The following is a 144,179-nucleotide window of genomic DNA, read 5'->3' as shown; positions in this document are numbered from 1 at the left end:
TATTAATTGTGAGTTTTTTTAATGGGAGGTAGGATGTCAATCCGGCTGACTGGAATTACGGCAGGCATCGCAGGACATTTTAATTTTCACTGTCCTGAATACAGGTTCGATGCTTCGATTACAAAATATACGAGTTTGAATTCTACAGAACGAATTACAGTGACGTGCGATAGAAGAATGGTGTGTGAAGAGGGGTGGCGCTGCACTTTGGGACACTTACGATCAATTAACATGTCTTACATTTCCTCCAGTATATATGTTTTGTATATCAAACTCTTCAGGAAGATGTGCCCTACAAAATGAACATATTTTTAAAAAAATCGATTTTTGTTTAAAGTTTTGGTTCTCTATATCAAAGCGTCGAGTGGTAGGGTGGGGGGGGGGGGGGGGGAGAGGGAGGGGGCGCCACTACCAAGCTTTGGCCCGGTTGGGAAATATCGTAGATCTGGAGCTGTTTGGAGGTCTGATATGCAACTGAAGAAACAAAGAATACAGCGTTGCCGACAGAGCTGCTCTCTGCGTGTGTTCACTGTTGCTTGTGAGAACTGGAAGAGGCCGTTTGTTGTAGAGTAGTTCCGATAATTTATCCAATATTAACAATACAGTATGTACCACATAGTTATGACTCCAGATGTGCTAGAAGTGCCAAAGTTGAATAAAATATTTTGAAAGGCCACACAGCATGTAGCAGGCGGCCGCTCTCTATAGGTTTGGAAAAGTACAGTAAATATAATAAATTAATCCTAATTTTACCAGGAAGAAGTATTATTATGGTATTAATAAAGCAGGTCAGATAGTACGGGGGCCGGATAGTAACGAACTGTATAGCCAGGAGTGTACTATAAATACAGATACTCTAACAACTCAAGTTTTTGACTTTAAAACTCTTCTGTAAATGAATCGCTGCATAGGCAAACACGCAGGTATGACAATATTGTTTCATGCCTAAGGACTACATCTTTCTTGGAGCTTTTAGTAGGATGTTAGAAGCCTATGACGAAAGCTATGTGTCGGTTTCGATTCATTTCGCTAACCTAGTGTTCTTTCATTGCTACGCTTCCATACATTTTCTAGCCTACAAATATTCATAACTGTAATAAGGAAAGGAAAAATACATCAGTGATATCGCTCTAGTACATTGGAAGTCTTTGGGAGTCATAGTAATAACTTTTTTACTCCACGTTTTTTCGTGCCGTTCACGAATTGTCAGAGACGCGGTTGAGCGGAGATGAGGGCCGCTAATGAAATATTTATCATCCGATTTTAAGAAAACTTCACTTGATAAAGAACTGAGTTACTTTTCGTTATTCGTCTTAGTTCTCATGCTGCATCCAATGAGATAGAGCACTGCACGATACTTTAAGATTTTTGTAGAGGTAAAAATACAGTGCTTAAACTTCGCCTATGGTTCGTTTTACGTAACTGATTGCAGTGAATGAAATGTAGTTAAGATATCGAAATTGTATCGAAAGCTGAGAGCAGGGTTATGTGTATCATCGTTCTCAATGTTGTGGATTGGCAAGACAGCCAACCCACTATGAGAGGAAGCCGAAAGGCACGCGTTTTAGCTCCCGCAGGCTGGCGTGAGGTCTGGAACAGGTCAAGGAAATGAGACTAACAAAAAACGTACGTAGCTGCTGGAATACTTAACTTTAATCCATAATTGGTGAACATCGCTCTTGACGGTACATGTTTTACAGCATCAATAGTAACTGGTAATGGCGCCTTGCTAGGTCGTAGCAAATGACGTAGCTGAAGGCTATGCTAACTATCGTCTCGGCAATTGAGAGCGTAATTTTTCAGTGAACCATCGCTAGCAAAGTCGGCTGTACAACTGGGGCGAGTGCTAAGAAGTCTGTCTAGTCCTGCCGTGTGGCGGCGCTCGGTCTGCAATCACTGATAGTGGCGACACGCGGGTCCGACGTATACTAACGGACCGCGGCCGATTTAAAGGCTACCACTTAGCAAGTGTGGTGTCTGGCGGTGACACCACACTCAACATAATTGGTTTTTAGATCTACGAGAGGGTTGCAGGAATTGTCGAGAATGTGCGTGACTAGACATGTCGAGCGCTACGAAATACACGTCATCCGATTTCAAGGAAACTACTTGGTCAAAAATCTACTCTTTCACATCTTACTGTATCATTTCGTCACTCGACAATCGACTAAATTTCCTTTGATTATTTGAGAAAAAATTTGATTTTTTTCGCATCTTACACTGCTACGTCTTCACTTGATAGAGAACTGAACAATTTTTCGTTATTCGTCTTAGTGACTGTGCTGAATCGAATGAAATAAAGCACTGACCGGTATTTTAAGATTTTTATAGAGATAAAAGCACATTGCGTGGACTGTGCGTATGGTTAGTTTTACTCATTGATTGCAGTGTATGAAATGAGCTAACATGTCGAAATTGAATTAAAAATGAGAGCAGAGCGGTATGTAGCACCGCTCTCAAGATATTGGCTGTTAGATCTGCTGGAGGGTTGCGCCTAGTGTTCTTTCCAAGCGAAGCGTGAATCATATGCTCATAAGACCGGTCGTATTTCATTAAGTAGCACACGAAGAGGTGCATATTTTCCCATATCATTACTACCTGAAACATTTTTATCTCTCGAGGTACAGGCGTAACTATAATTTTTTTCAATGGAAAGATATATTTATTTTAACAGCATTTAACATCTTGTGAAAATAGAATATTGTGGCATTCGACACATCAATATTTAGGATATTCTACGTGAGGCACCCAGCTTTAATCGAAACCTGTTTATTGTTACGTCACAAGATGTAATTGCTAAATAAGTAAATGTTTTAATTATTTCGGTTTCCACTGAAATCTTTCGTTCATTTACATTCCTTAGATCGCGTTATAGCTACGTGTAATGATATCAGCTTGCCAACTAGTCTCTCTGACATCACTACAGCAACGGCTTTTATATGTAGATCTGATTTTCTGCTTCAGTTTCTTTTACCCCGCGATGCGAAGAACCAGGTGTAATTGCCAGTCACCATCTTCATGATTTCTTTCTCTGTAAAACCACAGCGGCTAACATTTTTCTCAGTCGAAAACGAAGATGAAATCAGCAACAAAAATAAGATCAGAGTAGCAAACGCATGCAGGATGAAAGATGGAAAGCTGCTGAGCACTCTGGGTGGAAATGCGGCTATTGAACTGCTATAGCTGGTCGCTAAGAGCCTTGCTCATTAACGCGTTTGGGCCACCAAAAAACCAGAGCGGCTGGTCGTATTGACACTTCGGGATTACAGATACAGCAACAAGGGGGTGCTCGTTCACATGTCCAGAGCACCTGACGGCAGGATAAATGACCGTGGGGACAGTAGCAGCAGCGTGTGTTAACATGTTCAGAGCAGTTATGGTTGATGATATCTACTGCCTTGCTGGCACAGGTATTTTTCAGAAGCGATTTCGGAAAACACAGTTCCTTTTGAATTCAAGAAGTCTGTCGTTCCTTCAATCAACTTCGATGCGGAAAGGAGATGTACTAAACTAATGCAGAATTGTAGAACGTTTTTTATGCACTCTTCCCTTGAAGCTATCTCTCTGTAAATCTCTGACAAGAATTTTTATGGTGTGGGTGTATGCTTGTCTTTAATCTATGAAGGCGCGGTCACAAAGTGTCTAACCAGTCTGCCCTCCCCATGCACGGGAAAATTATAGATTTTAAAAACTTTTCGCAGAGGAATTTTGCCAAGGTTCTGTTTTCATACTGGTCACAACTGCGTTATTTAATTTACGAGTAAAGCTGTTAACTCGTTCTTGAACAATCGAACCATATTTTCCAGATTGTTCTTGCCTACATTAGAAAATGTAAGTGAATATCTTTCCTGAAGCATTATGCTGTGCTGACAGTGAATGACTCATCCTGTTCAAATCGTTTTTCACTCCTCGTTTTGCAAGAGATTTGTTGTACGTCGACTGGTACTAGAAGGCAGTCTTATCCGTATTAATTACATAATAGAGGTCAAAATTAGGTATTTTCGTCTGTATCTGCCATCTTTATGCACCTGCTAATACTTCGTTCATCATTGAGAACTCTTTGAGATGCCCAAATATTTGGAATTTTAACTACTAACCACAAGCAGATATATATTATTAATTAAATTACTACAGGAAAAAATGACTATTTCTGAATAATTTTGCATGACACGTACTAAAAGGGTTCATGTTCAGGGTTTGAACCCACACTGCCAGCATGGTACCACTAAAAATTAGCCGTTGTACTACGCTCACTTGGTCGAAACATTTTTCACGTTACGGCTGTAGGAGATACGCATACGACTTCAACAACGATTTTCTCGGGAGCGACGAGCTGTCACATGAAAAGCTGCTATGGAAGTATTCAGGTCAGGTCCCTTTACAACGTGCTTAAGACTCGTCAGAATCCGTGATTAGCAGGTCTGATGGTCCTCTCGTAAGACAATCTTCCTGTAATCCCCTGTGAATCTAAGTACTATACTAGACAGGATGCAGGAACTGAAACGTCCATTACCTTCAACAAATTCTTTAGTTCATTTCTCGTTCTTCAGCCAGCATTCTGTGATGCCATTCCGTCATTTGGTGTAAATGTTGCATATCCTTTCCTCAGCTCTGCAATTTCCGGACTGTAATAACCAATAATTTGGTTATGCCGACGATACTGAATTCCTTAAAATTAGTGAAGTGAGAATTTCAGTCATTAACTTCCCTCACACCTGATTCATGGAGAAGACCTCCTTCAATAAATGGACGACTCAAAATGGTACATGGTAAATTTTTGACAGTCGATATGGAATTTTTGTAAGCGCAAACTACTTTACCAAATGGTTAATACTTACGACACTTTTTTATCTCATGTTCATTAATGTAACTTAACATCATCATCATCTTCTTCTTCTTCTTCTTCTTCTTCCTCTTCACTCACCAAAATGTCGAATGAGTGCTCACAGAGAATGTTGCTAGTATTTATTGCACTTTGTCTGCTAGCGACCTTAGTATTTGTCAATTGTGAGGAGTTAACACATTTTTCAATTTATTCGTCTTTTTCATCTTCTACTACATATTGTTCTACATAGTGTTTTTTTCTGGTGTTATATTCTACCTCTATATGATGCCCATTACGATTCCTTATAAGTAATCAAATTGTTATTTCTTCACCATCAGAACCCACAAGATTTCTATCTTGATTTCTAATTGACGTAATTCTGAAACGTGTCTTACCACAACTGACATGTCAATGGACAAATTTGGTGATTGCATAATCTTACATCCAGATAGCGGTGCTGACTAGAACTGATGTAACGTATGTGTAGGAACAGCTTTGTGAAATGAACTTCCAGACATGTTACTGTCAATGTATAAGATATTAATATTATAAATATTTGCTGGATGGTCTGCTCTCTTTAAAATTTCTTTCCAGTACACTATTCTCAAAATCTAAACCTTGACCTATTTATTATCAACCAACTGAAATCAACATGCAAATTACTGCTCATCTCAGAGTATTTGAAAGTTTTATTGTAACCGATGTTTAATTCAACATCGATTTTTTTCTTTTCCTCTGCATCATGTTTGCAGTTACTCTGGATGTTGTAGTACTATATCTCCCTCAACAAGGCAGAAATAATAAATACTCTTCAACGTTTCATCAGTCCTGTTACTGATGAAAGTGGATTATAGCCACACAGTCGCAAATATGGCTATCCATTTGCAAACGACAAAAAGAATCTGGTTATTAACCATCTCCTTCATGGAAAGTTAATAATGCATATGTATATTCCAAGCAGCTTCAGGAATATAAGCGTAAATTTTCCGAACAAGTATCTGAAAACTTGAATAACGCTGGATATGTCACTTCAAGTAAGGGTGATGTAATGTTGTCTGATGAAGAACTACCGATTTCGGTTTTTGTTTTTGATGATTTGCTTGCGATAAGTTATATTATATACAGGCATACTTCTCTATGGGTCACATTATGGTGTAGACAGCTTTTATCTATGTCAAACATTCCATGAAATTATGAAACAGTCAATTACAAAAAAACATTAATTTAATCATTCTTTTCAAACAGGACGAGTATAATATGAGGCACATATTCATGGAACATTTTAAGCCCAATGATACTTTTAATACATTCCTCAAAATGTATTAATCAGTATTAAGTGAGAATGCACAGAATCTGTTATAAGTATGAATTTTAAAGCAGTATTTCGATACCAGCATTTGTATTTGACATCATATGCTAGTGTAAGCAGTTGTATTGTGGTTTAAATAGAGACATTTGCTTATAATCAGCTCAGGTTATGATTTTAATATTATGATTGTCACCATGACTCTCAATTCCCTCAGACGAAATATTAGTCTTAAAAGTCAGATGTAGATATCTTAACAAAGTATCTGTAGGAAAATGTCCCTGCCGAAAAACAGGCACAGTGAAACTGAATATGTACTGGAAAGAGCGTTTAGACCCTTTCCTCAGCCCTTACTGAGGTTGATTCAAGAACCACAGATATTTCAAAAGAAGAAAAAGGAAAACCATGGCTAAGGAGATGACGTCAAAGAAAAAAAATATATTCATGAAGGCACAAGATGGAGAATTTGAGGAGAAGGAGTTGAAGAAGGAGAAGATAATGTTGATGACGAAGATGATGACGAAGACAGTAATGGAGATGAAGCACCGTCACAAGAGGAAATTACAGCAGAGACAGGAGGCAGACTGGCAGCGACATATTTTAGTAAACTAGAGGACAAAATATGAGCTGTGTGCAGTATCAGATTTGAACCACTGTCAGGAATGTGGATGACTGATATTTTACAAGTAGCTATTGACTGAGATGATTTAATAATTAACAATGTGAGATACCTGGATACTGAAGAATTCTGTAATCTGTTTTTTAAAATGAAACCACCTAAAACCGGTACACAACATCAGATCTTAAAAATTATGGTAAAGTTCTCAGGTTTACCAGTATGCATAAATATAAATATCACTCCTGCAGACCAGAAGCTAAAAATATACACATATAGTTAGCCCCTCGTTAAATAAAACGGATGCATCATTGTTAAAAGATGGTTATGTACAAAGCAGCATGGGAGAGAACGAAAGTGCACTGATGGTCACAGCTGAAAGACAGTCTCAAAGAAATTGTCAACAACAATGATTTTGGCACTAGAATAGTCCAAATGACTTGCTGAAGTAATTAGTTTTCCTGTTGGATTAGAAAATGATGGGCAATAATTTACATAATAATGAAATACTATCTCTTGAAGAGGACCTTTGCGAATCATCGATTATTAGTTGAAGTTTATGACGACTGGCGAAAATAATGAGGTGAAAGACCCAATAGCAGAATTGGAAGTTGCGTATGAAATTACGCCATCAGTTGAAAGACATCCACAAAAGATGTATCTCACAGGAAATTCGAAAGATTTGTAAACAAATCATATAGTTTGTGCATGGGATTTTGCAGATGTTTTGATGTTTATCTCTATCGTAGTTACGAAGTTCATTGTGTTTTGTACAAAGTCCTTATGCTTTTATCAACTAGTTCTACTAAACTTTATGTTTCGACTCAATTATGGTATGAAATTTGATTTCAGTTCTTATCTATACAACTGTGAACGTCACAGAAGAAAATTTTATTATAGTATTTTCTTGTCAGGAAACTGAAATCATTGCTGTGTAACAGGCGGTGTGGACGTGCGAAATTCTGTGACGTTAGTGATATGAGCTGGTTGTTCAGCCACTGCAGTTGTCAGTGCTGCATGGTCTTACTCTGTTGACAGCAGTATTGCTTGGCTGCCCTCCGAATGACCACTGTTCGGTAATAGTTACACGCGAAAATTTATGACAGTATCAGTTTTCTACAGCATACAATCTATTTTACTCTATATGGAGAAACAATGGTGGTATTATATCAACTCTTCGTCTTACAGAATGTTACAATACTTGTTTTATGTGTCTGCTTTTATTTATTTGGTACATATTTGTTAGTCGGGATTTCAGTTCGTATCATGATATTTAGTATACTTGTTCTTTGATCTTCATTATTATGTCACACAATATCTTATTTATAGTGAGGTACTATGTCTTTTTATAGTAGGTTTTACTAAAAGTTTTCCATTCGTAATTGCACTAGCCATTCAGGTACATTTCGAAAGTGACAATTGACTGCCGCCATGGCGGCATTGTAGTGGCCATCAGTAGCGCAAACAGTCGCCGTGCACTGCCACTCGTGTGCACAGCGTTCACATTCAGTAAGTGCCTTTCGTTGTAATTGTGGAAGTGCAGTACCTTACTTGAAAGGTCCATTCGCTGCAGAATCTGTCATTGGATTTTCTCTACACTACGCAATTCGAGATAGCAAATGGTAAGTGACCCCACTATTCTTTTTCTTCACTGTTCCCCGTGCCACTGCGCATGCGGTAAGTTGTGGTTATCACTCACATGGGCGTCCACAACTGCCCTACATGTCTTAACATGAATACATCACTCGTACTGTAGAGTAAACTTTGACACACTTTTGCTGCCTTCCTACACACCTCGTGTTCTACACGTTTTGGTGTTGTCAGGCTCTCTGATTTGTGTCCTCAAAAGAACAAAATTTTATTTCTATTTACAACAGCTTAAGAGTTTTCATAAATATGTTACAAATAACAGTTTTAACATTAAAATTTGAGTTGATATTTTATCATCTGTGTAGTCATTCCTTTGACTTCCGTATGTTGCCAAGGGCCTGATAAGTACAGACTAATTTTCGTAATTCCTGTTATTTTATTTTTAATCTATCTATGTATGTATGTATATTCACATATTTACACAATAACATTATGACCCTAGCAGGACATCCTTGTGTGTTCCCACCAATAACAAAATCTTTACTTCCATACGATTAATGAAAGTAGATATTTTATGAAATAAACCACACACAAGAAGCTTTCGCGGTAGCACAATTGTGCCTGTTCTACTTGATAAATGTCCTTGAAACCTTAGGATAACTGAAGTCCATCGTAACCCGTCTGGTTGTGTACATGTTAAAGTGCATTTACACCGAAATAAACTTAAAACGCTTACTAGCTAAGAATAAAATTTTATTTCTTATTTATTTATGTGGTTTTATTTACAAATTTCTGTGTTTATTTGTTATTTTATTAGAATTGCATCCTTCATTAATCCAACATTGCCGATTTATACAATGTTAATTATGATAATATTTTGAAATGTTTTGAAATACAGTTCACTGACCATCGTTCTTCACTCACAGAGTGATAAATTTACATCACGTCAATGACAGCCGTGCGCTATTACGCTCGGTAACTTAGAATCCCACTTCATACACGAATATCAGACAAAATTATTGAAGCTAGAATCCTTTTTATATCGAGGTATGGTGTCTTCACAAAGCCTGTGCCAATTACACACACTTAGATATTTACACTAAGTTACACAAGGAAAATAACTAGCATTTGTAGCAGTTTCGACTATTCATCTGTCTTTATACAATATAAATTATTTAATGTGATTCATCTAACCATTATTTTCCCTTAGCAAATGTATTGGTTTTTTAAATTTTCACGTTCAAGGAAACATGCCTCTTGCACATGGTAAAATTTTTGAGTGGATTAAAGCGTCTTTAATATTACTGAATGCTACCTGGTACTCTTCCATCCAATATGTGTGTGCATTCTCACTTAGTAAGTTCAATAAGTACTCATTGTTCAGCTGTCGTTGCGACACACATCTCCTAAAGAATGACGCAAGACCGAGAAAAGTTTGCGGCTGTTTCCATGTTGTTGGTGGCGCAAAAATCTTGATTTTTTTGGATCTGGCACAACTCCTTCTGGTGACTTAATGTGTCCTAGAAAATTGAGTTGGTCCCGTCCACATGTAGATTTCTCTAGCTTAACCATTACTCCGGAGTGCAATAATTTATCCAATACCTTTTCCTTACCTCAGATTGCTCCTACCATGTAGAAGTAGCAATCATCTACGTACAGGGTGTTCGGAAGCGCCAAAGAAACTGGTGTAGGCATATGAATTCAAATACAGGGATACGTAAACAGGCAGAAAACGGCGCTGCGGTAGGAAATGCCTATTTTATGAGACAACAAGTGTCTGGCGCAGTTGTTAGCAGTAACCGACTGTTGCTACAGTGACAGGTTATCAAAATGTAAGTGAATTTGAATGTGGTGGTACAAGTAGGGCAGGGGCTATGGGACACAGCATGTTCCTGTATGACAATTTCACGAGTGTACTGTGAATATCAGGAATTCGGTAAAACATCAAATCTCCGATGTGCAGTCTAACATGGGCTACATTCAGATCGTAGTAGCACATCCACGATGCCTCTGTGCTGCAAAACAAGATGAACTGGCCGATCCATTATTAAAATACTCTGATGTCTGTTCCGACAAACCAATACAGTTTGGAGGTAATTCGCACTGCATCCATTGCTCATCTCCTTACCCCATCCAATGAATTAAATGCAAAGCTCTGGGAAAGGAGATAAGAAAAATGCTGGACTGGAGGGTTACTGAGGCTTCACAATCACTTCACAATACTCCTTTGTTAGCAATTGGCAAATCAAATGGAAAAATGCGTTCAGTTCTAGATGCATGAGAAATAAATAAAATAATTATACCAGTAGTAGCAAGACCGCAACTAGTATTGATCTCAGGGCCTCATACTGGCAAATTCCATCTTCAGGAAATTCCAGCAATTACACGTTGATTCTTTTATGGGGTCTGCAAGGCATCCCAGATATGCTCTGTAATGTTAATGTCTGGGAGGTTTGGCGGCCAGAGGAAGTATTTAAACTCATAAGAATGTTCCTGGAGCCACTCTGTAGCAATTATGTCCTGCTGGAATTGCCCAAGACCGTCGGAATGCACAATGGGCATCAATGAACGCAGGTGATCAGGCAGGATGCTTATGTACGTGCCACCTGTCAGAGTCATATCTAGATGTATCAGGGGTCCCATATCACTCCAACTGCAAACGCCCCACACCGTAGCAGAGCCTCCACTAGCTTGAACAGTCGCCTGCTGATGTGCAGTGTCCATGGATTCATGAGGGTGTCTCCTCACTCATATATGTCCTCCGCTAGATACAATTTGAAACGAGTCACGTCCGACCAGACAGGTCGGACCAGACAGGATCTCTCCAGTCATCAACAGACCAATGTTGGTCTTGACAGCCCAGGCGAGGCATAAAGCTTTCTGTGGTGCAGTCAACAAGGGTACACGAGTGGGCCTTTGACTTTGACACCCATATCGATGATGTTTCGTTGAATTAAAATCTGCAGCAATTTGCGGAAGGGTTGCACTTCTGTCACGCTGAAAGATTCTCTTCAGTCGTGGTTGATCCCTTTCCTGCAGGTTCTTTTTCCGGCCGCAGCGATGTCGGAGATTTGGTGTTTTACCGGATTCCTGATGTTCATAGTAGTACGGGAAAATCCCCACTTCATCGCTACCTCGGAGATGCTGTGCACCATCCCTCGTGCGCCGACGCTAACACCACGTTCAGACACTCTTAAAGAGTGATAACCTGCCATTGTAGCAGAAGTAACCTATCCAACAGCTTCGTCAGACACTTTGTGTCATATATATGCGTTGCCGACCGCAACAGTGTATTCTGTCTGTTTACATATCTCTGTATTTGAATGCGCATGCCTATACCAGTTTCTTTGGCTCTTCAGTGTAGACAATCCTCTCTTCTTCTTCGATGATCGCAGACTGGGCTGCGCGGTCCTATACCAGGCCGTAAGAAGGAGAGTCGCTACGGAGGCGTAGCGAAATGATTCTGGACGTGGCTACGCCGATTTTGCTGATTCGTTTGTAAGGTTTGCAGCGAGTATCTTCTCATGTGGTTACGGTAATAGGTACCAACCTTGCTTTCACACTTCACTCTTCGGACAACAAAACATTTACGGATATATTTATAGCGAAAATCAAATGATGTATAGATCATGCTGTAAGGAATTGCCTAGTTACATGTACTTTTCTGTAGCTCTTGAACGACACATTGTAAGAACATAAATCGAAGTAATTCGTTCGAAAAAACACCAAATCATACGGATTTTATGGAGCAGTTTTGTCTAAACAAAGGACATAGGTAACACAGTGCATAAAATTTCCAGCAGTTAATGAAGTGAACATGTTTCCTCCGGAACTGGCTAGTAGCGCTACTTGGCGACTCCTATCAGATAATTTGGCATAAGTTTCCTTGTGCGTATCCTTCGAATATTGACAATACGTGTACCATATGGCTACTTGTTCTGACACCGGCATGGCGCTGCTAACTGTACGCATCGAAAAGTCACCTATTGTGTGTCGTCACGTATGTTCAGTGTTACGTTTACCAGATACACATGCGAATTGATGTTTGATTGGAATTGGCCCATAAAGATGAGTAAAGTATTTTTTTAAGGAAGTTCCTTGGTTGAAATTTTAGGGACCAAACTGTTCGCTTTGAAGTACCACAGAAGGCGCAGGACTATTACCAAACGATCATGTGACGCTACATCGCAGATGAATATCATAGCATGGAAGTAACGTGTGTATGCCGGTTAGTGGTATGGAATCGAGGAGGGCTGGTCGACGCGGAGACGTGACAAAATTCCAGAAAAGAGGTGTCGGGAATGAAATTGCCCGGTTTATTACAGCTTCAACGTGGACTGTCCAACGGTATGTAAGAAATGGTGTACCGCTCACAGGCATGTAACACAGGGTAAGAAAGGTTGACGTAAAACGATCATTACTGGCAGAGACTGCAGACGAATGTCACTCCTCTTCGATGATAATTATCTTCAAAGCCGAAAGGAGTTATTATTGTCACTGAATACAGGTCCATCTCAAACAATTCCCTAGTAAACACTACGAAGGAAAGTCATGCAGTAGACACAGGATATTATTCAAAAGGCCATTGCTCATAACTGTATATAAAGCTGTCTTCAATGGGTCGAAAATAACGAAAATAGACAATAGGTGCCTGGACGGCCGCTAGAGACATTTAACTCCCAGGTTATGGAGTGTGTCTTCAGGCCAGAGATGATACCATGATGCTGGCCGAAGTGGTCGCGCGGTTCTGGCGCTGCAGTCTAGAACCGCGAGACCGCTACGGTCGCAGGTTCGAATCCTGCCTCGGGCATGGATGTTTGTGATGTCCTTAGGTTAGTTAGGTTTAACTAGTTCTAAGTTCTAGGGGACTAATGACCTCAGCAGTTGAGTCCCATAGTGCTCAGAGCCATTTGAACCATTGATACCATGATGTTTTTGGGGGAGACTTTTCCTACTATGATTTAGGTGCATATGAACCAGGCTGTTCACTTCAACGTTCTCGTTGACCACGTGTTGCCGTTTCTACTGCATCTTCGTTGTGAGTGTGCTGTGGGCACTCTCGTTTCCTAAGATGACCACAAGCGTGTCCACAGATCTACACTTAACACTTTTCTGTGTAGTGAACTCTCATGCCCCTTACCACAACTCGATTTGCCGGCTAAATCAAGTGATACTAACCCTGTAGAAAGGTTTAGGGACTATTTAGAACAGCGGTAGAAACTTAACAATCCACATCCCCATATTTTCATAGCTTTAAGGGATCTAATCAAAACTCAGTGGTTTCAGCTGCATACGCAATACTTGAGGAAACTCCTCTCTTCTTCCTCTTTGAATTGAGGCCGTTATGAAACACATCGATGGGTGTTGGTTGGTTGATTTGGAGTAGGGCACCAAACAGCGAGGTCATCGGTCCCATCTGATTAGGGAAGAATGGGGAAGAAAGTCAGCCGAGCCCTTTTTGGGAAACCATCCCGGCATTTTCCTGAATCGATTAAGGGAAACCATGGATAACCTGAACAAGGACGGCCGGACGCGCGTTTGAACTGTCATTTTTCCGAATGCGAGTCAAGTGTGCTAACCACTGCGCCACCTCGCTCAGTCGGTGGGTGTGCAAAACGTGAGGGCGAAAGTAGCTTTTGGACGATTTGTGACTGCTAAGTAACGTAGAACACTGACACTTGGTCCATAAACAGAAACAACTGCTTCAGTATAGTAAACTCCTATAGTATAATACGGGAGGTAGCTGAAATGAATACGCAATAATACTAACGTAAATGGTACTTTTATTGAAAAATAACAAGGGCGCAATAACATGCTTTGCAACGTACTCTCATGTTGGCCACAGGTTTAGTAAGAAGTTAATGTTGTAGGCCGTTCGATTCCTGCACCGCCGCTGTCGACAACTGTTGCATCGCCGTTGGCGCATGTGGAAGTGCTGGAACACAATTCCCCAATGCATACCACACGCTCTCGATAGGACCTACGGAGGATGGAAGGACAGGACAATCAACACAATCGCTCCAAAAACTACTCCACCTGCGCTGTTCCATGTGGTCGCACATTGTCATTCAGAAAAATTAAGTCAGAACCGAAGGTACCCACCAAAAGCCACTAGTACGGCAGGAGGACAGTGTCACAAGAACGTTGACCGGTGAGTATAACGTATTCTGAGATTCTGCAGTGACTACGTCTATGTAACATTATGCCTTCCCATGGCATAGCACCAACGATCATACTCGACAGTGTCTCTGGGTGAAACTAGCGTTTCCAACTCACACCGTATGAGCGTAGGTCGGGGAATCTCCTTCTTTTCTGTTCTGCTCATTCTTTTCAGTTATCTTTTGTACTATATTCTAGCAGTTCCTTGTGTGAGCGGTCCAGCTTTCATTGAGCTATGTTACCTGGCAGTGACACAACAAGTCCCTCTAAGACCTATAGTGAGTGCTTTATGTTTGCCCGCTTACTCGATTACGAAGTTCTTGCCAACATTATTACAATCGTATGTGGGCCGATCGGATTCGTACACCAAAAGTTCGTCACACTTTATCAGTAAATTATATGGCATAGTGGAACAGCCGGAGGACATATTAGTTACTTTTGATGTAGTATCGCTATTCACTACGGTTCCGCTCAATGAAGTGTTGCAACAGCTAAATTGGATTTTTTCTTCCAATATTTCAGAACTGTTGAACTATTGCCTCACACCTGTGATCAAAAGTATCCGGAAACCCTCCAAAACATGCGTTTTTCATATTAGGTACATTGTGCTGCCACCTACTGCCAGATACTCCATATTAGCGGCCTCTGTAGTCAGACATCCTGAGAGAGCAGAACGGGGCGCTTCGTTGAACTCACAGATTTCGAACGTGGTCAGGTGATTGGGTTTCACTTGCGGCATACGTCTGTACGCGAGATTTCCACACTCCTAAACAACCATAGGTCCACTCTTTCCGATGTGATAGTGAAGTGGAAGCGTGAAAGGACACGTACAGCATAAAGGCGTACAGCCCGACCTCGTCTGTTGACTGACAGAGATCGCCCACGCTTGAAGAAGGTCGTGCTGTGTAACAGGCAGACATCTATCCAGACCATCACACAGGAATTCCAAACTGCATCAGGATCCACTGCAAGTACTATTACAGTGAGGTGGGAGGTGAGAAAATTTGGATTTCATGTTCGAGCGGTTGCTTTTAAGCCACACATCACGCCTGTAAATGCCAAACGACGCTTTGCTTGGTGTAAGGAGCGTAAACATTGGACGATTGAACAGTGGAGAAACATTGTGTGGAGTGACAGACGGATGCTGTCGCCATGACGAGCCCCTTAAGCCCAGTTATAGTTAACTTCTTTGCAAAAATTCGAGGAAGAGGCAGGTGGAAAGCGCAAACAGGAAACGGAATATTTGGTTCTGGTTGGTGGATGATACGTTTGTTTTGTGGCGGCATGGCAGGCTAGGAACTGAGTTGTTTTCACAAACATCTCAATGGCATCAATCCGAAGATTCAGTTTACAATTGAGCAGGAGGCAGGCGGAAGATGGCATTTTCTCGATGTGCCAATTTTCAAGAAAGAAGATGATACCTTGGGCCACACGGTTTACCGAAAACTCACGCACACAGAACATTACTTACACCTGGATTCGAACCACCAGCCACAGCAAAACTAGGGCATCATAAAAACATTGGTGGATAGAGCAAGGAAAATCTGCAGACCAAAGCTGCTTGTCGCAGAATTAAAACATCTCACCAATGTATTGCCCAGGAATGGTTATTCGTTCGCTGAGATGAATAAAGCGTTAAGTCCACTGCGTAGAAGTCATAGCGACGCTCAAACACCGGTTAAATCGAAAGTTTTCCTGCATTTCATCACAGATGTTACTGACCACAAAGGAAAAACCTTGAAAAAGTGGAGCATCGAGGTAGTATACAAACCCGCCTGGAAGATACAAGATCACCTAAAGTCGGCTAAAAATGCTCGCCAAGCGCTGGAAAAAGCAGGAATTTGTTGGATTCCGTGTAGTTGTTGGGAGCTGTAAGTGGGTATTACAAAAAGAACCGTAAAAAAAAAAGAGCAGAATAGCACAAGGGCAACTGCAGAAGCGGGAAGACTGACAGATCTTCTGTTGCGGAACATGCTTTACAGCCAGGAGACCATCACTTTCATGTTGATAGGAGTTAAGCGCTGGCAGCCACAAGCGGATGCCATAAAAGGCTTTTCAGAAAGGACAGAGAAATCGTGAGACACCATCGGAATTCCCATAGGAAGGAGGAGGGCGTAAAATTATATGACATGTGGGTTCCGGTACCGAAGTAGATGTGTACCAGTCTACCACTATGGGGTGACAGCAACATCGGACGATGGCAGTCGACAACGGCCAATTGTCTGTCTTGATGAAATAATTTAGCAACAGCCGTATGTATTGTAGAAATTAATTTTATGAACTTATGTGCTAGCAGTTTCGGCATTACATTGATGCCATCTTCAGGCCCCACACGTCATAGTCGTAAAATCGCTATACACGAAAGGAATCATATAACTGGATCCGTGAATCAAATCTATATATGCAACAGTTCTTGGTAGCCAGGCGACACAGTCTGTATAGCGATTTTACGACTATGACGTGTGGGGCCTGAAGATAGCATCAATGTAATGACGTAACTGGTAGCACATAAGAAGTTCATAAAATAAATTTCTACAATACATACGGCTGTTGGTAAATTATTGCATCAAGAAATACATTCCAGCCGTTGTCTCGCATTCCTTAATGGGTCAACAAAGGCGGCGAACTGCGGTCACGGACGCAAAACTGCGACGTCACGCCACTGCGTGGAAACACACGGAACCGGAATTTTGATGTAGTCAATAGTGGGCCAGGGTGTGAATTGGACATTCAAAGAAGCTACGATGCGCCTTGAAAATATCCTCTGCAAATGGGGACGAAACGTTAGGTTTTAAGGTAAAATCCATTGGACACGGCATAACAGCTAGAAACATTTTATTAGTTGTAAAGTTACTTCCGTCGCTAAGCTTTGCACACCAATGTATACGGACGGTGTTACACGATGTTAGAGTGATGTCTTCTATCAGTGAACAATTTATTACCCATTGCGCTTAACATATAGCGTCAACGGAATCGTAATTTGTCTTCATAGCTGGAAGTGGTTGTTAATATACTTAGCAGAAGACGCATACAGTGGCTACTTCTGCTCGTTGATCTGTAATTTCACTCGTTCCACGTAAGTGAAGACTCCCTTTCATGATGGAATTTATGAAACACGTTGTTATACTGAATGAATGAACTGAAGATAGCAAAACTCTGAGTGCAATAGTATACAATTGGAACTCGCGACTGTAATTTTACGGGTTTAAATGTAGTATGAAACTGTATTGGCACTATCTGAGTTCATTATCACTCTTAATTAACACACCACCACATCTCCCGTTGCAGTCATCTCCGCTAAATGAATATATTTACAAAGCAAAATTAAGGGAAGGTGGCTTTATACGCATAGAAAGAAATTATTTCTAACTAGGCGGATCATATAACATTTACAGTGTCTCTGACAACAAGTCATACAACTAATTCTTTTTTTACTGTAGCTACGAAAGGACTTGATTTTGGTAATTGCCTCGTGTAACTTAGGTGGAATTTGTGGACTTAAGAGCAGAGATAATTATTGTGCCTACAGCAGGCAAGCTGACGTTCTTCACCAAGCTACTACAGCAGCTAACAGCTCAACAAAACAGCGCGCGTGGCAGCTACAAAAACGAGAGAAAGATAGTGCTGGGATGGTTCGAGAGACTTTCTCAGATACGTGCTACGTAGAAAATCCAATTGATAGGTAGAGATTTGATTGCGGGATCTCGTCAAATACATATTTTTCATTTGCCAAGAGGTTTCTTTTCACCATCTACCACACTTCCAAAGTAAGAGACATCCTTCATCTAACAACGTCACCTCATAAAGAATTGAGCATTGTGTAATGACGACGTGTTACTTTAGAAATTTACCCTTTTTCAGTACTGCCCTTTCTTCAGCTGTACTGGCTTGACACACTGTGAATTAGTTTCATTACGGAATTTGGGTTTATACTGATCCCTGAATTATTTCCATGAACATGGCTCTGTGGAATCTAGCCACAGAATTACTTCCTCCCGGAGCAAGAGACAAATAAAAATTTATGTGAAGTGCCAAGTCACACTTTAGGGATTGCAGAAGAGGAACATAGGTTAAGACTTCTTAGGTTATCTGGCTGCGCATTTTAAACTGTCCGTGTTAATGGTTAAGAGTGGTGGCGGGAATGTTCTTTTGGAGGTACTCTTGACTTACGCTGAACTATTTCACTGATGTGTAGTTCACGTGATGACCTTGTAAAATCACAATTGCCAAAATACAAGTATCTTGCTGTGTGGCATTCTGGACCCTGTTATTTGATTGGTAGCATATTGTGTAATTGGCTCAACTATCTCCAGTCTTTCATCGTGATATCCTTATGTGTTATCATGAAATTTAAGATAATTCTCTTTTATTTTTCAGTCTCAGTTACACGTTTATAATTACATGACATGATTCTATCATTCTGTATTATATTCAGATCTAAGTAGTTGCACCAGCAACCCGTCTGGCCTATCGAGAAACTCACGTGAAAGTGTATACACATACTGAATACTGGGCAGGCACCCAAGCAAAGAAGGGAAATCAGAAAGGTGGAAGAAGTATATAGACGGTCTATACAAGGGCGATGTTCTTGAGCACAATGTTATAGAAATGGAAGAGAATGTAGGTGAAGATGAAATAGGAGATATGATACTGCGTGACGAGTTTGACAGAGCACTAAAGACCTAAATCAAAACAAGGCCCCGGGAGTAGACAGCATCCCATTAGAACTAATGATAGCCTTGGGAGAGCCAGGCCTAACAAAACTCTACCATGTAGTGAGCAAGATGTATGAAACCGGCGAAATACCCTCAGACTTCAAGAAGAATATAATAATTCCAATCCCAAAGAAAGCAGGTGTTGACAGATTTGATAATTAGCGAACTATCAGTTTAATAGGCCACGGCTGCAAAATACTAACACGAATTCTTTACAGCCGAATGGAAAAACTGGGAGAAGCCGACCTCGGGGAAGATCAATTAGGATTCCGTAGAAATGTTGGAACACGTGAGGCAATAGTGACTCTACGACTTATCTTACAAAATAGATTAAGGAAAGACAAATCTACGTTTCCAGCAATTGTAGGCTTAGAGAAACCTTTTGACAATGTTGACTGGAATACTCTCTTTCAAATTCTGTGGCTGGCAGGGGTAAAATGCAGGCAGCGAAAGGTTATTTACAATTTGTACAGAAACCAGATGGCAGTTATAAGACTCGAGGGGCATGAAAGGGAAACAGTGGTTGGGAAGGGAGTGAGACAGGGTTGTAGCCTATACCCGATGTTATTCAATTTGTATGTTGAGCAAGCAGTAAACGAACCAAAGAAAAAATCGGAGTAGGAATTAAAATCCATGGAGAAGAAATAAAAACTTTGAGGTTGTCCGATGATATTGTGATTCTGTCAGAGACAGCAAAGGACTTGGAAGAGCAGTTGAACGGAATGGACAGTGTCTTGAAAGGAGGATATAAGATGAACATCAACAAAAGCAACATGAGGATAATGGAATGTAGTCGAATTAAATCGGGTGATGCTGGCAGAATTAGATTAGGAAATGAGACACTTAAAGTAGTAACGGAGTTTTGCTCTTTGGGGAGCAAAGATGATGGTCGAAGTAGAGAGGGTATAAAATGTAGACTGGCAATGGCAAGGAAAGCGTTTCTGAAGAAGAGAAATTTGTTAGCATCGATTATAGATTTATGTGTCAGGAAGTCGTTTTTGAAAGTATTTGTGTGGAGTGTAGCCATGTATGGAAGTGAAATGTGGACGATAAATAGTTTAGACAAGAAGATAATAGAAGCTTTAGAAATGTGGTGCTACAGAAGAATGCTGAAGATTAGACTGGTATATCACATAACTAGTGAGGAGGTATTGAACAGAATTGGAGAGAAGAGAAAGTTGTGGCACAACTTGACTAGAAGAAGGGATCGGCTGGTAGGGCATATTCTGAGGCATCAAGGGATCACCAATTTAGTATTTGAGGGTAACGTGGAGGGTAAAAATCGTAGAGGGAGACCAAGAGATGAATACGCTAAACAGATTCAGAAGGATGTAGGTTGCAGTAGGTATTGGGAGATGAACAAGCTTGCACAGGATAGAGTAGCATGGAGAGCTGCATCAAACCAGTCTCTGGACTGAAGACCACAACAACAAACCCAAGTCCCATCTCAGTTAACCGACTGTCAAATGTTTAAAGCACTTTCACATATTTTCACATGGATCACGCTACAAAAAGTCAGTTGTGGTACAGACCTTTTGTGATATCAGATATTGGTGGTACCTCGCCATGGGCGTCACAGTTGGCAATGGAATGCAAATTTCCATGTGACACCGATAGCAACCATAGCACTTGAGTTGGATCTGGTGGACCCAATGGCATGCGCCCGCTGAGCCTTGTCTGCAGGGGCTCTGGACTACGAGCGCCACCGTGATATAGAACGGGCGGCGGCAGCCACTCATTCCACTGGCACTAGGAGACTCTTCGCTACGGCACCATCGTTCGTGCTTAGTACAGCGATGCGTCTTCCTTGTCTGACCTTGCGATAGTGGGGCTCTATTTCCTGCTGCATTATTTGAGATCAGTTTTCGATAATTTTGAGAAATTCTAGTTAAGTGAACCTTCTATTTGTTGTGTTAACTTATTCGCTAATCTTTTCTACTCCTGTTCAGCTTTCCTATGACGACAGTTGCTGCACTACTCTGCAGCCCGCCTCTCCTTACAACTGTGTATCATGCCGTACACAACACCCTTAAAATAATCATGCTGAAACGGTTAATAGCGATGCTGATCCTGTGTGGACAAGGGATGAAGACAAAAGAAAAAGAAGAAGAATATGACAATTTTCACCATTTCTTATTAACCAATTTCTGTTACTAACCATTTGGGTGCAAGTTTCATGTCAGTGAAAAATCAGTTTCTTCCTGCCGATATTCTTACATCTACCATAATAGCTATCTATTACAATTGGTTAACTTCCCAAGTCTGTTTAATTATAAGACAGTACTTGTAATTTTTCTTCACTCATTGAATTCTGAAGTTATCAACAGGAAAATCAAAGACTATTGTTTCTACAGGAAAAGATCTCAAAAGATAAAAAAAATTGTTGTTGATAAAGAAATGCTGGTAGAAGCAGACCTCTGGGAAGGTCAGTTTGGATTGTGGAAAAATGTAGGAACACGTGAGGCAATAGTCACCCTACGACTTATCTTAAAAGACAGGTTAAGGAAAGGGAAACCTACCTTTATAGCATTTGTAGACTTAAAGAAAGCTTTTGATAATGTCGGCTGGATTACTCTCTTCGTAATTATGAAACTATCAGCGACAAAATACAGGGGCTGTAAGGTTATTTACAGCTTGTACAGAAACTAGACGGCAGTTGTAAGAGTTAAAGGGCATGAAAGGGAATCAGTTGTCGAGAAGTTAGCCAGACAGGGTTGTAGCCTATCGCTGATGTTACTCAATCTGTACGTTGAGAATCATAAAAGTAAACCAAAGAAAAATTTGGAGTAGGAATTAAGTTCAAGAAGAAGAAATAAAATCTTTGAGGTTTACCGATGGCACTGTAATTCAGTCAGACGCAGCAAAGGACTTGAAAGAGATAATGAACTGAATGGAAAGTGTCTTGAAAGAAGAATGTAAGATGAGCAAAAACAAAAGCAATATAAGGATAATGGAACGTAGTCGAATTAAATCAGGTGTTGCTGAGGGAATCAGATTACGAAACGAGACACTTAAAGTAGCAGATGAATGTTTTAGTTTGGGCAGAAAAATAACTGATGGTGGCGGAAGTAGAGAGGACATAAAATGTAGACTACCAATGGCAATGAAAGCATTTTAGAAGAAGAGGAATTTGTTGACATGGATTATACTAATAGGTGTTAGGAAGTCTTTTATGGAAGTATTTGTCTGGATTGTAGCCATGTATGGAAATGTAACATGGACAATAAGTAGTTTAGACAAGATGAGAATAGAAGCTTTTGAAATGTGGTGCTGCAGAAGCCTGTTGAAGATTACATCGATAAATATTGAGGAGGTACTGAGTAGAATTGGGGAGAATAGAAATTTGTGACAGAACCTGGCTAGAAGAAGGGATCGGTTGATAGGACGTATTCTCTTCCGAGACGTCATGGCGTCACCAAATTGGTATTCGAGGGAAGTATGTGTACGGCGGGGGGGAGGGGGCGGGTAAAAATTGTAGAGAGAGACCGAAAGATGAATACAGTAAGCGGGGTCAGAAGGATGTAGATTGCAGCAATTATTCGGATATGAAGAGGCTTGAACTGGATAGAGTAACATGGAGAGCTGCATCAAATCATTTTTCGGACTGAAGAAGACCGCAACAAACAACGAAGATATATTAGGAGAAGGTACATGTTTTAACTACCTAGGATGTGAGTTTGTTAGTGAGTATGATAGCAACCAAAATATTAGATAAAGGAATGAACTGAACGTTTGTAAACTGGGAAATAAAATCCATGAAAATAGAGCAAAGTGGAATGAACACGTTAACTGGGTGAGTAAAAGTTACTTCTCAGTCATAAGATACAATACTAAAGGGAGAAGAAGTGAAGGAAGACCGAGGGAAAGATGGATGTCGCAACAGGCAAATACCTCAGTCTTAAACTGTAGTAGAGAAAGAAATAGAAGTAGGCGCCCTACATTTCAGCAGTCTTCAAGGGACGACGTCGTTTGCGATCTACTTCTGCAGTCGACCCTGACCTCTGGTAGGCAGCAGGGTAAGCGACTTAAGACGGTGGAACTGACAGACGCCGGAAGCTGTGCCCGCTCTAGCGCAGCGCCGGCCGTTCTTGCGCCTTGCGTCTCCTCTCAGACAGCAGCAATTTCGCCGTCAGCTGTCGCACGGCGTCACGTAAAAACCCTCGGTCCGCTCTACAACTCCCGGGAGCGGTCGGCTCTTTCCTGGCGTTTTTCTTCGTAAAAGTCGTGTAGGAGCCAGCCTAGACTGGAGACAGACTGTCGCGAAAGCCATGTTCCTTACCGTACTGGTTCACTGGACTCGGGAAGAGCCAACCGATGTGGTGTGTATGGCGTTTTAGCCGATTCAACAATTTTCATCTATAAGCTAATTACGCTAGCTAATATTTTTAAGGTTGGTAAACAGACAATCTGCGTTACTTTCTACTAATACTGGTAATTGTGTAGGAGGCTTTCGGCTTATTGGACTATGTTCAGGAAAGAGCTGTCTATCATCCTCAGGAGGTATTGGTATGTAGAAAAGCAAACATTAGAAACTAAGATACTATAACCATACAGAATCTTTGGTCGAGCAATCAGGTGGCAATGGTGAAAACGAAAGCTCATCACTCACTCGTTTCGTGCACCAAACATGTTAAATTGACCTAGATTACTAATCTTGCCCTACATTTATGCTCCATTATGCAGTTAACAACTATAAATAAAATCAGCTGTTTTTCTATCCCATGTTTAGGAAACTCACCAGGAAAGTACTTGGGCTCGAACAGACAGATCTGTATGAACGTTTGGTTACAGGACCGTTATTTACCTCTGAATGTGCTGGTGGGTGTCGTTTTTCTGCAAAACTCTGCCGTCATGCTCTAGATATCACTGTAGATGTAATTGTAGACGCCATACGCAATGCAGCAATCTTAACTATAAATGTAAATGCGGAATGTCAATAAAATGCTCCGAGCAATACGAATGACTGCAAAACGCACAGTGAAGAAATTCAAGTTGATCGCATGGCGTATTTGCACATTCTATAATATCAGTGTTGAACGCCACGGCAATGACACTTTTGAAGTTGTTCACTGGTTCACCAATATCGTAGCCAGCGTTCTGCCATGCGTAACGAAGCATTGGTCTGTATACTCCCGCAGATAACTGATTTTAAATGACAGAATGCATATTCATGAAGTCTGTGATTCTCTTGGCGTATATTCTATATTTCCTGAAGAAACACACATCCAGAGGATGTGCATATTTTGTAGTTTTAGGCGGAAAGATTTTTAAATCTACATGTTTTCCACCAGATGCTTCCAGTAGTACTCGTTCATCCTTATGTCCAGACCAGGAGTCGCAAAGTACTAATGACTTTCTCGACAAATGTGGATTCAAAACTGACAGAAAAAACGTCTTCAGATGTAGTTTCGTCATCTTCCCACTCACACTTGCATCGACGACGATATTTGGAGGACACAGCGTTTCTATTTCCCTTGACACGCGGGGTCTAAACTTTCCACTGGATTCTTGGAAGCCAATATAGAGTTTGTCTGCCAATCGTCCATCCATTGATATAGCAACATCGATCGTGTAACTATGTGTTGCACAGTTAACTGATTGCAACATCGCGACTGTGTTTCTTTCCCCTTTCATGAATAGTATTCTGTCACAAGGAAGTTAATAGTTGAACTGACTCTGATCACAGTTCCATACAGAACTAATATCGATGTTTCCTCTCGTGATATGCTCACTGACGTTAGCAACAAACGTTTGAGCTCTTTCAATCAGCTCTTCTTCGTCATCGTTATCTTTTCGTGCTTGGAACATAGTGATACGGCGTGATGGTATCCTAAACTCCTTTTTCAAATTAGTAATAAATTCTAGTGATGCTGTAAAGTTTGTACACCCGAGATTTCTGGCTACGTACAATGCTCAATGTTGTGAATGCCAATAATGAACGGCGGAACCGCATTCTCCCGCTTCATCGAATTTCGCCATTACACGCTCCTTGATGGTCTTGAACAGCAGTGTACGATTTCCTTTGAAAACTGTATTTCCTTCTCTTCTCTTTGCCACGTAATCCAGCATGTTTTTAATATTGCTTTTAGACTTCAGTTTAGGATATCTTTTTGAAGCTTGTCGTATGTGTCGAAACCTCTTACGTAGTAATCATCGTACATGTTCTCCAGTGTGTTCTCATCAAACGCCGTGATGATACTTGCAACTTTAACCTTCTTCTTGGGAGACGTTTGGTATTTGCTGCCACTGCTTCCATCGCCTCTTCCCGCACATGCCGTAGCACTACCGTTTACAATGAGTTGTTGAGTTGTTCGTCATTATCATCCCTATCATCGTCATTATGTGTTAGTGTTACAATAGTATCTGTTTCTAACTTATGCTCGTATTTCTGCACTATGATAGATACCAGAAAATATGCGAATGATTCGTCTTCTACACGAATACCATCTTCACGAAGAAGGATTCTTCGTAACTTCATCTCAACCAATCGCAATACATTAGCAGCATTGATTACCAATCGCCGAGCCATCTGACGCTTCAATGCACAAATAATGTCACAAAACGCAACTTCAGAGGCACACTGCACCGCCCCTACTGGTCCCGACTGGCCTACCGGCAGGTCAGTGTGCAATGCGGCATGGCATACGCAGAGGCCTCTAACGGACGACTGCAGAGTTTTGCAGATGCGGGAGTATCACTACTGCACTAAGAGACCTTTACATTATTTCTCACACGATTTTGGTGTATTTGGGTTTGATCGAGCCCAAGTACTTTCCTGGTCAGCCAAACATTTATTCAAAGCTCTCAACTCTTGCAACTGCAAATCTTCTTTTTATGAGATGTAACGCCGCTTCCTTTGGACGCAAAGATGAACATATAAAAATAGTACCGAAAACCCAAAACAAGCCCCAAACTCAAGATCCAAATTTCACAAAAAAAGAAAACAAAGTCCCACTGCGATAGCATCACTTGAATATTAGCCAGTATACTGAAGAGAAACAATGTAAAAAGAAATAGAAAAGAAATCCAGTATAAAGTAACTTAGTATTTTTGCAAAAGAAAGAAAAATAGAATCCCTTTTGTATCAAATTAAAGTAAAAGTAGATCGCAAAGTTGTGTGCTTATAGTTCACGGAGTAGAATAAGTGACCTCAAAGAATACTCCTTGTGAGTACTCTCTGAGGACACCGCGGAATACAGAAGACAAAGTTATACATTGTCAATGTGCTTCTAGCGTTTGATTGATCGTGTCGTAACTTAACGTGTGCTCTTGTACATAGGCGATACGAGATTATTTTTACATTTTGGAGATTTGTGATCTTTGCAACTTTGAGTAAATCATTACGTAAAGTCAAGATAGGAAAAGAACCGAAATTTGTCTTAAATTGATTATTATCAATGGAAGACTGACCTTTGTCCCAAAGTGATAGACTGTTAGAAATTTAACGAAAAAGGAAGTGAATATTCGTATAGAATAGTGAGAAAATACTTAGATATCGTTAAAGCAACTGGTGAAATCTGGATCTTATTGCAAACTCTTTGACTGAAATTTACGTAACTAATTCCACCCAGTTTAGGGAAAGGTTACTTCTTTAAGACAATGATAGACTATAATAAACCAGCATAACGTGAATTTACCGTGTTTGACATTTATTTCAAACCAAAAAATGGTTCAAATGGATCTGAGCACTATGGACTTAACTTCTGAGGTCATCAGTCTCCTAGAACTTAGAACTACTTAAACGTAACTAACCTAAGGACATCACACACAACCATGCCCGAGGCACGATTCGAACCTGCGACCGTAGCGGTCGCGCGGTTCCAGACTGTAGCGCCAAGAACCGCTCGGCCACCCCGGCCGGCTCCAAACCAAAATAATATTACGTGCTTACGGAACATTTTATTAGTAAACGTAACTAACCTAAGGACATCACACACAACCATGCCCGAGGCACGATTCGAACCTGCGACCGTAGCGGTCGCGCGGTTCCAGACTGTAGCGCAAAGAACCGCTCGGTCACCCCAGCCGGCTCCAAACCAAAATAATATTACGTGCTTACGGAACATTTTATTAGTGCAACGATACATATTAATAACAGAGCGCTGCATATTTTCTTTGTCGCTCTAAAAAGTTATCGTATACATTCAGACTATTTTGCTTAGGTAAACTGAAAACTTTAGTGGAGAAACTATTGCTGTATATAGACTGTAACCATGATTAGTGCAATAATATCAGTTCGTGTGCATCCACGTGTAGCTGTGTCGTACACGTCGGGGGTCATATGATTATATGAGGTGGGCGGTACAGTTAATAGGCACTCGGCGTGAATATAATGTAGCAGGACAGACTTCTCTCGTAACGTTCCTTATCAAACACTATACAGATATTCTACCACTAGCTGGTCGGAGCACGAACTTCATCAACGGACATTTTCAATAGAAGGAGCAGTTACAGAGAGGCGTTCAGTAAGTAAAGCAACATCTTTTTCTCGACCCAGTTTCGATTGAGAAAATGCCGAATATGCTCTGAGACATCGTCGAATATTCCCTCTTCACCTCTTACAGTTTCATTAAGTTTCGATAGGTTGCTGCGCTATACGTAGCGTTCAAAATGTCGTCTGTAACGTAGGGGAGATCCAAGCAGAGAACTGTCATTGAGTTTCTTTTGACGTGAAACTAGAGCATCGCAGGTATTCATACGTGCTTGTAGAACATCTACAAAGGCGTGCCAATGAACAAAAGCACGGTGAGTAGCTGGGCGAGGCGACTGTCATCATCGCAACAAGGTCGCACAGACCTGTTCGATCTCTCGCGTGCCGGCCGGCAGCATACAGCTATAACTCTTGCAACGTTGGAACGTGCAGGCATTCTCATTCGAAACGATCACAGTCAAACACCTCGCTGCACAACTGAACTTTTCTGTTGGTAGTGCTGACACATTCGTCCACCAGTTGGGATGCTCAAAGGTGTGTGTCCGCTCGGTTCCTCGCCGCCAAACTGAAGACCATAAAGAGCAACGAAGGTCCATCTGTACAAAGTTTCTATCGCGTAACGAGCTTGATCGTGACAATTTGTTGTTGAACATCATCACACACGATGAAACAGGGTTTATCACTTCGAATGGGTCACAGAAGGGCAATCCACACCACACCACACAGCATCACAGCACCTCTCCTCCGAAGAAAAGCTTCAAAGCCGCACCATCAGGCAATAAAGTAACGGCGACGGCCTTCTGGGACTCTGAACTGGCTGTTCTGCTTGATGTCCTCCCTTATGGTACAACGATAAACTCTGAATTGTGTTGTGCTACACTCAGAAAATAGCGAAGAAACGACTTCAGCATTTTCGCCGCCTCAAAAATGCAAACAAACTTCTCCTTGTCCATTACAAATCAAGGCCTCACACTAGTTTTCACAACCGACAGAAAGACACAAAACTTCACTGGACAGTTCTTCCTCATCCACTCTACAGCCCGGATCTCTCTCCTTCCGACTTTAATCTGTTTGGCCCAATGATGGATGCACTCCGCAGGAGTCAGTACATGGATGTTGGGGAAGTTATTGATGCAGCGAGACGTTGGCTCTGACATAGACCAGTGGAGTGGTACCATGCGGTTATACAGGCCCTCCCAGTAAGTTGGCGCAAGGCCGTCGCACTGAACGGAGATTCTGTTGAAAACAGGTTTTTGCAACCAAAAGGATGCGGAATAATGTGGTGTACTGGAATCCTGAATGAAACCAACTTGATTTCAGAAAGAAAGTACTGCGTTACTTACTGAACGCCCTTCGTATATACGAGGCACTAGAGCTCATATTCTTTTCAGTATGAAACATGTACCACAAGTTACAGGATATGACAAACATTAAGAAAAATACTCCAACCACGTTGGTACTATAAGCGTTATCATTTCTACTAACAGTTAATGGCATTAGTTATTAATATTCTACGCAAACAAGTATTAATATGGTGTGACCAGTATGTAGCTAATTCGCATGCATCCTTGGTGGCAACAATCACGTTCTGGGGAGAGCATGTAGTTGGGCACAACTAGCAGACAGATTCGTTCACATAATGTAAAGTCACAGGCCATTCCCCATTTCCTCATGATGATCTTCGTTCTGCCAGCTTCAGAGCGCACGCACTCTGTGAGTGTCTTCCATACAGACCAGCTTTCCTGGTAACCTGAAGGGCGGCTTTCAGAAGGCATCATTCATCCTGAAAGGTGGCTGGCCATAAACTTATGATGTGTGAAAATGGTTCAGTGAGGCTTTCCGTCGCATGGAAAAGCCTTTTGGTTGCTGATTGGTGCTCATATATGGATCTACAAATTCAGTCCTTCATTTCTTCAGTCTTGATGCGTATTCACGACGGATAACTAGAGGTGCAATACAGGCTCGACAAAAACTGTTTCAAATGGTGTAGATCTCAAAAAATCTGTAATAAGTCTGCAGATTACATTTAAGGCGACATCTGCTTTATTTGCATGACTAGATTAGCGCCAGCCTGGGCAACATACTCTGCAACTGAATAACAGATACAGCTAAAGTTCTTAAGGTGGAGGGGTCTTTTCCAGTTTGTTACAGATAGTTTCGGGAGCACATAATTCATTGCTCATATCTCCCTTCTAGTGTTTTGGTGCACAAGCAATGTGTTCTGTACATAAGTGCTCGGCCAAGAGTTACTTCGAGGTATCTGGGAGCGAAGCAGTGTTATAGTTGCTTAGCCTCTCAGATCATCTTGTCTTCCGGCATGTTTCTTTTTGAGAAATATAACAGCAGTGGTAAAACAGATTTATTAAGTAATAGTGGTGTTTATATATTATCTAGCATCGACGGGAACAAACTGTACATTGGTCAAAAAAGCAAGGTTTTACACTGACTGATCAAGAATGTAGCTGGAGATTACAAATGTCAGCCCTACACTCTTGACGAACATTAGATGGAGGAAAGGAATAGATACAAAGACAACACATAATTGTTACATGTATCAAACGAAGGGAAAGATTTAGCCTATTAGAAGCATTTGAGCTATTTAATATTGTAGTACTAAACCATCACTTGGGTCTAAATGATCAGTTCCAGCTGAGCACAACCCCATTCCTAAGCTTCACATCATCCAATCGATCAGCATCACACTCCCTGACCTCAATCGCAATGATCAGATTCATCTCCATAAACTTAATGTACTGTAATGTAAATGTTATCACACCTTGCTCTGTGTTTCCCTACGGCTTTCAGCACATTCATACAGCTTGTATATTTTACTACTGTGTGTTTCCGTTTTATATTGTCTTTGATACTGTAAATCCTGTAAACTGTAGTTTAAAACTGTAGTGTAACATGTTTGGTGCATGACACTAGGGATGAGCAATCGATTTTGCTGTTTGTTTGTTTCTGAAACTTAAATGTAAAATAGTTTCACCGAGTGACTGAAGAATACATAAATATACTCATTAAGACTGAGTTTCTAATTTTTTTCAGTGTTTGTGAAATAAATTTCCTATTTGGGGAAACATCGATCACAAAAAAGTGCACGGCGTGGTCGGGCAGACACATTTCCGTACATGCGTGTCATATTCAGTCGATATCTACCTACCTGATACTTCGTATGTGAGTCACTCATGCTGACTGTGACAATCCCGTTACGTTGCACTTCTCTCTGTGTTAACGACATGTTGGTGTACTCTCACCAAGTGTACTCACACATACGTGTAGTAACAGAAGTACTGAAACATTCCTTACCTGGCGATTGAATCACTGACCGAGCTAGTAAACAGAGCGAACCGTGCGACGTCAGTTGATTATTCAGGGTAGGTGTATAATTTGAGTAGAAAAGTTACTAGTAAACAGAATAAATCGTGTGACATCAGTTGATCATACAGGGCAGTTGCATAATGTGAGTAGGAAAACTACGCAAGGCACACCAATACTTCTGTTATAATTATAAACGTGACTGCTCACACGCTGAGGTGACAAAAATCATATGTGATGGCGATCCGCACATATACAGATGGCGGTAGTATCACGTATATAGGATATAAATGGGCAGTGCATTGGCGGCGCTGTCATTTGTACTCAGGTAATCGAAGTGAAAAGGTTTCCGACGTGATTATGGCAGCACGACAGAAATTAACAAACTTTCAATGCGTAATGGTAATTGGAGACAGAGGTACGGGACATTGCATTTCAGAAACCGTTAGGAAATTCAATATTCCGATCCACAGTGTCAAGAGTGTGTTGAGAATACCAAAATTCAGGTATTACCTCTCACCACTGACAACGCAGTTGCCGACGGCCTTCCTTTAACGACCGAGGTCAGCGGCGTTTGCGTAGAGATGTCACTGATAACAGACAAGCAATGCTCCGTGGAATACCCGCGGGAATCAATGTAGAATGTAAGACTAACGTATTCATTAGGACAGTGCGACAAAATCTGGCGATAATGGGCTATCGCAGCAGACGACTAACGCGAGTGCCTATGCTAACAGTACGACATCACCTGCAGTGCCTCTTCTTGGCTCGTGACCATATCGGTTGGACCGACCCAAGACGACTGGAAAACCGTGACCTGGTGAGACGACTCCCTATCTCAGTTGGTAAGAGATGATGGTAGGACTCGAGTTTGGCGCAGACTCCACGAAGCCATGGACCCAAGTTGCCAACAAGCCACTGTACAAACTGATATTGTCTCCATAATGGTGCGGCCTGTGTCTACACAAGGAATGGACTGAGTCCTCTGGTCCAACTGAACCAATACACTGACTGGAAATGGTTGTGTTCAGCTGCTTGGACACCATTTGCACCAATTCATGGACTTCATGTTCCCAAACTACGATGGAATTTTTATGGATGACAATGGGCGCTGTCACGGGGACACAATTGATCCCAATTGTTTTGAAGAACATTCTATACAATTCGACTGAAAGATTTGGCCACCCATATCATCCGACGTGAATCCCATCCAACATTTATGTGGCATAATCGAGAGATAATTTCATTCACAAAATTCTCCACCGGCGACAGTTGCACAATTATGGACGGCTATAGAGCCAGCATGGCTCAAATTTCTGCAGGGGCTTCCAACAACTTTTTGTGTCCATGCCACGTCGAGGTGCTGCACTACGCCCTGTAAAAGGACGTCCGACACGATGTTAGGAGGTATACAATGACATTTGTAACACAGGAATGGATTGTTGCGGGAAGTATCTTCTTATGAAGGACATCATGTACTAACAAGGGAACCTCCCCATCGCACCCCCCTCAGATTTAGTTATAAGTTGGCACAGTGGATAGGGCTTGAAAAACTGAACACAGATCAATCGAGAAAACAGGAAGAAGTTGTCTGGAACTACGAAAAAAATAAGCAAAATATACAAACTGAGTAGTCCATGCGATAGATAGGCAACATCAAGTAGAGTGTAAGCTCAGGAGCCCCGTGGTCCCGTGGTTAGCGTGAGCAGCTGCGGAACGAGAGGTCCTTGGTTCAATTTTTCCTTCGAGTGAAGAGTTTAATTTTTTAGTTTCAGACAATTATTATCTGTCCGTCCGTCCGTCCGTCCGTCCGATGCGAGATAACTGCGCCGTAGTATGGGGACGCTACACCTAAAAGGAAAAATTTGAAAACGTTAAAACATATGTTCTGATAGAGCACAGGGAAAACTGTGTGACTGTGAAACTGTTGCACTCACTTGTTGCTGTTTATGTGACAAACTCTTATGTTTTCATCACTTTTTTGGGAGTGATTATCACATCCACAAGAAAACATAAATCGGGCAAGGTAGAAGAATCTTTTTACCCATTCGCCAAGTGTACAAGTTAGGTGTGTCGACAAGATATTCCTGTCATGTGACGCACATGCCGTCACAAGTGTCGTATAGAATATATCAGACGTGTTTTCCTGTGGAGGAATCGGTTGACCTATGACCTTTCGTCAGTTTTCGGTTCCCATTGGAGAGGCACGTCCTTTCGTCTACTAATCGCACAGTTTTGCGGTGCGGTCGCAAAACACAGACACTAAACTTATCACAGAGAACTGAGACGTCAATGAACGAACGGACAGATCAAAACTTTGTGAAAATAATTTTTTCACTCGAGGGAAGATTTGAACCAACGACCTCTCGCTTCTCAGATGCTCACGCTAACCGCGGGACGACTGCGCTCCTGAGCTCAAATTATCCTTGATGTTGCCTATCTTGCGCGTGGACTATGCAGTTTGTATATTTTGCTTATTTTTTTCATAGTTCCATACAACTTCTTCCTGTTTTCTCGATTGATCTGTGTTCAGTTTTTCAAGGCCTATCCACTGTGCCAACTTATAACTAAATCTGAGGGGGGTGCGATGGGGAGGTTCCCTTGTAAGTATTCTACAGATAAGAAAAGTGCTTTGCAGAACAGAAATATGGTACCGACATGCGACGAGCCGGCCGCTGTGGCCGAGCGGTTCTAGGCGCTTCAGTACGGAAACGCGCTGCTGCTATGGTCGCAGGTTCGAATCCTGCCTCTGGCGTGGATGTGTGTGATGTCCTTAGGTTAATTAGGTTTAAGTAGTTCTAAGTCTAGGGGACTGATGACCTCAGATGTTAAGTCCCATCGTCTTTAGAGCCATTTTAACCATTGGAACAGACGACCACACCTGAGTTTAGAGTGAAATAGGTTGAATACGTCACCGAATAAATGCCCAGAATAGATGATTATATCGAAGTACACTTTTAGCAGAATTGTTGTGGACAGTGAGTAGACTTTTTTGTATCAAGTAATGTTTAAATTTTAAGGGATTTGCATATTTTTAATGTGGTGTTTGAAAGACGCAGTGTGTGTAGGACCTGATCAAACAGTAACAAGATAACAGCCCCGAAGACCACTGTCTTGTCTTGGTAAGAACAGGTCCCGCAACCGTGTGTTGCACTGTTCAAAATGGTTCAAATCGCTCTGAGCACTATGGGACTTAACTTCTGAGGTCATCAGTCCCCTAGAACTTAGAACTACTTAAACCTAAATAACCTAAGGACATCACACACCTCCATGCCCGAGGCAACATTCGAACCTGCGACCGTAGCGGTCGCAGGGTTCCAGACTCTAGCGCCTAGAACCGCTCGGTCACCCCGGCCGGCTGTTGTACTGTATCAAACGTAAACAAACGCGTACCTCAGCTATGGTTCGTATGTTTACCTGTTGGCTTCAACCCAGTCGATTTGTGCTGTGATGTTGTATCTGTCAGATAAGGTGGCCGTGAGCTATTCAGACTTTCACAACTTAAGCGACAATAGAAGAAACGGATAAGGTTTTCGAGTTTTCGTTTATGACTGATATCGCCTAAGTGTTACGACCGCATTGGTAATGTCTGCAGAAAGTGCGCTGTTCATGCCATCTTCGTCGACGGCGCCCGACGCACGACGCACCGCTCACAGCTACACTGGAAACGCCACAATGGAATCTCCGGCCAGTTTGGCACTGGCCGTACTCGCTCCTCCATCGCTTGCTGCCTCCGATGGGGAGCGCCTTCAGATTCGCCACCAGAGGACGCTAAATACACATGACTTCACTGCTTGCGAATCACATTGGCTGATGCGTCTGTTTAAGTAGCCGGACTCCGAGCTTCGCCCTAAATCCAGTGCATAATTGGAGTAATCGATATTATTAATAACTTTAATACATAGTATTGATGTACAAAAACAAAATTTGTTCAATAGTTCGCTCTGAATCGGCTTTGACCTTCTTAGGCCATCGTCAGTCAACTTGGTAGTAAACAGATGGTCCACACAACTTCAGCGAAAATTCAAAGCTGTGCAAAGTTTCCTGAACAAAGATGTATCACATTTTACGAATGTATCGGTACTCAACATAATGCAATACCTGAAGAGACACTGAACAAATAAATCTTATTTTAGGGAATATTGAAGTATTAAAACTGTATGACTGTATAAGCCAAAAACCTTCTACAGCCGGCCGTTGTGGACGAGCGGTTCTAGGCACTTCAGTCCGGAACCAAGCTGCTGTTACGGTCGCAGGTTCAAATCCTGCCTCGGGCATGGATGTGTGTGATATCCTTAGGTTAGTTAGGTTTAAGAAGTTCTAAGTCTGGGGCACTGATGGCCTCAGATGTTAAGTCCCATAGTGCTCAGAGCCATTTGAATCTTATACCGGTAAGTTCTATCACACGCTACTATGTGATATGGACAATCTAGTGAATTTGATGAACCGACCAAAGGGGATGGGGCCTGAAGGGAGGGGGGGGGGGGGGGGAAAGTTTATCGAAAGTGGTTCAAATGGATCTGGGCACTATGCCACTTAACTTCTGAGGTCATCAGTCGTCTAGAACTTAGAACTAATTAAACCTAACTAACCTAAGGACATCACACACATCCATGCCCGAGGCAGGATTCAAACCTACGACCGTAGCGGTCGCTCGGCTCCAGACTGTAGCGCCTAGAACCGCACGGCCACTCTGGCCGGCATCGAAAGTGGGTGTGAAACAGTTGTAACAAGGTATTATCTAATCCACTACATTTTTTTCTGAAAAGCAAACTATCGATGTGAATGACGTACTGTGTTCGTGGACAGGTGCCTCCAGACAATTAAATAAATTATTTCAACATATGAATTCACACAACAGTAGAATAAAGTTCACAGTGGAGTTAGGGGGAGGCTCTATCGACCTTTTGGACGTCACTAATGACATCAGAAAGCAACAGTATTTATTGAAATACAGAGGAAAGTACCCTGAATAGACACAGTAATACTTGCTAGTTCCCAGCAATCCATAACATACAAACTGCAGCCTTTCGCTCCATGATGCAGTGCTTACTATCTATACCACAAACCGAACCAGATTTTGAATATGAATTGATAATAATTAGGAAACAGCATACAGAAATGGTTACAGTCCTACACTAATTGACAAAATACTCAGTAAAAAGAAGAGGCAGAGGATAATAGCGCACATTTTCCCGCCACAGCCAGCACAAAACTACACTGATAGCGAATAGGGCCCAATGCTATATGTGGGTAGTACTTCATTGGTTCCTGCCAGGAAGCTAAAATTAAAAAAATATATTTCACATTTTTACGCTAGGAACAATGCTGCCTACCTTCTGTTAAACCATAGCGTTAAACTTATTAATATGTCTATTGTTCATCCAAGAAGCGATGGAATATTCCATAAACGTGGTCCAAGTTTCATCGAGCTACGTTAGTTGTCAGCGACACAGCACCCGAAAGTTTCTTTCGTCCTTACGTTTTGCACACTAGTGTAACAAACACACGAATCATACCTGAGTTGCGTGTTAGCTTACATTTCGTACAGTAGAGCAGATATCAATGTGACCTTGTCTCCTGAAAACTGGTCAGTGCTTTGCATCACTGTTGTCTTTTTGTTATTTAATATCATTTTTACTTATTTGCTTCTGGCACGTGCCCATACAGCCATCTCAGCAGTGGAAAGTGATGTGACAGTGTTTTTCGATAATGTAGAATATTCATTAGTTACGAGTCGTATCTTGGTACGAAGTTTTATAAGCTTAAGGCTCGTCCAGTGGCGCAATTTAGGCGATTTTTGAGTCAATGATAACGATACAAAGGTGACAAACTACACTTAGTCCCCGAGGAGAAAACCTCCGAACCAGCGAGGAATCTAACCCGGTCCCCTTTCGTTAGCAATCTGATACGCTGAACCCGCAGCTGCCGAGACGGACATTTAATACGGTTCGGCACATGTTGCATCGTTGAAATTTTCGTCAAGAAACATATTTTCATATCCGCCGACAATAAACGTTACCACCGAGCGAGGTGGCGCAGTGGCTAGCACACTGGACTCGCATTCGGGAGGACGACGGTTCAATCCCGCGGCCATCCTGATTTAGGTTTTCCGTTATTTCCCTAAATCGCTCCAGGCAAATGCCGGGATGGTTCCTTTCAAAGGGCACGGCCGACTTCCTTCCCTGTCCTTCCATAATCCGATGAGACCGATAACCTCGCTGTCTGGTCTCCTAACCGAAACAACCGAACCCCAACAATAAACGTTACAAATTATTTGCTGACGTCAAAAAATTTGCAAAATTATCTTTTATAACTAAGGGAAATCCTTCTTTAGGTACCTCACGTTGTATACAGCGTTCCAAATTCTTAAGATCGATATTTTGCAAGGGGTGACGATTGTACTCTCAGTGTTGTGGGGTAAGGGACCGTTGGCCGAAAAAGGAATATTTCAGTCTACACGAGGTCTTGAACGACTGTTGTGGCTATTGCAGATGTTTATAAACTCCTTATACTTAACACTGCGTTTTTGTTTTAAATTTTGTGTCTCCGTGATTGCATGAAATACAATGAACAGTGACAGTCTTCTAGCAAGGCACAACAACAGATTTTCGTTTTACCAACGTATTTCATAATAAATAGCATACTATACCGAAGAGGGTGGAGTTTCCTTAGGCCAGGGATATATAGAGACAGCGCATTTCCCTATCTCATTCGTGTTGAACGGTGAAACCAACATCTGACTGATACGACTAGAACAAGACAGCTGAGTTTCAGCCATTAACTTCTATGGAAAGTCGAGCTAAAACTCACAGTTTTCCTTCACGAAGCCGAAATGAAGGAACGATGTGAAACCTCAGTAGCCTACAGTATTAGTGTTACACATGTGGCACTATAATTTCCAAATTTCTACCAAATTCTCTGTATTAATGACTATTATCTATTTAACATTCCGTCAGCGTAACAAACAAAGTTTCATATATTGTGTTCACTGTTCATTCTGCATATATTTTTTACAAGTGCCAGAATTACTTATTCTTCAGTGAATTCTCTTTTTTTGCTGCGACATATCGTTTGCCGCTAACGCAGGACTGCAAGACATTATATCGGTTTGGAAGAAACTGTGCCATTATCAAGTAATCCTCTAAATTACATGAAAAGTAACAAAAAGGAATAGAAATATCATCCGTCTTTATCGATAACGTACAAAGTAAACTTTTAATTTTTTGTATTTTTACAAATTCTGGTAGTGATAACGAAACAATGTTAAAATAGAGACAGAATATATTGTAGAACGTTGAAACTGTTGTGGTGAGCTAGATGATATTAAGTTTCCTTTACCAAAGTCCTCATCTAATTTCTTAACCCATATCAGAAAACGGCCAGACTGAATACATCTTAGATTTCAGTGTCTGATGCAGTTCTTATTTTTCTGAAACGGCGGCTTTCCCTATCTTCCTCTAGGCGTCATGTGGCGTTAGTTTGCTTCCGAAGCCAAAGTAATTGATTGCAAAACGGTCAGGTGGAAAATGTTTACCACACAGCTTAGTGTGGTCGCTTGCCTCAAAATTTTACCGTTTGAAGGCATGAGTGAGAAAAACTATTACCAGTACTGATTACATAACAACAAGCTACGAAATTGGCACCACAAACAGAAAAAAAGAAAGCGTAATTCATATTTATCAAATGTAGCTACGTCTTTTAGTAGAACGGTGTATTAGGCAGATCTGGAAAGAAACAAGCTGGGGACTGTAAAATGAAAACCCCTCAAAGGATGTAATGACATTGCCTACGAAGCAAAACATCGTCGCTAAAATAGCGCTGAGGCCCCAAACCCTCCGCTAGAGGCCGGCCGGACTGGCGGAGCGGTTCTAGGCGCTTCAGTCTGGAACCGCGTGACCGCTACGGTCGCAGGTTCGAATCCTGCCTCGGGCATGGATGTGTGTGATGTCCTTAGCGTAAGTTAGTTTAAGTTAGATTAAGTAGTGTGTAAGCCTAGGGAACGTATCACAAATTTCCAAAACTACAGAATATCCGTTGCAGTTCTGACCCTCAATCCGAACTCTGGGGCAATGGATGCTACCGCAATTCACTGCTCTTCAGTAATGAGGGCGTCTACCTGTTGGACAATGGTATCAGCTATGCGTGTGGCCTTCTCTGATTGACCTTGATGTAATCCAGCTGGTATCATCCCGGTTCTCCGGAACCTTTCCAAGTATACTTTGCCCTCTTGTGATTTTTAACTGTGTGTTCGCTGTTACTAGCTAAAATTTATTGCGGTACTCAGTCTTTCTCCTCTTTCATCCTTACTATCAAGCCCATATTTTCTTGTAAATCTTTCTTTATTGCTCTCGCTATTACCGTGTTCCAGCTCCCCATGACTGTTAGTCTATTGTCCCCAAATACTGAAATATACATTCTGTAACCGTCGTACGACGGCAACAAAGAGTTGAAGAAAGCCTTTACCTCTTCGTCTGGATTTTGACAATATAACACGTCAGTTGGCTAGAGTTTGGCGCTACATGCCTCTGGAGGACATCTAGCAACTCTATCGATCAGTGCCAAGCCGAGTAAATGCTTGCATAAGGGCCAGAGGTGGGCCAAAGCATTATTGACTTGCTCTGTTTGTGAAGCTCCCACATTTCAATAAATAATCCAGAATTTCTAGAATTTTAATAATTTATTTATTAGCGCATGTACCGGGTGATCAAAAAGTCAGTATAAATTTGAAAACTGAATAAATCACGGAATAATGTAGATAGAGAGGTACAAATTGATACACATGCTTGGAATGACATGGGGTTATATTAGAACCCAAAAAATACAAACGTTCAAAAAATGTCCAACAGATGGCGCTTCATCTGATCAGAATAGCAATAATTAGCATAAAAAAGTAAGACAAAGCAAAGATGATGTTCTTTACAGGAAATGCTCATTATGTCCACCATCATTCCTCAACAATAGCTGTAGTCGAGGAATAATGTTGTGAACAGCACTGTAAAGCATGTCCGGAGTTACGGTGAGGCATTGGCGTCGGATGTTGTCTTTCAGCATCCCTAGAGATGTCGGTCGATCACGATACACTTGCGACTTCAGGTAATCCCAAAGCCAATAATCGCACGGACTGAGGTCTGGGGACCTGGGAGGCCAAGCATGACGACAGTGGCGGATGACCACACGATCATCACCAAACGACGCGCGCCCGATTATCAGCAAACGACGCGCGCAAGAGATCTTTCACGCTTCTAGCAATGTGTGTTTTTTTTTTTTTTTTGTTCTAATAAAACCCCATGTCATTCCAAGCATGTGTGTCAATTTTTACCTCTATATCTACATTACTCCGCGGTTTATTAAGTTTTCAAATTTATACTGACTTTTTGATTTCCCGGTACATCAAATCTATCTACTTCCGTCGCTTTCGGATAATTCCTTCTTGGTGCATCGTCTACTTTGTTTTAGGGTGTGCGTGGCACTAACGTTATCTGTCCTGGGATGATTAACATATTGTTTAATGTGGGTGTAATAACTATTTTAGTATCTTAATTGTGTTTCCAGTTACTAATGAAGTGCTAATTGATTTCTTTGTTTTATTTTCTCGTAACTGACTAATATCCCAAATAAATCTTTCCTTCGCTTCAATAACTTGTGGCTTTATTATGTGGTTTTCTCAATGTGCGTTATATCTCACCAACAATGAATCCTTAAAACATACGAGCTTTCAGAAACGCCTAGAAGTGTCGCCTATCCTTAAAACATACGAGCTTTCAGTAACGCCTTAAAGTGTCGCCTTGATTGACGGCGGGTGGCAATCGAGATGTAAATAATCTCTCGCGACCAGTAGCACATTGTTGTGTATCATTAATATAACATTGAATGTTAATATTAAAAAGATACGCTGTACAGAAAATACGTGGATATTTCAAACATTCATATGGTTAATTTTTCAAATACTGGCGACACTGATACTTCAGTGAGTCCAATCTAGAGATGATTCATGCTTACTCCGAGAAATTCTGCTTTCTTAAGCTCTCCATCACCATTGATCACTCCGCGCAAGCGTCACTTGCTTCGGACATTGCGAAACTTCGTCACCGAAGCCACCACCTATGCATTATAGGCATTCATGGGGCCACACTTGCCGGATGAAACTGGACGCTGCACATGGAGCATCAATACTCCGTGTACTGAAGCATACCGGTGTGGTTAATGTGAATACAGCGGGGAATGCGGTACGGACTTGATTGCTGCTTGGCTTGTCCTAGGGATGGTTTTGCTTGTGTTTGCAACTGCCTTCCTTCTCGGACTGATTTTAATGTTGTACAGGCTTTTCACGGGGCATTAGTCCGCCTGCCACGACTGTGTGGCTATCGTAGTTTGAGGTAGGCGCTGAATAGCTGCATCAAGCGTGAACATAGGTACGGTGCAAATGAAGTATGTGTTGATGCACACTTTGACAGGACGTTCGAAAGGAAGATTTTAACGTCCCGAGAACTATGAGTTCTATAGAGGTGCCGAAGAGAAATGTCAGAAAGGTAATGGCTCTCTCTTCCTTAAAAGGGACAGTTAGAGAATTTGAAGGAAGAATGTGAATTTCAGTAGCATCACAATAGCACCAAGAGGGCCACCGTTTACAAAGTCAAAATCTGACAGATGATTGGCATTATATTCCACCTTATTTCATATGATACTACGGAGAGATTTGGAATTTACTTTGGGTCTGTGGATCAGGGACCTTAGTCCGGCACTTCACCTCAACATTGTAGCCAAATTTTAGCGATGAAATATTTTTGCATTACTGGGACTCCAACTGGCTAGGGCTAAGAGGCAACGCTCTTAAAGAGCCTATCTTATCAGGCACGTTTCGAAACAGTTAAGTGATTTATTGCGGTTTCTGGAATTTACAACTGAAACTAGCACGTACTTCAGCAGAAGAGCTTTGTTTTCCGTACCAAAATGTCTACGTTTCCATTCTCACACTGAAGAAACAGAATACATTTAAAACTGCACTATCCGATCAAAATTATGCAGACTCCCCTACGTAAAGTGGAAATGACCGCTAGGTGTTAGGAGAGGCCAGCCGGTGTGGCGCTTCTAGGCGCTTCAGTCTGGAACCGCGCGACCGCTGCGGTCGCAGGTTCAAATCCTGCCTCGGGCATGGATGTGTGTGATGTCCTTAGGTTAGTTAGGCTTAAGTAGTTCTACGTTCTAGGGGACTGATGACCTCAGAAGTTAAGTCCCATAGTGCTCAGAGACATTTGAACTCTATTTTTAGGAGAGACGGACCGCCAGTATGAATGGAGACGGGGAGCATTTTGTTGCTAGTAGAGAAGCAGTAACAGCAGAACAAGTAGGTCAGAAGAACTCTGTGACTTCGAAGCTGGAACAGTCATGGTATTCACCTGAATAACAGATTCATCAGGGGTGATTCAGCGTTTCTAAAGCTGTTTAAGCCGATTGTTGTGACGTGATTATGAAGTGGGAACGAGAATAAACTATCACAGTTAAGCAAAAACCAGAAAGACCTCATCGGGCAATGCGGAAAATCGTTGTAATATATCAAATGAAATCAATGGAAGGAATCACTCGTGAGTTCCAAAGTACTACTTGCAGTCCAGCTAACACAGTAACTGTGCGTCCGGAAATAAAAGTAATCGGGTACAAAGGTCGAGCAGCTACTCGTAACCCGCACGTTTTTGTAGCCAGTGATAAGTGACGTTAGAGGTGGTGTAAAGTGCGACTCATCTGGAGAGTGGATCACTTGAAACGAGTAATCTGAAGTAACGAATCACGCTGTACGGTGCAGCAATCCGATGCAAAGGTTGGTTTTGATGAACGCCTGGAGAATACCTGACATCGTGTGTAGTGCCAAGAATGAAATACAGAGGAGCTGGTGCTACGGTATAGGAATTTTTTCTTTGTTAGACTTTTGTACTTAAGGAAAGGGTGTATGCGGAAAAGCATGAACACATTTTCAGCACTGTGTGTTCGGTGTAGTAGAGGAACAGTTCGGAGATAATGGTGGAACCATCATGACAGTGCACTCCGTCATGAAGCATCATCTTTGAGGTAATGTTCCTTTGACAATACCATTTCTGAAATGGACTGGCATGCCATGAATCCTCACCTCTATGGAACTCAATGGAACACCTTCGAGGTATGTTAGAACGTCTACTTCGCTCCAGGTCCCAGCGTCCAATATTGCTATCTACTCTCGTTTCTGCTCCTGAGGATGACTTAGTTCCCATTCGTCCATAGACATTGAGAGACTTCCCTGAAAGTGTACCCAGTAGCCGTCATAATGGCGAAGGACGGACGTGCCCCATATTCGTGCCCACTATTACGTTTCCTAAAACCTTTCATAAAATGGTGTAAGACATGTTCAAGCAGAGATTCGAAAGAGCGATCTACGTTCTATAATGCAGTAATACTACAGAGACCCTGGTGACTGGATCCTTATGGTATGTCGCGTCTAGTGTGGAGGACCGATATCGTGGAATGAATAAATTCACTTTACAGAGCGTTCTTTGACTTTTTGCTGTCGAACTGTCTGACAAACTAGAAGTCAATGTTAATATTGTGTCCTCGAGACCTAGAATCAGTTCCCTCTCTGGCCATTCAGATTTAGTTTCCAATTTCAGTTATGAATTACAGAGGGGGTCAGAAGTAAAACAGTATGACACATCCTGTAGTTTTGAGAAAATTGAAGTTATAGTTCACAAGGTTTCAAATTTGTCTTGAGACTACAAAATGGATTTTCACGTTTTTTGTGGATATTAGACATAAAATACTTTGTATCGCTTTCCATTTGCAATTTAGAATAACAGGTTAATATGAAAGATCAGTTTTATATCACAATTCGTAAAAGTCTGTATGCACTTGCATCCCTTTTGCTTCTGGAATTTTGTGAATTGAGTAGAATATTATTTATGTTTACTCTATGATGCTTCATTATTGATTCTTATCAATTCAGTTATCACAAAACTGCTATTTAGAGCTACAACAAAACATTTATGTAATGCACATGAACATCATGGGTTTTGTGGCTTACAGTAGTGAAACAAAATAAAAAACAATATTTTTTAACGTATTATCGTATTACTGAAAATTGTTCGCACCACCTGTGTCACTTCCCCCTTCTCGTGTATCATAAAAAGTTTAAATAGATAATATATAACATTAAAAAGTAGTATAATCCCACATGAATATAATGCAGTTTGTTGACATAGTATCCAAAATATTGCTACCAAATACTAAACAGTCTAATCATAATATGATTCCAGAAAGTCTTTCTCATAATCTGGTTTAAGTTCTTCAAAGTGGGTCATCCCTGATAGTCCTACTTCATGTGGAAGTGAGCGGAAGAATTCTTGCTGGATAGGTGGGATAGATGTAAACAAATGCAGAATAGCTTAATCTTTGGAGAGTGACTGTACAGAGATGACGAGATGACATTCGTGTGAATTTTGCCTTTTCTATCAGGTTTCATTAGACACAAGTGCACGTGTATCTCTTTGGTGCCGATTGTTTCGTGACATTTTGTAACTAATTTTATTTTCGTTAACATGGGAACAGAACGCTTTTATCTCTGCGACACAATAGTTTCACATGCTTTACCATGCTCTAGATGCACTTTTCCACGTCTTCTGGGAACTGTCACTCGTATCCCTTTGCATCACATGCTTTACCATACTGTAGATGCAGTTGCCCACTTTTTATGGGAAATGTCACTTGTATCCCTTTCCTTCTGACCTACGAATTACTTGATGGTTATTTTCTTCCTTTATTCTACGGTGCTGGGGAGGAAGGTTTTGCAGTTGATAAGATTTTGAGTCTACTCTTCGACCACAAAAATGCCGGAACTAATATTTTTTTGAAATATCGCAGAAGAAACATCTGATAAAAATACAATTTTGCCCATTGTGAAAAAAAGTATTCCTTGAGTTCCAGTGAAGTTGTCCGATTGCTTTCCGAATGCTTCTAACACCACCAATGGAAAGCAATAGAAACTGCCACCGATGAGAGTACCGAAACACAAATAGAATAAGAATAAATCTCCTGCACTTGCGGTATTTACTGTCGGTTTGTGAGCGGGCAGTCAATCTTTACGGGACTGACGCGGTTCGGTAAGGTAGCCGGCACGCGCGCAGAGGGAATTTCAATTAGGAGAACACGTTCGTTGGAGCAATCAATTCCGCTACGTAACGGCAGACCAAAGCCATTAATCTTACTTGTACTCCCAAATGCGAAGTAAGACTCTCGATACAGTATTTCGTTTCCGAAATTGCATTCGATTCTGGAAGCCATGTTACACCACCGAAAGAAAAATAAATCTGTTGACGTTTTACAATATCTGCCATCGACAACATTTTAGAATCTGCAGGAAGTATTGAAATCAATGTGGGTAGTAATGATCATACGTCTAAACCGCAAAAAGCGGTAATATTAATGATTAGGAGAAAGAGATATCTCAAAATTTGCTACTGTTTCTTAACGTTCTTTCGGGACAACTTCTACAGTTAGTCTCCCAATTTAAACATCTAGGGATAGTACTATAAAACCAAAAGGCATCAAATAAGCACATGGAATCATAATTCAGAGAGGGACACAGAAGCCAGATTATTTGGGAATATTCTGAAGAAAAGGTGTACCTTTTACGGAAATCTCTTGCAATAAGATAATGCCATCTAAATTTAGGGTAAGCGTTGCTAGGATCATAACAGGTAGTTTAGATCATAGGAAACGGTAGTGGAGATGTTAAACCCTACTTGCTCTTTTCTTACATTATGTTCTGCAAGCCATGGAAATCAGTTAGATGAAGAGTTTGCTAACTTCCGAAAGGTATTTGAGTCAGTGGTGCACCAACATTTATTAACAAAAATAGTGGAGCTTCAAGCAATACTTGCAGCTGGGTTGAGAATTTTTCGTCAGACGGCATCCAGCGTGGTATCTTGGAATGGGAGCTGTCGGCAGAACTAGAAGTGACTTCAGGTGTGCTCTAATAAAGCTTGGTATACATTACTGACCTGGCAGACAGTAAGGAGGGATACCTCAGACTTTCCGCGGAGGAAGCAGTTTTTATAATGAATTGCTATCCGCAATGAACTGCATGAAACTTGATAACATTTCAGAGCGGTTCAAAGATGAAGAACATCTACATCTACATAAATAGCCCTCATGTCACCGTACGATGCTTGAGCAGGGTACCCTATACGACAACTAGGCATTTACTTTCCTTTTCCACTCGAAAATAGAGCGTGGGTAAAACCCTGCGAGCCCTAATTTCTAGCATGTCATCTTCGTGGACCTTACACAACATTTATGTTGGCGACAGTAAAATCGTTCTGCAGTTAGCTTCAAATTCCAGTTCTCTAAATTCTGTCAATACTGTTCTTTGAGAAGAACGCCGCCTTTCCTCCAGGGATTCTAATTTGAATACCAGAAGGAGCTCCTTAATAATTGTTTGTTGTTCGAACTTACCGGTATTAAGTCTAGCAGCCGACCTCTGAACCGCTTCGATGTCTTCCTTTAATCTCACTAGAGCAGACCCCAAACACTCGAGCAGTACTCAAGAACAGGTCGCACTGGTATCCTCTGTGTGGTCTCCTTTACAGATGAACCACACGTTCCCAAAATCCTCCTAATATACCGAAATTGACCATTGGCCTTCCCTGCCACAATGCTCACATGCTCGTTCTATTTCATATCGGCTTGAAACGTTACGGACAGATATTTAAACGGTGTGACTTTCTAAAGAAGGATTTTGATTTTCCTACATTTAGAGCTAGTTTCGATTCATCACAGCAACTAGAAATTTAGTCTAAATCATTTTATATCCACCCATAATCAATCAGTTTCGACACCTTCCCGTGTACCACAGCATCGTCAATAAACCACCACATATGGTTGCCCACCTCGTCCGCCAAGTCATATGTGTATATACAGAATAATAGCGGTTCTATCACACTTCCCTGGGGCAGTCCTTACGATACCGGCATCGATGACAACACACTGGACTATCACTTAAGACGTCTTCGAGCTACTCCCATATCTGGGAACCTATTACATATGCTCATACTTTTGTTAATAGTCTGCGGCGGAGCACCGTGTCAAATGCTTTTCGAAAACTCTGGAAATATGGAATCTGCCGTATAATAGATAATCAAAAAATCTGCATGGAATAAATATACCGAGTATCGGCAGAGATTAATTTATATTCGTGGGATATGCGTAGGAAATAACATCTCAGGAAATTTGTGTTCCTAAAACAAAAGACAAAAACTTAATTATTATTCTTCTGTTTAAAGTTTGGAGAGGAAGGTACTACCGTAATCTAGCAGACGGTGTACATTTTTAGAAGTAAGTCACCAAAAGCATTGTGTTTCATTTAAAATGACAGTATCCCGACTCTGTTTGCTTCTGTCATGACGAGTTTGTATTTGTGTGCCAGTATTTCGCAGCAATCAGCGAAGATCGTTGATTTAGCATTATGGCGTCTAACTAACATTTTATCAGCGGTCTCGTATTGCAGGATGTGTCCTTTCAGACCAGCAACCTGTATCTTCTAAATACCGAAGTCTGATGTTTGCTCAGACGACAGTGGAAATTCTAAGTTTTGTGACCGCAACTCATACCTGTAATAAGTATAATATGTAATTTTGTCAATAAGCCAACCTTTAGCCTGTTGCCTTTCATCCATTGTATGCAACATATCATGTAAGAAAAGGGCTAGATGAGTTTCGCGAAAGCGATGCTTTGTAAAATCCATGCTGATTGGTGTACATAAGCTTTTCCGTGTCTAAGAATTTTATTATGCTGAATTCAGAACATGTTCAAGAATTCTGCAGGAAACCAATGTTAAAGGTATTGGTCTATAGTTTTGCGGGCTCGTCCTTTTACCCTTGTCATATACGGGAGTCACCTGCGCTTTTTTCATTCGCTTGGGACTCTGTGCCAGGCTAGAGATTCGCGACAAATACAAACTAAATAAGGGGCCAGTGCGGTTGAGTACTCTTCGTCAAACCGAACTTGGATTCCATCTAGACTTGTCAACTTACTTGTTTTCAACTCTTTCTCTGCGCCCGGCATGCTTATTACTAAGTCGTTTACACGGGACTCTGTTCGACGGTCAAACCATGTTATGTTTGTATGACTCTCCTGCGTGTTCCAGGGACCCATACCAAATAGGGCTAACAGGTACACTGAACGTATAGAAAGAAGGGTGGCGCGAATGGCTTCAAGTCTGAGTCACGGGAGAGTGAGGGAGAAATGTTGAAATACTTGAGTTGCGGGCTCTTGAAGATATACATGCAAAATTTCAAGAACGAGTACTACGCTAAGCATTTAAAGATGTTGTTTAATCCCATCGCGTCTCCCGACACGAAATTAGACTAATTACATCAAACACAGGGGTGCTTATGCAGTAAGTGTAACTGCCCTCTACATGCCACTGAAACAGGAAGAAACCCTAACGTTTGGAGCCATGTTAAGTACAGTCTTCCACTCAATTCAGATTGGTTTGCAGCACGTATATGTCGATGTCAGGTAGTTTACATGGAAACCTTCGTAAGAAGGACAATGTTCGCTTCTTACAACTTCTTTGGACATATTTACAGAACTGATCTTCGAGAAAGCTTGTGCAACATTTCTGATGCCTTCAATATGTTTGCCACGTAAGCACAGTGAGGATGAGATAAGATAGATCAGGACGCGTTCGGATGCATAATATTGCTATGAAGTAACTTTCCTCAAGCACTGTACAGCATCTTGTGGAGGTAATATACCGATACAAACCTCTCCACAGCACAAACATGTTTCAGCTTCGTAAGCTCATAACCAACGACTGAACGGTAACTGAAATCCTTCTAGGTGTGTCTAACAAGAAAATGCCTTTACAACCGACTGAAACGCTTTCAGGACGGAAAAGGAAACTCCCATTGATACGCCACTTTCTGGTCGACCACCAGTCTTAACGAGAGTGGCAACCTCAGTCTCAACACTGAAAAGTAAGCTTCCAATCCTTGTAAAGGCTTCTCACTTCCTCTCACCAAAGCAAGTGTCATCCACGAATTACCTGGAACAACTTCATTTGTGGTACAACTGAAAAGTTATCGTTTTGAGGGTTCTTTTTCTCAGTCGATAAAAATGGAACCCTTATAGGATCACTTGTCCTTCTGTCTGTCTGTCCGACTGTTAAAAACCCTTTTCCTCAGGAACGGATAGACGTATTACGTTGAGGTTTATGCTACGTACTGTGGTCTACAATCGCTTGGCGGTGTAAAAAATTGAAACTTATAAGTCAGTGCAATCAAAAGACACGGTCATTTATGTCACGTATCCTGGCACTCGAAAACTCACTCATGGAACCTTGAAGGCTACTTATTTATGACCTGAAATCATGAAATTTACCAAGCAGCAAGGTTTCGCATTACAAGTAAAGCAAAAAATCCAAAGATTGTTAATATGTAATTATATCACAAGAAAAGAATATTGTCACTTGTCATGTGCCTGTCTGTCCGTCCGTCTGGTGTTAGGAACACTTTTTCTCAGGAAAAATGCAATTTATGTCACATACTACTGTCTATACTATACGAGTGGTGCAGTAAATGTAAGCTTAAACGTAATCAAAGGATACGGCAATTTACGTCAAATGTTTTGATACTCGCATACTCACTCATCAAAGTTTATAGGGTCCTTCCCGTCGATCTAAAATCATAAAATTTGGTAAGAAGCAAGGTTTCACAGTACAACAAGAAAAAATTATAAAAATCTTAATTTGTAATTATATCACACAAAAAAACATTCTTGGTCATATATTAGTCGACTGCCTGCCTGCCTGTTAAGACCCTTTCTCTCTGGAGCGGGTAGTCTACCAAGTTAAAATTTATGTCACATACTATGGTCTATGTTACCTTGGTGGTGTAAAAAAATTAAGCTCCTAAGTCGAAGCACTCAAACGGTACGACCATTTATGGCAAAAGTTTTGATATTCGCTAACTCACTCATCAAAACCTATAGGATACTTCCCGTTGTCCTAGAATCACGAAATTTGCCAGGAAGCAACGTCTCACAGTACAAGTAAAGGAAAACATCCGAAAATTGTTCAAAAAATGTCTTTGAGCACCATGGGACTTAACTTCTGAGGTCATCAGCCCCCTAGACAGAACTACTTCAACCTAACTAACCTAAGAACATCATACACATCCATGCCCGAGGCAGGATTCGAACCTGCGACCGTAGCAGTCGCGCGGTTCCGGACGGAAGCGCCTAGAACCGCTAGGCCACCACGGCAGGCCCGAAAATTGTTAATTTGTAGTTATATCACACAATAAATTTTGTCTTTGTTATTTTGAACAAACTCACTTGTGAGGAACGTCATTTATATTTCTTGAGGAGATGATTTGAGATCAAGGGTAACCATTATACGTGGGATACCAACATTTGACAGACAATAATACTGTTTTTGTGGGAAAACAGGAGTGGAAATTTCGAATGTTGCAGGTTATTCTTCAACGTTTGTGGAGAAACAAAACCTCAGTAGAATAGAGTGTAAATGGTCGGAAGTGAATACATTCACATATGGACGTTGTTCGCGAGTGAAAATATCCGGAGTTCTGCTTGTTTCTCACAAAGGATGCTGCGACATTTTGGTACTAATGGCTATTTGTCATGTATGGCGCTTCTATTTCAGTGCGTGCTCACGCACTGAAGCATACACTTCTGCGTCACGTATATCGATTGCAGCGTAACTGCAGAGGCTCTTTCGTCAAGTAATGGACCACAGCCTCCGTTGCCGGTACTACTTCCTTCTGTCTAACGTCAGGTAATACGTTAAGAGAAAAAAGTAGGAAAATATCATGTTTGTTCTTTTCTGAACTCTCCGGAAAGCCCTAAGATTTCACAACTACTTATTAGTTTGTATTCCGTAAGCCACCAAATACTATATACTGGAGTGTACACGATGAACGATGATCATTTTACCTTCATCCTGTCTTTACTTCTTATTCCAGTTCTAAATTTTAAACGGACGGAGAGGCCACCGGTAGCCAAACGTATTAGCACAAATTTCTTTAATTATCCTGTCAACGCCATTTTGCGAGATGTATGTTTGAGGAATTACTTAATATGCCTCATGATTCATGTTGAAAGGCGGTCATTTGATATTTTTTGACTATTTCAGGATATCATCTTTCTTCTAACGCCTCCCACTAGCGCTTATTGAGTATTCCTGCGACGTTTTCACTCTTACCAAAAAAAAAAAAAAAAATCGCGGGTGAGACGGACAAGTGCTCTACCAACTGAGCTACCCAAGCACGACTCACGCCCCGTCGTCACAGCTTTACTTCTGCCAGTATCTCGTCTCCTACCTTCCAAACTTTACAGAAGCTCTCCTGCGAACCTTGCAGAACTAGCACTCCTGAAAGAAAGGATATGGCGGAGACATGGCTTAGCCTGTTTAAAATTAGGTCTGCTGTTGAAATACATGAATATTAGTTACAAGTATTTCCGCAACCACTTGTACAGCATCCATCAGGTCGTTCTACACAACAACTAGCTACATGTGTTATACATTTGAGCAACTGCTTACATTTAAAAAATAACAAGGGAATGACCGTATGTGAATTACTCTTATTCGGGGTTTCTGAATCGGAACAGAATATGTATTATTTCCGCTTTATTAAAGTATTTATGTAACCTATTTATGCACAATAGTCACTCACTGTGCATTAAAAATTTTGTTTTGGTAAATTTTTTTACGTCGGTTCGAGACGTCGCAACAGAATACCATTATACAAATTCCTTCATTCAGTTTAGTAAAGGACATTGTGGAAGCCACACATGCTATGAAGTGGACAGAAAATCATGATATCATCTAGCCTTGCATGCTACATATCTTAGTTCTTTGTGTTTGTTATATGATACTTATTACGTCCTTTATGTTCTCATAAACGTGTTGCACATTTGTATTCATATTATTACTGTACCTATATTGGTATACGTGCTACTGTGATGTGCCCAACGGCAAACAAACAAAATCGCTACAGTTTTCACAACGACTAACAGAATTCAAGAGTGCTCGAACTTCTTGAGCGAACTCTATCTAGAGGTAATCCTACGTCCTTAGGATTCTTCATACAACTCTCAGTCTTGCATATCCCCTCCTCTCAGTTGGGTTATGTTTTTGTATCATTGCAAATTAAATTTACTTTCTACTTTTAATTACTTTGATCAGACAATATCTTGACGAAGGAAGCAAGGAAAATAAATGTTTAACGCCCCGTCGACAAATAAGTTATTAGAGACGGAGTGCATACTCAGATTAGTGAAGGGTGGGTAAGGAAATCGGTCGCGCCTTACGACAGGAACCATCTAGGCATTCGCTTTAAACGATTTAGTGAAATGAGGGAAAACAGAAACCTGAATGGCCGGTCGGAGTTTTGCACCGTCGTTCTCTTGAATGCGAATCCATTGTGCTATCTTTGCACCACCTCGCTCAGTGACACCACCTTGTGGAGAGCCAGATGCTGCTTTTGCTCTGACGATGGCTCCTCATCAAGAAAGACGTGTGAGATATCGTATTGCTCATTGCATACCTTCAGACCTTACTTTAAGCTCGTACATTCATGAACAATTAAATTAGACGTAGATAACATGTGGGAGGGAGAACGCTCCTGTCACCACCGAAAATAGAATAATTCGTGGTATCGCCAGACCTTTTGCATTCCTTCAGAGCGGCAGTCTAATGCAGAAATTCGAGCCAGAAAAGCATTTCATTTGTCAACAGGCTGAGCGTGGGTGCCCAATGCATCGACCACGTTTTTTGGGAAACTGTGCAACTCTAGAAGTTTCGTGTGCTATCTTGACAGGAGACTATTGTGAAGACTTCGCTTTGGGAAAACTGCCGCCACCAGAGTCAGCTGCCTTGCGCAACTGCGTGCGGCTGACAGGGCTCTCCGTCGGGTGTGGCGGATTGTAACAGCGGAGAAGCGAACTACAGGGCAGGAAATTACTCGCCAATTCGATACTAGATCGCAACAAGCGGTGAGCAACTCCAATATCTAGAATAACCTCATCGCTAAGGGGCACAGAAGCCACAGGTGGAACTGTGCTCTGTGAAACAGTCGAGGAGGAGACTAATGGAACCAGACACGGAGAGGCGCAGATAGCGTTAGGAGTAAATGACTCCTTGGTAACAGGTGTGTACAGTGTTTCGAAAAAATTTATAAACCTTTTCATAATTGTTACTAAAATATAAGGTTGTCAAGTTTAGATGCTACCATGGAATATTTCTTACCAGTCGTATGAATGTAGTCCTCACTAGTCTCCCATAAAACCTTTAAAATAAAAAATGTAGTGGTTATGATAAAATATCAGAGATTAAGGACCGTGCTTCTGACTTTAGTTAACATATCAAGTTACTTGTGTAATCAGTCATTTATCAATGGAGTATTTCCTGAATTGTTGAAATTTGCTGTAGTTAAACATTTACTTAAGCAAGGAGATAGAGAGATACCGTCAAATTTACATCTAATTTCACACACCCCAGCATTCTTGGAAATGAAATAATGTTGAATGGGCTTCTTACGCATCGTACTTCGGTTTTCTAAAAGTTTCTGATGATGATGTTTGGTTTGTGGGCGCTCAACTGCGCGGTCATCAGCGTCCGTACATAATCCCAATTTGTACACAGTCCAATTTTTTACATAATCCAATCTAACCGCTGTCACGAGTAATGATGATGATGATGATGATGATGAAATGATTAGGACAACACAAACACCCAGTCTCCGGGTAGAAAAAAAATCCAAAACCCGGCCGGGAATCGAACCCAGGACCCCGTGATCGAGAGGTCGACACCCGAGGCCTGTCCATCCCGCCGCCACAGCCACGCAACGTGTTCTAGTATCGAAGGATCAAGGAGAGGATATAGCTGGTTTGTCTATGTTGTTTTATTTATTTATGTGTTTTTATATGAATTTTATTTAGTTTTAATTTTTTATTTTACTTCATTTGATTTTTTTTGCATTTATGGAATTAATTTTGTTTTATTAAAAAGGATCCTACAACTGCCGTAGCCGAGAGTCCGAGTCGTCCTCTCATCTGTTGGTAGGGGTTACCCCCTATTCAGCCTGTAGTGCATCAATATGTTCCAGGATTCTTCTTTAGTTTCAGCATGTCACATCCGGTACGCCACAGTGAGCCGGAGGGTCCGCAAATAATGAACCTAAATAATTAGTGAAATGGGTCCTGTACTTCGTGTGGCGGATTAAGCCTGCATGTGGCGACATCACTAGGGACCATAAGTCGAGTGTGCCTTTGTGAGCATCACGAAATATGGGGTAAAGGGCCATGTCTTCTAGCGAGTTAACGGCGGTCGTCCAGGTCGGTGGAAAGTATACGTCGTCGGGGCGCATTATGTGATCAAGGGAGGTCGGCAATCGCCGCAGGAGTAATGCTATCATGGGCTGCGTGAGTAGCCAGCAGCCGTTGACCATTGGCACAAGCCAGGCGGTGTGCATCCGAGCCAACCACTGAGCATGTCGGACACAAGGGGTCATCCGTCTGATGAATGGAATGTTGCCTCTGACGAGTACTGAACTTCGTGTTCCCAACCACGAACCACAATGAACGCACAGTCGTAGGTAGAAAAGGCGTGTGTACTGCTCGACACAGTGCTCCAGCCAACTTCGGAATGTCTGCAACCATATTGGCAGGCTTGCTGCTGTTGATAAATGCGATAATAGTCTTTCGAGCAGGGCATCCGTGTCGTCGGAATGTCTAATCTTAAGTAGCTGAGGTCAATGCAGAACTTTCTGATGTGGGCTAGTGCCGGTGAAATGTGTCCTACAGAAACCGTGGGGTGCAGAGAGTGTGATGCCACTTCAGCTATCAGGGTGCCCGTCAGACTAGCGTGGGCAGAGGTCCACGTGCGACGCATAGTGTTGAGATAAAGCGATCGCGCGGTTAAACCGATACCGGCCGCCCGCTGCGGAAGTGTCAGGGTGGCGTATCGGACTTTAAAAACAAGACCGGTGCTCACGAAATGTCCATATGCTGCCTAAAATCTGTCGGCGATCGTAGCCGTCCAGGGATGGACACGTGCAAAATGGTTCAGTTTGGAGACAAGATAGGTGTTGACATAACATGTTCGTAGGAGCATGTCCATTCGATGCAATTTGTTGTCCTGTATCAGAGCACGTGTCTGGAGTAATAGCAGGTGGTACGTAGCCGCCGCCGTGTGGCGAACATTGCTACAGAACTGCACTCTATAAAATAAATAAAATAAATAAAACAATATATTGTTATTTAAATATTAATTATTCTATCTGTATGATGGTGATTGTGATTGCAATTGTAATTAATATTTGCTTATCTGGAACGTGGACGTTTAATTATTCGTTATCAGACGCTTGACAATGGCTTTTTCGTAAAGGCAATGTTCCTCGTAGTTGACCGTGAAATAAAACTGAATAATCGGACTTCGTAATTAAATCGTTTCCAAAGACTGCTGCGGTAGGTGCGGACTCATAATCTAAATCTCAATATTACAATAATTTGCCAGCCATGCCAATACGTCGTACAGAGGTGATTGTCTACTAAACATAAAAAGTTACACAGTTAGTTAAATCAGATATATTCAATGAATAAGCCTACAGTTCATAATCTTACTTACTTTTATAAATATAAATTCTTTACAGAATCGAGTGCCTAGTGTGGTTGCAACTCGCAGTATTCTTCTATAACATGAAATATGGCGGTGTGCCAGACAATAAAATAAAATACGTGCTTCTCGCACCACTTCAACCAGAGCTCTCCTTTTTTAATCAAACATAAGAGTAACGTAATTGTGCTTTTGTTTTATCAGCGACACAGCGCTGCAGTTGTGTGCCATAGGCTTTATTTATTTGTCACTGATCATTTATTTAATTAGTATTTCGCGTTTCCGCGGAAACTCACGCTCGGCATGCAAATGTGCCTTTATATTGCCCCCTGAATTGCGAGGCGAAAGGACACACCTGCAGGCGAGCAATTCACCTAAAGGCACAAGAAAATCTAAGTTATCTACAACTATTTACATGACTTACATTACACATTATACACATTATATACAAAATTTGAATGACGCGGGTGCGCCGTAAAAGTTCTTATGTTGGCAGATAGAGTGCGCGCATGCGCAGAAGCGTCTGTGTAACTGCGGCACTGCCGTTATATCGTACAGTTAGATCACGCGGCACAGTATTGCAGATCATATTGTTCGTGTGCGCGCGTTTTTCAGTCGTTGCACAAAGAAAATATTCAACCAAGATTACATATGAAGACTACATTCTATGACAGGTAACTTAGTTTTAAATTTACAATATTTATTATAACACAATACAACTTAGATTGTTGAATGTTCTTAGTTACATAGTATTGTTTTGAAATACTTCAAAGAAAAAGTCCGTATGTTTTAGGTGCGTTGACCTATACACATCGTGTCGTTATTACAGTTCATATTCATCCGCTGCACAATAATTTTTTACAGGTTAGTGTCGTCGTTTTTTGATCACAGTAACATCGTTGTATAACAACGTGATTAATACATAAGCGTGTCCATTTCCCATTTCCATTATAGTCGTAGTGATGCAGTTCGTTGTGACTAAAAGCATTGCTTATTACAGATCAGACGTGACCCGTCGAGTAATTGGTCCACGTGCAGTTCGTTTTTTTACATTCCGTGGAAGCTTGGTTGCAGAACCTCGGACGGCACATAGCTGGCGTCGATCCTTGGACAGTCCAGGTAAGAGTGTCCGTCACATTTCGAGAACATTTCATTCCCTGAAGTTCCAACCAAAATTCTTCCACCCGTCATGTTGTTTTCTGGACAGGCACTTTGTGTCCATTTAATCCAGTTAACATCTTGAAGTTGGGTACTGTAGTAATGTCACTAGACGATGCACGAATTATGCGCTTCATATTTTCAGTTTTTTGCTGAATATAGCTCACCTAAATGTTCGTAGTTATTAATCGAGGAAATCGTTCATCGCGTTTACATAGATACGCTGCATAATGAATGGCATTAACAGTTTCTTTCACATAGGTTTCCGCGTAGTTGCAGAGTTAGTAATGTTCGTTAATGTCCGTGAACAGTGGTTCACTATGCAATGTCTTTTTGGCACTCGTTTTGTTCAAATTTTTACATAGTAACAGTTGCACTATACATCAGTTAAAAAAATAAGTAATTATACATACACACGTCACATATTTTCTTAGCATAAACATAATATAGTTGCACATAAACATGTTTACATCATCATTACATCGCTATAGGTTATTACATTGTGTCACATTTGATTACATGAATTGCAGATATTTACATCCTCTTTAGCGGTTTTGATGGGATATTATCGATGTTTTTTTTTGTGATGTCATCTGAAATTAAGATAGGTTAGACACAACATTCATTACATCAGTAGGCAAGACCAGGCGTTTTCACTACTCAATAAATATTCAAAATAGTAAGAGAGAGAAAATGTTCGATTCCTCGCGTTTCGTACGTGTGTGTAGAGTGTCTGTGTGGCCTTGACTACTTATAGATGCTTTTCGTGTTGAGAGATGTGCGTCTAATCTATTTCTCAAAGTAAAAGATCGCTTCACAGATGACGTCTGTCAGTTCGTCAGGTGTCACACCAAGTCAGTGGTACCTTCAGTAACAAATGTTCCGTGAAAAATTAATATGTCATCCACTGCTACGTAATCATAAATTTTACTTTAATATTCCGTCTTTCAGGTGGAGGCGCGCGCTGAAAGAAGAGTTCTTCTGTCTTCAACTGCGTCACTGGAACCGCTGAAATGAAAATTTCTATACTACTTATTATCTGTGTTGTAACAACAGAGTTTTTCGAGTTACTTAGCAATATTTTGATGGGTATGACTTTGACATTATTCAGCATGAAATGCTCTAAGATCTCGGTGTGCGTATAGCCCAATAATTTTGTTAGTTCTAGGATGTTGTAACAGATACGCACCAGGATGCGGTATGTTAACAATTATATAAGGTCCTTCATATAGCAGACGCCACTTAGCGTTGCGTCGTTTGAGTGCTACAGATTTATGATGAGTACGAAGTAGTACAAGCATTCCTACCTCGAATTTTTGTTTTCTTTTTATTATGTTTCTGTGATGTTTGTTTCGTATTTGTGCGTGATGTGTCAATGTAGTCAATACTTCTTTTATTTTCTGTTCAGGTGTGATTTCCTTGTCTGACAACTTAGGTAATGGTTCTATCCACTGATCGTTCTGTTTGCAATTGAACATGATCTCGTTAGGTGTGTAATTCGTATCGTAAATATTTAAGTTATTGTGTACGTCTTCGAAAAGACTTAGGTAGGACACCCAATTAGTATGTTTTGATGAAATATAGGTCCTCATGAAACGGTTTAATTCTCGGAAAAGTCTCTCAGTCGCGTTACATTGTGGACTAAACCTCGAAATAAATATACTTTTAATGTTATTGTCCTTCAAGAAATTTCTCCATTTGTACCCAGAGTAGTATGCTGCATTATCTGGTAGAATTGCTTTAGGTTTTCCCACGTGCGTCAGGTAATCACTTGAGAATCTCCGTATTATAGCATTTGCAGTGGCGGATTTTAAAGCATAAAGTTTTACATGTTTAGAAAATATATTGTAAAAAGCTAAGATATATTTGACGCCTCCAGAGCTTGCTGGATGCGGTCCACTGATGTCAGTACACAGAATTTCCAGGGGTTTACTAGGTAAAATAGAATGTAAATCTGTTTTTGTGGATAAATTCTGAGGTTTTGATTTTTGACATATGACACATGTTTTCAGTTCCCTGTAAATTTTTCTTCTCATATTGCTAAAATAACAGTATGTGCTGAGCTTTGCCAAACACTTTTTCGTCCCATAATGACCCCAAACTAAGTGTGTGTGCCAAATTAGATTACGTTCAGACTCTTTGGGAATGCATACACACCAGTTAGTAGCAATTGGATGTCGGCGGTAAAATAACACATCATTGTGTAACTTGTAATACTTAGTCAAAGGATGATTGTGTTTTTCTACCAGTAATGTTATTATCTTATACCAGTGAGGATCAGATTTTTGTAATTCAGCCATGTTTCTGCACATATCAATATAATATTGGTGATACTTCTTGTCTTGCATTAAGAGAATCCTGTAGTCATTTATATTTTCTAAGTCACTGTTGGTATCATTCATACCTTGTGGAAGTCTAGACAAAGTGTCTGCAATGGTGTTGTCCTTACCTCTTATGTACTTAATTTCAAAAGAGTAGTTCTGAAGTGTAACTGCCCATCGTGATAGTCTAGGATGTACAAGTTTACAAGTTAACAAAAATGTCAGGGCCTGGTGATCGGTGTAAATTACCGTATGTTTTCCAAATAAATAATAATTGAATTTCTTGAATGCCCATACTATGGAAAGTGTTTCTAACTCAGTAGTGGAGTATGTACGCTCACATTCAGTTAGAGTGCGACTCGCAAACCCAATAATTCTTATCTGTTCCTCCTCTTTATTCTTTACAACTTGAAATAAGCAACAGCCCAAGCCAGTACGTGAAGCGTCACAAGTCATACAAAAATCTAAATTGAAATCTGGATGGCTCAATATGTTAGCATTCACTAAAGCATGTTTAATTGTATTAAAGTCATTCTGGCACTGTTCCGACCAGATCCAAACTTGATTCTTTCTGAGTAGATTTAGCAGATGTTTACTGTTCAAAAGTGGTTGTGGCAAAAAACGTCTGAAAAATGAACATAGCCCAAGGAATGATTTTAACTGCTCTTTAGTTCGAGGGCTAGGAAAGTTTCTGATAGCATCTAACTTACTGGGATCAGGACGTATGCCCTGTGAATTAATGATATGTCCCAAATATTTTATCTCACTGCAACCAAATTTTGATTTTCTTAGGTTGGCTGTGACTCCAGCTTGTGCAAATTTTACTAAAATTCTTTGAAGTGTGTCAACGTGTTCATTCCAAGATTGTGTAGCTATCAGTATATCATCTACATAGTGTGTGACTGTCTCAACTAAATCGTCGCCAAGCACGGTATCCAGGGCTGTAATGAATACCCCAGAGCTGACATTCAGTCCGAAGGGTAGAACACAAAACTGATAGGTTCGCCCCCCGAACATAAATGCAGTATATTTCCGTGAATCAGGAGTGATACCCACCTGCCAAAACGAATTAGCGAAATCTATTGTGGAAAAATATTTTGCATCTAGAAATTTCTGTAATTGCTCTTCTAAATTTTCAGGTTTTGTGTGAACCGGTAAAATTATTTCATTAATAGCTCGTGCGTCTAACACTAACCTAATGCTTCCATTTGATTTTTTGACAACAAGTAGAGGACTACAATAAGGTGAGGTGGATGGTTCAATGACCTTCCAGTCTAACATTTGTTTTAATTCTTGCCACACAGCAGGTCGTTGAGATAACGGTACGTTATATGTCTTATGGTAGAAGATCTTGTGAGGCTTAACTTCAATCTTGTACACATACGTGTTGATAACACCTAATCGTTTGGTAAAAACTTGTAAATATTTGGATAACACTTCCTGTAGTTTTATACGTTCATGTACACTGAGAGCTGTAGCTTCACTTATCTTATGATCAAGCAATGTTTTCAAGTCCATTAGCTCTGTGTCAGATGAGTGTGTTTGCATGTCTTGAATGTCTTTGTCAAGTACTAACTGAACCTTGTACCCTGTACAGTGTTTGTCATGCTTTAGAGTTCTCCTGTCCAAATCAATAATAATTACACTGCCTTTATCATTTAAAATACATTTACCTTTGGAGAAGTCTATAATGCAGTCCTTCTCGCTCATAATATCTATTCCTAATATGCAATTTGTCACAAGGTTTTGTACAACCAGGAATGGCCATTGTACGGTTCCATTACCTATTTTAACGTTTACAAAAACTTGCTTCGTAACCCTACATGACTTATTACCTAGTGCAGTAGTTATTTTACAGTTTTGGGCAGGAAACTCAGGCACAGGTTCCAATTCACACATCTTTTTATAGAAATTAAAAGACAAAACGCTCACAGCTGCACCTGTATCTAGGATAATAGTAGTTGGAATCCCACCTACTACACGAGTAGTAGATGCTAAAACAATTTCATTTGTGTTTAAACGACATTGTGTACTGTCTTGTAAAAGTTCATCTGATATATTGTTATTGTGGTTGTATCTTATAAATAAAACAGGTAGTTTTTGTTTAGAATTACTCGGCATATCATTATTCTGTTGTTCAAGTGTGGTGTCAAATAACTGATTAACATTGAAGTCGCCCCCCAAGAATTCTTCAGCCACGACCTGGTGCAAAGTAGTGACTGTTTCTAGTTTGTTGGATTAGCATTTGTACTAGGTACTGACACAGATTGAGGTTGTGCATCAGGTGTCATTTCTATTATATTCACATTCGGATATTGCCTATTATGATCTCCAAACTTTTGCGGTTGTTGTTGCTGTTGCGCATTATAACTTACCTGTCGGTCGTAAGGTATGCTCCAATTTTGACCTGGTGGCTGCTGTGGTAAAGCAGAGTTTGAATGAAAGTACTGATCGTTACGAGTCCAACCTTGATGCTGTCTTGGCTCGTAGTTATTATTATTTCTATTTCTGTTTGTGTTTTTGTTATTACCTTTGTATCCGTTGTTACCGTTGTAGTTATTACCGCGGTGCCTTTTGTATGGATTGCCGCATGAAATGTTATTACTGTTGTAACTATTGTTTGTATTGGAATACGCGTGTTGATTTCGATTTCCGTACTGAGACGGCATGTGAGTTTGCTGTTTTTGTTGTACCGCGTATCCAACTGTGGGCGCGCCAGAATTATGTTGGCAAGCCTGCATGTCTTGCATACCACTAGTGTAAACATTGTGGCTGCTGTTTTGCCGCGCGAAGCGCTGATCTTCAAGTAACATGTCAACCGAATCTAAGGCTGTTAAAAAATAATCTGAATCGTCACCCGGGATATGTAGGAGTTTTTTTTTAATGTTGAAAGGCAATTTGGCCTTCAACGCACGGAGTATATCACGCGTTGCGACTGGTTCGTCTAAAAAGTGTCCCATGTTCAAGTATTTTTCAAAATATCTGCGTAAGTTACCATTTTTACTGTTAAAAGTTTCAGGTTCTAAAATTTGTCTTCTGAGTCGCTCCTGGACGGATTGCGACCAGAATTTGTTCAGAAAAGCACGCTCAAACTCACTGTACGTGGTACATACGTCAGCTTGACTGTATGCCCAGACAGCTGCATCGCCTTGGATGTAACCGACAATATATGAAATCTTTTTCCGGTCACTCCAAGTGCGTGGAAATGCGTTACTAAAAGATTTAAGAAAAATCACCGGATGAATGGTTCGTTTTTCTGGGATAAAAATCTGAAATTGCCTGTGTTTCATTAAGCTTTCATCTTCCTTCGCATTGTGATATGGATTTGTCCCACTGTAATTACTGCTATGTCCAGCTGGCGAGTAATTACAATAATGTTGCTGTGGTTTACCATGATAATAGCTTGTGTTTGTGTTTCCACATCGTGGTATGTGTTGTAGTCGTGGTGTGTTTTGTTCTTGTGTATTTGTCGTGTGCGGAATGTGTGTATCATACTCGAATGTATATTGGTTTCTGAACTGTACATTTTGACTGATATTTTCGTTACATTCAGACTGTAGTTGATCGGTGAATTGTCTCATGGGTGCAGTGACGGATTGTACTGCGTCACTGATCAGCTGTTTGTTATTAGTAATGTATTGCGCTACGGAGTCGTGCACAATTGTTGGTAAATTTTCACGTAAGCATCTATCAAAATGTTTGTCTTTGTTCTCAACCCAATCATGAAATTCTTTATTAATATTTTGAAAATGAGCTGTGGCATCTGATTGTAAGATGTCAGTCAGGTGTTGTTCAACATTGTCAAATTTATTCTGTACGTCAGTAATTCGTTTTTCAAGGTTGTCATGTACTGAAGGATATGTTTGAATTTGTTCAGTAAGAACTTCACACGTGACATTAAGGTTTTTTACTTGTGTCTGTAAAAGTGCTACGTCAGTTGTAGTCTTTTCTTGTCTCGTATTAAGCTGGGAAAATTTAGTACTGAGTTCAGTCATCTGTTTGGTCAGTGTGGCGTCTATAAGTTCCACACGTTTACACAAAGTGTCATTACCTATCTTGATTGCTATGAGATCAGATTTGATTTCGTCATTTTGTGTTTTTAACTGTTCATTTTGTGTCTCTAATTGTGCCTTTAAGGTTGCCATGTTTTCGGCGTTCTCTTTCCTTATGGTTGCCATATTTTCTGCGTTTTGTTTCATTAGCATTTGTAACATGTCGGCAATGTTTACCGTTTGCAAGGTCTCTGCCCCCGCCGCGTCATTAGACGTGACGTCATGCATTAACATGGGCTCTGATTGAGATTTTGAAATTTTTGTAGTGGACGGCCTATCGTCAAAATTTTCGTCAACACTTGCGTCAATGTTTGATGAATCGTCACTACCGGTTGCTGTCGTAAAGTCATTTTCTAACACTTGTCTCACGTCCGAGTCGGATTGCGTCTGAATAGTACGTCCTTGCTGTTCCATTTTTGCGTATTGTTTTCTAGTTATTACCATGCCACACGTGATATATGTTTCAAGAAAATTTTTGACACTGATTTTAAAATAAAATGTAGTTGAGCATGAATCGCTCGTAGCAACAATGGCTGTCTGTTAAATTAAAAATATAAACTGAATTTGAGATTATTGGTAATGGCTGCTGGCCATGTTACATGATATCGTACAGAAGTCGGCCATATTGTACACTCGTGTATTGGTATTGTTGCATACGTTATTGTTTAGGGAAAAGTACTGAGAATGAAATTTATCACTGAAACTGTTATGCAGAAAAGAAACACTACAGAATTTACTGAAAAGCTAATACACTGAATTATACGTCTGGTCAAGCCTGCTAATGCAAAGATGCTGCGTCTTACCTTATTTTGCTGGAAGCTTCTTTGCGTCTTCCGGCAAAATTTCAGAATTGGAAAATATCTTCAGATTTTGTTATCTCTCATACATTGACGTCCAGGTCCAGAAAGTTGATTTTTTACATGAAACAAAGAGAACAATGTAACAAATGACAAAATAACAAGTCCGACACGCAGTCGCCAATATAAAATAAATAAAATAAATAAAAAATATATTGTTATTTAAATATTAATTATTCTATCTGTATGATGGTGATTGTGATTGCAATTGTAATTAATATTTGCTTATCTGGAACGTGGACGTTTAATTATTCGTTATCAGACGCTTGACAATGGCTTTTTCGTAAAGGCAATGTTCCTCGTAGTTGACCGTGAAATAAAACTGAATAATCGGACTTCGTAATTAAATCGTTTCCAAAGACTGCTGCGGTAGGTGCGGACTCATAATCTAAATCTCAATATTACAATAATTTGCCAGCCATGCCAATACGTCGTACAGAGGTGATTGTCTACTAAACATAAAAAGTTACACAGTTAGTTAAATCAGATATATTCAATGAATAAGCCTACAGTTCATAATCTTACTTACTTTTATAAATATAAATTCTTTACAGAATCGAGTGCCTAGTGTGGTTGCAACTCGCAGTATTCTTCTATAACATGAAATATGGCGGTGTGCCAGACAATAAAATAAAATACGTGCTTCTCGCACCACTTCAACCAGAGCTCTCCTTTTTTAATCAAACATAAGAGTAACGTAATTGTGCTTTTGTTTTATCAGCGACACAGCGCTGCAGTTGTGTGCCATAGGCTTTATTTATTTGTCACTGATCATTTATTTAATTAGTATTTCGCGTTTCCGCGGAAACTCACGCTCGGCATGCAAATGTGCCTTTATAACTCCTACACATTTGAGTACGGGCACCTTGTCAAAGGACACTGCCGTTGCGTGGGAAAGCCCCCTCCGACATCCATGTATTTTGTTTCCTTCGTTGATGACGCTCCCGGCGACTGTCCCGTACTGTCGTAGCCACTGAAGCGCCATGTGCATTTCATCCTCTGATGTGACTAGAAAGATCACATCATCGGCGAATGCACCACGAGAAAAGGTCACATCTCGCATGAAAATGCCTGCTAATCGCCTCCGTAGACCATGCAATGCTGGTTCAAGCGCTGCCGCAAATAATAAGGGGTACCCTTGTCACACTGAGCGTCCAGCAACAATGTGACCAGACTGGTAACCGTTCAACACCATGCGGGAACGCGCTCCGTGGATCAGACGAAGGACAAACTGTACAGACTGTGGAGAGAGGCCCTTGCATTCCAAAACTGCGCGTAGAAAGCCGTGGTCGACGTGGTCGAATGCGTGGTCGAAATCGACGGCGAGAAGGGCGCCTCGTATTTTGCAGGCCGCCGTCAAAGCAATTACGTCGCGGTATGTTCCTAATGCTGTATGAATGTTGCTGACACTTCCTAAACATGTCTGATTGGTGTGGATGGCTTTCCCGATAGCAGTGTGGAGACGCGCGCGGAGGAAGTGGGCGAAGATCTTTAGCCGTTGTTGAGGAGTGTGAGTCGGCGAAAGGCCTGCCACCTATAACCACCATTCAGTTTCGGTTCTGGGATCAAGATGCTCTCTGTGACTTCCGTGAGGACAGTGAAATCAGGGCGGACCAGTTCTTGAAACAATTGGAGTCATCTGTCGTACATCAGACCATAACAAGCGCGGTTGAATTCCAGGGGTAAACCGTCCGGCCCTGGCTATTTGTTCGGTGCTCCACGTGTCAAGGCCGATGTCAGCTCGTCGGATGTGATGGGCAACAGCAGGCTGTCATTAAGTGCCACGTCCCTAGACGCGGGAAAATCATGCAGCAGCTGGTCATAATTACGTACGTTTCGCGGAACTTCCATGTACAAGATCCCACAGTGTCGGGCGAACGTGTGCGCAATGCCCGTTGGCGTCACTGCGCGGCCGCCTGCCTCCGTGCTCATCGTCGTAACGAGCTGACGTTTGCGATGGCGAATGTGATAGGCTGATGCCATTTCGTTGTGGATGCAATCTTGCACTCGCTCACGGACGCGGACGATTTCCAGCTGCTCTGCCCTGATGCGAAATAGATGATCTTTGATGCGTTGTACGGACATCTGACGTTTGCGAGACGGCGGTTGCGTCGGCAGCTCACGTAACGCTGTATAGTAAAATTTTGGTGTCGTCCTTTGCTCCAGTTCCATCTGTCACGCCCGTAGTCCATCTGTGTCTTTCGGGGTGCAGGTGTGACACATCCCAGTCACCACAGCAACGTGGAAGCGTACGTGGGCAGGCTCCTGAAACAACGACGCCACGTGTCAGTAACTACTTGCCGGCACGGTTCCTCGCGAAGGAGGGTGACGTTTAGCGTCCATGGACCTCTGCTGCACCTCGTGAATTGTCGGGGTAAGGCGATAGTGCAGATATACGCGAGATGATCTGTGAAGGCCGTGAAGGTCGACCCATCACGGGTCGCTATTCGGAGGCCACGCGAGACGTACATCCCGTCCAGACGACTGGCAGAGTGCCCGGTAAAATGCTTATATCCACGCTGGTTCCCTAGATGTAAGAGCCATGTGTCGTGGAGCACGAGGTCACGTACCAGTGCTTCTAGAGCCGAGTATGGGACGTAATGCGGTATCTGGTCCTCTGACTGCAGAACAATGTTAAAATCACCGCCCACTATGTAATGGTCCATATTTCCTTGCAAAAGTGGGGCGACCTCCTCCGAATAAAATACGTGCCTGTCACCTCTGTGTGAAGTACCTGAGGGAGTGTAGACATTAACGAGGCGTACTACGCCAAGCGTGAGAGCGATGCCTCGCCCGTTCGGCAAGTATGTTACGTCCGTCGCTTCCATGCCATCTCTGAGAAGGATGGCCGTTCCTCCTGCGCCATCACCAGATGGTAGACTGTAGGTGGTGTAGCCATATAGGTCTAATCGCAGCTCGGGACGAAACCTCCTCGAGAAGGGCAATGTCCAAGTTTGCCGCTCTGATCATGTCGCGTAATATGCGGGTCTTGATGGTGGAATGGACACTATTGACATTGTCTGTTCCCACACGGTATGACTGAGACATATTAAGTGGTGGAGGCAGTGTGCTGGTGCAAGACCACGGTGAACTCGTACTCTACACAGCCACCCGGCCGCATGACGTGCATTACTCTGCCCTATGATCCCCTGACTGGCAGGGTCCTTCGTCACATGTCAGCCATAGGCCCCGGCGAAGTTAACGATGTTTGCTTTGCATCATTTGCCTCCATGTCTTCCGCTCAATCACCAAGAGAGGATTTGGAGGTCAGTGGCGACCTGACACTTTCATAGGAGCCCACATTTCGGGAGTCGATCCGATGCGCCTCATTTTCAGGGCCACCAGGAGTAGGAGAGTGTTCCATATCATCAGGCGCCTTCTGGTGAATGAGGCAATTGGAATCCGTTGCAACTGCAGACGCGGAGTCGATGTCTTCCATCAGTCTCACGTCACTGCCCCGTTCTTCAGCTGACAATCGTCTCTTCTTGTGTCACTTGGGTGATTTTTTCTTGCGGATCTAGACTCGAAATCCACTAGAGAGCGGGGCTTGACACTGACTCGGTCATCGGGAAACCCTGTCTCCAATCTCGACGGTAACGGCGGCTGGGGACCCCCGACGCCACGATGGTCGGAGGCTGCAGGAACCTGTGCACTGTTTATCTGCGCTGGCGTCGTCAGTGCTGAGTCTCCAACGGAGCTTGCAGCGGCTTGAGGTGGTATCAGCCTTTCATCCTCCATTACATCATGTCGTGCCGCCTCCACATACGTTAGCGGAAGAGAGGTCATCGTGGATCGTTGGGGGAGTTAATTGCGGGGCATCTGAATGAGGCGGCGCTGCAGACACTCAGCTCTAACATGGCCCTCCTGGCCGCAGCCTGAACAGAACCTCGATTGGCCATCATATATAACAATTGCACGGCAGCCGCCAACTAAAACAAATGATGGAACGTGCTTCTTAAGTTCTATACGCACTTGGCGTACCCTGTTAAGGACAGTATACGTTTCGAATGTATTCCATTTCTCCTCTGTGTGGCTCAAAACTGCGCCATATTGTCGCGGCGGGTCAACGACAAGGTTCGCGCTAACTTGACTCATACGGTACGCACCCCCGGTCCAGCACAGTCAACTGCTACCACGCTCACATTACCGTCAGCGTGGCATAAGCGGAAGCCGTCTTTAGGTCGTTGGAGGATTCTGTCGCAGGCTGCTTCGTCAATCAGTTTGAGGTGCACTGTGCTGGATACAATAAACAAATGGATGCCTATCAGTTCTTTCGGTTCTATGTGCATGACGTATCGAAGATAGCGTTCTATTTCATGGGTCTTCGGTCTCGTGCACGATGCGTTGAACGTTAGCTTGATTGTGGCTTGTCGATATGATAACGCCATGGTGGGTCGGTACCGGCACTATAAGTCAATACAATGACGCACGACCGCGCGCTAGCGACTGAACAACAACGCCTGCGGAGCGCTACTCGGCGCGCCAAGCCCGTCCGAACGGTATCACGGCTGAAAGCCGACTATCACTAGACCACGAGTTGCAGACTCTAAAAAGTTTCGATAATAAGTAGTCTATCTAAACATTCAGCTAGAATGTCCCAGTAAATGTTTAAAATCCTATATCTCTCACAGGAAACAAAGTATCATTAGGAAAGAGACATGTATTAAACTATAAGATATCATCCAACTGGGAACTTATTATGTTTCTTCTAATGTACGTCAATGACGTTTCGTCTGTAACACAGCCTGATACCAAGTTCGCATACGGTACAAAAGTTGCAATAAATAGCAAATCAAGTGTAGTGTTAGAAAGACTGATTAATTAATATATCATGGACATTAATAAACGGATCCTAGCCAACTCTTTGTCATTAAACATTTTTTAAAAATCTACAACATGCAATTCAGATCTTTATTGTAAGAGTTTATCCACCAGTTAATGTCCGAAATATGAAGGCAAACAAATAGAGGAAGTTGACAATGTTAAATTCTATGATTTACAGCTTGATAATGAATACAAATGGGAGGAGCATACGACACAAAGCTGCTGAAGCGCCTAAACAAATCTTTGTTTGCAGTGCGAGTGGTCTCAGACTTAGGTGATATAAAATAAAGAAAAATTTGCATGCTATGCTAACTTTCATTCCATAACGGCGTACGGGATTTGGTTTTTTGGGGGACATCAGCAAGCCAAGCTAAAGTTTCCTTGGTCCAAAAATGTGTAATAATAATTATTTGTGGTGTGAACTCTGGAACATCCTGCAGAGGCCTATTTTGGGAACTAGGGATACTAACTACTGCTTACCAATATATTTATTCCTTAATGGAATTCGCCATTAAGATATATCTCTTCTTCAAACTAATAGCTCAGTTAATGGAATCAATACTAGAAACAAGAATATAATCTTCATAAATATGTTAAGTTAGAAGTTTTGATTCGGAAAGGTGTTCATTATTCAGAAACAAATATTTTCAATAACGTGCCACCATCCATAAAAAGTGGAACTAGTAATAAAACTCAGTTAAGAGGAACGTAACGGATTTACTGGTGACCAACGTCTTCCGCTCCATTGATGAACTTCTTAGTACAACCAACTGATGTTTATATGTCATTGACAGTATCAAACAACGTATTAGTACAAATTAACTTTTGTACAAATACAGTGCAGTAATTCGCGCATTGTAAATATACTGTAAAATGATATTTCTATTTGATGCTGTATCGGTATAATGACCAAAGAACTAGCGTGTTCACGTCGGTGTGTTGAACATATCAATGTTTTTCACGAGTTAGTTATTACCGTTTCAATGAAAATATGTTTGAGATTTGTTTGACTTATTCCACATCCATGAAGACTATTTCACTTAGGATTTGTGTAGGTTATTAATATATTTGTATTTTCTTTGTAAACACTTATTGTATAGTCTTCCTTTTATAACATGTTCTACGACCTCCGCGCTATGGATATACTGGCACAAAAAGTACATCTAACCTAACCTAACCTCACGAACAGGTAAAGGAAGGAATGTTATGGTTAAATGTCCCACTGACGACGAATCCATTTGAGATAGAACATTTACTAAGTTTGGTTGAAGGATGGGAAATAGAGGCTGTTCCTTTTTCAAAGAAACTATGGTGGATCGGGGTGAATGGGGCCAGTGGTGTAGAGGTGGTGGAGTGGCAGTTTGTGGAGGCAGTGGTGCTGAAAATGTTCAAATGTGTGTGAAATCTTATGGGACTTAACTGCTAAGGTCATCAGTCCCTAAGCGTACACACTACTTACGCTAAATTATCCTATGGACAAACACACACACACACCCATGCCCGAGAGAGGACTCGAATCACCGCCGGGACCAGCCGCACAGTCCATGACTACAGCGCCTTAGAGCGCTAGGCTAATCCAGCGCGGCGGTGGTGCTGACCAGGGGTGGCTACGAAAACTCCATTGCAAGATACAACGTATTTTATTTCGTTGTGGGTTACAATGTCGGAGTGCTGGGACGTCCCTTGATATGCTACCTGCAGGCGCGTGGTCCATAGGTGGTGCCAAACATGTCGGAAAGTCGTGGCGGCGGGATGGTTGTCTGACGTCTGCGTCTTGCTTTTCTGGCTCTTGTTTACCCACTCAGCAGTTTGTGCCAGAGTGAGGATTATGTGGCCCTGAGCGTACGTACACTGGTACCGGGTTAGGAGCTCGCGGAAGGATGGTGGGAGTTCTGCTTGAGCAGCGCCACGAATCGATAGGTCGCGTCACGCTTGCGGTAGTATTCATTTTTGGCTGTAGGGCGTGACAGTGATCTGACAGGCCGCGCCAGCAGCGTCCACGCTCTCTTCAAATTCGGTCTTGGATTGTGAAGTGTGTCGCAATTTACCCTGGATCCGTGCTCGTCGCCGCAGTCATACCTGGTGATCGCAGGATGCAGTGGTTGTGGCGACTTAGATCAGAGTGGGACCGATTGCAAGGAGTAAGTTGCCTGACATTTATGGTCGTGGCAGCGTTCTTGTGGACAGTAGCTAGCAGAGAGGGACGTTGTAGTCTTGGTGTAAGAAAGTTTGCTGTGAGACCAGTTCTTCAAATCTCTCCAGTGCTTTTAATTGACGGTTCTGTGTGTTCTGCTGTCCGTGTTACTGGCCAGTAGAGATCTGTTTTTCTGGGGCTGGACAGTCACATTTTAGACAATTTAACTGTGTTCTGTGCAACTCAACCTACCTTACTAATTCTGGTTTTTAGTATCCGCAATTATTAAATCTCCGCACCGAGTAGCGACGCGCTCCATAGCGCGCACTTCTCCATGCACGGCCAGCTGCTGGCATTGCAAGCCGCCTTCGCGCGTGCGCTCTTCACCCACTGCGATTGGCCACCCAGAACACACAGCGACTGGCCGCCCAGAATACACAGCGACCCTAGACGCGGCTCCATTAACTATGAAGCAGTATTTAACACCGCCGCCGACGTCTACAAGCCATTATCCTTTGCCATCTGCGCTCGTCCTGTCCGCCTCTCCCCCACCCTCATTTGCTTTGGACTCGCCATTGACCGTCTCCTCACCTGGATCCCTCATCTCCGCTCTATCCAATCCAAAGTCCACAACTGCCTCCATCTCCTTAAACTCCTCTCTGGCTGGTCATGGGAGTAGAACCCCTCTACCATCCTCCACACCTACAAATCCTTAATCCGTGCCATCCTCTGTTATGCCAGTCCTGCCTGGATATCTGTCGTCCCCCTCCTCCCCCCCCCCCCCCCCCCCCGCAAATTCTACAAGTCCCACCAGATCCTCCGCCTCGCCTTTCGTATACGCCTCCCATGTGGGTCCTCTATGACCTGATTCCCATCTGCTCCTTTTCCTCGAACATGTCTACGTCCCCTGTACCTCCCGTCGCCTTGATCCTCTCATATCCTGGTTGCTCCTTCCTCTCCAACCCCCGCCGGCTACAGAGCCTTCACCATTGTGTCGCCCCTACCCTCCATCTCCACACCCTTCATCTCCTTTCCCAAGGTGGCTTCCATCAACTCCCCCTCCCAGATGATGCCCTCTCTCCCTCCATTTATCCCTTTCATCAACTATGATCCTCACCTCACCCTCCCTCCCTCTGTCCTTTTTCCAGGCTCCCTCTCCCCCCTTCCATCCTGTTTTTTCTCCACCTACCCCCTCCTTGGCTCCACTCTCTCCCCCAGTTTTCTTTCCCCTCCACTGTCTCCCTCCATAGGCTCAGCCCCTTCCCCCCACCCTCAACTGTCTGGGTCCACCCCTGCTCCCATACCCATATGCCTTCGTACTCTAAAGTGCAGTGTTTTCTGTGAGTGTTTCATCGTAGTGTGTCCCCTTTCTAAAGTGCTGCGAACAGAAACCAGACCGTCGCCTTTTTTTTTTTTAATTGTGCCTGTCTATTTCCTAAGTGTTTTTAATCAGCATCACTGACCTCTTTGCTTTTTATGTTATCTTCACAACTTTTCCCCCATGTACCGGTTTTAAACAGTCACCTCTTTATCACCTCTCATTATGATTTTTAGCTTTATCTGTAGGCTGCAGAGCGGTGAATTACGCTGCTGCTAGCGCCTCCCCCCTCTCCCCTCTGGGGGAATCGAAATACAATGAAGAAAAAAAAGTCTACAAGCCAGTTCTCATCACTCTATGGTGTACTCCTCAACCCGGAAGTGCTACGCTGCTGTGTGCTCTTTCGTTTCTTGGACTGTTGTACCTGCTGCTCGGTATTGACTTGGTGTGCTGGTCATACTGGAACCTGGACTTCAACGTTTATTACCCTTAGTATGCCAATGGACTCGTCATTTACGCCGGAATTCCACATTCCACTTGCTCTTCATGCTCATTAGTATAACCTCCATCAGTTTGAATGATTTTCATAAAGTGTTCACCTACGATTTGGCCCTTGACGACGTAATTATTTGTATTAGTATTGTCTTCATAAACTGTATAACTGTGATATGCTGATCATTATTCCTGGTTATAGCATGGGTTGCCGGCCGGAGTGGCCAAGCGGGTCTAGGCGCTTCAGTCTGCAACGTCGCGACCGCTACGGTCGCAGGTTCGAATCCTGCCTCGGGCATGGATGTGTGTGATGTCCTTAGGTTAGTTAGGTTTAAGTAGTTCTAAGTTCTAGGATTGGGGAGAAGAGATGTTTGTGGCACAACTTGACTAGAAGAAGGGATCGGTTGGTAGGACATGTTTTGAGGCATCAAGGGTCACAAATTTAGCGTGGAGGGTAAAAATCGTAGATGGAGACCAAGAGATCAATACACTAAGCAGATTCAGAAGGATGTAGGTTGCAGTAGGTACTGGGAGATGAAGAAGCTTGCACAGGATAGAGTAGCATGGAGAGCTGCATCAAACCAGTCTCAGGACTGAAGACCACAACAACAACAAGTTCTAGGGGACTGATGACCTCAGATGTCTCATAGTGCTCAGAGCCATTTTTTTATAACACAGTTTTTGTAACTATGTTTTTGAGAACTGTTCTCTTCTAAATTTTATGATTCTTAAAACAGATCTGCAATGCACCCCCCCCCTCCCCACCCCTCGCCGCCCCTACCACGCTTGACTAGGCTATCTGATCGGTGTCATTTGTAAGTTGTGTTGACGGGATCTGTCCTTCGCTTCGTACAGTCTCCTGAGGTGCAGCAAGCCTTAACTGTTGTTTATACGACAATGCGGGTTCATTTGGAACGGGTGCTGTATTTACTTCAGGTTTTAAAGAACTTGATTTTTACTAACCTATTAATGTGATGCGACTTGAACGTCTATTTGCTCATTATTTCAATGATCATTAGAGATCCTGCGTATGCCGCACTTTGATTTATTTCATTCGTTTAGGTCCAAAGTCAAGTGTAAGTACCTTTATAAATTTCTTGTCAATTCTTAAGCTTTTAGTTGTTGTTTAAGTGCATGTACGTTCGTTAAATCTCGGACTCCTCGCTGTCAAATTTTGATACGTCCATTTGTACCACCTGATTTGTTGATGATTACCTTGTTCACCGTTTTGAACAGACATTCTCCATTAGATATTACTGGGAGTTGATAGCAATCTGTTTAAATTTAATTGGGTTTCGAGAAAAGAGATTGTTGCGGTTAACGGTAGTATCTAATGTGCAGATCTGATCAGTTACCACACGTATGTACATATTGTTATTTTATATCTGTGTTTTAGAATGTCATGGTGTCTCATTTCCGTGAGACGTCTCGAATGTGAAGCTCCCCGATTAATCGATAGCGCTGGTATTGAAATTTAATGCGTTTGACTTAAGTTGACATTTTTCATTATATTGTTAACTTTCATGTATTTCTCAAGGAACTTCATTAATGTAATAAAGTGTATTTCAATTGTATCACGAATAGTGTTCTACACCTACATCAACATCTACTTGGATCCTCTGCAAAGCACACATAAGTGTTCGGCAGAGGGTTCATCGAACTACCTTCACAATAATTCTCTTTTATTCCACTCTCAAACAGCGCGCGGCAAGAACTAACACCTGTATCCTTCCGCGCGAGCCCTTATTTTCCTTATTGTATTATGTAGGTCTGCGGCAACAAAATATTTTAGCATTTGGAGGAGAAAGCTGGTGATCGAAATTTCGTGAGAAAGTCTCGTGTCAGCGAAAAATGCTTTTGTTTTAATGATTTCCACCCCAAATCCTGTATCATGTGCATGACACTCACGTATGGACGTGGAAATGAGAACTACAGGTGTGTGAAGGCAACACTTATGCGAGGCATGAAACGTCCAAGACAGGTAAACTTTAACACGTAGGTATAGGTGAGAGCGCATTTTGGACCGAAAAATACGTTGGATCCCTCTGAAGTTTTGACCTGTGGACGTTTAGTGGAAACAGTGAAAATCATCATTAATGATAGAAGAACATACTTTTGGAAACTTTTCAGACTGACGCGAAGTTACTATTTCTGTATGGGCCACAAATTTCATATGGACCGTTATTGTGTTTTGTTGGGCGAAAAGTGTGTATCGTAGATGAAGACATTGCTGAAAAATTGTGCTATTTTCGGAGCAACTTAATGCTTTCCCGTTCGAGGTGCGTTAAATATTATTTAGTACTTAAAATTACTGCCAGTAGATCACTCGTCTTACTCACCCTACCGAAGGTGTCTTTCCTATTCTTGAGATGAGGTAGAATGCGCAAAACTGTTTCATTAAATAATGCATTTTAGTACATAGAAAAATAATTATTTTTATAATGGAAAGGAAGTGGAAGATCGATCCCCTAAGTTGCGAATTACAAGAAACGCTATTCGTGTTGAATATTCTCGCTAGAAATTTGCTCTCCGTCAGCTGCAGTAAATCGATAAAAGTAGCAATATTCTCGTATTCATTACAGCAGGGCTAATTTCATTACATACAGAAACTTAATAAACATGGTCCTTCACTTCTTTGCTTTTAGACGTTTTATTCGAACCTTTATTATAGGATCATCAGCTTCAGTGCAGTTTTCATCGAATGATTGGGAATCAGTATTGATTCATTCTGATTCCCTTGCCAGAATCGGAAAGAATGGTATGTTACGCTTGTTTCGGGAAAGTTGAGTAAGCGCTAACCAACGGAAAGCTTGCGTTCCGCCACGAGAACGTACTCTTACACTGTCTGTTATGGAAGAAGACAAAGTTTTCCAGATACTGTAGCTGCAGTTCACGTTCAGTTTGCGTGACTTATTAAGTTGGGAAATTGAAACAACGCACTAATAATTTGCAGCAGGAGGGCGCACACATCTGCGTGTTTACACTAATATAGGATTACTCGGAACGTCTGTGTGTTTTCTGCTTAAGCCAGTCGGTAATCTGCCTCCACTGAACCTAAGGCAACTCAGTAGATGTGGAACACATGTGGTCTTAAGCACGAAATCCTCTTGCTTTTAAATAGATCATTGTGTAAAATGAAAGCGTTACCTGTTTCTAGCCTGAATTTCCTCCTGGTTTCTGAAACGTTTTCTTCCGGGGTAGTGTCAATCTCTGCGTCTTGCAACAGAAGTGATTGTGGTGGCCCGTGTTGGAGGTAGATAAAAGAATTCAACACCAATCCGACACCAGCGAAACTGACAAGTGAATATCGGAAACTGTCATTGTTACGGCGTTGCTACAGTAATGTAATTCTGCTGTTACGATTGGAGAGGCTATTTTCAGTGCACTGATTCTGAGACCTTATTCTGAGTGCTTGGACGGCACAGTGCTGCAATTAAGTCCCCTCACAGTTTGACGAGCTTCGGGAACCACAAGACGCGAAGATACGAGCGAAACTACTTAATTGCTTTTGAGCGATACGTAACAGCAGTGGTTATGGTTGCTCAAGAAGAAAAAGAAAACCTCTTATCAGCGAGTACTGTAAGTCTCGATTTTCAAGTTACTACCTGCATAGGGCGTACATTTCGAAGTGTCGCTAAAGGGCTGCGGATTTGACATTTAAGGCGTTACGTTTGCTTGTGAGAGTAAACTACTGGTGGTGCAATTTATTTATTTCTCAAGTAAAGACTTACTGTCTGTTGTTATATAGCAGGTCGTACGTTGCGTGATTTTGCACTTTATACAAATTCACTTTCATTACTAGTCCTTTTTTGAGAATTGGAGATTGGGAGCTGATTTAAAATGTCGTAGTGAGCTGCATCAGGTGCGAGGTCTCGGTAAAACTTGGAGCCAGTCATATCTGATGCACTAAAAGAAGAAGAAATGTCACATCTTCAGATAGGGTTACACGCTATGCAATGGCGTAACAACCCACTGCACAGAGAGTTAAATTTTCAGATTGATTCGATATAGTGTTGGAGAACCTTAGTTTATTGTTGCTAATTTTGTGCCGCCCGGAATTAGCCGAGCGGTCTAGGGCGCTGCTGTCATGGACCGTGCGGCTCGTCCTGGCGGAGGTTCGAGTCCTCCTTCAGGCATGGGTGTGTGTGTTTGTCCTTAGGGTAATTTAGGTTAAGTAGTGTGTAAGCTTATGGACTGATGACCTTAGCAGTTAAGTACCATAAGATTTCACACACATTGGAACATTTTTTGCTAATTTTGTATGTTTATAGCATCTTCGCTACCAGTGTGTGATGTAGCATACGATTCAGTGTCTGTGTTTGTATCTATGTCGTTTACTATGTACTGCTGATTGCCATCTGCGGGCCGTGTCCTACTGTAGCGTATGGTCTCTCCTGTTTGCATGCCGTATGTAGTGCTCCAGATGCTTCTGCGATGCTGTTTATAGACTTGCAGTCATGTTGTCTGCTTATTACCAATCCTATGTCCTGGTTCCATAAACTCGGTTTTATATGTCCTACAGCGTAGTAGATGGGCACTATGCATTCAGGTGTGCTAGTCTTACTATGGGCAAAAATTTGAATCTGTTTCAGGCCTAACCTGTGAAGATGCACAGGATACTGGCCATGGCTCGTGAGAAAGCGCACCATGTCGCATGTTGGATTTTTGTACTTCAATTTAATCCCATTTCGGATACTGGGGAAGAAAGAATAGATTCATCTTCTCTTCTCAGTTGTGTCCCATTCTGTCTGCCATGTATCAATTCTCCACTTGTTTAATTTTTCTCTTCAGCCAGTAGGCAGCTGCTCTTTGGCGAATTATAATATCAATAGGGAAAATTCCCAGTACCAAACACAGTGCCTCAATCGAGGTCGTGCCGAAATCCCCCGAGATTCTGAGGAGAACACTCCTCTGGCTGTGCCTCATAGCGGTTTTATGCATACCTAAGCATAAACGATGGACCCTAGCACTAGCTGTAAAAAGTTATTAACTCAAAGAGTGCTGTGCAATATGCCCTCATGGCCTGTAGGGGTAGTCTGTATTTATAGTATTAAGTCTTGCAAGTTGATGCATGAGTTCCGGCACTTTGTTAAATATTAGTCTGGCATTTTTTGTTAAAGCGCAAATTTTCCTCAATATAAAGGCAGAGGTATCTTGTTGTAGCTTTCCTTTGTAAAGATATGTTGTTTAGCTTTATAATTGGATTTCTTTTCAGTGTGCATCATAGAAGTAGGTAAACAATCTTGTTTGTTGCTATTGTAAGTTCGTTGTTCGTGCACCATTCACCGATGAACGCGAAGAGCCGCATGGCTTTGCTCTCTAATTGGAACCTGGAGAATTCACGTACCATGACCAGGTCAATGGCGTACTCAACCACCCCGTTTGCTGTGTCGTTGCCTTCTAGTGCATTCACTAGTGGTTATATGGCTATGTCCCAGAAAATCGGTCCGTATATGGAACCTTTGGTACAACCCGTTATTACCTTCTATACAACCTTCTGGCGATGAGGTTGTCGAAAGCACCAGCTATGTCAATTAATGTTTCGTGAGGTAGCATACGGTGTCGCCCAATGAGTGATTCAGTCTTGTTACCAGTCTTAGTGCAGTTTGAAAACCTGCTTTCTTTTCAAGTCGGCTTAGGTGCAAGTTCTCTTCGATATCGTCGTACTCTGTCTTGTTTCGTACTTCATGCCTTTGTAACTCTGTTTGATGAACTGGGTCGTGGTGTTTATCTCTTGATGTAGTTTCCAGTTTTGGATGATGTTGTATCCCGTCAGTTGAAGATTGTTGTGATATTTCATTGTGAGCATTATGTGTGATCACGTTGTTGTTAGTATTCATATGGTGTGTGGTCACTTTTTGCTGTCTGAAATTTTCTGTTTGCGTTTGATCTCATTGACAATTTGTTTCTTGCACATGAGGTGTCTTTTCATGCCTATTGCCACCGTAGACGAAATGTACAATTTGCATGTATGTTTTACGTTTTGATGTGTCGTTTCATATTTTTCTGAAGTTGTTTTTCCACCATACGGTTACCTCTCCTCTGGTGATGGAAGAATTAATTTACGTTTATGTTTTTTCATTGTGTCCAGATGTACTGGTGTTTCGCGTGCCATGATCCTGTTCTGGATGGGCTTGACCGTGTCTCGGACGTCTATCGTCAATTTTATATACTTCTGTTAAGTGTGGTGAGTTGTGTTTAACGAATGTGTCACGATCCTATTCCTGGTGGCGTGACCGTATCTCGGAAGTCAATCGTCATTTTTAAGTACTTCTGTTGTGTGTAGTATGTTGTTTCTAAGGTCTCGTTTACTAAGCGCTTCCTCTTGCATTTTTTCTGCTTTTCGAAAGGTCGCTGTCTGGAGTGTTACCCACTGGAAAATTGGTGTTTGATGTGCCTCACCACATTTTAGTCCATATCGCCGTAGAAACACGCATGGTCGACGTCATGTGTTATGCCAAAACATTTTTCTTGCATAATGTTGCAACAATTGAGGGGATTCATGTCCGTTGTAGAGTCTGTGGTCAGCAGCAGACTAAGTCGTTGCCTGCAAGCTACTGCACGTGACCACGCTCTTGTTCTGGTTGCTGGTGATTTGTGTTCACTTGTGCGAGGTGGGACGCTGGTTTTCATATCCGTGTCTTATTGAGAGGACGCCTGTACATTTTCATTGTTGACATTTGTATTCATATCCCTACCTAGATTTCCAAAGAGTGTTTTCTCACTGCTTTTGTTTCAGTGTGTGCTAGTTGACACTGTTGGTGACATCATACTTCGCTTTTTCTATTTGTCTTTTGCAAAATTCTTTGTAAGTAGGGCATTCTAATCCTCCAGCATTGAAACATATTATTTCCTGTTCTTTCAAGGAATACAACCAACAGTTGTTTCTTCATGACATTCTGTTTTTTTTATGACCTGTTTTCGCACATTTCCCGCATCTAGCTTCCCTGTCACATCTTTTCGACGAATGGCTAAAAGCCCATCAGTTGAGGCACTTTTATACTGACACATGGTCCCTAATGCGTAAGGATTCAAATTGTAGGTACACCCAATCCCTCTGTAATTAGACCATTGGTGTCATCTCTAGAATATTATTTACGGTTCTTTACTCTTTCAAATCTGTTTTGACTCGTATTTTGACTTCTTGTTCAAATTCCTCTTTGGTGATGTGGTCGCTGAGATTTATTTCAAACACTTCTTCTAAAAAGTCTTGATCTGTGAGTATTGTTGGAGCGCTGTGTACTGACAGTAGTGGTCATAGTTTAATGGGTTCTTCGCATTCAGTCTCCTTTAGGGTTAGTGTTTTATCAATAATCTTCCCCTTGTCTACTTGTGTCTCAGTTTCAATAATTGTTGCGTTTGCTGCATTCCTTATTGCTTTAACTTTTATCTTATCAGGTCTATGGTTTATTGCTTACGTTAAGCGTTCCCTTGTGGCTTTAGCATACTGGTTGTTCTCTGATTGAAAAAAAAGGACAGTTGCATGTTTATTTCTTTGCTAATTCGACTTGCTTTGAATCGTGGTTTTCGGCCTGGTGACAGGACCACCTTCCGCGACTCCAGTGGAAATCAGTGGTGTTGGCCTCGTTTCAGTGAGTAATTTTTGATATTCTTCCTTTAGGGCTGCGATTTCCTTTTCAAACGTGGAATTCTGTCTATTGCGTCAGGTGTATTTGCTGCCGTTAATTCCCTACCCAATCTTTCATCAGTTCTTAGTTCATGACTTTTCCCACGAAGTCAAATTTGGGCGAATCCGTCGTAATACGTGAGCATAAAGCATGTTCTATAGTTCTACAAAAATCAACGTCAGCATTATGGGATTATAATTTTGTTCATATGTCCTATGGCGCTCCTTGGAAATGGGAAGGACCTATGCTTTATTACCAGTTGCTGGGTACCCTTTCTCTGCTCCTGTGACCTAAAATAAAATACTTCTATAATATGAGAAAATTCGTCGACATAAGATCCGTCGAATCTTACAGGTATGTCATCCGGTCCAGATGCCTTTCCACTTGTGGGCTTTCAAATAAAAGAAATGAAATGGTGTTGGCCCTCAACTACGTACCCTCTGACTCAACGTTGAAATATTAAAAGTTTTCGCTTGGTTTCGTTGTTTCGGGGCTGGGATACGTAGTTGCCGCATTACAGGGCACATACTGCTGAGTCTACAGTATACGATTAGAATGCACACATGAATCGAATGGTCGAAGGTTTCTATCAGTCGGCAGTTGCGAATTATGAATGAAAGATATTTTTCGAAGGCTTTAAACCTGTACTGTTTACGGTATAACATTAATGCTGGTAACCTTAGTGGTTTATTTCCTCAGGAAGCTATGATGCACCTTCAGTGCTTTAAGCTCACTACCGCTTATGTAATGGTGGTTTTGTCACAATGTATGTTTGCTACTACATCGGCCCTTATGTGATTTTGCCTGGCTCTAAAATTTTGTTTTTCCTGTGAATGTGTATTAACAGGATCGTGCACCAGTGTTCGTAATTCTTTCTTGACAAGAGCCATTATGGTCAATTTTAAATTTCTGACAAGTATACCGTTTGTGGGCTTCACTAATATAGTAATGTTATTTTTTATATATTGGCTGTATATGTCACTGGGCGTAAGTTTATCGGCGTAAGCGCCACCTGCGTTTTATGACGATAACTACATTATTTGTACCAATGCTCCCATACTGTTATAACGGGAGTGTTAATTACCTCCCTTTTTTTAGTGTTACTTTACCTAAGGACGTTATTAATACTCATAATTTACACGTTGCCTTTGTACGCCAAGTGGCACATGTTTCTGGGCACGAACGCCACCTGCCCTGTTTTCAGAGTAACTACGCTCACCGGTTACACTCAGTCGGTTGTAAGCTCTGCAAGATCCATGAGCTATTTTATATTAACGTGACAAACCCTAATTCTAGGGCTATATTTTATTTTTGACGCTTACTCTAGCAGTCCATCTGCCATCGCCGTCGGCCTGCCCATGGAATCCAGTGAAGTATTCACCTAGCGACCTCCAGCTGTATGAGGCGCAGTCCCTCCAGCCTGCAAGAATGCTGTGCTAGCTGAAGCTGGCAGCCGCTCCCACTTCTGCCACCGAGGATGCTCCAGAGGAGAACACGGCAAATGCCATCACCCAACTCCCAAGAAATTTTGCCCAGTGGAAGAGGAGTCAGAATAAACGAACAAGTGTCTAGGCTTAGCCGTAGATACTCGACTGTTTCTCAAAAAACAACGGTCAAAGTTTTCGAGGAATTTCCGAGTTACCTCACGCGCATTTTACCACGCGATGCACTCAAACGAAACGTTAGCTCAGCGGTTAGTGTCGCAGCTACTTAATTTTGTGCCCCGTGTTGAGAAACCTGATTATTGTTCCTATTTATTTGATTTTATTTTTATTGTAGTCATTTATCTAGCCAAGGCCATAGAACGTTACTATACGAAAATTCCATATCCAAATATGGGATAAAATGGCGTTATATTAATTGGACATTTACAACTGGATTTCATAGCAGGTGTCACATGCTTATTATATATGTGTGATATGTACGACTTTGTACGCAACAGTAAGGTGAGGTGGGCTGCAGAGTACTGTGGTAAGTGTCGTTGTAGGTGGCTCCGAGTTCGAGTGGCTGAATCGCTACCTCTTGCCCTGTTGTATTTGCGGTGGCAGACAGCACTCGCTATGCTGAGCTCCTAGAGGCATGGCTCACTGGCTATGATCCATTGCACCAGATCTCGAACAACCACTATCGGCGGTGGACGGAAACCTTGAATTCCGTTGCCAATTTGATATACCAGTAGGGTGATATCGATACGTGATACCACAGTGTGAATGATATGTTTATGGGTTACAATCTTTTTAAATTTTCATATTCTGATATTTCATCCTCATACCAGTTCTTATATTAATTCTTATATTTTATTCATATGTTTATTCTTCATGCAGATTTGGTGAATTCCCTTAGATTATACCGACCACAGAAACATTTGAACGCAGATTCCGTGGGCATCGCGTGAAGCAAAGTTTGCCACAGTGGCATTTCTTCACAAGAATTTCACTCAGAACAGTAACGTCGTTAACACTGGTGAAGATTTCGCACGTTGGCAATAATTTCGCGACCAACCACGCATAACGGATCACTTTTTCGAAAACTGGCGTATGTGGCCTACATGGATGTCTGCCTCCACCGTACCCTTAGGCAGACGCTGTGGATGGACGTCAGACCTCGCCCACGGAACGAAGGTGCGCGAGTATATCTGCTCTAACTTGATGAACAGTAAAGAGCTATCCTTAGCTCAATCCATCTTCTTGTAGCCATCTTCACTTCCAACAGATTCCTGTAGTCTCCACCAGCCTACCGATCTAAATGGGCGCAGATGGGGGAGGAGCTATGCTATCTGACAACCAGAAGAATGTCTCACCACTGCTTGTAGCGGTAGTATTGAAACGTCCCCTTAGAAAAATTAATGAATTACTGTGCTGATAAACCCCTTACGTTATTTGATTTTCAAACAGCTGAGCAGAACTGAACGTACTCAGACATTTCGCTCTTTACTTATTCTGATCAACACTAAACTGACACACAATACTTTTTGCGCAACGCAATCTGACTTTTAATAATCCATACAAAAGAATGGCCCTGACTAACATTAACCTATACCTTTCACAAATCACTTACCTCACAAAAATCTTCATTGCTCGAACTACTGCAATACAATGAGCGCCACTACTGCCAGCTAAATAAAAGATTCTAACTACTGAAGGGACTATCTACTGATAGGCATAATTAACAAATGAAAGATTTGCATAAAGAACAAACAATGTATTTACCTTAATAGTGTTCAAAAGTCATTATATATATATATATATATATATATATATATATATATATATATATATATATATATATATATATATATATATATCATTTCATGACATCCAGTCTTCCAAACTTACTGCCCCTGATGGACACACGTCCAGATCATCCGCTCTCAAAACTCCGCCATCTCTCCCCCCACATCCACCACTGCTGGCGGCTCACCTCCAACTGCGCAACGCTACGCGCTGTCACACTCAGCTGCCCAACACTGCAATAGCAAACAACAATGCAAACTAGCCACAGACTGCACACAGCACAGCCAGTGATTTTCATACAGAGCGGTACGTGGCGTTACCAATAAAAAAACCTAAACAGCCTACTTACACAGCCCCCATGCTCCCCACAAAAAATTTTACAAATTGTTTTGGGCAGTGGCCAACACAGGTTTGAAAAAAAATTTCATAGTTACAATAACAAAGATATCAAATGCACACACTAATTGATACACTGTTGATCAAAAGCAAAAATTGTTCTCATAAGGACAGTCATGAGCATTTATCACAATAGTAATTACAGATTTTTCACAAAGTCTCATTAGTAAAAGAAATTGCACACAGAAGGAGTGGATTTCCATGCAGTCTTGAAGAAGTAGTATTGTCCTTCCAACGGAAAGACAGCGCTGTTTTGAAGAATATTGGTAGGTAGGTCATCACAGAGCAGACCCACTGTAGTCCTGGTAGAGATTGTGGTATTGGTGGGCCACCAGAGGTGTAGACCCATTGCAGTTCTTGTAGAAATAATGGTACCGGTGGATCATCAAAGGTGCAGACCCACTGTAGTCCTTGTAGAGACGGCCAGTAGCCACCTGTTGCAACTGTGCAGGTGCACAATCACCATCGAAGAGTCTTCTGGATAATATAGCAAGTCCATAAACCATCACTTGTGCACTCACAAAAAATTTAATTTACGTAAGTAGGCTGTTTAGGTTTTTTTATTGGTAACGCCACGTACCGCTCTGTATGAAAATCACTGGTTGTGCTGTGTGCAGTCTGTGACTGGTTTGCATTGTTGTTTGCTATTGTAGTGTTGGGCAGCTGGATGTGAACAGCGCGTAGCGTTGCGCAGTTGGAGGTGAGCCGCCAGCAGTGGTGGATGTGGGGGGAGAGATGGCGGAGTTTTGAGAGCGGATGATCTGGACGTGTGTCCATCAGAGGCAGTAAATTTGGAAGACTGGATGTCATGAACTATATATACACTCCTGGAAATGGAAAAAAGAACACATTGACACCGGTGTGTCAGACCCACCATACTTGCTCCGGACACTGCGAGAGGGCTGTACAAGCAATGATCACACGCACGGCACAGCGGATACACCAGGAACCGCGGTGTTGGCCGTCGAATGGCGCTAGCTGCGCAGCATTTGTGCACCGCCGCCGTCAGTGTCAGCCAGTTTGCCGTGGCATACGGAGCTCCATCGCAGTCTTTAACACTGGTAGCATGCCGCGACAGCGTGGACGTGAACCGTATGTGCAGTTGACGGACTTTGAGCGAGGGCGTATAGTGGGCATGCGGGAGGCCGGGTGGACGTACCGCCGAATTGCTCAACACGTGGGGCGTGAGGTCTCCACAGTACATCGATGTTGTCGCCAGTGGTCGGCGGAAGGTGCACGTGCCCGTCGACCTGGGACCGGACCGCAGCGACGCACGGTTGCACGCCAAGACCGTAGGATCCTACGCAGTGCCGTAGGGGACCGCACCGCCACTTCCCAGCAAATTAGGGACACTGTTGCTCCTGGGGTATCGGCGAGGACCATTCGCAACCGTCTCCATGAAGCTGGGCTACGGTCCCGCACACCGTTAGGCCGTCTTCCGCTCACGCCCCAACATCGTGCAGCCCGCCTCCAGTGGTGTCGCGACAGGCGTGAATGGAGGGACGAATGGAGACGTGTCGTCTTCAGCGATGAGAGTCGCTTCTGCCTTGGTGCCAATGATGGTCGTATGCGTGTTTGGCGCTGTGCAGGTGAGCGCCACAATCAGGACTGCATACGACCGAGGCACACAGGGCCAACACCCGGCATCATGGTGTGGGGAGCGATCTCCTACACTGGCCGTACACCACTGGTGATCGTCGAGGGGACACTGAATAGTGCACGGTACATCCAAACCGTCATCGAACCCATCGTTCTACCATTCCTAGACCGGCAAGGGAACTTGCTGTTCCAACAGGACAATGCACGTCCGCATGTATCCCGTGCCACCCAACGTGCTCTAGAAGGTGTAAGTCAACTACCCTGGCCAGCAAGATCTCCGGATCTGTCCCCCATTGAGCATGTTTGGGACTGGATGAAGCGTCGTCTCACGCGGTCTGCACGTCCAGCACGAACGCTGGTCCAACTGAGGCGCCAGGTGGAAATGGCATGGCAAGCCGTTCCACAGGACTACATCCAGCATCTCTACGATCGTCTGCATGGGAGAATAGCAGCCTGCATTGCTGCGAAAGGTGGATATACACTGTACCAGTGCCGACATTGTGCATGCTCTGTTGCCTGTGTCTATGTGCCTGTGGTTCTGTCAGTGTGATCATGTGATGTATCTGACCCCAGGAATGTGTCAATAAAGTTTCCCCTTCCTGGGACAATGAATTCAAGGAGTTCTTATTTAAATTTCCAGGAGTGTATATATATATATATATATATATATATATATATATATATATATATATATATATAATGACTTTTGAACACTATTAAGGTAAATACATTGTTTGTTCTTTATGAAAATCTTTCATTTGCTAATTATGCCTATCAGTAGTGAGTGCCTTCAGTAGTTAGAATCTTTTATTTAGCTGGCAGTAGTGGAGCTCGCTGTATTGCAGTAGTTCGAGAAATGAAGATTTTTGTGAGGTAAGTGATTTGTGAAAGGTATAGGTTAATGTTAGTCAGGGCCATTCTTTTGTAGGGATTATTAAAAGTCAGATTGCGTTGCGCTAAAAATATTGTGTGTCAGTTTAGTGTTGATCAGAATAAGTAAAGAGCGAAATGTCTGAGTACGTTCAGTTCTGCTCAGCTGTTTGAAAATCAAATAACGTAAGGGGTTTATCAGCACAGTAATTCATTAATTTTTCTAAGGTGACGTTTCAGTATCACTCCGAACGTAACTTCCGCTGTCACGCCGGCTGTGCCTTCGGGACGGTAAGTGGATCAGTGCCCCGAAATTCCTCTGCGTGACTTTGTCCTACACACATTGCTGAAAGGCAGAGGACCAAAGATTGACTTACACCACTATCTAACCGAGTGAAGCTACAGTTGTATGCAAAATTAAGGACGAAATTGACTTGGCATTAAGTCACTGAAACGATTATATTCTAGAATGCTGGACATACCCTCATACGGAGAGAGGTGGAAACACATAATGCACCCAAGAAAATTCTCTAACATGATCGTTTTGATGGCCCAGGTGTTGTGTGGGGAAGCATCATGTTGCATGGGTGTACTGACCTCCAAATATTTAAACATGGTATTCTCATCAGTGAACGTTATGGCGACACTGTGCTCCTTCCCCACATGCGTCTTCCCAGGAGTGTATATTGCCCTTCCCTCATTTTTATGGCTCACAATGCGCGACAACATCATACAGCGCAAGGTGCTGCAGCCCTTGCAACGAGAGGATAATCAGCAAATTAAGTGATCTATGCGTTCCCCCTACTTAAATCCCTTCTAGTAGATGTGGGATGCATTGGAGAGGCTTACTGCACCACGTCCACGTGCACCAACGACCACCCAGCAGTTGTCAACCAGTGTAAATTTAAAGCCTCAAACATTCAACAAAAGGGCCTATAATACTTTCTTGTGGAGCGCCAGATATTATTTCTATTTTAATCGTTAACTTTCCGTCAATTATTGCGAACTGTGTCTTTTCTGACAGTACATCACGTATTCAGTCACATAACTGAGACGATAATCGACAGACACCCAATTTTATTACAAGCTGCCTGTGAGGTATGGTGTAAACAGCCTTCTGGAAATCTAAAAATAGGGAACCAATTTTACATTCCCTGTCAATAGCACTCATTACTTCATGAGAATAAGGAGACAGATGGGCTTCACAAGAACGATATTTTCTAAATCCTTGTTGGCTGTTCGTCAATAAAGCGTTTCCTTCGAGATAACGTATAATGTCAGAATACAGCATATGTTCGAAATTCCTACTGCAAATCGACTGTGGTGCTATGGGTCTGTATTACAGCGAATTACTCATTTTCATTTCTCGAGTAATGGTGTGACGTGCGGCTATCCAGTCCTTAGGTACGGATTTTTCAACGAGCGATCAGTTGTGTGTGATTGTTAAATTTGGAGCTATTGTATCAGCATACTCTGAGAGGAACCTGATTGTTATATAGTCAGTACCGGAGGCCTTGCCTTATTTAGCGATTTAAACAGCTTTGCTACACCAAGTATATCTACTTCGCTGTTGCTCGAGTTGGCATTTGTTCTTGACTCGAATTCTGGATTATCTGCTTCGTCTTCGTTAGTGAAGGAATTTCGGAAAACCGAATTTAATAACTCTGCTTTAGTAACACTGTCATCAGTAGCAGCATCATTGTTATAGCGCAGTGAAGGTAAAAGGAAATGAAGGAAGTTTGTGTTTAACAACGTTCCTTCGACATCGAGGTCATTACAGACGGAGCACAAGCTCCGATAGTGTCAGTGGTGGGGAAGGAAATCAGCTGTGCCCTTTCAAAGGAAGCATCTCGGCATTTGCCTGGAGCGATTTAGGGAAACCACGGAAAACCTGAATCATGATGGCCGGAGACGGGTTTCAACCGTCGTCCTCCCGAATGCAAGTTCAGCGTGCTAACTACTGCGCCGGTTTGTTCGGTCGCAACGAAGTTGTTGATTGTCTTTCTGCTAGTGTACATTACATGCAACCAGAATTCCTTCGGATTTTCTGCCCGATTTCGAGACAGAATTTTGTTGCGGCCAATACTGAAAGTATCTCGCATTGTAGTTTGCTTTAGATTTCAAGCCTCAGTAAAACTTCGCCAATGTTGACGGTTTTGTGGTCTTTGAAATTAAGCATGCTTTTTTCGTTGGTTCTTAAAGTGTGTTTGACCTGATTAGTATACCTTGGGGGATCAGTACCGTCTCTTGTTAATTTGTTTGTTGTATGTCTCTCAATAGCCGTCGATATTATGTCTTTGAATTTAAACCGCGTCTGGTCTACGCTTACGAATTCAGACTGAAAGGAGAGGAGGCCATGTCCTAGGAAGGCCTGAGGCAAATTTTTATCTGATTTTTCAAATAGATGTGTTTTTCGTTTAGTTTTGGTGCCTTTGGATGTTCAGTATTCATTCTCGCTGCAACAAACTTGTGGTCAGTAACCTCTTAATTCGTCTTGATGATCAGCATTAATTTTAGCTAGAAGGTCAAGTACGCTTTCGCAATCATTTAAACTTCGAATATCCTCCTGAACTAACTGCTCAAAGTAATTTTCTGAAAACGCATTCAGAACGATTTGGAGCGACGTTTTATGCCTACCTCCGACTTTAAACATATATTTTCGCCTATATCGAGGGTAGACTGAAGTCACCACCAACTATTACTATATGAGTGGGATACCTGTTTGCAACGAGACGCAAGTTCTCTTCGAACTGTTCAGCAGCTGTATCATTTGAGTAGGGGGGTCGGTAAAAGGAACCAGTTATGAATTTTTTTCCGGTTGTTAACTATAACCTCCACTCATACTAACTCACAGTAACTATCTACTTCGATTTCACTTAAACTTAAAATACTTTAGACAACTATAGACGCTCCACCACCAACTGCATTTAATCTATCCTTTCTGAACACGGTCAGGTCCTGTGCAAAATTTTGACTTAACTTATTTCCAGCTTTAGCCCGCATTCCTTTCATATTCTATTGCTTCTAATTAGCGCTGGTTCCTTTCGAGCACAACTACAAGAGTTTACAATGATAATACCGATTGCTTCTTGTTCTACTTTCCTGTGTTTGCCCTGCATCCTTTCAGACTGATGCCCTTTCTGTAGTTTCTGGACACCCTATACGAGGGTTTCTGATTCGGAACTATCCTTAAAGTAACCGATTCGTAACAATTCGTTGTGTCACGGTGGTGGCTACTGCTGCTCCGCAGTACGATCCGCTAGAGCCGTACCCTAAACATGACGTTGTGACAGTGAGGTGACAACTGCTGCTCACATTCTACCGCAGATGCACGATGCGTATACGCGTACGCATATGCTGAACACGATGGTCTTCCCTCTTGGCAGTGCCACGTGGTCGTCCGGAGTCCCGTCTTCTTGCGACTGCTGTACACCCTCGTGACCACCGCTGCCAGCAGTCATGTACAGTGGCTACGTTCCTGCAAAACACTTTCCCCGCTATCGCAGAAGGAACAGCCAGCTTCTCGTAGCCCTATTGCACGACATCATTCAAACTCAGTGAGATACTGATAATGGCGTCTTTGTCGTCATAAAGGTGCTCTTGACTAAAATCAGCTCACCACTCCAGTCTCAAAGTTAGCTAACGCTCACAACAGTTACAGCGTGTATTTAAAGTAATTTCAAAATTTTAAACATGGCTGAAGCAGCAACTGTTTAAAATCTTCACGGTAGCGAAAACGAACAAAATGTTGAAGTAAATGATAACACCCAAACAGTTGAAGGATAAAGATGTATTGAAATCCTTGACCACGGTTTCGGTATATCTAAATATACCTTCATCAGAAGCAAAAAGAGCCATACCTGTTTTCAGGATTTTATACGAGATGTCCATGTGTTTAAAGTAAACCTGGTTTGAATCGTCATAGTGGCGCTATTAGTGCGACTCTTATGCGACCGGCACGAAACAGGAATAGACATAATCTTTCAGAAGTAGAAACACGTAAATCAACTTTCCTTTATGTCATACAACTTCTTCTTGGTGTTGCGGTTTTTTTCTCCGTAAGTGTATGTCCGGACATTGAAACAGCACAAAAACCAACAGAAATCCTTAAAGAAACAGTATAATGAGTATGGCACCAAATATCTTTAAAAAATGCGTTTACAGCAACAACCTGTCACCCAACAATCTAAGAATGAGTAGAGGAAACTCTAGAGGGTTTCTCAGTGTAAATATTTAGCCGAAACAATTCAGGAAACCGCTCTGGGAAAGACTGGCTATGAAATACATTGCCACAAAATGGAAGCAGTTTTCACGGTTACGAGAGACAGATATAACAAAAAATGCATCTCACAATACACCAAACTGGGACAACTACAAAATAGTGATGAAACCGGAGTATCTTTATTTGGGTGAGACACGCGTTTTAAACGGAAAGAGAGACTTCCAAGAAATGTGAAAGAGAGGATGAAAAGTATACGGTAAATGTAGGTCCAAATTAAACCGAAGGAGGAACTTAAAGACTAAGAAAAAAATAATGAAATTGAAAAGTGTACTAATATGTATTCGAATAAGTAAAAAACGCAGGCTACAATTCTATGGCCATATTAAAACAATGGAACCAACCATATTAACTAGAGAGGTTGTCGATTCTTGTGAAATTTGCTGCAAACAAAAGATGGAAGTTGTATAATGGGTCGGTGCAATAAAAGAGGACCTCAATGATGCAAGAATAACACAACTTGTATTACCAGATGAAAATATTTATGCGGAAAATTCACTACTGGACATTTGGCATGGCAGAAGAACCAAAGAAGGCAGGGAGAATTTTGGCTGGTGAGCAGAAAGAAATCGGTTCTGAGGGAATGAAAGTCGTAGGCACAAAGGAAAGCTGAAACAATGCTCTGAGAATGCCAATGTTGTACCAATGGTGGTCCAGTAGGGCCCAGATATGAATAATAAGGAAGAATTCCATATCGAAATGATCAGGAAACATTAATTAAACTTCTTGCACATCCTCTGCTTATTCATTATTACAATAATAATTATAATGTTGTTGAACGTTTGATTATTTTGCTGTATAAAACTCAGCCACTAACCTTCATTAACCAAAATGTCGGACGAAACTAGAATTAAAAATTACGTGGGCTGCAAGTCTACTTTTCTGGAAAGCAATCGCTTTCGTTTTTGATCTTCTTTCACGTTTCGATGCATGTACTTCAGGTTTCTAGAACGGTCTTTACGTAATGATGTGCACTTTTTATCCATGAATGAAATTTTCGAGTGCTAAATGGAGCTTAGACGAAAATTTCGTAACAGCAGAATTTAAAAGTGCGCATTTCAAAAACGTTTAAGTATATTAAACTCTAGGTAGAAATTAAATACATTTTTATAATAATATTCCCACTTCAGCCATTTACCTCATTTGGTCCCAAAAAATCACTGTTGATTCAAAAATTCGAATAATGAAACAGAGAACACAGTATAGGATTATGGAACATCGGCGGAAAACATTAATGACTTACGAAATATATAAATAATTGTATCTTGCAATAGCAGACTTCTTAGAAGTACATTTCTATGGAGTAAAAAGACAACTGAAGGAAATTAGTTAATTATCTCTATGCTGAATACAAAAACTACAACATAGCTGTTCTATTCTCGAACTAAACATATGAAGTTAAACCTCTTCGCACACTCATATGAAAGAATATTTTTGTGTCAATGGACGCCTGTGTATACATACGTATTGTTCAATAGTCATATTTATATATTGTGGAACATGTAATGGATACGCGTCGCTTAAAGTAAACACTGAATGCTGACTTTGTGATGTCTTTATGGCCATTTATGATCAAATCTAACCACTTCTGTGGCGATATTCCTGTATTGAACACTGAAGGGTACACGAGCATTACACATGATTCGTGTTACGTTGCTCACAGTGACGTTTATAGCTCGAACCACTCTCTCCGATTGCCTCACGCCAACAAACAGAACTATATCACACATCGTGCGTGCACCGAAACTTAAATTCTTTCATATATCTTGCAGAGGTATGACCATAACTGGTCAGATTAAATGTCGTCCCACGAAACGAGACGCGCTCGAGTCCACATTCGCAAACAGACGCACACATACACACACACGCGCGCACGCACACAGACGCATTTAAGACGGACACCTTTCCCCAACGGCTTGTAAAAACACTGATTTTCAAATACTGAAAGGCAGTAAATACTGAGAATGTTACGCAACATTTGTCAAACGTGTCCTATATTAACTACAACATGTTCTGGGACTACGTTAGCCCAATGTGTGTGGTAGCCAACATGAGATTCTCAAGGAAGATTTTTATGTCTGACTGCATGATTACCGCTGATTTCACTTTTGACGGTGCCTAATGGTACAGAAGCTTTAACGTGTGTTACACTACTGAACGATATGGGTATTTACGCATCCCACAGTGTGCGTAATATTGCAACATATTAATTTATTTCCTTGTCTTACAGTACTTGATATTGAGATAAAGTATTCCTGATCCTGTTGTTCCAAGTAAGAGGGCTATTTGATTTTTCAAGCTCCGATCGGTCACGTAATCAAAACAAGGTTAAAATCAGATTCAGCTTAGCATGGATGTGTTTTGCGGTGTCAACAGTACGCCGGTCGACGGTGTGACGTCATGCTTTTCAGTTCCGAGCGCACAGCGGACATGTAAAAGGATTTCTAGAGCAACAGAATCTCCCGCCAAGTTCTGTAATTTGATTTCTTCAGGCCAAAGGGTTCCGGCTCATTTCATGCAGCCCACATAACACAACTGTCACGCATTTCCTCCTCCAAGGCAATGCTCGGCCGCACACTACAAATGCAACAAAGACACTATTGCAGCGTTTTTGATGGGAAGTGTTTGATCACCCACCACTCAGAATGGTCTTGGCTTCCAATGATTTTCGTCTCTTTGCTCATATCAACCGCCGGTTATGAGGACAACATTTTGGCAGAGACAACGAGCTGGATGTTGTCGTAGGGAATTGGCAGAAAGCACAGGTAGCCGCCTTCTATGACGAGGGTATTTGGAACTTGGTACCACTCTACGTGTCTTAGAAGGAGCGGCAACGATGTAGAGAAGATGCAGGAAGATGTAGCTAAATGCTACAAATAGAATATTTTTGGCCGGCCGGAGTGGCCGTGCGGTTCTGGGCGCTACAGTCTGGAGCCGAGCGACTGCTACGGTCGCAGGTTCGAATCCTGGCTCGGGCATTGATGTTTATAATGTCCTTAGGTTAGTTAGGTTTAATTAATTCTAGGCGACTCATGACCTCAGAAGTTAAGTCGCATAGTGCTCAGAGCCATTTGAACCATTTTTTGAGAACATTTTTGATTCTGACTACGGTTACCGTTTTTACGACCTACCAGACCTCGAAACAAAAACAGCCCTCGTATATCACACATTTGAGAACTGGTGTGTAACACTCCCTGTACTGATTCATGAGACAGTTGTACGAATGCTTCACAACAGATATTCTGAAAAGCGAGGCTGCGAACAAAGAACAAATGCTTTCTACAAACACAATACCCATGAATTATAATTATTATTATCAAAACAGCAATACCTTTATGATGTGACGATCTAATTAATAATGTGATTTTATGGTCTTGACGATAATTCATTTTGTACATTTTGTGTATAGTCATTTATTGATCATAGAGTCCATTCAGAATGTAAGAGGCTAGATTGTGTATGACTTTGATCCCAACGCCCAAGTAATTATGACGATATGGGGTTTGGACTATTGTATGATCTTGTTAAATACTTTAATTCGTCTAATTGATGGTAGGGGCGGATGGAGGGAAGGAATGGTAGATGGACTTCCTTTCATACTGGACCGCTAATATAACTGCTGACTACTTGGCGGCTGGCGACTTTTCAATTAAAAAACTAAAATATGATATTCGATCACATCGAATAAAATGCTGTGAAATGTTGCAGCCAGACCCGATACTCACTAAATACAAATATATTCCCAAAATGTTCCATACAAGTTCGGGCGTGCATCTACGTAAATTCAGCTTCTTCTTCTAATATTTCGGCCGAACCACTGCGTATGCGGCCAAAGATATTCAAGGCGCCAGAGACGTTGGCAGGCGACAAAGATATGTAACATACGCTTCAAAATTAAATCTATTGCTGCGCAATCGTTCCACACGGTGGTATCGATGTGTCACGCAGAGCTGCACCGCCGCGACGTCTTTGTGATTTAATTACAGAAATTGCCGGATTCCATGATTTGTCCAAGCTGAAGCCGCTATCTCTAGTAATTAAATTCGTCTCTAACCGAATTTTAGTTGCTTCTTTCGCTACTGAGTCGCAGAAAGATGAAGTCGAGGTTAAAGTTTCGACGTTATTGTACACCTTAGAGTGCCCAGTGTCAATACAGTGCTCGGCCCCCGCAGATTTATTAGGTTGTAAGAGACGGGAGTACCTGCGGTGCTCTGTGCATCTCTCCTGGACTGTACGTGTCGTCTTCCTACAATGTTCACATGTTCTGTAATTGTAATACACGGTGACACTGCATCCAACATGGAACCGAAGTTAGTACTGTTATAGTGGCACGATGATACCCGTCTGTATACTACCGCACGCTCTGATTCAACTTATTGCACCCTGAAAAACTGTTAATTCGCTCGAATTCCGCCAGCAATATCTCGTGCAACGTATAGTACCGTAGAATAAAATAGAGTAAAAATGGTTCTGAAGGGCACAAGAAAGGTGATATGTCCCACTTCAAAAGAAGGGCAGAAAACTAGGTCAGCAGGAGCCTCAGACCTCATTCCAACTTTCCCGCCAAAAATTTAGGAATACGAGCATATTTGTGCTCTTTTAACACAGAACATTCAAACTCCTTTTATCCAGTCTCTCTTTGCAGCGAAGCCATTGTGGTGTCACTGCCAGACACCACACTTGCTAGGTGGTAGCTTAAATCGGCCGCGGTCCATGTAGTACATGTCGGACCCGCGTGTCGCCACTGTGATCGCAGACCTAGCGCCACCACCAAGGCAGGTCTCGTGATACGAGAGAGGACTCGGCCCCAGTTGTACGAGAACCTAGCTACCGCCCAGTTGTATGAGAACCTAGCTACCGCCCAGTTGTACGAGAACCTAGCTACCGACCAGTTGTACGAAGCCTTTCTCTCTCATTAGCCGAGAGACAGAATAGCCATCAGCTAAGTTAATGGCTACTAACTAGCAAGGCGCCATTTGTATCAGTGCCTATAGCTTACAAGTATTCAAGAGAGATGTATTCCACGAACTAAATAAAAGATAAGTACTAAGCATCTACATACTTTTCTTCTTATTCATTTATAAGTTCTCATGTTCCAGACTTCACGCCCGTCTGCTTTAGCCTTGCGTGCACTATCGGCTACAGCGTTAGTCTAGCTTTCATTTTCAACAATAAACTTCACGGTGTCGGTCCAGCTACCGACACTACATTTATTGGCGACGAGGGAAAAGTGAACTTTTTCTGATTGCTTACATTTAATTGTGTCATGGCTTCGCCACATTCTCCAGATGTACTGTCCGAATTTTATCGCTTGCAGAATCAGCAGACGCAGGCGTTATTGGATGCCCTTGGACAGCTCGTCCAGGGTCAACGTGCGCTGCACACCGATGCGGCCGCCGCCGCTTCACCGCTACCGCAGCCACAACCTGCCGTTGCACCGCCTTTTAGGCACTACGACCCGAACCAAGAGACCTGGCAAGAGTGGTCCCGCCAGTTTGCCTTCCACCTCGCTGCCTACAGAATTCAAGGTAATGAGCGGCAGCCGTTTTTGCTTTCTTGTGTCGGGGTGTCCACGTACCGTGTGATAGTGAAATTGTTTCCCCGACGAGACGTAGCAACTCTGTCCTACGAGGAAATTTTGTCTGCATTAGATGCCTATTTCAAAGAAACAGTTAATGTGGTTGCAAAACGGTATACGTTCTTTCGTACAAAACGTACGGCCGGTCAAACTAATAGGGAGTGGGTAGCAACATTGCAAGGACTTACTAGGGACTGTGCCTTTGAATGTGACTGTGGTCTTTCTTATTCAGATACAATGGTACGTGATGCAATTGCACAGAACGTTTCTGATGTTCGCATACGGGAGCAAATTTTGAAACTAGTTAATCCCTCCCTTCAACAAGTGATAGACATATTGGATAGACAGGACACACTTGACTGTGCTCAGGAATCTTTTGAAACTTCGCCAGCTGTGTGTAACATTACCCGGCCCGCCGGGCGCGCTCGCGCAACGCGGCCCGGTCAACTGCCCTCGCGGCCGTCCGCACGGCTGCCGCCGCGCGCTAAGCCAGGTGTGCCGCGCCAGCCCACAAATGCAGTGAAATCATGCCCGCGGTGTGCTACTAGACATTCGCGTGAACATTGCCCGTCACGCCAAGCTATTTGCTTTTTCTGCAATAAGAAAGGACATGTTCAAAGTGTTTGCCAGAAAAAGCTCAGATCAGACAATCACAATCATTCCAGGCCCTTTGCTTCGCGCCGGAATCGAACCAAGGACACTCAGGCTCGTGGACCTTCGCCTATGGACATTCATGTCGTTAATTCCGCTTCGTCCGGTGACACTTTCTCTAACAGTAACTGTGTTCGTCCCACAAAAACTGTGCGTCGACGTCGCCGGAAATCACGTCAATTAGCCAGTGATTCTGTACCAGTGTCTGTTCCAATTGCACACAACAGTCGCTCTTGTCGTCAGCAGGACAATAAACTTTTTGTGGACTTAGACTTTGAAGGCAAAGTGATACCATTCCAGCTCGATACCGGAGCTGCAGTTTCATTGCTCAATCACGACACGTACAAACAACTGGGCGCACCTCCGTTGCGTGCCGCAAATGTTAAGCTAACTACATATTCCGGACAGAAAATTCCTGTGTTAGGGCAGTGCAGCCTTCTTGCAACATACAAGGGACAAACAAAACTTGTGTCATTTTACGTTCTTCGTTCTTCTTCTGCAGTGAACTTGTTTGGTCTAGATTTATTTAAGTTGTTTAACATGTCTATTGTAAATCAGGTCCTATCAGTGAATCAGACTGTGCCTACAGACAGTGTTTCTCGGCTGTGTGACGAATTTGCAGACGTTTTTGCACCGGGCTTAGGTTGCGCTAAAAACTATGAAGCACATTTAGAACTGAAGGTAAACGCGCAACCGAAATTTTTCAGAGCGCGCAATGTTCCCCACGCATTGCGTGATGAGGTCGCAAGAACATTAAACGATCTCGAATCACAGGGTGTAATTGAACGTGTGCAAGCTTCTCTCTGGGCCTCACCCTTAGTCATTTTGCCAAAACCTTCCGGAAAATTGAGACTTTGCGTGGACTTCAAGGCCACAGTGAATCCACAGCTAGTGACTGCTACTTTTCCTTTGCCCCGCCCGGAAGATCTTTTTGCTAAACTGTGCCCGGGAAAATATTTTTCAAAGTTGGACTTAGCCGATGCGTACTTGCAAATACCGGTGGACGACGAATCCCAGCGCGTATTGGTGGTTAACACGCATCTTGGATTGTACCGCTTCAAAAGACTGCCTTTCGGGTGTGCATCCGCCCCTGCCTTGTTTCAGCAATATTTACAAACTATTTGTGCGTCGGTCCCTACTGCAGCAAACTATCTGGACGATATAGTGATCTCCGGACAGACAGAAGAAGATCATCTTGCGAATTTACGAACATTATTTCAGGTCTTGCGGCAAAATGGTCTTCGCTTGAGGAAGGACAAATGTGTGTTTTTTGCTCGTGACTTACCATACCTGGGACATGTCATTAATGCCCAAGGCATACATCCGAGTCCAGAGCACCTCCGTGCCATACAAGAATTGCCTTCCCCTCAAAATGTGAAACAGCTACAGAGTGTGTTGGGTAAAATTAATTATTACCATAAATATGTGCGCCATGCCTCTTCCATTTCAGCTCCGCTTCATCGCTTACGCCGTAAAGGTGTTCCGTTCGTCTGGACGACGGAATGCGAACGCGCCTTTCGCCAGTTGAAATCGGCGTTGCTTTCTAATACTTGCCTTACGCCATTCGATCCCCAGAAACCCCTTTTGTTGATGGTAGATGCATCGGATTTCGGGATCGGTGCTGTGCTTGCGCACAAAGTTGGCTCCCATGATCGCCCTATTGCCTTTGCGTCCAAATTGCTCTCGTCTGCGCAAAGAAATTATTCACAGATAGAGAAAGAAGCTTTGGCTCTCGTGTTTGGTGTTACTAAGTTCCATGATTTCTTGTATGGTCGTCACTTTACCATCATCACAGACCACAAACCTTTGACATCGCTTTTTCATCCGACCAAGCCTGTACCTCCACGTACAGCGCAGAAATTCATTCGCTGGTCTATTTTCCTCTCGCAGTACCGCTACGATATCTTGTATCGGTCCACTGCTAAGCACGGAAACGCCGATGCGTTGTCCCGTTTGCCTGTTGCTGAGGATAAAGCATTCGATTCTTCCGAACTTGCTTGCATGTTCATTGATTCGGAAACCGATGAAGTGGTCGAATCGTTTCCGATTGATTTTCGTCGTGTCGCTACAGCCACAGCTGCTGACCCTGTCCTTGCTACTGTTTTACGTTTTGTTGCTACGCAATGGCCTTTGTCAAAGTCTCGGATCGAGGATCCGTTGGTTCGCCGATTTTTTGCTCACAAGGAGAGACTTTTTGTTCGACGTGGTGTTTTGTTGTTGCGTTCTGATAATGATCAGTCCAGAGTCGTGGTCCCACGTTCGTTACAGTCCTCTGTTTTACGGCTTCTTCACCAAGGACATTGGGGTATAGTGCGAACGAAACAACTTGCTCGTCAGCACTGTACTTGGTTCGGAATCGATGCTGCGATTACGAATATGTGTTCTTCGTGCCCGGCGTGTGCCGAACAACAGTCCGCACCGCCGCGGAAAGTCTTTGCATGGCCAAAAGCCACTTCCCCTTGGCAACGCTTGCACATTGATTTTGCTGGTCCATTCTGGAATGCTCGATGGTTGGTTCTGGTCGACGCCTTCAGTAATTTTCCTTTTGTTGTCCGGATGTCTTCCACGACGTCCTCCGCCACCATCCAAGCGTTGTCTGCTATCTTTTGCATTGAAGGTCTTCCGCAGACTATTGTTTCCGACAATGGCCCACAATTCATGTCCGCAGAATTTCAGTCATTCTGCCAGGCCAATGGTATTCAACATCTGACATCCGCGCCGTTTTCGCCTCAGTCCAACGGTGCCGCTGAACGATTGGTCCGGACTTTCAAGTCGCAGATGTTGAAATTGAAAGAGTCGCATTCTCGGGAGGACGCATTGTTGCTCTTTTTGTCTTCGTATCGCTCTCAGCCCCGAGATGGTCGCTCGCCGGCTGAGTTGCTCCACGGTCGTCCTCATCGCACCTTGATATCTTTGCTGCATCCGCCGCATCAGGTTCCTGTGCAGCGGCAGACTCCTGCTTTTGCTCCAGGCGACGTTGTATTTTATCGCAACTATCGAGGTTCACGGCGTTGGCTCGCTGGGCGCATTCTTCGCTGCCTCGGCCGCGCGATGTATTTGGTTTTGGGGGCCTCTGGTGAGGTGCGTCGGCATCTCAATCAGCTGCGCCTCTGTCGTCGATCGGGTTCTGCCGCTCCCCGTCTGCTTTCAGCGACGGTGCCGTCCGGTCAGCGCCCTGGGGACCCATCTACTGGCTCGCCTCATCCCCAGGTGTTACCGACGATGCCTTCCATTTTGCCCCATGGCGACGCGCCGCCGCCGCCGCAGCAGCAGCAGCCGCCGCCGCCGCCGCTTGTTCTCCCGCCGGCGCCGCCCGCATTCGACGCTTCGCTGCAGCCGCCAAGCACCTCCCAGGGTCACGCGCCGCCGATCGCTTCCCGTGACCAGCTGTCCTCCGCCATGGAACTCCCGCCCGCTCCGGACCACATGACGTCATCGCGCGTCGGCTACCCCGACGCAATGGAAATTGATCCTTCGGTCCCTCCTGTCTCTTTACGGGCGCATACACCGCATGTTGACGTGCACCCTGGACTAGTTTTGCAGGCGTTTCCTAGCTCCCCTCGGACCGAATGGCCGGGTGCGGGTGGCACAGCCTCGCCTGTTGTTAGGCTCCCCACCTCATCGCATACGTCAACATGTGGTCCTCCCCACGGCGGGCGGAAGCCTTATCTCACGACCGTTCGCCGATTTGCGGGGGAGGAATGTGGTGTCACTGCCAGACACCACACTTGCTAGGTGGTAGCTTAAATCGGCCGCGGTCCATGTAGTACATGTCGGACCCGCGTGTCGCCACTGTGATCGCAGACCTAGCGCCACCACCAAGGCAGGTCTCGTGATACGAGAGAGGACTCGGCCCCAGTTGTACGAGAACCTAGCTACCGCCCAGTTGTATGAGAACCTAGCTACCGCCCAGTTGTACGAGAACCTAGCTACCGACCAGTTGTACGAAGCCTTTCTCTCTCATTAGCCGAGAGACAGAATAGCCATCAGCTAAGTTAATGGCTACTAACTAGCAAGGCGCCATTTGTATCAGTGCCTATAGCTTACAAGTATTCAAGAGAGATGTATTCCACGAACTAAATAAAAGATAAGTACTAAGCATCTACATACTTTTCTTCTTATTCATTTATAAGTTCTCATGTTCCAGACTTCACGCCCGTCTGCTTTAGCCTTGCGTGCACTATCGGCTACAGCGTTAGTCTAGCTTTCATTTTCAACAATAAACTTCACGGTGTCGGTCCAGCTACCGACACTACAGCCATCATACTCAGCGTCTCCCTCTCACTGCCACTACCACTCTCCTTCTCCTACTGTCTTGTGTTTCTCCCATCGATTTACAATATATTCCATTGCCACTTCCACTGTCTCCGCTCTCATTTAGGCTGTCCCCTGCTGTCTTTCTTTGTCACTGTCGCTGTCTCCATCATCACCATACCTCTGTAGCTCAAAAATTGGGAGGGGGGCAGGGGATCCAACTAAATTTTTCCACCCCTCAGCATATATATTGTGCCTACTCATCCCTTCTTTTCATTTACCCTGTCTCCTCTATTTTCCTACCGCTGCCTCTTACCTTCTCTTTTACTGGCACTGTCTCCCACTGCCATCAGTATCTCCTTTCTCTTTGGCCACCACTGCCAGTTTCTTCATCCATCTCTCTCTCTCTCTCTCTCTCTCTCTCTTTCTCTCTCTCTCTCTCTCTCACACACACACACACATACTCACTGATACTTTATCTCTTCTACCACCGGTCTCTCCTCTCTCCTTCTCTCCCACTGGGGCACTGTCACCTTTCTCTCCTACCATCACTGTCTGTCTGCCATTCTCTATCAGTCTCCTAGAACTTAGAACTACTTAAACCTAACTAACCTAAGGACATCATACACATCCATGCCTGAGGCAGGATTCGAACCTTTTACAGAACGTTTTACAGTTTATACACTTAGAGAAATTTATGTACTTTGACACGTATTAACAACAAATAAGTACGCATAATATAAGGTTATCACAAAACCGTTTGCTTTACGTTTTTTCTCAATACTTCGTTCATCGACCGCAGTTCATCGAAAACGCCCAGCTTATGATATTTCTCATAAAGGAATAAATATTTTATTACGAATATTTTATTGAATTTGCAGTCTTTCCAGTTTTACAAAATTTTGCCAGACATTTTAAGTTCTTTTGACATTTTAAGACCCTTTTGCAGCACATTTTTTACTGCAATACTACTTTGGTCATATTTCTATAGGCGTGAAGTGCCTATTATATAAAGACAGCATGTCAGAGTTTTATTGATGAAAAAATGCTGACTAAAAATAAAGTTTGGCGACCTTAGAACCTTTGTGATGACTCTAGAATCCTTGCCACGTGTCACAACCTCTGTTAAAACTACTGCCTATTACTCGCATTTTTAATGCATAAGTACGACAACTTTGATCCCTGGATCGTGGTAACGGATTATAATATCTAAAAACGCTCAAAGTTCCACGAGAATATCATCTTAAGACAATCAGCCATCAATAGAAATTATCGAAGTGGCCAACTCCTCAATTGGTACTTTTCGTACTCAAAAAATCGATATTTTTCGGGGGTTTCTCACTAATCGACAATGGACAAATGTTGCTTTTATTACCCACCTAAGGTCTGTCCTACACCACAAATAATGCAGTTGAACCAATCGATTTGTTCAGTTTGCCTGAGCTGGAGGAAGAGTTTAAAGTTTATATTTTAGCCTTCTACTATAGGATAGCTACAGAATGTCAGATCATGCGAGACGTATACAAATAGTGGTTAGGCTAAGGGCTATCCAAGACAGTTGGCCCCTTATCTGTGTGCCAGTAGAATCCGAGACATGGTACCCTGAGAAACCACTTTTTCACATGCATTTGTGAAAATATGTTTAGAAATTAATAAGAAACTACATTTATTTTGCATTTCATCCCAACGCGTATTTTTCTTTATGTTCAATGTTACCCGAAATGCGTTATGTTTAAGTCATGTTAAACATGATAACACAACACTTATAAAATAACGATAGAACTGGCTTGCTGTATTTGGAGACGGGACCGAGTCACACATCTTGCACAGGGTCCAATCCTGGTTCTTCGTCAAAGGGACAAATACATCCCTCTGCCACCATACGTTCACAACTTCGTCTGCAAGAAGTGACGGGGAAGATCAGAAAATTTTCACCGATAACATGGCTGCCATACTGGTGTGAAACCTGAATGACTTTAGGACTTCCCTGGTGAAGCTGAAATTATTAGGACAGGGAATGCAGTGGTGACTTCCCTCCAAGAGACAAATTCTAAATATAGGTTGAAGTCACAAGTTTGTAAGCAGCCGCTTTAATACTGCCGTTCCGTATACCTACCCTCGAACAATTGATTTGCCGTTCAGTCTCTCACAAAACTCACGTTTTAGCTTCCCCGTGGGAGCTTTATTACACACATCATGTAACTGGCTTTGCAACCAACGGCCCTGCAGTTGTTGACAACCTTGTGCCTTCAGAAGCTATAGTTCTTTTAACAGGGACTAGTTCACATTTTTCAGCGCTGCCACGGGGTCGTTCTTCACCCTATCCGCCCTAGTATGCTCTCCAGTCCTCGAAGACATTACTCAACCGGAAGTGGTATAAGACTTCCTGTTACTACATCCCGATGTGAATATCCTTAATAATTCGAACAGAACCCGAGAAGAAACTGCTAACGGTTGCTATGCAATGTTAACTGAACTCTGCACAGCCAACAGGCCGTATTTCAGTACCGCGACAGTGTCCACGAGTGGGAAGATCATGCTGTGGATGTGATGCAGCCATTCCACGGTCTTCATATGAGCTACATAAGCATTGCTTTTCGTGGTGTAGTGTAGAACGTCGCTCAGCAACTAGGAACATGAGTGCGGCTCTACAAAGGTTCAATTGCCGAGCAACTGCAGAGAAATCCACAGCTTTGCGGATCGTAAGGGGACAGAGCAGACGAACTATTAAGGTGACCAGAAAGGTCTTCTCGACTAATCCTTGTGCAGAAAAATCGCTCCACTTCCTCACACAACAACGGGCGTTCAATAAGTAATGCATCACATTTTTTCCCTTTAAGAAGGTTGGTTTATTCAGGATTCCAATACACCATATTATTCCTCAGTCTTCTGACTGGAAATCCATATTTTTCAACATAATCTCCGTTCAATGAGATGGCTTTATCATACCTTACTGCGAAGGTCTGTACGCCGAATGGTATCATTTTAATGATCGATTTCGGAGCCACGTCTTGCTGCATCCATAACCTCCCACCGTCACCCTTCATTGGACCAAACAGATGGAAGTCGGAAAGTGCGAGATCCGGGCTGCAGGGTGGATGAGGAAGAACGGTCCAGTGAAGTTTTGTGAGTTCCTCTCGGCTGCGCAGACTTCTGTGAGTCCATGCGTTGTCGTAGAGAATCAGAAGTTCGTTTTCATTTATGTGGCGACGACACGTGCCGAATATGAGGAAATCCACTGACATCAGCGACTTAACAAAGGGCTAGTTTTTACTGCCCAGCCCTTTGAGAAGGAGCGTCTCAGAAAAGTGAAGCTGTTCTACTGATCACCTGATGCAATCGTGAGCGTCTATGGAACGTCGCTGAAGGATGGAAAAACCGCGAGTACGTTGTAAAGTTTGAATTTTAAAATTTTGCTGGCGAATTGAATGTTCGAACAAATTTCGAGGTTGCACCCGGTCGTCGCTTAATCGATTGTACGATATTTCGACTGAGCACCTGACAGTCATCTTCAGGTTAGCCATCGAAGACTGACTAAGACTTGCTGCGCCTATATAGAGCTGTGAGTATTCCGCGCGTGCCTCAAAATCCAAGTCGACAGACGGTTTACACTTCACGGCGGCAGGGCCCTTTCTGGTGGAACCGCGGGACTCAGCTGTCCTCTGTGTTACCGCTCGCCACGGACGTTGGCGCCCCTGTCATCTTCGGTTAGAACAGATCGTGGATACGATGGGGTCCAAGGCAATGCCCAATTGGTAGCCACTACCACGGTTGATGAGATTTTCCAACAGGCATATTTCCACGGATTTTTGATAATGGAATCCCAAAAATATGCAGCTGTGGTCAGAATTACAGTTCTATGATGATGACAGAACTGTGATTTTGACCATAACTACGCATTTGTGGGACTTCATTATTAAAGAATCCGTGGAAATACGCCTTTCGGAAGATCCATTGAACCGCGATAGCGGCTACCAGTTTGACAGTGCCGGGGACCCCATCACCTCCACGATTTGTTCTAATCGAAGGCGACAGAGGCGCCAGCGAGGGCGTTGCCGCCGTGAAGGTTCAAATGGCTCTGAGCACTATGGGACTTAACAGCTGAGGTCATCAGTCCCCTAGAACTCAGAACTACTTAAACCTAACTAACCTAAGGACATCACACACATCCATGCCCGAGGCAGGATTCGAATCTGCGACCGTAGCGGTCGCGCGGTTCCAAACTGAAGCGCCTAGAACCGCTCGGTCACTCCGGCCGGCCCGCCGTGAAGTCTGAACCGTCTGTCGACTTGGATTTTGACGTATGCGCAGAATACTTGCAGCGCGGAGGGCGGAACGGAGCAAGTCTTCGTCAGTCTTCAATGTCTCCCCTGAAGATGATTGGCAGGTGCCCAGTCAAAATATCGTACAATGAATCAGACGACGACCGGCTGCAAGTCTGAAATATGTTTGAACGCGTAGTAAAGAGCTGGACGTTCAGGACTCATAACAGAATGTGTATACTGGAGACTTGTACTATCTGTAAAGCATTATAGTTGGTGACCTATGGCAGATGTGACGGAAGAGTGCAGTGCTGGTAGAGGTACAAGCGTTTCGGTGCAAACCGTTGACCATTATTGAACGAGGTGTTAGAACAGAAGACTCCTGACTGGCACAGCGATGTCGTCTGCGTCTACGGTTGGAATTGGATCATCGAGGTTGGACCGTGGATCAGTCGAAACGTGTCGCCTAGTACGGTGGACCACGTTCCCCCTTCAGTAGATCGATGGTAGAATCCGGGAAAACAGGTGAACGGCTGGACACAGCCCTGGGAACGGAGTATTTTGTTCCGGGGACATTCAGCTAGGCTTCGATGGGAGACGTGACAATAGTCGAAGGCATCATGGCACATGTGGACTACATGAAAATTATTACAGACCACATGAACCCTTCATCCTTAAGGTTTTTTTTCCCAACAACAATGGAATCTTCGACTCGACTTAGCATATTCTCATTAGCTTAGTTTTGAGGCATAGTGTGCATACACTATTGCAGATTTTGACAATATGTTCTTTTCGGCCATGCGGGCAGCATAGAAAACATCATAATACGACATTTTGTAATGAATAATACCACGTAAGCGGCAAATAGTTTAATTAGTATTGTTTATCTTTTTACTACAAGCTTGTTTCGGCTACAACGCTATTCTCAATTAAACCTGTAGATGTTGCATTTGGCGAGTCTACTTACTATTATAAAGATTCTATGTAAAGGTCAGTTTGCCTACACACTTACATCTAGTCGAAATAAATGATTATATTGCATCAACGAACAAACTGTCGACTGCCTATTTGTTGCTATACCGCTAGAATCACATAAGTTTTTCATGTATAGACTAGTTTCGTGAAATACTTTTGACACCTGGATTGATCGTTTACTCTTGTGATGCTTTATCTTTGCAGTGTAATCTTTGCTAATCAAATATATTAGTTATGGTTCATTGTTATTTTGCTGTAATTTGTATCTATGGTTATCTTTTGATTCCCATTTATTGTGGTTTTTATCCGCTCTCGTTTTCCAAAGTGATAACGAAGTTATAACAGCACATCGTAAATGCATCACCAGTTCTACACAAAATACCAAAGGGACATGACGTGAACACATTTTGAAGAATGAGAAATATACAAACAAAAAAATTATTCAAACCATAACCTTAATGAATAAATCGATCTCCAACACAAAAATTATCTTGAAAATTTTCATTGACATTTTGGAAATCGAGAACGGACAAAAATCACAGTAAACAGAAGACGAAAGATAACCGAAGATACAAATTATAACAAAACTACGAATAATAGAAATGAAACGCAAGTAACATCAATGATTAACTCAGATAACACTGTAAATACAGGGTGACAATTATTGAACTATATGAAATAAAGTAGTCATAACTTCCGAATCGTTTGCGTTAGGACGTTCAAACAACACGGTTGGCCGCGGGGCATGATGAGAATTAGTATACCTATTATTGTTTGGTTTAGAGACGAAGCCCACTTTCATTTGTATGGGTTCGTCAATAAGCAAAATTGGCGCATTTGGGGCGACTGAGAATGCGCATTTCGTGTTCAAGAAGTCTCTTCACCCTCAATGGGTGACTGTGTGGTGTGCGATATTCCCTAGCTCGACTCCATCGAAGCAGGAGTGTGTTTGATGTCCTGGAGGAGCACTTTGGGGACCACATTCTGGCTCTGGGGTACCCAGAGGCCACTGGCATGGGCCTCGATTGGCCACCATATTCTTCGGATCTGAACACATGCGACACCTTTCTGTGGGGCTGTATTAAAGGCAAGGTGTACAGCAATAACACCAAAAACATTGATGAGCTGAAATCAGCCATTCCCATTCCGGAGATCATCAACAGCATCGATGTTCCGACACGTCAGGGGGTCATGCAGAATTTCGCTGTTCGTCCGCGACACATCATGCCAATGATGGCAGAAGTAACGAACATCTCATAATCTAAATGCGAATATCTGCAGTGACGTTTACATGTTGAATAAAGTGTGTGCACACCATAGTTTGTAACTAATTTACGTTTCTCATTTAGTTCAATAATTGCCATCCTGAATAAAGCATCACCGAGTGTAAACTGTCAAACCAGTTGTCAAAAGTGTTTCAGGAAACTCGTATATACAAGGAAAACTTACGTGATTATAACGATGTAACTACAAGTAGGCAGTCGACAGTTTATTCGCTGATGCAATATGGGCATCTATTCCAACTAGATGTAAGTATGTATGCAAACTGACTTAGGTACAACTTCAATAAACCCAAGTAGACTCACCAAATTTAGCACATACAGGTTTACTTGAGCACGGCGCTATAGCCAAAACAAACCTGTAATTAAGAGGGAGCATTACCGATTAAGTTTTTTTACGGCTTACGTTGAATTAATCATTACAGAAAGGTAAAATGGAATCTCAGGTAAAATCGCACTGACATAATACCATTTCACTCCACTCTACCCCGAAATTCAGTGAGGAAAATGCCTTTGGTGGTTGACAGCTTATAATACGACATTTTGTAATGATTAATTCCACTTATAGGAAAAGCAGATGTCAATGTAAGATTCAGTGCACGTATGTAACCGATATCGACGACTCACTATGGGAAACTGATTGTGAGATAAATAAAACTTAGCTGTCCCTTCAGCCTTCTGTGATACCACTAGAATCAGAACCAAAAACCTCGTTCATGTAATGTTAGCTATGATTGTACACTGCATTTCCATTACACTGTATTGGAAAGAACCTGTCCATTCTACGTCACAGTCTTCATTTCACCCACCATTTACGCTGAACAATGTGTGTGAAAATTTGAAGTTTGGAAAGTTTATTTAACTTTGGACTTCAGTGTCCGCTATTATGTTGCAATATGCATAACTCTGAATTGTTGAAAACCAAAGAATAACACAGCTATAAACCCATACGCTGACCTTATCTTCATAAGCATCTTCCAATGCACTTGCTTCCAGAAATAGAACCAACACGGAAATTAAAAATTCGCGTGACTAATCTCTGTTTGAAAAATTATTGTCGTGACTACTGAGACCACAGATCTTCGTGCGTTGTTCTCTAACCACGCAACGAATGAGGTGCTATCTACCACACATCGTTCACAAAATCACGCGACGTTCGATTATGAAAGTCACGCATTCAAAGTACTTCACATGTACTTTCCTTATCTGATGACTTCTTGACCCTTTTCCCCACAAATCTGGTTGCGAGCTAATTTCAGCTTCAAGGACACTTTATACAAAAAAAGGAGGAATGGAATGTTGGAGTTTGTCAGTGTCTAGCTCTCCGAAATCATGAAATTGTAAACTTCCTCAGCAATGACGTGAAAACTTTGGACAACGCGAAAGTTTTACGGAATGAAGTTTTCATCCTTACAGCGGAGTGGGACCTGCTATGAAACTTTCTGATAGATTAAACCCCTACATCCTTTCTCCCAGTTGTGTCTCACATCATTCTGTTTAACCTGAGCGTGTTAATATTTAATCGTAATTCTACTCGTACTTAAGGATGCATTTAAATTAGTGCTATAGACAAGTATAAAGAGCGGTAATGAAGCAGTTAACCATCAGCACACGGACGTGCCGAGTTTCTAATGACACAGCGTGGAAAAATCACGTTGGAGAATCTTTCCGAACGTTCAGAGCAATATCTAGCATGTCAGATACACTGAACGTGTCCTTGAACGTAGACCAGTGAGATGGAAGAACGCCACCTACGTCACATGCGCGTCATTTCTCTTCAGTTCAGAGTCGTGAGACGCCATATTGGCTTTCATTTTAGGGTTGGGTTCTTTGGGAAAGGAGACCAGACAGCGAGGTCATCGGTCTCATCGGATTAGGGAAGGACGAGGAAGGAAGTCGGCCGTGCCCTTTCAAAGGAACCATCCCGGCATTTACCTGGAGCGATTTAGGGAAATCACGGAAAACCTAAATCAGGATGGCCGGACGCGGGATTGAACCGTCGTCCTCCCGAATGCGAGTACAGTGTCTAACCACTGCGCCACCTCGCTCGGTTTTCATTTTAGGCTCATATGTATGTTTGCCATTTCGAAGCACCAAGAAATTGAGGATCTTTCGAAACCCTGTCATTAACTTATTTGTTACAATAAAACGATAGAAAACGTCATATTGACCGTTAAACTATTACTGTAACTTGCATACTATGAAAGTACACCTTTTCAATGCAACGCCACATTGAGAATCCGCAAAGACCGCGTTGTTCTTGATACAATTTGTTATAATTAAATATCAGTTGATAACATACATAGGATTAAAACTTTCAGGAGATGCTAAAACTCTGTGTACGGTCGTCGCTCAGTCACGGTCGGGGTAACGGCATGCATAGAGCCACAGAAGTAAGTCATCAGATGATGCCTTGGTGGTTCGCATCTCTCTGACCCTACCTTTTTTTTTTACTAACTTCCGCGTTTTCTAATTGGTTCTGATAGTTTATTATTACTTCAACAATTACATTCTATAATATTCTGTGTTATATGAATGTAAATACTCTCTTTCTGAGGAATGAGTTCGTTCGATTGGCTCAATCTACAAGACAGCCTGCACTGCTTGCAGTACGATATTTTGCAGAATGTTTTGAGTTTTGTGTTTCACGTGTTGTCAAGATTCTGCTACTGAATAGGAACAGTGATCAAATGAGAATGACCTTAGGATTTTACTGGAATGTGGAAATGACGAATTATTTTTTATCTTATGCAGAGAATTATTGTAATTTTGTATTGCACTATTTATAATGGAAGTTCTATAAGCTGATTTCCTTGTTGGCTGAACATGTTACTTTCCTTTTTGCCTCAAAACATGCTCACTGATATGGAAGGTTTTATTTACACTGATCAACCAGAACATTATGACCAGCGACCTACAATCGATATAAACCCGTCCAGGCTATAGCAGCGCCATCTGGCAAGGAATGACTGCTAGTCAGACACACGCACGTTAAGCGCAGTGTCAGTGAGTGCTGTCCGTATGTAGAATGGTGTAGGCATGCGATCTGAGTTTGACCGAGGGTGGATTGTGATGGCTCGGAGGTTCGGCACGAATATTTCGGAAACTACACGACTTGTCTGGTGTTCGAGGAGCACTGTGGTAAGTGTCTTCAACACCAAGATGAAACCGCGTCCAGACATCGTGGGGTTTTGCGGCCACCCTACAATGCAGATGTCGGACGTCGTAGGATGGAAAGACTGGTAAAACGGGACAGGTGGTGAACTACGGTGGAACTAACATCATAATTTAATTCTTGGCATAGTGCAAGTATGTCTGAACACACAGCTCACCGAACACTCCTAACGATGGGCCTCTGGAGCCGACAGCCCATATATGGGTCAATGTTAATACCACGACATTGGCAACTACGAGTAAAATGGGCACATGATCATCGCCACTGGACGATGACGTAGTAACAGAGAGATGTTTGGTCTGATGAATCCCGATACCTTCTTCATCATGCCGATGGGAGGGAGCGAATCCGTCGTCTTTCAGTGGAACATCTGTACTACGGGATGGAGACAAGCTGGCAGCCCCTCCATTACGCTCTGGGGGACATTAACGTGGGCAACCATGGGTCCAGTGGATCTCGTTCAAGGTAACTGGACGACCAAGGAGTATCGCACACTGACATTGGCATTTTTCAACAAGATAATGTGACATGTCACAAGGCCAGGAGGTGATGGAATTCGTGGAACACACTGTCGAGTTCCAGTTTATGTACCGCCCACTCCCCCCCTCCCCCCTCCCCCCCCCACACCAACTTGCCATTTCAGAAACTGGGGATGTGATTGAACAGGTCATCAGCGCCATCACCCTCATCCCCGGGATTTACAGGAATATGGTGACGTGTGCGCAAATGTGGTGCCAACTCCTTACAGCAATTTACCGAGGACTCGTTGCTTCCATGTCACGACGCGTCGCCGTTGTTATCCGTGCAGAAGGTCGACATACCGGCTGTTAGGCAGGCGGTCATCAGGTGGCTGATTAGTGCATGTTTACTACAGGCTGAACAACATTATTAGCGTTTAGAGGAAGGACGACATTTGCATTCTAATAGAACTAACGTAGGAATTTTACACGTCCATTTCGTATGTCTAACTTGGGAGCCAGATACAGCCGACAACTGCCGCTGTAGCTCGCGGCTATCGCCTCTGCCACGTTGAGGCATTCGTACCGTAGGCACAATCCACTGTTTCTGGCGTTCAGTAGCACGTTCAACTCGGCACGCTCCACGTTGAAGATCGAAAGCACGGTCCGTGTGACGATTGCTTAAGCAACACACAAACTCGGGGATATACTTTCACCCAAAATCAACATCTAAATGACCTGTCGTCAGTCTGAAGTACCAGGTGCATTCAAGTTCTAAGGCCTCCGATTTTTTGTTTCCGGATTGGAAAGAGATAGAAACATGCGCATTGTTTTAAAATGAGGCCGCGTTCATTGTCAATGCGTCCCAGAGATGGCAGCACCGTACGGCAGATAGAATTTTACCGCCAGCGGCGAGAATGGGAACTGTTTTAAATACTTAAAATGGCGACGTTTTCCATACTTCAACAGCGTGCAATCATTCGTTTTCTGAATTTGCGTGGTGTGAAACCAATTGAAATTCATCGGCAGTTGAAGGAGACATGTGGTGATGGAGTTATGGATGTGTCGAAAGTGCATTCGTGGGTGCAACAGTTTAATGAAGGCAGAACATCATGTGACAACAAACCGAAACAACCTCGGGCTCTCACAAGCCGGTCTGACGACATGATTGAGAAAGTGGAGAGAATTGTTTTGGAGGATCGCCGAATCACTGTTGAACAGATCGCCTCCAGAGTTGGCATTTCTGTAGGTTCTGTGCACAAAATCCTACATGAAGACCCGAAAATGCGAAAAGTGTCATCCAGGTGGGTGCCACGAATGCTGACGGGCGACCACATGGCTGCCCGTGTGGCATGTTGCCAAGCAATGTTGATGCGCAACGACAGCACGAATGGGACTTTCTTTTCGTCGGTTGTGACAATGGATGAGACGTGGATGCCATTTTTCAATCCAGAAACAAAGCGCCAGTCAGCTCAATGGAAGCACACAGATTCACCATCACCAAAAAAATTTCAGGTAACTGCCAGTGCTGAAAAAATGGTTGTGTCCATGTTCTGGGACAGCGAGGGCGTAATCCTTACCCATTGCGTTCCAAAGGGCACTACGGTAACAGGTTCATCCTACGAAAATGTTTTGAAGAACAAATTCCTTCCTGCACTGCAACAAAAACGCCCGGGAAGGGCTGCGCGTGTGCTGTTTCACCAAGACAACGCACCCGCACATCGAGCTAACGTTACGCAACAGTTTCTTCGTGATAACAACTTTGAAGTAATTCCTCATGCTCCCTACTCACCTGACCTGGCTCCTAGTGACTTTTGGCTTTTTCCAACAATGGAAGACACTCTCCGTGGCCGCACATTCACCAGCCATGCTGCTATTGCCTCAGCGATTTTCCAGTGGTCAAAACACACTCCTAAAGAAGCCTTCGCCGCTGCCATGGAATCATGGCGTCAGCGTTGTGAATAATGTGCACGTCTGCAGGGCGGTTACGTCGAGAAGTAACGCCAGTTTCATCTATTTCGGGTGAGTAGTTAATTAGAAAAAAAATCGGAGGCCTTAGAACTTGAATGCACCTCCTAATGGAGAATTTATGTTTATAACTATTGCTGAGTTAATGTTACTGATACATGTAAATTGAAGGTGGAGGGTGGAGAAAGGAAAGGAAAGGGAAGCAACTCACGATGTTAGTCCCCATCCGTATCCTCCATGCTCGCTAGTTTGAGGTTGCCTCAGGAGGTCGCACGTGATTGAGCATTCGCACTGAAGATGCCGGATTTATAGCCCTGGAGGCGATTCAATACACCACGCATTATTATAATGTTACCGTGTCTTTCTCAAAGCAAAGAATATATAAAGGCTAACGGTGATATTGTGTTACTGCCACGAGAACAAGTTTCCAGAGAAAGAAAACATTGTTCCACCAATTTGGAATAAATACATAGTTTCATAATTGAAACATTAGTATTAACTCAATGTCCTAATCAGTTATACTGTTCGCAGATAATCGACAGAGCCTTTTGTATGAATCACATTGGGCAATCGCTATTTTCCTTCTGATACATCAGAACTAGGCCAGAGATGGCTTAATGGACAAACACGGAACGTGGACCCACACATTTGTCATTTGTTGTTTCGCATGTACACTTCATTACTCAATGACAATATTACCATTGTAAATTAAAAACTTATTAAGGGAAACACAAATCTGATCAAATCATTTAATTTTTTAAAATAATTATGCCATTAAAACCAGGACATGAAAAACGGAAGTACAGAGTTCCAGAAAACAAATGTTACATCAACTGAGCGTGGCTGCAAGCAGGGTCAACAAATAACTTTATCAGCCAAATGAATTAAAATTACAACTGTTAAACGTACTAGCAAATTTCAAGCCTATCTGGATGTCGAACAACATTCATCCTGTTCCCGGCGTAACATCGAGCGGCGGCATATCGGCCTGGAACGTTGCATCAGAGAGGGCTGTGAGACGGCATCAGCCAATATCACGCTGACTAGGACGACACAATGTCAGGAGCGGCCCCTATACGAAGATGACGTAAGCGCGCGCTCCAGCTTGCTGTGGGGGCACTAGATTGGTTCAAATGGCTCTGAGCACTATGGGACTTAACTTCTGAAGTCATCAGTCCCCTAGAACTTAGAACTACTTAAACCTAACTAACCTAAGGACATCACACACATCCATTCCCAAGGCAGGATTCGAACCTGCGACCGTAGCAGTCACGCGGTTCCAGACTGCAGCGCCTAGAACCGCTCGGCCACCCCGGCCGGCTAGGGGCACTAGAAGGCGCACTAGAAGACGAGCCGTGACTTGTGAAATGTATTCTCTGCTTGCATGGAAATTGTATATGTCCAAGGACATTGATTATTTGCATGTTGCCATTTGCTTGCGACACCTCATCGTAAGTCTGCTGCCGACCGGGATGGCCCAGCGGTTCTAGGCGTTACAGTTTGGAACCGCGCGACCGCTACGGTCGCAGGTTCGAATCCTGCCTCGGGCGTGGATGTGTGTGATGTCCTTGGGTTAGTTAGGTTTAAGTAGTTCTAAGTCTATGGGACTGATGATCTCAGATGTTAAATCCCAAGGTACTTAGAGCCATTTAAGCCTTATTTCATATAACACAGGCATGGCCTTACAATATCAAGTAGTGAAAATAAGAAAACAATACTCAACTATACTTAGTCAGAAGGAGCCGCGACTTCTAGCTGACTGGATTTCAGCCAGAACGTTATCGCTTCCAACTGACACAGATAATCTTGGATGTGGCGTAAACCTTAAGTACGCAGGGTAGGCCGAGAACTTGTCGACCAGTTAGCATGCGACGCCCGTCTCTCCTCTCGCCGCTACCAATTTTTAAGTGAGCCGGCTAGTCTTTCCCCCGACAGATTTAAGCTTACGCCGTTCCTCGAGAAGCGCGCCGGACAACCGGAGTCCCCGAAAAGTCACAACTTACCAGCAATTTGCCCCTCAGGCAATGGCCTCCACAGGCCCCGCCAAATCAACAACATACACACCTCGACCAAGGAGCTTAGTTGGCGACACACGATCGACTCGACATTGGCAGCCTAAGCAGTTAATGGCGCCAGTGAAGAGCCATACCGTCAGTTTTAGAGCCGCCACGGCTCACCTTCAGTAACGATGATGTCCAGAACAAACAACATCGATTCAATGCCATTTCACTTCAGACCAGAAAACTCTGAGAAACATATTTTCATGTCGTGAATACGCATTGCAATATCTGTGATTATCACAATGTCATATATTCTCTGTTGCATTTAGTATAAGGTTGAATTGCGCAGTAGGAATTTTAACTGACATTTAATTGCTTTAAGTATGTAGCTTTTAACGAAAACATTTATTCGACAGATTCTCAGTTCAAAGGAAACTAGGCCGCTAGGAGTGGCGCGTGGTTTAAGCCGCCATATCACGGATGCAGCGGCCTCTCCCGCCAGAGGGTCGAGTCCTCCGTCGAGCATGGGTGTGTATGTTCTTAGCATAAGTTTCCTTAAGTTAGTTTAAGTAGTGCGTAAGTCTAGGGACCGATGACCTCACTACTTTCAGCCCGTAGGAATTCACACACATTTCAACATTTGAAATGAAGCTGAATGGTTCCAGAGCCCTTTTTAAGTCTCGTCCAATTATGATGTACGTATGCGGACTGAATCGACAAATGAATATTTCTACCAAGCCGAGGATTCGAAGCTATGTCTCCAGCTCTCTAGACAGATGAACTAACCACTCCACTTACGTCTATATAAGACAACAAGTGTCTGCCGCAGTTGTTAGATCGGTTGCTGCTGCTTCAATGGCAGATTATAAGATTTAAGTAAGTTTGAAAGTGATGTTACAGTCGGTGCACGAGCGATGGCGCACAGCATCTCCGAGATAGCAATGAAGTGGCCATTTTCCTATACGACCATTTCATAAGTGTACCGTGAATATCAGGAATCCGGTAAAACATAAAATCTCCGACATCGCTGCGGCCGGAAAAAGGTTCTGCAAGATCGGGACCAACGACGACTGAAGAGAATCGTTCACCGTGAAAGAAGTGCAAAACTTCGGCAAATTGCTGCAGATTTCCATGCTGGACCATCAACAAGTGTCAGCATGCGAACAATTCAACGAAACATCGTCGATACGGGCTTTCGGAGCCGAAGGCCAACTCGTGTACCCTTGATGAGCCCGCAACACAAAGCTATACTCCTCGCCTGGGCCCCTCAACACCGACATGGAACTGTTGATTACTGGAGATATGTTGCCTGGTCGGACGAGTCTCGTTCCAGATGGACGTTTACGGGTGTGGAGACAACATCATGAATCCATGGACCCTGCATGTCAACAGGGGACTGTCGAGGCTGGTAGACGCTCTGTAACGGTGTGGGGCGTGTGCAGTTGGAGAGATATATGACCCCTGGTACGTCTAGATACGACTCTGACAGGTGAAACGTACGTAAGCATCCTGTCTGATCACCTGCATACATTCATGTCCGTTGTGCATTCCGACGGACTTAGCAATTCCAGCAGGACAAAGTGATACCCCACACGACCAGAATTGGTACAGAGTAGCTCCAGGAACACTCTTCTGAGTTTAAACACTTCCGATGCCCTGCAAACTCCCTAGACATGAACATCATTGAGCATATCTGGAATGCCTTTCGACGTGCTGTTCACATCAGATCTCCACCCCCTCGTACTCTTACGGATTTATTAACATACCTGCAGGTTTCATGGTGCCAATTCCCTCCATCACTATTTCAGACATTAGTCCAACTATCCATACCACGCCGTGTAGCGGCCCTTCTGCGTACTTGCGCGGGCCCTTCGCAGGTGTATCTGTTGCTCTGGCTCTTCAGTGTGTATTCTGGAGGCTGGACAGCCCTGCTGGATTCACGGTGTCAGTTTCATCCAACACTACTGCAGAAAGTAATCAAGTCCACGCCACTTCGTGTTGTGACACTTCTGCGTACTCGTGCGGGGTCCTACACGATATTAGGCAAATGTACCAGTTTCTTCGGCTCTTCAGTGTAGTTTCATTTGAGGGAAGTACCTACGCCTTGGTTTCGCGCAGGATCCCCCATTTCGTTTGATGCTGAGGTGCTATTCCAATAGAGCTGGAGAGCCTCTACAAAGCTGTTGTGTCACAATAGGACAGAAAGGTAAGAAGGAAGACTTCTACAGTATTTTTAGTATAGGAAAGATGTAGGGACCGTATTGAATCTGTTAAGGGTGCGAGGATGACGTACTGGTTAGCACATGTGCCTAGTGAATACGAGGGCCAGGTCTGAATCCTGGTGTTCGTACAAACATTTATTCGTTTCTTCAGTCTACGTAAATACATCACAGACACTCATTTCATTTATAGAGCAGCTAAGAAACCTCATAAAAGTAATACGATTATTATTAAAATCTGATTTGCAGAAGTTCAATTAATTATTGTATTGACACAGAATAAGACACAAGTAATGTTCCTTTAGAAAACTAAAGAAGTCACAGAAGTTGCGATGATGTGCAGCTGGCAGTCGTAAGTTTTCTCCGGCGCCGAGACGTATTTGTTGTATTTGGTACTCGCTCCCATATATATTGTTGACCACGTCAACAATATTTTAGTGGCAACATCCGTTCAACCATTTGTCATTCATGGAGATTAAATACTGAGTCATTCCACCATATTCATCACACAAACATTGGCGCACTCGGGAGCGCAATATGCGTCCTCTCCGTTCAAGCGCTGCCGCTCGTCTTTTCCCGCGCACCATGCCTCTTCGGCGCGCCTTGCCAAACCCCCATTAATATTAGCGTACAATATATGTTTCATACATCTAACCTGTGAAAGCTACCAGTGGCAACAGTACAGCCACAACTGATTGAACAAAGTCAACAATTTTACAATATGAAATATTTTACGGAAATATTTAAAATTATTGACAACTATTTCTTTACAAGCAAGAAAAGAACTGAAACGATTACTTTACTGTATTTTGTGTTACAATAGGACAGCAAGATATGTAGGAAGACTTCTACGGAATTTTTGGCGAAGGAAAGTGTAGGGACCGTACTGAAGCTGTCAAGTATGGTCGGGAATCGTGCCTCAATATATGACGCGGTTACACTGTAAAGGGCTGAGTTTGTGAGACACGCGTACAGTTTTAATCTGTCAGGAATTGTGCCTAATTCAAATTATTACTTTATCTGTGTCAGTAGTTATTGAGTTCCATAACTGTAGACTGAATTACTCGAAAAAGTACATTAACCAGCCACTTTTCATATAACTTTATTTTTGATTAGGCATGTGTTGGACTTACACCCATTTTCACTTGGTGTAATATATGTCTTATATATATCAGTTGGTGTAATATAAATCTTGGTGTAATGTATATCTTCGTCAACGCAACTTTTCTTTGACTTCGTTTTGTACGCTACAGTTGTCCTGTGCAAAATAACAACTCGCTCAGTTACACGTGTCCTAAATTGTGTACCTACATGTAATTACTAGTTTGGCACATTTCGTCTTGTTCTGAAATTTGTAACTCATTGTTCCACTTTTATACGTATAGTGCAAACACTTATAGTGAAACGTCCCCTTAGAACAATTCTTACATGACTGTCCTTAAACTGACACACAATTTTTTAGCGCAACGCAATCTGACTTTCAAAACTCCCTACTAAAGAATGGCCCTGACAAACATTAAACTATACCTTTCACAAATCACTTACCTCACAAAAATCTTCGCTGCTCAAGCTACTGCAATACAGCGAGCGCCACTACTGCCAGCTAAATAAAAGATTCAAACTACTGAAGGCACTAACTACTGATAGGGGTAGTTAGCAAATGAAAGATATTAATAGAGAGCAAACAATGTATTTACCTTAATATCATCACAAATCATAATATATATATATCAGTTCATGACAAACTGCAAACCTCCGCCATCTCTCTCCCCACATCCACCACTGCTGGCGGCTCACCTCCAACTGCGCAACGTTACGCGCTGTTCACAGCCAGCTGCCGCTGCCCAACACTACAATGGCAGACAACAATGCAAACTAGCCACAGACTGCACACAGCACAGCCAGTGATTTTCATATTGAGCGCTACGTAACGTTGCCAATAAGAAAACATAAACAGCCTACTTACATAGAGAAAACATAAACAGCCTACTTACATAGAGAAAACATAAACAGCCTACTTACATACAGAAAACATAAACAGCCTACTTACAATAGTTTCACTGATGCAGCACAGCATATACAATCTGTCCAACTTAGGCGCTTGTTTCTATCGAAAATCAGGACAAAACCGGCTTGTAATAATCCTGACGCCTTTCGAAACTACTTCTGAAACCAGTTGTGTTGATGGGCTTAATATTTCTGATCTTAAATTCTGATACGTTTTTTTATGGCTTGAATTATACTGAAGAACTAAACTGCAGTAAACAACTGCTTGCAATGGAGATTAAAGTAGAGGTAAAGTCTGTGGCGCAAGCTCGTGGCTGCAGGTGGAGTGTAGTCTTTCTTCGCCTCGGCACTAGTAGGGGGAGGGTGGCCACCCCTGACGCCCGCTGGAAAGGAAACTAGAACTCAAACGACAGCAGGCTGAGCGGAACTGGGACGTCTTGGAGAGATTGGAATGAGAAAACGTCAGCTCCCTTATCGAGCATTGAATCTGCGGCATCCAGGAGGAGGGTATAGCGCTATTCCAGATAGACCAGTACGGTCACAAAAGTAAAGATTGGAATGCAAAATCCTCATTAAATATTATTAATGGATTAAATATGAAATAAATTCCTACGTAACCAATAACAAAGACAAACCAGCGCTGCATTACAACTATTGAAAAGAAAAAGAAAAAAGCGGACAGGCCATATTTAGGAAAACGTCTATGTGAAGTAGCCAATCTTTTCTGAGGAACAAATATTAGCGTTCACAAAAATAAGAGAACAGAGTAAAAGCCAACCAAGTATTAAAAATCACAACAAGCTATTCAATGGACAGCGATAAGCAAGGTTAACTGCAGTTGATATCCGAAAATCTACATAGGCCAAGCAGGAACAATGTCAGCGTAGGATTCTGTGAACATACAGATGATCTTCTTTTTTTTAGAAAAAAAACTATAAACAAGTCCACTGTCGCCTTACGTGTTGGTGAAGAGTAACAGACGTAGCACACAACCTATTAATACTACAGCTGGCAAATAAAGTTAAGATAATGAGGCTACTGGAAGAAATAGAACTCTATTCCCACAAGTGCATGTACCCAAACGATTTCCTAAATAATCAAACAGTGTTACCCAATAAAACATATTAAGGAATTGTCATAAAGCACTTACACAACCCAGACATCACGTAAAGTATTTACATAGTGGTAACAATAAATATAAGATCACGATAATCTCTTCTCCTTCCCAACACGACAGTTTGATCACTGGTGCCCGGAATTTAATGACAAGTCATATTTTTTTCTGAACTATAGGGTGAATTTTAGAACAATTTATACACAAATCTAGGCATTTTAGTGTCGAAAAATGTATTTTGATTGTGCATATAAAGTCATATTTCAACAGATTATAGTAATAGGTCATATTGCGGCTAACTTTTAATATAATAGGTCATATTTCCGTCAACTTTTGCCAAAAATGCATATACCGTTTTTCTCGTATATTACGGGACACACGAATAAGAAAATGAATATGTTGCTCATGAGACAATATTTAATGTGCTCTATGAAAGATAAACAGCTAAATTAGTACACAGTTTTATTTCTCAGGACTGTAACAGAAAATCGGTGTACCACAAAAGTCGTTTTGAACATAAAACAGTGTTGCGCGGAGTCGACAATACGGTCTCAGAGCCAACAAGGGCGGCTTCTGCCGTAATAATCATCTCAGTCGCACAGGTGTTCCCAGTAACCAGTTTGAATACAGCCTTTGCCTTGTTCAGCATGCCTAAAACAAAGTGCTCCGCTAGCGTGAAGTTGCGAGGATATGTTCGAGAATTTGGAGAGAAGTTCTTTAGTACTGATGGGAAAATATTATTTTGTAAACTGTGTGAAGTTAAAGTTAATGCAGAAAAGCGCTTTAATGTGCAACAGCACTGTAATGCTGCTAAACACAGCAGCTGTGTCAAACGAAGTGCTGAACATAACAGCAGGCAAACGCTGTTATTTGAACAGACAGGTCTATCGTCAACCGTGCAATCATTCTGCAAGGATTTTTGTGAGATAGTGGTGTCCTGCAACATCCCATTGGAAAGCTGAAGAATCCACGCTTCAGGCGATTCTTGGAGAAGTACACAACACATCCAGTTCCAGATGAATCTACACTGAGAAAGAACTATTTATCCGTATGCTACAATGATGTGCTCAACAAAATACGAATTACTATTGCTGAGCAAAACATCTGGCTGTCGATAGATGAAACTACGGATATTAGTGGGCGACATATTGCAAATGTTGTTGTTGGTGTTCTAAAAGTTGATGGCCCTGGAGATATGTTCCTACTAACGTGTGAAGCTCTCGATGGAGTAAACAATTCGACAGTTGCTATTTTGTTTGACAACTCCCTGAAGCTTCTGTGGCCGGATGGTATGAAAAGACACAACGTTTTGCTGCTTGTAACATATGGTGCTCCATATATGGCTAAAGCAGCCAAAGGGCTTCAGATTCTCTACCTCAGTATTGTGTACGCCACTTGCCTTGCACATACGTTGCACAGAGTTGGTGAAGAGGTGCGATCAAATTAGCCTGACGTGGACAAATTGATTTCCTGTGGCAAGAAAATCTATATGAAGGTTCCGCTACGGGTGCAGAAATTCAAGGAACAAGCACTTTCAATGCCCCTCCCACCTAAACCTGTTCTTACAAGATTGGGTTCTTGGCTTAATGCTGCTGAGTATTACTGCACCAACTACACCCAAATAAAGACCATCTTCTGTGAGCAGCAAGTGCTATCAAAATTGTGAAAGACGTTTTTACAGATACATTGTCTCGAAACGTGGCATACATTAACGCCAATTTTTCAGTGATATCAAAAGCCATCAAACGACTGGAAGCTGTTGGCACTCAGCTATGTGAGACCCTGAGTACTGTGCAAAATGTGCAGAGTGAGTTTGTTCGAGCTCGTGGCCATGTGGCTGACAAAGTGAAAACCAAATTGCAAAGTGTTCTCCAACGGAATCCTGGATACTCTACACTGTGCAAAATTAGTGACAGTCTTTCAGGGAATGCCGCAACATTTGAAGATACTGAAACAAAGCTGAACTCTAGTGACCTGGCTGCTTTCAAATACGCTCCAGTGAGGTCTTGTGAGGTAGAGAGGAGCTTTTAGAGGTACAAAACTATCCTCAGCGACAACCGTAGATCTTTGACAATGGAAAACCTGAAAATGCACCTTGTGATTCAGTGCAACTTTGCAGATACTGAACATTGACATACGGTATTAAATAATGTGAAACGCTTTAAATACTATGTAGAAATAAAAACATTGTTTTACTGTTTCGATAGATGATCTCTTCACTGTACTTTGGGTTTAGGAAATAAAGCATTCAGACATTCAAAAAACAGGTGCAAATTAGCACAAACCCTACAGAAAGAAAGAACTATAGTTACAATATTTTGAGAAGTGAATTTTGTATTACTTTATGGTGAATAAAGAATTAAATAAACAAACAAGAATGCTTTAAATAAATTTCTATTAAGTCATATTTTATTTTTAAGGTCATATTTATGTAAGTTATAGGTCATAAATGCTTGCATATTTCACTGTTTTTTAGGTAATTAAAATCCGGGCCCTATTGATCACTGTGAACAACATAAACCATTTACTTCTTGATTTACTCCATTTAAAATATTCGTCCAATGTGTCACTCTATTAACTTTGTGTAAAATTTGTGGTATTAGTAGTTACATATAAAATAGGACTATCTGTGTTATTATAACAATAAAAAACATTGTATATTAAGCAATTTTTAGTCATGCAGAAGCATGTATCAAGTTTTAAGGTCAAAAATGTGTAGTCCATAAACTCAGCTGACTCGAGGCGCAATTTAGAAACGTGTGAGACGGTTGTCATTTTACTGCAATTTAAATTTCCATACAAACAAATGCCCAACTCGGCCATATAAGGAACGCTGCGCTGCGTCAGAAAACGTAAGTGTCGTGGTAAGTACATAAACGAGGGAAATGGAACCGCAAATTACAGAGGAAAAGAAACTGCACTTAACTACTGACGAACTGTTATTTTGCGCAGGACCGAGGCAGAAACCTTGCATTGACGAAGATATAAATATAGCACGACATGCCATTTGAAGATGGATGAAAACCCGAAACGTGTCTTACCATAATTAAATGTGTATAAAATGGATAGTTGCAGCATTTTTTCGAGTAAGTACAAACGTTATTTTGTTCTTCGTTCAAACATTCCACTTCGTATTGCGGCACTTCTACGTACTCGCGCGGGCCCTATGCAGATGTATCAGTTGCTTGGCTAATAATACGGTCTTCCATCAAATACAAGCGTTATTTCGGCCAGCGGGATATAGAGCACCGGGATGACTCAGTAGCAGCTATGTACAGGATGTTAGCAGAGAACTAAACCACATCATGGGAATAATGCCTGGAAATACAGTATAAGACCTGTATTTATTTATTGGCTCCATGCGCTTAACCACATTCCTCCAGATTAGATATGATGGAATCATCCTCTTATTCCAATACGTACTAAAATACACATCTGTTCTTTACTCCCAGTTCCATAACTGTCCGAAGATGTGGGAATCGCCAGGCTACGCTCCACAGATCCTCCGTTCACAAGTGCCAGGAAAATACTTGTAGCAAATATAATACCACTGATGTGTGGTAAAAACAACGGTAACAATTCTCGCCAGTATGTGTGTCCGGCCTTTCCAGTATCAAAGGAAAAACACGAACTTCGACTTACACCGAAGAACATTGATCAGCCTCAAGAGAATAAGAAAAACTGTGGCTGACTCGTTTTACCTATGGCGAAAGGCAGTTTCACCAGAATTTCATTGTGGTGCCAATAGACAAACCGTACACAACATTACAGGAGAATGCTTTTTATATTCATACACTGGTCACCTTTACTTTTGCACAAGAGAAAATTAAATACGCAACAAAATCTGAATTTTTGTTAATTTTGCGATTCATTTTCCTTTTATGCTTTATTTTGTTTTTAAATTATTGTTTGTACCTGAGTTTGTATATGGTCCTATATGATTTGATATGCCATATGCTATGTAAATAAATTATTTCTTATATATTTTTCATAATGTTTGATACCTTATCTGAAACTGACTGAGGTTCATGACGAAATATCAGTGTGTGCGGTACGTACGTTAAGTGATTGTTTCCGAAACTGAGATACCATCCACAGCAAGAAAGAACCGGTACGCCGAAAGAATCACCGCTTATTTGGCTCGTCGGGCACACTGGTCTCTGTTGATATCGCCGTGTGGTTTACAACAAATCCAGTAATATAGTACCAGTAGGTTCAGCCCTTTTGCAAAGAAATTCTCTGTCTGTGAACTGAACCAAATGACACCGGCTGTCTTCAGTTCCTTTACACCTTCAAATCTTTTCCCACTGAGATATTGATTCAGGTGCAACAAGAGGTAATAAGTGCTGATTACTACATCGGAGTACCAACCCTCATCAACTCATGAATTTGAGCAGCTGCCGATTGTTTTGCAAACAAAAATTGCATTGCAGGATCAAATCGCTTCTGACATGACCAAAGATTTTCCATGAAATTGTTGATTGCTTATTCACGAGAACTACATCTTTTCCTTTCCAGTATTCCCATCTGAGTTCCCGTAGCGTTTCTGTTAACGCTCTGATATGGGCTATACTGACCGTTTGATGATCCAAGCAGCGCATATTTGCATTCGTTATAGCCCTGTTTTCCTACCTACTCAATGGGGACTCCTAACAGTATAGCAAAACGCTAAAATTGGGCAACCTAGCCTTATGAACGCGATTTTACTTGCAGATGCACTGCGTTTCCGCAGAAAGCCTCCAGCAAATATAAGTCTTCCGTACATTTTACCTAATACTGATTCCGAATTAGTTCATCACTAATACTGCAATCGAATTCTACAATATTCTTTCGGTTTCTTTTATTTCGAATAACCTTTTTGGAGGGTACGATAAATCAATATTGCTTCTGCCTTTTTCTTTTCGTCTGTAGTTTCCTTTGGGCCGACACTGTTTTCATTCTTCCAGAAAGTTGTTCCTCCTTTTCTTGTCTCCACTTCCTTCCACTTTTCGATTTTATTTCATCCTGAATGCCTGTCCTTTCGAACGCTTCTGTAAAAAGTACTCTGCTTCTCATTACGTCCATGTCGACTCCTACATCTGCGGCATCTTTTCCTGCTTCTCTCAGCCGTATGGTTTTTCATTTGTAATTCTTTATCAAGTCAAATATTTGTTCTGTTATTCTTTCCTTTTTCATCCTGCATATGTGTCCTTAGAATTTTAACCATTTTTTTCTCATTACACATCAATTTCCAGATATAGTTCTGTGTTAGATCTTAATCTGTACTCTGATTCATTGATACTTCTCCACGTCAGTAGTTTACTTAGGATTCTTCTTTCGGATTTTTATTATTCTTCAAGCTCTCCCTTCGAAGTTCAAGAGTTTCTGCTGCTTAGTGTATCTGATCTCACCACCGTTTTATAGTGTTTCAGTTTTGTGTCTCAGGTCAAAGAGTTTTTATTATAAATGGTTCTTGTGTTTATGTATTCTAGTCTCAATTTATATCTTTTCCTTAATGTTATTTGATATGCATTTTTCTAGATATTTAAAATAGTCTACTTTAGGTATTGTGTTGTCACTGATTTTAAGCTTTTGAGTTATATTACTGTTGTTTGTTGTGAAATGTGTGTGTGTTTTTTTAAGGATATTTGTAAGCCGCTTTCGCTGCTTAACATTGTAGCTCTGTGATTTGTTCCGTTCATTTTCAAATGAGCCTGTAATAAGTGCCACATCATCTGAAAATTCTAGAGAGTCTACACTGATCTTGTCTGGCTTTCTTTCTAGCTATATGTCCTTAGTATTTAAAGCCTTCCTCCATTCTCTAACAACTTTCTCTAACGCACATTTAAAACTAGGGTCGTTAGGCCATCTCCTTGTCTTACTCCCTATTTTATTTAAAATTTTTCTGGTAGTTATCCCATAATTTCTGTTTTTGGTTTTGTGTTGGTTGAAACTGCTTTAAATGTTTTTTTTGTTATCTAGTCGAAGCTCTTTTAAAATGTTGAGTAATGTGTTTCTATCAAAAGAATCGTACGCTTTTTTAAAATCTACAAATTTTATGGTTTTTCATAAATCCGTGCAGATTTTTTATGAGTGACTTCCTTTGCTGCAGAAACGTCATAGTGCTGGAGGTCTGCAGCCGCTCGAGTAGGATTATGCGCCAGACCCATTAATGAGACTGCTTACACTACGCTTGTCCGCCCTCTTCTGCAGTATAGCTGCACGGTATGGGATCATTACATGATGGGATTGATGGAGAACATCGAAGAAGTTCAAAGATGGGTATCTCGTGCAGTAATATAGCGAAATACGGGGGAGTGTGTTACATACAGGGTTATTACAAATGATTGAAGCGATTTCACAGCTCTACAATAACTTTATTATCTGAGATATTTTCACAATGCTTTGCACACACATACAAAAACTCAAAAAGTTTTTTTAGGCATTCAAAAATGTTCGATATGTGCCCCTTTAGTGATTCGGCAGACATCAAGCCGATAATCAAGTTTAACCCACACTCGGCGCAGCATGTCCCCATCAATGAGTTCGAAAGCATTGTTCTGGCACGTTTCTTGGTAGAGGAGGTTTAAACACTGAATCTTTCACATAACACCACAGAAAGAAATCGCATGGGGTTAAGTCGGGAGAGCGTGGAGGCCATGACATGAATTGCTGATCATTATCTCCACCACAACCGATCCATCGGTTTTCCAATCTCCTGTTTAAGAAATGCCGAACATCATGATGGAAGTGCCGTGGAGCACCATCCTGTTGAAAGATGAAGTCGGCGCTGTCGGTCTCCAGTTGTGGCATGAGCCAATTTTCCAGCATGTCCAGATACACGTGTCCTGTAACGTTTTTTTCGCAGAAGAAAAAGGGGCCGTAAACTTTAAACCGTGAGATTGAACAAAACACGTTAACTTTTGGTTAATTGCGAATTTGCTACACGAATGCGTGAGGATTCTCTACCGCCCAGATTCGCACATTGTGTCTGTTCATTTCACTATTAAGAAAAAATGTTGCTTCATCACTGAAAACAAGTTTCGCACTGAACGCATCCTCTTCCATGAGCTATTGCAACCGCGCCGAAAATTCAAAGCGTTTGACTTTGTCAGGGCTTGCAGCAATTGTAAACGGTAAGGCTTCTGCTTTAGCCTTTTCCGTAAGATTTTCCAAACCGTCGGCTGTGGCACGTTTAGCTCCCTGCTTGCTTTATTCGTCGACTTCCGCACTTGCCCGCACGCGTTCAACCGTTTCTTCGCTCACTGCAGGCCGACCCGTTGATTTCCATCGCCGAATGGAGTTAGCAGTTGGTGGATCTTTGTTGAACTTCGTCCTGAAGTGTCGTTGCACTGTTATGACTGACTGATGTGAGCGCATTTCAAGCACGACATACGCTTTCTCGGCTCCTGTCGCCATTTTGTCTCACTGCGCTCTCGAGCGCTCTGGCGGCAGAAACCTGAAGTGCGGCTTCAGCGGAACAAAACTTGATGAGTTTTTCTACGTATCTGTAGTGTGTCGTGACCATATGTCAATGAATGGAGCTACAGTGAATTTATGAAATCGCTTCAATCATTTGTAATAGTCCTGTATATGGTGAGCGAGTTGCAGTGGCAACCATTTAACAAACGTGCTTTTCGGTGCTGTGCGGTCTTTTCAAGGAATTTCAGTCCCTACTTTCTATCCGAATGTGAAAGTATTTGTATTTTTATGACTCCCACTTACATAGGGAAAACTATTTATCGCAAAAAAATAGAAATTATACATATCACGGAAAGACATGGATGCCTAATTTTCACTCGTGTTTTTAGAGTGTGAAACGATCCGAAAACCACCAAACATTTAAGTGTGAATTGTGGAGCTGTTCTGTAAATATCAATGCATATTTTACGGATATTGGTCTGTAATTTTAGGCACATATTCATTAATCTGTTCTGCAAAACAGATGTGATCCTCGCTATTTTCCAGTCGATACTCGGAAGTGAACGGATTGATTTGAGAGGCTAGATGTTTCCCTTAGACAGAACTCGTACTGAATATTCTCTGAAGCAGAATTATTGAATCTGATACGGAGAGCAAGATCGGTATGATATGAGTATTTAAATGCACTTTGCCTTCGCATCTGAATCTTCTCTGTATTTTCTTCTTTCCTTTCAGAAGAGACTGTCAAACTTTAATGGCACTGGTAGTATTTGCTTGTGTTGTTGGGTGACACTTCTGGGATGTTGGTATACGTCGTTTCCTCTGCTTGTCAGGAGTTAGCAGTGGTTTTGAGATAAGTGGGCTTTAGAAATTGTACTTACGCTAGTACACCTTTCAGCGCACGACTGGTTAGCCTTGAGGTCTAAAGCTCTGTTTCCCGAACGGGAAGGCGATACGGTCCCTGACACGAATCCGCCCGGCTGATTGGTGTCGAGATCCGGTGTGCCGGCCAGCCTGTGGATGGTTTTTGAAGCGGTTTTCCATCTGCCTCGGCAAATGCGAGTTGGTTTCCCTTATTCCGCCCCAGTTACACTATGGCGGCGATTGCTGCGGAAACACTGTCTCCCCATACGCGTGCACCATAATTACTCTACGACGCAAACATTTCGGGTTACACTCGTCTAGTATGAGACGTTACCTGGAGGTCCACTGGGGGCCGAACCTCGCAATAACTGTGGGTTCGGTGTGGGCCGGCGGTGGGTTGGGTAGACTGCTGTGGCCTGTTTTGGGGTTGTGAACCACTGAGGGCTGCGGCGGGACGAAGCCTCTCCGTCGTTTCTACGTTCCTGTTCAATACAAAATACGCACACACCTTTTGATGCGAAATCGGCTTCCCGAATCGACGTTTTCAGAGCCGAAGCAAACAAGGTAGCGTATGTCGGCGGTTGCATTGTTTTATAGATCAGTTTTCTTCAACAAACATAATCACCTTCACTGTCTGCAGTTCCTTTATCTTTCTTTTCTCGAGGTATGCAGTGCAATATGTGCTCCTGCCCAAGGGACTCCCAGGGCAATTAGCACACTTAGCAGGAGCAGTGACTCAGTTGTGGGCAGCGTTTCGCACTTTTCTCGTTAGCTGTCACTCTCTTGCACGCCAGGTGGCCGAAATGTTGGAGTTGATGTGGTAAACGCCTGAGATTTAGGCGACTTTATTCTGTCGTTATCTTCTCTGAGAGTATGGTCACATTAAATGTAAGAATAAATGCCTGAGGTTGTACCAATTCAACCGTTCAACACATTCATTATTTGTTAGGCGTCCGTTGCACCTCCCTATGCCCTCCCACTTTTAGTTCCTGTTTAGGTATGCTCATACTTCTATGCATAAGACTTCACACTTACAATGATCCAGGAAGAAGCTCCATTTTTAATAATATATTATCACAGAGATTCAGCGGCTTCATATTCTGCTGATCATCAGGAAATGAATATGTCTATCAACGAAGTCATGTTTCTGAGATGTTTTACTAATTTTAAAGTGCCAACAGTCCTGCCTAGACCTTTTTGGGTTTACAAATTTCAAACGTTTTTCAAAACTTGATAGGGAACTAAAGGTCCACCCAAACATAACCCCAGTTTTCTGGGTAATCTTTATCCAACTGGGATGCAGCCGGTACCTGAGCAATGGCCCACTAGGGAATGTTTCGCTTCAACAGCCACCCACTTCAGCGGCATGTGGCACACCTTGAGGTTGAGGGTTACAGAAGTTTGTACCGTCCTCACAAGCTATAAGGTTAAACCAAGGCAGACGTTTCCTGTGACATGCAACGTTCTGACTGTGGCCTTTGAAGCACACACAGCTTTTACGGTGTCAGGAGACTGGTGATGGTCAGCAGTTCTCAGCTCAAGATCACTGGCTGCTCCACATTTGACACGATTCTGGAGAAATGTGTGCTACGGATGCGTCGGACATTACACCTCCCTGGTTCATTTAGTCGGAAGGCGATACCAGAAAGGCGCGATGCATCGAGGCGTTCATTATTCACCAAAATCCGAGAGCCCGGCTTTCAGTTCAAGAACATGGCCCTTCTATGTTACTATTACCAAAAGCTAAAAGCAAGGGGGAAGTACAGTTTTTTTTAAATGGGGAAAAACTGAAGGGAATGATCCCCGACAGGATAAGGAGCAAAAAATGTGATATGGATATATGGCTGCACTGTGTTCTAAGGGAGGTAAATCTACGTGAGGGCAAAGATAAAAGATCTCTGACGATGCAGGTTTCAGTTGGTGAAAGCACACATTGAAACACAACAGAGAAGTGGGAATGTTCTGTCTGTACTAGTGTTTTAGCTCAACATTCAAGAGGGCAGTGAGCTGGACCACCGTCACGTAGTAGCCGCGTTATCCTTCGTACCACCAGACGCATATCTACCAGCAAGGGAGGCCGGGTCATTCACATGGCATGCAGGTGTGTCTTGCCCTTGAGGCGTTGTGGAAGGATAAGTGGTCGTACGAGACCGTCACCTATAATCTCGATTCACACGTTGAGGTTGAACCGGTGCTGATGATTCCCAGCCATCATAACATGGGGATTCTCCGTAGCCCACAGGTGGCTGTTGTGAAGGTTGACGATATCGCCCCACGTAAGCAGTCTCATCCGTGAGTAGGATGAGTGACAGAAATCTCAGCAACGTGGTGGCCTGCGGGACGAAGCTCTGGATCATTTCGAAGCGGCAACAAAACAGTCGCTGACGAGCAAGTCCGTATGTTACAAGCCTTGCACCCGTGATACGGACAGTGGTGGTTATCATAGGGAATGTTTCACACGGTTGGGTCGCTTACCTCATGTCGGCGATCCATTTGTCTGTTGGTGATACAGGAGCAACTGTCAAATGTCGACGGAGTTTACGTCCGTTGGATCGCATTTCCAGCCAAATGTCTCTCAGGGTGCATCATAGTTAATGGCTTAAATGTATACAGCTGAAAGTACATGATACTGAAAACCGTTTGCGAGATAATTGCGACTTTTTGGTTACCTGCCACCACTGACTTGATTCTGTGCAAACATCATCCCATTTTGGAGAGGTAACAACACCGTCCAATATGAAGAAAATTTGTTAGTGATACTTTGGTAGAAGTGCAGGTGTTCTGAATGAACACGAAAACAGTTACATGACTACACTCGCAGTTCAGTGTCTTCCTCGTAACCGAATGCTCGCCCGTCGCCACAATGAATTTCGATTTTTTTCAAATATTCCTGGCTCATTTGTAAATTAAAGCATTGTCAAGTCTCTGCTCCAATTATTCAACCGTGTTAATAGGGGTTGAGTAACTGCACCTTTGAGGTGGATCCCAAACACAAAAATCCATGGGGTTCAGATCACATGATCTTGGAGGACACAGTACGAGTCCTCCACACCCAACCCATCTTTGAACATAATGGTGCATTAGACGTCGTCTCATACCAGCAGAAGCTGCCGGTGCTCCATCATGCATCTACTATACGCTCCGGTGTTGCTCTAAGGGAACATCCTAGAACAATACTGCAAGATTGTAATTCCAGTCACTTTGTTTGATAACACGTACAATCCAGTAAGCTGATCGCCTAGCAGCCCTAACCACACATTCAATGAGAAACGTCGCTGATGTGGAGACTTGTGCACAGCATGTAGGTTGGAGCCTAGATGACAACAAACCTGAGAAGAGTGATAATTGAACACACAATCATTACTGAGCCTTAATTCATATGTAAGCAAAATGACGTTGTCGAACGCAGGGTCGCCTACTGTTTGTTGTTGCATACACTGACAGAACGTTAGTTTACGACCAAAATCCGCCTCACTAAGCCAATGAACTTGTCAGATGTCGTACGGGTATATTGCATTGCGATATATTATTCTTCAAACACTACTGTGGGACATTCCAGGTACTTGTGCGGCCAGTCTCCTTGTCAAGATTCCAGGAGAGTGTTCGATTGTTTCCAGTACAAAATCTTGAAGTCTACGTGTAATTCTTGCAGTCCTACCCCTCAAGCATCGTTGCATTAGTTCTGTCACACATGAAATGCATATCCACGTACTCCTCGTTACGTCATGTTCCATATTACCACCAATACTATACAACACAACTGACGCTGCGCGAGTAACTGACATGACTAGCACTCTGTGTACTGAAATGTCGTATCCATTCTGCTCACAGCTCCACTTCTCTAAATCGTAAAAGAAGACCACATCACGAACTGGAACGCAGTTTTTACACAGAAGCGCTTCGATAGTGGCTGGTAACCGCGAAGTCGGTTTTCACTGTAACATTTTTTGCTTCAAGTATCGTGTACTCCCATCAGTATGTGCTTATGCCATTAATTGTGATACATCCTGTGTATTACCTTTTCTCCTCACTTATTTATTTATTTATTGCTGGGTTAGCCTGACCTGATTAGGGTCATGACGCCTTCTATTATCTCTGACAAGCAACAACGCATACCAAATGTATTTCTAAACAAGTCACATGAGTAATAATAATAATAATAATAATAATAATAAAGGGCATTAAGAATTATACACATTCGTTTAGCACATTTGAATTTATGTTTAGTATTACAGAAACGGAGGGATAAAGAAAGAGGAGAAGACAGAAATTACAGTGGCAGTGGCTGATAGGAAAGAATAGAAATTAAATAAAGAACTCTGTAAGTATCGGAGAAGGAAAAGGTTTGGAGGAAGGGAAATTGATGAGAGTGAGCTGCAGACTAGTATAGGGAGAGATGGCTATTGTGACAGCTGGGCCATTAATTGTCTTTTAAAGTTTGGAAAGTATTTAATTTCTCTGCTTTTTTGATGGAAATTGTTCCAAAATATGATTTCTGATATAGGAAACTATTTAGGGAATATGGCAATGTTATGTAACGGTACAGGGATGGTTTCACTTTGTTGAGAACATATCTTTCTGCTACGCTAGGATAAATGTTGAAGATAAATAAGAGGGAGTGCAATAGAGAACGATGGCCTCTACGCTTATCGGCACGCAGTCGTGGTAATTGGTTGTAGGCAGGAGTGATATGGTCGAGCAGGAGTGATGTGGTCGAAACCGCGTATGTCACGAATGTATCACACACAAGCGTTCATCGCCAATTCTAGCCAGATTGAACTTTCGTACGAAAGGCCTTGGAGACTAGCATCACCATAGTCAAGAATGGGGAGTATTAGTGACTATGCGCTTCTGTGATCCAAAGGGAATACTTTCTTTTATGTTTCTGCAGTGAGTGAAATGCCGCTGACGTCTTCTTACCGACTGTAGTTGTGCGTTCGGTCCAGTCTACGTGACTGGCCAGAATTAACCCCAAGTTTTTGACAAAAGAGAAAAAAGTTATTTCTGTGCCATTTAGGACTAAGGGTGGAAGAGATTGTATGGACTGCGTGGTAATGTGAGCGAATAAGATAGCTTGCGTCTTAGATGGGTTAAGTTTCAAACGTATGTTCCGCGCCTACTCAGAGAAGGCAAGTAAGTAAACATTTACATACTGGATTTCTGTGCACAAGTCTGTTGGACTTGCACTTATGTATAACTAAAGGTCGTCAGCTTATAGGTATAATGGGAGAGAATAGTTGACTCGTTGTTAGCAAGTAACGATAAAAGTAATGGGCGCAATACTGATCCTTTTAGGGCTCCTGAGTCTACATTCCTGCATTGTAATCCTTTAGTTCCAACCATTTCACATTATTGGCGGGATGTAAGGTGTGAGTGGAACCACTGTACAGCATTTCAAGAAAAATTTTTAGTTTTGAGTTTAGCAAGTAGAATGTCAAAGTCAACAGTGTCAAAATGTTTGATCAAATCCCAAAATCACCAGTAGTCACCTGCTGTTTGTCCATAGCGCGTTTCGGTTCGTCAGTGCTGCTATTTTGCCGGAAACCCGACTAATACTCATCCAAACCGTTATTTGATGTTGAATAGTAGGTAAGATTTTTGCGGAGTATGTATTTTGAAGCCCTGGGTAATGTTACTCTCAGGTGTCGTTTACAGAGATATGTCTTGGTTCAGCAAAATCACCCTATATAAACGAGGAAGTGCATCAGTATTGTAGAGAGAACTGCACCACACCTGTCTTCGGACTACAGCGCGTAACAACTACATCTACATGATTACTCTGCAGTAAATAATTAAGTGCATGGCAGAGGGTTCATCGAACTACCTTCAAGCTATTTCTCTACCGTTCCACTCTCGAACGAAGCGCGTGTGAAACGAGCACTTAAATCTTTCCCTGAGATCTATGATTTCACTTATTTTATCACGATGATCTTTTCTCCCTATATAGGTGGGCGAAAACAGAGTATTGTCACAATCAGAGGAGGAAGTTGGTGTGTGTAATTTCATTAGAAGATAGAGCCTGCCGCAACGAAAAACACATTTGTTTTAATGATTGCCATCCCAATAGACGTATCATGTCCGTGACATTCTCTACCCTGTTTCGTGATAATACATAATGAGCTGTCCTTCTCTGAACTTTTTCGATGTCCTCTATCAGTCCCCTCAGATGCTGTTCTTATACCACACAGCAGTAGTCCAGAAAAGGGTGAACAAGCGTGTTGAAAGCAGCCACTGCAACAGACCTATTGCATTCATAATAAACCACAGTCTTTGGTATGCTTTATCCGCAAAGTTATCTACGTGATAGTTCCAGTTTAAGTTATTCATAATTGTAATCCCCAAGTATTTAGTTGAGTTCGCAGCCTTCAGATTTGTATGGCTTATGGTATAACCTATAGCCGATTACAACTTTTCACATCATACGGATAACTTGTCTAAATTATTTTGCAACTGGTTTTGATCATGTGGTGACTTTAAAAGACGGTAAATGACTGCGTTTTCTGCAAGCAGTCTAAGAGACGGCGCAGATTGTCTCCTATATCGTTTATGTAGATCTGGAGCAGCACAGGGCCAGTAACACCTCCTTGGGGAACGCTACATATGACTTCCTTTTAACTCGATGACTTTTCGTCAATTACTTTGAAATGTAACCTCTCTGATAGGGAATTTCGAAGCCAGTCACACAAATGACGCGATACTCCATAGGCACGCAGTTTGATTAAAAGTCACCTTCCGGAAATCTAAAAACTTAGAATGAATTTGAGATCCTCTGCCGAGAGCACTCATTTCTTCCAGAGAAGAAAGAACTAGTTGTGTTTCATAGTAACGAAATTTTCTGAATCTGTGTTGGCTGTTTGTCAATAAACCGATTTCTTCGAGGTGATTCATAATGTTCAAATGGTTTAAATTGCTCTAAGCACTACGGGACTTAACATCTGAGATCATCAGTCCTATAGACTTAGAACTACTTAAACCTAACTAACCTAACGACGTCACACACATCCATGCCCGAGGCAGGATTCGAACCTTTGACCGCAGCAACAGCGCGCGTCTAGAACCGCTCATAATGTTCGAGCATACTACACTGAAGAGAAGAAACGGGTACACTCGCCTAATATCTTGTAGGGCCCCCGCGACCACTCAGAAGAGCTGCAACACGACGGGGCATGAACTCTGCTAATGTCTGAAGTAGTGCTGGAGTGAAATAACATCATGAATGCTGCAGGGCTGTCCATAAATTCTTAAGAGTACGACGGGGTGGATGTCTTCTGAACAGCACGTTGCACATATGCTTAATAATCATCATGTATGTGAAGTTTGGTCGGCAGCGGAAGTTTTTAAACTCAGAAGAGTGTTTCTGGAGCCACTATGCAGCAATTCTGGACGTGTGGGGTGTCACATTGTCCTGCTGGAATTGCCTAAGTCCGTCGGAATGCACAATGGATATGAACGGATAAAAGTGATCAGACACGATGCTTACGCAAGCGTCAGCTGTCAGAGTCGTATCTAGACGTATCAGGGATCCCATATGACCCCAACTGCACACACCCCAAACCATTACAGAGCCTACACCAGCTTGAACAGTCCCCTACTGACATGCAGGATCCATGGATTCATGAGGTTGTCTCCATACCCGTACACATATATCCGCGCGATACAATTTGAAACGTGACTCGTCCAACAAGGCAACATGTTTCTAGTCTTCAACAGTCCAATGTCGGTGTTGACCGGCCCAGGCGAGGCATAAAGCTTTGTGTCGTGCAGTCATCAAGGGTACACGAGTGGGCTTTCGTTTCCCAAAGCCCATATCGATAATTTTTCCTTGAATGGTTCGCACGCTGGCACTTGTTGATGGCCCAGAATTGAAATCTGCGCCACTTTGAACTATTCTTTTCATTCGTTGTTGGTCCCGATCTTACAGGATCTTTTTCCGGCCGCAACGATGTCGGAGATTTGATGTTTTCCCGGATTCCTGATATTCACGGTACAAGCGTGAAATAGTCGTACGAGAAAACCCCCACTTCATCGCTACATCGGAGATGCTGTGTCCCATCGCTCGGGCACCGAATATGACACAATGTTCAGAGTCACTTAAATCTTGATAACCCACCATTTTAACAGCAGTAATCGATCTAACAACTACGCCAGACACTTGTCTTATATACGCGTCGCCTACTGCAGCGCCGTATTCTGCCAGTTTACATATCTCTGTATTAGAATACGAATGCGGATACCAGTCTCTTTGGCGCTTCAGTGCATATGTTCCAGAATTATACTGCAGATCGACGTTAGCGATATGAATTTTTAATTCAGCGGGTTTCTCTTAGTTCCTTTCTTGGATACTGGTTGTAACTTGTGCAAGTTTTCTGTCTTTACGTACGGATATTTCGAAGAGCGGGCGGTTGTATGTGATTGCTAAGTTCGAAGCTATTGTATCAGCTTATCCTGACAGGTAGCTGACTGGTATACGATCTGAACCGGAGACCTAGTCTTTATTAAGAGACATAAGCTGCTTTGCTACACCGAGGGTACCTACTTCTAGGTAAGTTGGCAGGTATTCTAGTTTCGAACAGCAGCATATGGTTTTCACTATATACCGTACGCTGGTCTGTGGCGTGCAGACGCAGCTGGTGGCTCTGGGGAACTTTTTGACGCTGAAGCGCCGCAGTGCAGGGGACGGTATGGGCGTGGCGGAGAATGGGTGCCTGGCCGGCCCCTCCAGAGCGTCTTTAGAGCGGCGAGGGCGCATCAATGATGCAGGCCGGCTGCTCCCCGGAAGGCGGCGGAAGACCCGCCGGCGGCGCCAGGCTAGAAGGCGCTGCGTCCTGTTTGCTCGCGCACGTCCTCCTCCTTCCACGTCTGGAGGGTCAGCACGAAGGTCCGGCGCTGCCAGCTCCCACCGTCCTCACACGAGACACGTCAAAGACGCGGAGAGCGCTCTGCTCTCTGAGCCGCACTGCTGACGATCGTAGCACCCCGCTCCTCATTTACGTTCGGCAGAACTCAAATCGCCAAAACTGGAGTGAGAGTGCGGCTGACTCAACATAGAAAGAAGGCAATTTAATACTGAAGTCAAATGATAGTATGGCATTTTTGCTGGGAGATACCGTCTGCGATTGTTCGGCCACAAGGTGCAAGTGTTTCTATTTAACCCCACTTTGGCTACTTGTACGTCGGATCAAGACGAACTGAAATGACCAGGACACAACACACACTCAGTTCCGCGTGAAGAAAATCACCGATCTTGCAGTATTGGAATTCAGGGCCAGGAGATCTACAGGAAGCGACGCCATCTACTAGAGTCCGATTAAAACTAGTTGACAGCTGACGTCTGTCACTTGGCACTACAGTGTTGCAACATCCGCAGCCTGCTATCGCTCGGTTATAGGCAACACACCAACATGACGTGTTGCTTCACGGATGTCAACAGTCAACAGTCTGCGGCAGATCAAAAATAACGATCGTTTAGTTCACCGCGTTTAAGGCTAACCTCTACGAGCAAACTCAAGACAGAAAAAATTCAGCTTCAGCGGTGAAAACAAACAGTAATTTCTCGCTGTCATTGGCTACAAGGGCTGTTGCGTTAACAACCGATGAGCAGTCCTAGTTGCCACATGGTAGAAGATTATAGACGACACAAACAGATTCCAAACGAAAAACATGATGGCACGAAGAAAAATAAGAGGAAATGAAGATAGTCAATACGATGCTAAAAATAATACGGCAAAGTATGAGAAACAAAAAAATACATTTCAAACAATTAATTGAATAAAATGCTAAAAATAATACGGCAAAGTATGAGAAACAAAAAAATACATCTCAAACAATTAATTGAATAAAAGTTATAATCAAAGTCTTTTGATCTGGTTTAGAAAAATAAGAAACTACTGCTCTTGACGAGATTCGTACTTACGACTTTCCACACGGTAGGTTTGTACGCTTTCCATCGCACTATGCCATTACGCGGCAGGAGACTGTTGTGTATATTAACTCTAGTGCCCCATTCATAATGATTGACTACAGCCTTCAAAAATTCCGCTTCACACAATGTCATGCGATGCCCGTCTAATGTAAGTCGATCGTTGTGATTATAAAAACTGTGTGTGTGACACTGAATCCAGCCTTGTGCGGAAGGATGCAGTAGTGTTTAATTAATGCTTTGTATGAAACATGTGTATGTGGTTAGCGTCGTTGTATGTGTGTGGTGTTCTTGGTGTGGTTATCATGTGTGACGAAATACGATATAAAAGTATCAAATCCAACATTCGGGATAAAAACAGATCAAGGAAGAAAGTTGGACAAGGAAATGTAAGTGAATTAATTGTTGTGGCTATTTGACAACGGCGAAAGGTTCGGACGTGACGTTGAGTGTTCTGATTGGAGGAAACCAGCTACAACACGTGAAGTTTCAACTACAAAGTAATTTTGATCGCACTGTAGACCCAGGCTCGGATCTAGGGGAGAGGGGATCCATCCCGGGCGGCAGTTTCAGGGGGCACCAAATTCGTATTCTTGAAGAAGAAAACCTTGTTTCACAAAGCGTCTAGGATCCACCGACGTTGGTCTATCCATTATTCATCTGATTTTGAAAAGCACCCCTATGGATTTTTGAAAATTTTTGAACACATTCTAAGTCGATTTCTGAATGAATCATACGTAGATTTTTGAATGTTTGCATTGCGTACGTGATGGCTCTGCTAGGGGAATCCCCGTGACATCTAGAATTTAAAAACAGATACCTGCGAACAAAAGAGGACGGGGCTATACGAGCCGAGCCGAGTAAACGTGAACGGATGAACGGCAATCGATGTTTGTTTATGTGGTTGATTGGATGTGTGAATGATAAGCGTTATTATAATTATCAGCGAAATCCATAGATTCACACTACTAGAGTGGTAAGAAAGGACTTACGGGAATAACAGGTAAGAAAGATTACATACCTTATCGGAGTATCCAAGAAAATGAATAACAGGTAAGAAAGATTACATATCTTCTCGGTGCATCGAAGAAAATGAAATTCTGAGACAACATTTTTGTCAGGTCACTACACTACTAAGGGCCAGTTGTGCAGTCAGTGGTAAGTAGCCGCTGAAGTTCTGCCATCGGAACATCACGGAAAACGCGTTGTACGAAAACGTAATAACGCCTAAATGGAGAATAAACGCGGGATAACTAAACCGGTGATTCTGGGAAGGTTAGAGAAGTTACCCGGAGAATAAGTTTTCGCAATGGCAGGAATAGTTACAGAATTAGTGATGACAAGATTGTTTGTTAGAACGAAGAAGGAGATGAAACGGGGACGCCACACAAAGTATAAGAGATGTATTCTGTCTTGCTTGTCTCTTGTCTGTACTGGTTTTATGTTTATTGTATGTGATTTAACAGAAGGTTATTAGCTAATAGGCAAAAAAGACTGCAAATTTTGTGAAGAGTTCTTATTTTGTCGGTCACAAATAACCCCAACCAGTATTAATTGTGAGATTTTTAAGGGGGCTAGGACGCCGAACCGGCCGATTGGGAGCAGGACAGGCACCATAGGACATTTTAATTTTCACTGTCATAAGTCTAGATTTGATGGCTTCCATTACAAAATATACACGCTTGAATTCCACAGAGCGAAACATAGTGACGTGCGATAGAAGAATGCTGTGTGAAGAAGCATGGACCTGTACTTCGGCACACTTAAATTTCCTCCAACATATATGTTCTGCAAATCAAGCTCTTCAGAAATATGTGTGTTATAAATAAACATATTTTTGGAAAATAGTTTTTTGTTAGGTATTTGGCGTCCTATCTCAAACGTTCGAGAGGAAGGAGGGGGTCGCCTCTATCAAGTTTTTGCCCTGGTAGAACCAGGGTTGTGTAAATCACCAGCTGCTTGCTAGATTTGAGGCAGTCAGATACGACTAGGAAGCTAACGCAAAGCGGGCAGAAGCCAGTAATCGTCTCTACTACGTCATATCAGTGTCTGAAATAAACAATCAAGTATTAATGATTCTGATTAAAAACCGTTACTAAACTCAGCTCATACGCAATTATCTTCTCGTTTACTGTAACAAAGGAAGTATGTAGCTACAAATGCTCAGAACCGCACGAAAATGTGGTTAGAAAATAAACTGGTCATCCCAAAAACAATGGTATCAGCCATCCACATACAAAACTGCTCGTCTTACCATGGTAGACATCTGAATGATCACCTATTCTCGGTCTAAAAGACAAACTTTGGTGACTTGAAGAAACAAAATATCGATATGATAGTACCAAAAATACACATATTTAAATTAAATGACTTATTGATACACTGGTAACGGCTTTGTGTGTATTTATTTAGGCAATATAAAATCTGCCAGAGAAGGATTGCTTATTTTGTAAAACTAGCACGTGAAAAAACCACAATTAAATTTACTTGATCGTCGTTTCTTCATCAGACTTCACTGTGTGCCATACAGTGAATTTTCTGCACCGAAGTGCAAGCTTATGTTACAATACTGCTCAGCAAAAGGCAGGTTATGACACTGACATACCAAGAACATTGCTTCGAAATGTGATTAGTGTCGCGTTTGATACTGGACTGCCTGAATGCAAATTGGTGTTAAATCTGAAGAAGTGATTTTAAATAGAGGCACGTACTGTTTTGTTCTACTTTGCTTTGACCATTTCATTGAAATCCCACGCCTACACTTTTAAGACTAAGTGGGTGTGCAACGCTACCAGAACCGTAGAAAAAATTATTGTTCAGATAGCTTAATTATTTTAAGCAGTCGGAAATATAGTTGTAAGCCATAACATTTATATATGCCTGTGTGGTCTTATTATGTCGATACTGTATTTTGTTTCATTGCATCACCAACGCTCCTCTCTTAGACCGTTAGACCGCGAACAGGTGACCATTCAAATATCTCTCATGGTAAGATGCACAGTTTCCCATGCGAATCGTTCACACCACTATTTTGGATGAGTGATTTATATCCTAAGCACATTTAAGGTAAGCATAGTGAAGTCAGTTTTGTACTGGCACCGAAATGATGCCTTATTAATGCAGTTCTGTGAACATAATATGATTCTCATTGTTTTCATCTCATCTTACGGAAACTTGAATTGCGTATCTATCTAATGTACAGATTTCGTGCCCGTACTTGTACATGTTTACCTTGACCTACTTGACAGCTTACCTGTTTTACCTTGTGCGTATATTTTTAATTTCGTTTTACTGCTGTAATCTTCCTGCAAAGGTGGTCGCTACAACCGAAATCGGTAGAAAATAAAGAATAAATTGTGTAGCTGATGTCATACAATCAATTCTTCAACATTGTTTTACTTTAAGCTCGTTACGAACAAATTCCAAGTGATGATTCATTTCTACTGGAGCCGTTGAGATACTTGGGAGAACTTTGTTGCATACAACACGCAGAGGATTATCATTCTGTTTACGAATCCTAAAAACATATAACTTTCACACAGTTCTTCAAATTAAGTTACATTTCACTGCACACGTTTCTGTTGGTCATAGTATATGCACAATATGTGAGACGTTGGGACTGTTAGTGTTTGCACGTGTGTTAATAATTCAGCAAGGGACTGGTTAACAGCATTGCTGGTTCTAAGGACATTTCAAAAAAAATTTTTGGGTGTGCACAAGTGGTGGTTCATGGACTTGCTACATTATCCGCAAGACTCTTCAATTGTGACTGTGCACCCGCACAGTCGCAACGGATAGCTGCTAGCCACCTCTACAGTGACTACAGTGGGTCTGCACCTTTGATGGCCCACCAATACCATAAACTCTACAAGGACTACAGTGGGTCTACACCTTTGATGACCCACCAATACCATTATTTCTACAAGTACTGCAGTGGGTCTGCACCTCTGGTGGCCCACCAATACCATAATCTCTACCAGGACTACAGTGGGTCTGCTCTGTGATGACCTACCTACCAATATTCTTCAAAACTTCGACTGACTCTGCTGTGGGTTTGCTCTGTTGTGGCCCATTACCTGTCTGCATGTCAAGAGTGAGCATTGTCTTTCTGTTGGAAGGACAACACTACTTCCTCAAGACTGCATGGAAATCCACTACTTCCGTATGCATTTTCTTTTACTGCTCAGACTTGGAGAAAAAAAACTGCAATTACTATTGTGATGAATGATCAGGACTGTCTTTATGAGAACAATTTTTGCTTTTGACCAACAGTATATCAATAAGTGTGTGAATTTGATATCTTTGTTATTGTAACTATGAAATTTTTTTTTCAAATCTGTATTGGCCAATGCCCAAAACAATTCGTAAAAATTTTTGTGGGGAGCATGGGGGCTATGTAAGTAGGCTGTTTAGGTTTTTATGTTGGTAACGCCACGTAGCGCTCTGTATGAAAAGCACTGACTGTGCTGTGTGCAGTCTGTGGCTGGTTGGCATTGTTGAAATATTGTCTATTGTAGTGGTGGGCAGTTGGATGTGAACAGCGCATAGCGTTACGCAGTTGGAGGTGAGCCGCCAGCAGTGGTGGATGTGGGGAGAGAGATGGCGGAGTTTTGAGAGCGGATGATTTGGACGTGTGTCCATCAGAGACAGTAAATTTATAAGACTGGATGTCATGAACTGATATATATATTTTATGACTTTTGAACACTATTAAGGTAAATACATTGTTTGTTCTCTATCAACATCTTTCATTTGCTAACTATGTCTATCAGTAGTTAGTGCCTTCAGTAGTTAGAATCTTTTATTCATCTGGCAGTATTGGCGCACTCTGTATTGCAGTAGTTTGAGTAACGAAGGTTTTTGTGAGGTAAGTGATTCATGAGAGGTATAGGTTATTGTTAGTCAGGGCCATTCTTTTGTAGGGATTTTTGGAAGTCAGATTGCGTTGCGCTAAAAATTTTGTGTGAGCTTAAGCACAGTCATCACCAACTGAAATCGGGAATCATCTGACTAGGCTACGGGTTTTCAGTTGTCAAGGGTCCAACCGATTTGGTCACAGGCCCAGGACAGCAGCTGCAGGTGATATCGTGCTTCCAGCAAAGGCACTCGCGTCGGCCGCCTGCAGCCATAGCTCGTTAACTTTAAATTTCGTCACACTGTCCTAACGGACACGTTCGTAGTACGTCCCACATTGATTTCTGCAGTTACACTCCTGGAAATGGAAAAAAGAACACATTGACACCGGTGTGTCAGACCCACCATACTTGCTCCGGAC

Source organism: Schistocerca piceifrons, chromosome 3 (assembly GCF_021461385.2).
Source record: "Schistocerca piceifrons isolate TAMUIC-IGC-003096 chromosome 3, iqSchPice1.1, whole genome shotgun sequence".
Lineage (NCBI taxonomy): Eukaryota > Metazoa > Arthropoda > Insecta > Orthoptera > Acrididae > Schistocerca > Schistocerca piceifrons.
This window is presented reverse-complemented; position numbering follows the sequence as displayed.